The 108,028-nt window shown below is 58.3% G+C and overlaps 8 protein-coding genes across 19 annotated transcripts; 5 read left to right on the forward strand and 3 right to left on the reverse strand.

Moving 5' to 3' along the window:
• The first annotated feature begins 6,992 nt into the window (after positions 1 to 6,992).
• Positions 6,993 to 8,309, forward strand: ZNRD2 (zinc ribbon domain containing 2). Its single transcript, XM_039244914.1, has 4 exons — positions 6,993 to 7,060; positions 7,157 to 7,308; positions 7,441 to 7,525; positions 7,931 to 8,309. The coding sequence occupies exons 1-4, from the start codon at positions 7,042 to 7,044 to the stop codon at positions 8,272 to 8,274; spliced, it is 600 nt and encodes a 199-aa protein (XP_039100845.1). The 5' UTR covers positions 6,993 to 7,041; the 3' UTR covers positions 8,275 to 8,309.
• Positions 8,310 to 8,412: 103 nt separating this feature from the next.
• On the forward strand, positions 8,413 to 10,739 carry FAM89B (family with sequence similarity 89 member B). Its single transcript, XM_039244913.1, has 2 exons — positions 8,413 to 9,480; positions 9,902 to 10,739. Exons 1-2 carry the CDS (start codon positions 8,977 to 8,979, stop codon positions 10,178 to 10,180), a joined length of 783 nt encoding a protein of 260 aa, XP_039100844.1. The 5' UTR covers positions 8,413 to 8,976; the 3' UTR covers positions 10,181 to 10,739.
• Positions 10,740 to 12,876: 2,137 nt separating this feature from the next.
• Positions 12,877 to 28,637, forward strand: EHBP1L1 (EH domain binding protein 1 like 1). Of its 7 annotated transcripts, none has more exons than XM_039244777.1 (19): positions 12,877 to 13,244; positions 15,675 to 15,732; positions 16,140 to 16,235; positions 16,526 to 16,579; positions 16,672 to 16,850; positions 16,937 to 17,079; positions 17,702 to 17,770; positions 17,863 to 18,025; positions 18,182 to 20,168; positions 20,630 to 20,787; positions 20,876 to 20,924; positions 21,336 to 21,998; positions 25,967 to 26,036; positions 26,157 to 26,212; positions 26,305 to 26,428; positions 26,700 to 26,799; positions 27,705 to 27,778; positions 27,863 to 27,977; positions 28,123 to 28,637. In XM_039244777.1, the coding sequence occupies exons 1-19, from the start codon at positions 13,141 to 13,143 to the stop codon at positions 28,220 to 28,222; spliced, it is 4,362 nt and encodes a 1,453-aa protein (XP_039100708.1). In that variant the 5' UTR covers positions 12,877 to 13,140; the 3' UTR covers positions 28,223 to 28,637. The 7 variants fall into 7 exon arrangements, with proteins under 7 accessions (XP_039100708.1, XP_039100709.1, XP_039100710.1 ...); XM_039244778.1 differs by having other exon boundaries at positions 18,182 to 19,043; XM_039244779.1 differs by having other exon boundaries at positions 18,182 to 18,914.
• Positions 28,638 to 28,883: 246 nt separating this feature from the next.
• KCNK7 (potassium two pore domain channel subfamily K member 7) lies at positions 28,884 to 31,524 on the reverse strand. Its single transcript, XM_039244872.1, has 3 exons — positions 31,181 to 31,524; positions 29,461 to 29,859; positions 28,884 to 29,222 (listed from the first exon to the last, which is right to left on the reverse strand). Exons 1-3 carry the CDS (start codon positions 31,497 to 31,499, stop codon positions 29,017 to 29,019), a joined length of 924 nt encoding a protein of 307 aa, XP_039100803.1. The 5' UTR covers positions 31,500 to 31,524; the 3' UTR covers positions 28,884 to 29,016.
• Positions 31,525 to 32,966: 1,442 nt separating this feature from the next.
• On the reverse strand, positions 32,967 to 48,082 carry MAP3K11 (mitogen-activated protein kinase kinase kinase 11). The gene is made up of 10 exons (XM_039244876.1): positions 46,854 to 48,082; positions 42,508 to 42,688; positions 42,164 to 42,312; positions 41,883 to 42,058; positions 41,503 to 41,746; positions 40,903 to 41,016; positions 40,238 to 40,373; positions 40,059 to 40,150; positions 34,499 to 34,924; positions 32,967 to 33,847 (listed from the first exon to the last, which is right to left on the reverse strand). The coding sequence occupies exons 1-10, from the start codon at positions 47,593 to 47,595 to the stop codon at positions 33,510 to 33,512; spliced, it is 2,598 nt and encodes an 865-aa protein (XP_039100807.1). The 5' UTR covers positions 47,596 to 48,082; the 3' UTR covers positions 32,967 to 33,509.
• Positions 48,083 to 49,221: 1,139 nt separating this feature from the next.
• PCNX3 (pecanex 3) lies at positions 49,222 to 69,688 on the forward strand. Of its 4 annotated transcripts, none has more exons than XM_039244761.1 (35): positions 49,222 to 49,928; positions 50,299 to 50,486; positions 50,710 to 50,809; positions 50,932 to 50,971; positions 51,070 to 51,165; positions 51,395 to 52,522; positions 53,012 to 53,135; positions 53,216 to 53,394; positions 53,851 to 53,941; positions 54,306 to 54,441; positions 55,710 to 55,870; positions 56,710 to 56,863; positions 57,138 to 57,170; positions 57,439 to 57,610; positions 57,719 to 57,829; positions 58,193 to 58,284; positions 58,442 to 58,551; positions 58,730 to 58,835; positions 58,947 to 59,039; positions 59,216 to 59,366; positions 60,145 to 60,289; positions 60,609 to 60,786; positions 61,791 to 61,899; positions 62,058 to 62,187; positions 62,535 to 62,593; positions 62,693 to 62,908; positions 63,572 to 63,825; positions 66,387 to 66,617; positions 66,787 to 66,890; positions 67,203 to 67,350; positions 67,453 to 67,683; positions 67,777 to 68,051; positions 68,439 to 68,572; positions 68,656 to 68,954; positions 69,032 to 69,688. In XM_039244761.1, exons 1-35 carry the CDS (start codon positions 49,776 to 49,778, stop codon positions 69,227 to 69,229), a joined length of 6,129 nt encoding a protein of 2,042 aa, XP_039100692.1. In that variant the 5' UTR covers positions 49,222 to 49,775; the 3' UTR covers positions 69,230 to 69,688. The 4 variants fall into 4 exon arrangements, with proteins under 4 accessions (XP_039100692.1, XP_039100694.1, XP_039100695.1 ...); XM_039244763.1 differs by having other exon boundaries at positions 55,728 to 55,870; XM_039244764.1 differs by having other exon boundaries at positions 55,749 to 55,870.
• Positions 69,689 to 70,637: 949 nt separating this feature from the next.
• Positions 70,638 to 82,261, forward strand: SIPA1 (signal-induced proliferation-associated 1). 3 transcript variants are annotated; one of them, XM_039244797.1, is made up of 16 exons: positions 70,638 to 70,709; positions 73,048 to 73,808; positions 74,489 to 74,616; positions 74,702 to 74,878; positions 76,859 to 77,033; positions 77,700 to 77,803; positions 78,080 to 78,237; positions 78,321 to 78,930; positions 79,276 to 79,550; positions 80,420 to 80,641; positions 80,781 to 80,892; positions 80,986 to 81,094; positions 81,224 to 81,325; positions 81,400 to 81,475; positions 81,696 to 81,774; positions 81,867 to 82,261. In XM_039244797.1, the coding sequence occupies exons 2-16, from the start codon at positions 73,136 to 73,138 to the stop codon at positions 82,011 to 82,013; spliced, it is 3,147 nt and encodes a 1,048-aa protein (XP_039100728.1). In that variant the 5' UTR covers positions 70,638 to 70,709; positions 73,048 to 73,135; the 3' UTR covers positions 82,014 to 82,261. The 3 variants fall into 3 exon arrangements, with proteins under 3 accessions (XP_039100728.1, XP_039100729.1, XP_039100726.1); XM_039244798.1 differs by having other exon boundaries at positions 81,421 to 81,475; XM_039244795.1 differs by having other exon boundaries at positions 80,781 to 81,094.
• Positions 82,262 to 84,038: 1,777 nt separating this feature from the next.
• On the reverse strand, positions 84,039 to 92,655 carry RELA (RELA proto-oncogene, NF-kB subunit). The gene is made up of 11 exons (XM_039244877.1): positions 92,557 to 92,655; positions 91,900 to 91,926; positions 91,646 to 91,797; positions 91,350 to 91,498; positions 90,717 to 90,808; positions 90,203 to 90,334; positions 89,007 to 89,111; positions 88,576 to 88,788; positions 86,343 to 86,423; positions 86,179 to 86,253; positions 84,039 to 85,434 (listed from the first exon to the last, which is right to left on the reverse strand). Exons 1-11 carry the CDS (start codon positions 92,561 to 92,563, stop codon positions 84,830 to 84,832), a joined length of 1,638 nt encoding a protein of 545 aa, XP_039100808.1. The 5' UTR covers positions 92,564 to 92,655; the 3' UTR covers positions 84,039 to 84,829.
• Between the last annotated feature and the right edge of the window lie 15,373 nt (positions 92,656 to 108,028).

Genomic DNA, 108,028 nt, shown 5'->3' on the forward strand with positions numbered 1-108,028 from the left:
CCCGGGAGATGCACCAGCCAGGCTGGGGCTAGTGTTACGGGAAATGAAGAATCATATGTCCAGGAACGGTGAGTGTAGAACCCTGAATTTTTTATTTTTTATTTTCTAAAGATTTACACCCAACATGGGGTTCAAACTCACAACCCTGAGTCAAGAGTGGCATGCTCTACCAACTGAGCCAGCCACAGCCAGGTGCCCCAGTGACTTTTTAAATCTGGTCTATCTAAACTCCACCCATCTCCTCCTGATCATTACAAAGGACATAGCCAAGGGGAGATGGTCCCATCCCAGGGACAGCCACATTCAGTGATTGAACTGTTGTACTGAGTTATGTGGACCAGGAGGGAGGGCTGGAGCTATTTTTAGGTTTATTACTTTTTAAGTAAACTCTACTTCCACCACGGGGCTTGAACTCATGACCCCAAGAGCCAAGAGTTGCATGTTTTCTGAATTTATTTATTTTTTTAAAAATAGTTCATTGTCAAGTTGGTTTCCATATAACACCCAGTGCTCATCCCCACAAGTGCCCTCCTCCATGCCCATCAGCCCCCTTCCCCTTCCCCCCACCTCCATCTTTTTACATTTATTTTTGAGAAATTTATTTTCAACACTCAACAGTGCCACCTGCCTGTGGATGATAGCATGGAAGGGCCACCAAATCCCTAGACTATCAGCCCACTGTTGAGTGGCTTTGGGGATAAAAGTTGCACTGTTGCTAGACTACAAATCATCTGGAAAGGGGGGCGCCTGGGTGGCTCAGTCGGTTAAGCATCCGACTTCGGCTCAGGTCATGATCTCACAGTTCATGGGTTCAAGCCCTGCGTCCGGCTCTGTGCTGAAGCTAGCTCAGAGCCTGGAGCCTGTTTCAGATTCTGTGTCTCCCTTTCTCTCTGACCCTCCCCTGCTCATGCTGTGTTTGTCTCTGCCTTTCAATAATAAATAAATGTTTTTTTTTAAAAAAACAAAACACAATGGTGTGGCCCAAGTGTACTGGACTGGTGCAGCACCACCGTAACCTGAAAAAGGCACCGCCGATAGACCCGAGAAGGAGTAAAGGTTCTATGTATTCAATTCCTTGAGAGTAAACAGGGGTAATGCTATATACACAGCGGCCACCCTCGCCGTAGGACAGACAAATGAACGTTCAGCAGGAATATGAAGTTTGGCATGGGGTGGTGGCCTCTGCACGAGAAGCATAGAGCCTTTTACTTTCTGCCCACTCTATGATGGTGGACATGTTGCCACATCTGGTATAATGAAAGATCCAGGAAGAAACGGAGACAATCTGGGCAACGCAGGATGGATCAACAGCTTGATTCTTGTCAGTTTCCTTAGAGAATGGCCCATAGCCTGGGCATCTACAGAAGTGATCTAGATTGATCAGCCATGATTGGTTTCCACCGTTAGCTGAAAGCATTGCCCTGCGAAGCCCTCTATCGGACGGCAGGGTTACTATCACTGACATTTTCTGCCTCACATTTCTACCTACCTATCCTTGACATAGCAACCATAGCCACTTTGCTTTCTGGCTGCAGCTGCGAGGTTCATACCCTTTGGCTAACCTGTGCTTGAGTTGGTCAGTCCAGATAAAGGTTTGTCAATTCTGTTGATCTTTTCGATGAACTAATATGTAGATTGGTTGATTTTCTCTAATCTTTACTATATAGATTTCCTTTGCTTGCTTTGGGTTTAGTTTGTTCTTCTTTTTCTGTTTTCTTTTTCTTTCAATTTTTAAATACTTATTTAGTTTTGAGAGAGAGAGAGAGAGAGCGCAAGTGAGGGAGGGACAGAGAGAGAGGGAGATAGAATCCAAAGCAGGCTCCAGGCTCTGAGCTGTCAGCACAGAGCCTGACACGGGCCTCAAACCCACCCAGGTGCCCCTCTTTTTCTATTTTCTTAAGGTGGAAGTTTAGGCTATTGATTTTAGATCTTTTTTTTCTTCTTAAATTTAAGATTTTAGGGGTGTCTGGGTGGCTCAGTCAGTTAAGTGTCTGACTTCGGCTCAGGTCGTGATCTCATGGCTTGCTTGTGAGTTTGGGCCCCACGTTGGGCTCTGTGCTGACAGCTCACGACCTGGAGCCTGCTTCGATTCTCTAACTCCCTCTATCTCTGCCCTTCCCTTGCCTCCACTCTGTCTCTCTCTCTCTCAAAAATAAATAAACATTTAAAAATTTTTTTAAAATAAGATTTTACAACTATAGATTTCCCTCTAAGCACTGCTTTGGCTGCATCTTGGTACGCTGTGATTTTGTTTTCATAAATCTTAAAGTAGTTTCTAATTTCCCATGTGATTTTTTTTTCCCGTGTGCTTTCTTCTATGACTCATTGGTCATTTTAGAGTATGTTGTTTAATTTCCATGTATTTGTGAATTTCCTAAATTTCCTTCTGTTATTGGTAATTTCATTGCATTGTGGTCTGAGAACATACTCTCTGATTTCAACCCCTTTACATTTGCTGAAACTTGTTGATTTACCTCATGGCCTCTTCTAGAGAATGTTCCATATACACTCGAGAAGAATATGCATTCTGCTATTCTTGGTTGGGGTATTCTGTAGATGTCTGTTAGTACTTGGGCTTGATTTGCACAGCTGTCCTTTTAAAGGAAACTACCTTGATGGAAGCTATTTCAGTTTCATTGTGATAATAAGATCTTGTTTTCCCCCTGGTTTTAATGTAAGGGCTAGGATATTTTCTAGGGCATTGGAGCTGATCACAAGAATTTATCCAGGTTTCTTTTGGTCACCTGTAGCAGCACTGTGAACCCACACTAAGATAATAAGAACCCAAAAAAGCAATCAATGCCTCATCTGTGGTTTTCTTTTCTTTTTTTTTTTATTTTTTAATGTTTTATTTATTTCTAGGAGAGAGAGAGAGAGAGACAGCGTGAGCAGGGAAGGGTCAGAGAGAGAGGGAGACACAGACTCTGAAACAGGCTCCGGGCCCTGAGCTGGCAGTCAGCACAGAGCCCGACGCGGGGCTCGAACCCACGAACCGTGAGATCATGACCTAAGTGAAAGTCGGACACTTAACCGACTAAGCCACCCAGGCGCCCCCATCTGTGGTTTTCTAAGGGAGTTTGTCTGTCTCAAGAGAATCTTCTTGAGTGGGATAAAGCTCTGATATAGCAGCTAAGACTCACTGGAAAAAAGAAAAAAAGAAACAAAACTGAGGCCTTTCACCATCATCTTGGAATGGGCATAAGATTGGCATGAAAGAGGTAGGAAGGGCCAAGCTGTAAGAGGGTCCACTTCTTCTTAACAAGCATCACATGTCCTTCCCCTCATCTCCCAAGTGCGCCAGCAAAATTCTCATGATTCCTTTGACTTTTGTCCATAGTGGTAATAAATTTCCCTCCATTCACGTTTAGTGTGTATGTGCTCTCTGAAAGGGGATGGAAACTTCCGTATGTCGAAAGTGAGTTTTAGTACTGGTTACAATGGGACAGACCCGCGGCTGACTGCTGGACTGTGAGCGATTATCCCTCCATCCCCGGTCCCACCCGGGAGAGGAGACTTAGCAACAACCTGAGCAATGTCTGGTAGCTGACTTTGAACTTACTTCCAGGTACTCCACCTGCAACTGCCTCCCTGACTGGTTCTTGTGAACAGGAAATAAAGTCGAGTGCCGTTTATTGATTGACTGATTATACAAATTGGTCAACATGCGCTCTGCTGATTCCCTTGGCCTTCCGTCAACACGTGCTCATCAACCCGTGAGATCCTCTTACAGAAAACTGTGCTTCCGTCAGAACCTCATCCTCAGTGCCAGAACAGTCAAGAACTGTGAAAGGTCTCATTTCACCCCACTTTCAAATAAACAGGGTGACACAATTTCAGGGATACTGGCAGAAGACATGAGGTCTCTGGGTCAGAGATAAAGGACTTCATCACAGCACAGCAAGTGGTATGAACGTGAGCATATTTGTCACTTCCTCTTACCCCCAAGTCTCATCAGTGCAATTCAGGTGAATTCATGTGGACGCCTACACACAGGGTGAGTTGTGTTACGGTAGAGGAACTCTGAGCTTGGGCCATATTTTATAATGGGCAGTAAGTATGCCCGCCCTTTGCTCTAGAGGCTCTTTGTCCAAGGCTGGTCACTATATAAGCATCCTGGGAAAGATAGCTCAGCATAAAGGGAGTGTCTCTGCTCGGTAAACCTGCATTCGTGTGAGAGGCTGGGAGACAATGTCTCCTACCACCTCTCTCCTCCCATCTCACTAAATCCCCACAGCAACCCTGCCAAGTAGGGATAACTGACGCAGTTTCACAGGTGAGGGACTGGAAGTCCAGAGAAATGAAGTGAATTACTCCTGGTGACACAGGCAGTAAGCAGAGGACCCAGGATCAAACCCAGGCCTACCTGATTCCAGGCCAGTGCCTTGTCCACCCTCCTGCACAACTTGAGGGATGGAGGGGCTCTGAGGAGAGGAAGGTGATGGGAATTCCCCGGAGTAACGGGAGAGAGGGGATGCAGGGAGAGTGGGAAGAGGTGCGGGGGCAGGAGCCAGATTCGTAGGACTTTGGAGACCATAGTAAGGACTTTGGTTTTTTGTCTAGGTGTGACGGGGAGGTGCCAGAAGGTTTTGACCAAAAGAGCAATATGACATGTCTTTTTTAAAATATTTATTTTCAAGAGAGACAGACAGAGAGCAAACAGGGGAGGGGCAGAGAGAGAGAGGGAGACACAGAATCTGAAGCAGGCTCCAGGCTCTGAGCTGTCAGCACAGAGCCCGACGCGGGGCTTGAACTCACCAACTGTGAGATCATGACCTGAGCTGAAGTCGGACGCTTAACCAACTGAGCACCAGGCACCCTCTGATTTTATGTCTTAAAAGCATTATTGTTGGGGCGCCTGGCTGGCTCAGTCAGTTGAGCATCCAACTTCGGCTCAGGTCATGATCTTACAGTTCGTGGGTTTGAGCCCCGTGTCGGGCTCTGTGCTGACAGCTCAGAGCTTGGAGCCTGCTTGGGATTCTGGGTCTCCCTCAATCTCTGCCCCTCCCCGGCTTGTGCTCTGTCTCTCAAAACTGAATAAATGTTATAAAATATTTTTTAAGCATTATTGTTTCCTGTTCTGTAGAGTGGGGATAACGGTAGTACCTTCTGGATAAGGCTGTCATGAGGAGTAAATGAAAGGGATTAAACAAGAGAATGAGTGCCAGGGGCTTAGTTCGTGCCCGGAAGACTAAGCTGTTGAGGGGAGGCTGGCCATGCGCATGAGATGAGTTTAGGATGGGGCTGGGAGCTGAAGCGGATGGGTCTGGAGGGTCTGTGCAGACAGAGTCCAAGGGTTTGTCTAGTCAGCTTGGCAGAACTGACCTCGCGTCAGGCTCCGAGTCCGGAGCGCGATTGCCTAAGAGGCTGCTGGTAGATGGAGAGAGTGAAGAGGGGCACAGGGCTCTCCGAGTAAGCAGGCGGCAGCAAGGATCAGAAAATGGCAGTTCCAGGGAGTCTATGTAGAAGGAAGATGGGAACTAGAGGACAGCACTCAATCTTCAGGTAAGACTGCAGAAGCATGTGCTGTGTCGTCAAAGAAGGAAGTTGCTGGGCGCCTGGGTGGCTCAGTCAGTTAAGCATCCGACTTTGGCTCAGGTCATGATCTCACAGTTCGTGGGTTCAAGCCCCGCGTCGGGCTCTGTGCTGACTGCCAGCTCAGAACCTGGAGCCTGTTTCAGTCTGTGTCTCCCTCTCTCTCTGACCCTCCCCTGCTCACGCTATCTCTCTCTCCTAGAAATAAATAAAATATTTAAAAATAAATAAATAAATAAGTAATAAAAAAAAAAAGAAGGAAGTTGCCGATTAAATTATGGGGGTCTAAATCCTAGCTCCTTCTCCCCTGCCCTGGTGTAGAGCCCTAAGGCACTTCAGGCTGCACATCTGGGGACCACTGCCTGCCCTGTCTGGCTGGCTTTTCTAAATCTAATAAAGGAGAGAATATATAAAGAAAAAGAATGCAGGAGGGAGGGAAAAATCAAGATCAATGTTCAGGGAGCACGAGTCATTTTTACAGAGACCCAGTTAAAAAACAAAATAAAACATTACTGTCAAAACAATTAGGTCCCTGAGCCTCACCATCCGTTGGGAACCTCTCGCAGCCGCTGGACCAGCACTTGTGCGTGCCCAGTTCAGCGCTCTTCACTCAGCCAGAGTTTTGGGGGCTTAAGCTTTTTTTTTTTTTGTTTATTTATTTTTGAGAGAGAGATGGAGCGCGAGAGGGGGAGGAGCAGAGAGGGAGACACCGAATCCCAGAGGCTCCAGACTCAGCTGTCAGCACAGAGCCAGACGCGGGGCTCGAACCCACAGCTTTGAGATCGTCGAACCCACAGCTTTGAGATCGTGACCTGAGCAGAAGTCCAACGCTTAACCGACTGAGCCACCCAGGCGCCCCGTTGAGGGCTTAAACTTCAACAACAACAAAAGTTAGGGGCTGATTTTTGCATCAGTCCCAGGCCTTGGGGCTAAGGGAGTCGGCAGGCCCGAACTCCGACACGCAGAAGGGGGTGGCAGTGTCTTGAAATAGGCTGAAAGGAATACAAAGGGAGAACGACCCGCCTGGCCTGCCTTGCCGGCTGAAGTGAGAAGTACAGAGGCTCTACGCGCGCGTAGGGGCCACTAGTTCTCATCAAGCGTGTCGTGATGACGCCACTGCCCAGCCTGCCGGGTGCGACCTGTGCGGAAAGGGACACCCGAGAGCAGGTGGAGGCCAGCGGGGATTTCTCCAGCCAAGCGGTCCTCTTCATCTGCGACGGGTAGGAAGGGCGACCACGCGCACCCACTTTCCGGGTCTGCGACCCGAGCGGCGTTACCCCGAAGGCTCCCCTCCCGCGCCCCAACCAGCCCCAAGTTCGCGGACCTGCCTCCGGAGGCGGGGCTCGCCAACGGTTCGCCGCCGGCGGCCACGCCCCACTCTGGGCAGATTGACGTCTGAGAGGTGCCGTTTCCGCCCTCATCCTGGGACTGAGTGGAGGGGGCGGAGCCGAGTGGAAAGCGCTCTGCTTGTACGTCACTTCCGGCGAGCCTAGTGGCGACAACGGCAACATGGCCCTGAACGGCGCTGGTGAGGACTTGGGCTGCGGGGGCCTGTGGTTGCGGGATACAGGAGGCAGCCCGCTCGGGCAAGATCCCTCTGTCACTTGTGACTCTCTTCCGCCAGAAGTCGACGATTTCTCCTGGGAGCCCCCCACCGAAGCGGAGACGAAGGTTCTGCAAGCGCGACGGGAGCGACAGGATCGCATCTCCAGACTCATGGGCGACTACCTGCTGCGTGGTTACCGCATGCTGGGGGAGACGTGCGCGGACTGCGGGGTGAGGAGAGACTCGGCACGGTGGGATCGGGGATGGGGCCGCGGCCCAGGCCTCAACGGCCCTTCCCCAACTCTCCCCTCGGGATTCCATGGCCCTGCGTCTCACCCCTGCCCCCGTGCTTTCCGCTTCCAGACGATCCTCCTCCAAGACAAACAGCGGAAAATCTACTGCGTGGCTTGTCAGGAGCTCGACTCAGACGTGGATAAAGATAATCCGGGTGAGGGGTCGAGTGTGCTCGGTGGAGAGGCGGCGTGCTCATAGAAGCCCGGGGACAGTAGGTTTGAGAGGGGACAGTGGAGTCTGCGGGCGGGGCGGAGGCAAGGTGCTTTCTCCTTTCGGCTCTAGAGAGGACCATTCGTCCAGTAAGAGCACTAAACACCTACTGTGTGCACACACTGTGGAGAGTCTGCGCTCCGCGGGGCATGGTCCTGATGGGATGAGAGATGAATCAAGGGCACCAATAACTTTGACACAAGGAAGAAAATGGATGGGTTACCAAATAGAGGGGCAGGAAAAACATATTAATCGTAGGAAGAGCAGGAGCAGTGAAGAGTAAGGAGGTGGCTCAGGGCTGAGCGGGGACAGGCGCCCTGAGCATTCCACCCCACTTCTCCTTTTGTAGCTCTGAATGCCCAGGCTGCCCTCTCCCAAGCTCGGGAACACCAGCTTGCCTCTGCCTCGGAGCTCCCTTTGGGCTCTCGGCCGGCCCCTCAGCCCCCAGTACCTCGGCCAGAGCACTGTGAAGGAGCTGCAGCAGGGCTCAAGGCAGCCCAGGGGCCACCCCCTCCTGCTGTGCTTCCAAATGCAGATGTCCTGGCCTGCACGCAGGAGGCCCTCCTGCAGAAGCTGACGTGGGCCTCGGCTGAGCTGGGCTCTAGCACCTCCCTGGAGACTAGCATCCAGCTGTGTAGCCTAATCCGAGCTTGTGCCGAGGCTCTGCGCAGCCTGCGGCAGCTTCAACACTAAGAGGCCCCTCCTGAGAAGAACCCTCTAGAAAAACATCTGTCCTCTTGTGTGGTTTGTTCTTTTCCTGGTTCTGAGTTGCATGCCAGCCCCACCTCCATGAGCCTTTTTCCTGCCTTTAGCCTCTGACCCTGCTACTGTCTGCTCTTCTTGATTCCCTGAGAGATTATTTGGGCTTGTTTCTTCTGCCTAGTTTCCCCGCTCAGAATGAGGGAGGACGGAGAGGAATATGTGATGCTTTTTTTTTTTTTTTCCTTTTTCTTTTTTTTTCTGAAGAGGAGGCCAAAGCCTCTTCAAAAGCAGAGGGCAGAGGGGTGGACCTCTCCGCGCCCATGGAGCCTCCTCAGCCAGCCAGTGCTCATTTCCCATGCTTGAATGAGAGTTTGGGGTTCCAGTCCCCTTTGGTATCTTCTCCTTCCCCTGAGCATTCTGATACCGCCATCCTGCCCCGCCTCACACCCACCCCAGGTACTCGGACAGGGTGGTAGGGACCAAGTCTGACCCCCCCCCCCAACCCCCTCGTTTTAGATCCCTTCCCTTGGCAGTTCTAATTGGGCAGAATGATTAAACATATTGTTGTGGGAGGAGCAAAAAAAGAACCGCGTCGGTTCGCCGCTTTTGGTCACCCGCACCCCTTTTCTGGTTCCCTTCCAGTGGACGCCCCATTTCCTTTTCTCAGCTTTTCTGAGAAGTGGTCCCACCACCATGGCCCTTTTAAGGGAGGCCCCGCCCGTGCGAAGGGGGTGGGGCAGGGGCGGAGTCGGAGGAGTCGGGGAAGGAACAAAGCGCGGCCTGCGGGTGGCGGCTGGGCTCGGCCGGCTGGGCCGCGCGGTGCGGGGCCTGCGGGCGGCGGCCCGGGCGCAGCGTGGAAGGGAAGCAGGCCGCACCGGGGTCCGCGCCGGCCGGGCCATGAATGGGCTGCCCTCGGCTGAGGCGCCGGGTGGCGCTGGCTGCGCCCTGGCCGGGCTCCCCCCGCTGCCGCGCGGCCTCAGCGGTCTCCTCAACGCGAGCGGGGGCTCGTGGCGGGAGCTGGAGCGCGTCTACAGCCAGCGCAGCCGCATCCACGACGAGCTGAGCCGCGCCGCCCGCGTCCCAGATGGGCCCCGCTACGCTTCGGGCGCCACCAACGCGGGACCCGCCGCTGGTCCCCCAGGCCCGCGTCGTCCTGTCAATCTCGACTCGGCACTAGCAGCGCTGCGCAAAGAGATGGTGAGTAGCGGGCCCCGGACTAGCTGGGCGTGGGGGGTGGGGGTGGGGGTCTGCCTCTGAACGTGAGGGTCCAGGGTGGAGCGGAGGGCAGAGGCACAGAGCTGGGAGCCCGTAGCTTGAGTCTCAAGATCTGCAGGAGCTAGCTGGGTCAGGGGGCATTGGTAACAATAATTATAGTTACTGTTTATGGTAGTGGTTACCATGTAGTTGTAAGTGTTTAACTTGTGTTATTTCATTCCATCCTGCTGGATAAACGTTACCCTCGTTTTACAGATGAGGGTCAGCGACTTGCCTAAAGATTCACAGCTTGCAGGTGGCATCTGATGTCCACAAAACTTTGTGCTGAGAAAGGTGCGGGAAGATCGGCTAGCGCAGAGGGTGGCCTGGACCCCAACCCCAGCCCACCCTCAGTCTCTTGCAGGTGGGGCTGCGGCAGCTGGACATGTCCCTGCTGTGCCAGCTGTGGGGCTTGTACGAGTCAATCCAAGACTATAAGCACCTATGCCAAGACTTGAGCCTGTGCCAGGACCTGTCGTCCTCCCTGCACTCGGACAGCTCCTACCCACCGGACGCTGGCCTGTCTGACGACGACGAGCCTCCCGATGCCAGCCTGCCCCCGGACCCGCCACCCCTCACTGTGCCCCAGACGCACAATGCCCGTGACCAGTGGCTGCAGGACGCCTTCCACATCAGCCTCTGAAGAGCTGGGGGTGGGGGGAACATGCACCCATGCAAAAGGCTCAGAACCTAGCCCGTAGTAAGTACTCAGACTTCCAGTGCCTGCTTTCCCCAGTACCACCTCACTTCACAAGAAGGCAAGGCCTGGGCCCCTCAGAGGGCAAAATTGCCGGCCCCCTCTCTCCTGACTCTGGTTAGCTGGCACTGGGGCAGGCACCCGGGCTGCAGCCTTTGCCTGTGGCACTGACCTCCACTTCTCCCACGTGTGTGGGCCCCAGCTTGGCCAACCGTCAGTCGTGGTGATGGTGGTGGTGGTGCCCAGGGCATGTGGCCCTCCCCTTAGCATCTCTGGGATTGGGATGAGTGCCTGGTTCCCATCGCCTTTTCACCTTCTGCGGCTTCTGGCAGCTGCTGGCTCAGGGGCACCCCACCTCTGGTCCTTGGGTTCCACTGCTCTAGACCAGGGCATTCCCATTCCTGCACCCACCCACGGCCAGGAGGGCCAAGGCTCCATGCTGGGTATTTAAGTTGAGGGGCCAGAACTCCTGGGCACGCAGGTAAATAAATACTCTCTCAGCGTTCTTGTGTTCTGACTGCCTGGCTCTGGGGCTGGGAGAGAGCGCGGGGTTTCTGGCAAGTGCGGCCCCGCCCTTCGCCGGCAGATGGCGCCCAAGACCCCCCCGAGTGCAAGAACGGCTCGCCGGTGATGGAATGTGAAACCTCCTTCCCCCGACGGGGTTGGGGAGCTGGCCGAGCTGGTCCCGAGGTTCTGCGACGGCTGGCGAGTAACTTCCCCTCCCTGGCCGGATATCTAGGAGTCCAGCTCTTCTCCCCCCTCCGCTCCTCGCTTTGGTCCTTTCTGGCCCGGCGGGAAGGAAGGAGAAGGAGCCGCCTCTCTGGAGAGAAACTTTCCACCCCCAGTAGGGGCGGAGTTGGGGCCGCACAGGAAATGGGTGGGCCTGAGCCAGCGGGCCTTGGGGCCCCTCGGCAGGAGAGGGGAAGGCGCCTCCAGGAAGGGCCTGGGAGCTAGTGAGTGCTCTTTGGGTGGGAGGAAACAGCTGCAGAAGCAGAATGGGGTGAAGTTGCGTTGGCCCAGGCCTCCCTAGAAGCCACACAAGCCCTGGAGGGGAGATGGGGGGAGGGCCCCGGGCTTCCAGTGCATAAGACCCAGCTTCGATGAGGCCCCCATTCCGTACTTACAGGCCGCCTGGCTCCCATGTCCACTCGGAGCCTTTAGAGTTATACGTAAAGGGCTTTCTCTTACAGAGGAAACCGAGACCACGCTGCTGGGTCTGGGAGCCAAACCCAGGTGTCAGGCTCACTGGAGGAAGCCTGCACAATTGGGGATAGTGGGTGCTCAGACCTCCAGGCACACACAACAACCCCCATAACTTCCTGAGATGAAAAGCAAAGGACCTCGACATTGCACACCTTAGGCCCCACACCCTGCGGTACAGCCCTTTGCCTCCTGGACGAAATGGCAGGCACTCCTTGCAGACCAGCGTTCCTATTCATCATATTAAGTAGTAGCCTACAGTCCATTCCCAAGCCTTGCAGAGCGCAGGCAGGGAGGGAAAGAGACTAACGCGCTGTCCCAGGGCAGGTCTCTAACTCTGGGCCTGGTACGCAGGTGCTCATTACCATGCTGGGCCAGCAGGTAGGCGATAAGCATTCTAATCTAGGTGTGAACAGGGCGGCTAATGCCTGGGGCAGGCTTTTTAGGGCAGGGAGACTAAACTCCTATGTGCGTGCACAGGCACACTTTCCAGTCTGTGATAACGGATTCCATTTATTTGTTTCGAGAGAGACAGAGATAGCGTGACCAGGGTAGGGTAGGGAGAGAGAGATTTCCCACACTGCCAGCGCAGAGCCAGACACGGGGCTCGAACTCACGAACCATGAGATCATGACCTGAGCAGAAACCAAAAGTCGAACTCTCAACCTGCCGAGCTACCCAGGCGCCCCAGATAACGGATTCCATTTAATGAGACCTCAGAAAATCAGCCAGGCTCTGTTCTAAATGCTTCCCAAGATTCCATATTCTCAGTGACCGTGTAAGAGGCAGAACTATAATTATCCCTATTTAACAGAGGTAGAAACTGAGGCTCAGAGTGTTAGTACTTTGCCCAAGGTCACACACACTGGTCGGAAGTCACCTGCTTGTGTGATATTGGGGCTATCTTCCCACTTGACAGTTAAGGAGTCAGGACTGGTAAATGGGTGCTGCCCACAGGTAGGGCCACCCAGGTTGACCCCTGACTCTCTCTCCTCCGTCCTACTTAGGTTAAGACATACGTGGCAGCAGGAGTCTGCCACCCGTGTTGAGGACAGTTGGCTCTGGCCCAGATTCTCAGTGTGGCCCTGAGCAAGTCTGTTCTTCCTGGGTCTCTGTTTCCACCACCTGTGAAACGGGCCCAACAGTACATACCTCCCAGAGCTGCGGGCAGGAAGGGTGGCGGCCAAGGCAGTGGCCCAGAGGGCGGCACCAAGTTATTGGTTGCTCTCTCCCGTGGCCTGCGCGTCCACACCGCCTCGGCGCGCTACGAGCGGGCGCTGCGGTCCAGGCGTCCCCCTCGGTTCCCCTCCCCTCCCCGCCGACCGCGGCCGAGGCGCGAGGCCCCGGAAGCCGGGTCGCCCCGCCCCCCCCTCTGCTCCCGCCCCGGGTCCCGGCCCCCGCCCCCGCCGGAGCCCCGCCCGCCTTCCGACGGGGGTGCGGCTCCAGGAAACCGCGCGCTCGCCGCTCAGCGCTCCCGCGACCCGACGCGCCCCGGACAACCCGCCGACTTAGCCGGACCACCCGGCGGGCCCCAGCGGCCGCCCCGGGGAGATCGGCCCCGGGTCCGAGCCTCGAACATCTCCGACGGACGGGGCGGGCGGCTCGGATAGCAGCCCGGGAGGCCATGGGGACCCAGGGCCGGCCAGCGGTCGCGGGCCAGCGGGAGGCCCGCGTCTGAGGATCCGGCGGCGGGGGCGGCAGGGGCCATGACCTCGGTGTGGAAGCGCCTGCAGCGCGTGGGCAAGCGGGCCGCCAAGTTCCAGTTTGTGGCCTGTTACCACGAGCTGGTGGTGGAGTGCACCAAGAAATGGTGAGTGACAGGGAGGCCTGGGGGACTCCGCAGGCTGGCTGGGACCCCGTGGAGAGAACCCTGCCCCCAACCTAGGGGCCAAAGAGGCCCCTTGCCGGCCCCCGGCGTCCCAGACTGAGACTCAAAAGTGCCTTTGCAGTTTGTGGGACCCCTAGATTTGGCCGTGTGGGTACTTGTTGGGGAGTGGAGGTCAGACTTTGCAGGCCCCAGAATCCGTCTGTGCCCACACCTTCCTCAGCTGCGCTCAGGGCTGGGGGAAGGGAGGCCTCTTGGTTTTTTGACCAGAGGGATGGTTCCAGGTGGCATCGGAAAAGGGAGCGAATGTTGAGGTCTGCGGGTGGCTAGGCCAGGGCAGAAACCTCCGTGGGGCTAGTCCAGCTCGGAACAAGGATGTTGCCCGCTCCTCCTCTGCCCACTTGTTGAGCCAGAGGAATGAAAACACACACACACACACACACACACACACACACACACACACACACACGCCTCGCCTTGGCCAGAGTGGGTGCTGGGAGGCTGGATATGTCTCCACAATGTCCTTAAAAGGGGAAACTGAGTACTGAGAGGGATGAGGAGGGAGGCAGGGACTGGCTTAAAGCTTAAAGGGGCCTGAGGACCTGGGAGGAGCGGGCTTGGGGAGGGCGAGGTGGCCGGGTCAGGGGCAGAGGTATGTGAGAGAGCACAGAACCTGGCTTGGACTGCCAAAGGAGCCAGGGGCATCTTGTTCACATGGCTCCCACCCGCAGCTGCCCGGACCCCTGCGTCACACCCTAAATATACGTGCTCACTGGTGTCGGCTTCCCTTGGCTGGATTAGGGCACAGCTGTGGGGGCCTCACCCGGCAGGCGGGGCTAAATTTAGGCTCCCAAGAGGAGGAGCTGCTGGGGCAGGAAGGGACCACGGGGTCCCCAGGGAGGGGAGTGAGCTGGAGGCTAGGGTCCCTCGGGCAGCATCCATATCCCTGGTTTTGCCCCGGGCCAGCTGGAGGGCCGATCACTCCATTTGGCGAGCCCCAGAGAAGACAGGGGCTGACTGGGGTAACACAGCAAAGGTCTAGGACCTGAACTCTGGTCTCTGCTTCTACCTTCTGCCCCAGCATCCTGGGTGAGCTCAAGGGGCCACCACTCAAGGCCTAGGGTGCGGGCAGTGTCAGTGCATCAGAGTCACGGGGGCGGGCAGGGCCTCCTAGGCCCTGAGCTAGGAGCCCAGGCGAGGAAGCTGCCCCTGCCCAGATCTCAGGCTCCCCGGCGAGGGCGTGCCTGGCCTGAGTCAGGCTGCCTGGCCAGGCCCCGCCCTCTCTGGCCACCCCTGGCTGCTTCCCCTTTCTGGGAAGGCCCCGGTGGTGGTGGTGGTGGCTACCTCTGCCCCGCCATCGCCTGCAGTGTGGGGTTGGGGAGAGGAGCTTGGCTGCAGGCTGGCGGGCTCTGGGTTTTGGCTTTGTGACCCTTGCCTGGCTCCCAACCTCTCTGGGCCTTGGGATCCTCAGGGGTTGACAGGAGAGGGGCAGTGAGGTGGGTAAACCTAAGCATCCCAGCATGGGCTGGGGACAGGCAAGGAGGGCTCTCATACTGGCCCTCAGAGGTAGTAGCTGAACTCTCTAACCCAAAAGGACCTTCTCCCCACACCCGTGTGCGTTATCTCTGTGGGGCTGGGCCCGGAAGGCCCCGGGGGGGGGGGGACGTCTGATGACAAGCTGACCCTGTGTCTCTCTGATCACCTCCCACCCTCTGTCCATCACTCTGACCCCAAGTCTCCCCAACTTCCGCCTCCCACCAACCTCAGTCTCTTGCATTTCCCATCCCTTCTTGAGCCCTCCTTCTCCGGAGCTTCACAAGCCTATCCCTTCCCCCACTCGGGCCTCCCTCAGGCACCCCAAGCTCCAGGAGACCCCAGTGGCTCTGTCCCATCTCCCTGAAGTCAGCTTGTTAATTTATTTTCTTTCTTGATTGGCACCCCACCCCCACCTCTGTTGCCCTCAGCCCCTTAAGAGTTTCAGTTCTCCTGTGCTGTGCTCCGCCCCTAACCTGGGCTGGGTTTACAGTGCACACTCCCCAGATATTTGTGAGTGATTGGGTTTGTTTTACTCCAAGTCTGTCTCTCCCTGTGTCTCCTGCAGGCTCCTTGCGGTGTTTCATGTGTCTCTCTCTGTCTCTGTGTGTGCCTGTCTCTCTGTATGACTCTGCCGCTCTTGCTGCCTGTCTTCATAATCCCTGTCGACCCACATCTGGGCCTTTGCCCTTCTGCCCTGGGCCTCACCCCTGCCTCAGCAGCCCCACCCTGCCCCTGGTGGCTCCAGATAATGGGCTGTCCAGTCCTTCTGGGGTGGGGGGGGAGGGAGGTTGTGGGCAGAAGGAAGACCCTGGAGGAGTTGGAGAGGCTGGGTGGGGTGGGTGGGCCTGACTGAGTAGCCCCCTCTCTCCCCACCCCTAGGCAACCGGATAAGCTGGTGGTGGTATGGACCCGGCGGAACAGACGCATCTGCTCCAAGGTGGGGGAGGTTGTCCGCTGGGGGTCCAGGTTGGGGGTGCGAGGAAAGTGGGTGAGAACTGATGGGGGAGTGGAGTCGAGTTCGGGTTTGGACCAGAAGCCACAGAAAGGGGGATCCTGCGTGGCTCAGTTGGCTGAAACTCTGACTTGGGCTCAGGTCATGATCTGAGGGTTCATGACTTTGAGTCCCGCGTTGGGCTTGCTGCTGTCACCTCGAGGATGCTTCGGATCCTCTGTCCCCTTCTCTCTGTGCCCCTCCCCTGCTTGCATTCTCTCAAAAACTAAATAAACATTAAAAAAAAAAAAAAAGAATCCACAGAATGGAGAGAGATGAGGTCAAGTTTGGAGGTAAGGGCAGGGGACAAGGGGAGAGTTGAGTCAGGAGAGGCTTCAGACTGCTCGTTGCAGGCCCACAGCTGGCAGCCAGGCATCCAGAACCCATACCGGGGCACCGTGGTGTGGATGGTGCCGGAGAACGTGGACATCTCTGTGACCCTATACAGGGTGAGTCTCTAGGCCTCCTGCATAGGTGGGAATGGGAGGGGGCGGTTACAACCCAGGCAGCCACGGGGGTCCCAGTGGGTTATCTGTCCAGATGAGAAATGAGGGGTGAGCCCAGGAAGCAGGTGGGGGTGGGGGTAGCCTGCTCAGTGCGGGTGGCCCAGGAGGTCTCTCTGGAGGAGGCTAGCGTGCACACAGACCTGCCACAAGTAGTGTGGGAGACGGCCGGCCCTCCTCCCCACCCTGCTCTCACGCCGGCAGCCCCTATACTCACCAGCGCCCCCTTTTCCTAGGACCCTCATGTGGACCAGTATGAAGCCAAAGAGTGGACGTTTATTATTGAGAATGTGAGTGGCCGGGCAGGCCAGGGCCTGGGCTCTTGGGGTCTCGTGGGACAGCACTGATGCTCCTTCCCCGGGCCCTTCTCCCCGGCCCACAGGAGTCCAAGGGGCAGCGGAAGGTGCTGGCCACCGTGGACGTGGACCTGGCCCACCATGCGGGGCCCGTGCCTGTCCCGGTCCCCCTGCGGCTGCGGCTGAAGCCTAAGTCGGTGAAGGTGGTGCACGCGGAGCTGAGCCTCACTCTGTCGGGGGTACTGCTTCGCGAGGGCCGTGCCACGTGAGTGCCCATCCTCCTTCCTTGACCTTAGTCTGCAGTCTCTGACCCCAGCCCTCACCCCTGACCTCTGAACCCTCCCCCCCCAGGGACGATGACATGCAGAGTCTTGCGAGCCTCATGAGCGTGAAGCCTAGTGATGTGGGCAACCTGGACGACTTTGCTGAGAGTGACGAGGAGGAGGCTAATGGTCCAGGCGCCCCCGAGGCACGGGCCCGTGTCCCCCAGCCAGGTGGGCTCACAGCCTGCCATGGATTGAGATCACCGAGACCTAGGGAGGGTGGGGGATAAGCTCACCCGTAAGCCGCTTGCTGTGCTGGACCAGCGGCGGCTTGGGCAGGCCCCGTGAGGGGCTCACTACGGCCCGGGCAGCCCCAACCTGCCCGGCAGCCCGGACTGTCCAGCCTTGGCTCCTGGTCCCGCGGCGGCCTGGGTTCTTAGCTGAGTCCCGCGGGATGGGCTCCCTGAGCCGCCGGCCCTCTCCTCAGCCCTGAGTGGGTGCCTGCCTGGGCCGGTACCTGCCCTGAGATGACAGGGCCAAACGCACAGAGGGGAGATGCAATCTGAGCTCGCCAGCCCTCACCCCCTCACCCCCCCCCGTGCTCCATCATCAGCTTCCTCATCCCTCCCTTTTGCTTGTTAAGGCTTTGTTTCTGTCTGTCCTGGTGGTTCCCTCCCTCTCTCTCTCTCTCTCTCTCTCTCTGCATCGGAGGGCCTGTCTCTTCTCGCAGGCCGGGGCGGTGCCCTGAGGCTGGGGCGTTTCCCAGGTAGGCCCAGGACTCTGGCTGGGGGGCGGGGGTCAGACCTGCCGGGCCCTCCTCTGGGCTGACCTGCCCCCCCCATCCCCACCCCAGATCCCTCTCGGGAGCTGAAGACACTTTGTGAGGAGGAGGAGGAGGGCCGGGCACAGCCCAAGCAGGCAGGTGAGACCCAGGCTGGGGTTGGGGCCGGGGAGGGAGCGCACCTCCAGTCTCAGGGCCCAGGCCTCAGCGCCCCTCCCTCCCTTCCTCCCCAGCTGCCAACCCTTCTAGTGCGGAGGATCCTGGCCTGGCCCCTGTGAGTGCCCCTGCGCCCCCAGCCAGGGCCTCCCGGACCCAGGGGTCAGAAGCAGCTACTGTGGCAGGGGGCCAGGTGGGCCTCAAGGCCCCAAGGCCCCCGGGAACCCCACCAGAGCAGAGGTGAGCTTGGGAACGAGCCCTGTCCTCTGCCCACTGTTAGAAAGCTGCACCCCTGCCAACTGCCTTTCCAGTGCCCTAGCAATCGGAAGGGTGGGGGTGGGGCTAACAATGGGGAGCCAATGGGCTCCCCAATGCTTTCTCCTGCTCTCTCCTCAGGTCTTCAAGACAGCCAGGCCAGGAGGTGGCCCCCACCCCAGCCCCTCGGCTCCGGAAAGGCTCTGATGCCCCCTGGCCCCCAGTCCCCCAAGGGGAAGATGAGGTTCCCAAAGGCTCAGGGGATCCCCCAGCAGGAGTGGGTTCTTCTGGGCAGACCCAGGCCCAGGAAGGCCTGCAGGAAGGGACAGAGGCTCAGGGAGCCAGGCTGGGCCCAGGCATTGAGGATGGGGGCTCCAGAGACTCTGGGGGAGGGCCGAAACCTAAGGTTGAGGGGAGGAGCACCGGGATTGGGGGGGTGGACCCTGAGCAAGAGTCAGGAGGCAGAGAGGTGAACGCTAAGAGGTCAGACGTCAGAGCTGGGGAGGCCGAAGGGAGTTTAGAAGGGAGTCAAGTGGCTGCTGAGGAGATGTCAAAGCTGAGACTTGTGGACACTAAGGGACCAGAAGCTACAGGGGTGATGTCCGAGGCAAGATTCAAGGGGACTCCCGAGGCTCCTCCAAGGGGCTCTCAGGGGAGGACAGGGGCCAGGATCAGGGATGAGGCTCCCCCCATCCTGAGCCGACCCCCAGCAGAACCTGCAGGGCACGCTGGGCATCTCGGTGACGTCAGTGGGGCCAGGGGTGCTGCAGGCCAGGAGAGAGAGAGTGCAGAGGTGAGAGGCAGAGCCCCTGGTGTTGGGGGGACAGGCCTGGAGCGGGGTCCCTCTGTTGGAGCGGCAAGCGCCGGGCCCCAGGTGAGCGGGTATCAGGGAGCCCCACCAGCAGCTGGCCAGGGGGTGATGTCTAGGGATCTGGGGGTCTCGGAGGCAGAGACTCGGGATTCGAGGGTCCTGGGAACAGAGACCGCGGTGGCTGAGTCAGAGGTACTGGGGACCTGGGAGACCGAAGTGGGTGGATCAGGGTTCCCGGAGATAGAGACAGGGACAGCAGAAGCTGAGGCGCTGGGGGCCCAGGAGACAGAGATTGTGAGATCGGGGGTCCTGGAGTCAGAGGCAGCTGGCACGGCAGAGTCGGAGGACCTGGGAGCCCAGAAAACAGAGGCTGAGGGTTCAGGGTTTCTGGGGACAAACACTAGGACGGCAGAGGCTGAGATATTGGGGACCCAGGAGGTAGCTGCTGGTTCAGGCGTACTGAGGCCAGAAGCTGCGATAGCAGAATGTGAAATACTGGGGGCCCAGGAGCCAGAGGCGGGGGGGCCCAGGATGCTGGAGATAGAGGCTAGAACAGCAGAGGCTGAGATACTGGGAACCCAAGAGGCCAAGGTGGGGGGTTCAGGGTTAGAATCCGAGACAGCAGGGACCCAGGAAACAGAGGTAGGGGGCTCAGGGGTCCCAGGGTTCGAGACTGAGACCGCAGCAGCTGAGATACTGGGGACTCAGCAGATAGTAGCTGGGGGTTCAGGGGTTCCTAGGATAGAAAATGAGATACGAGCTCAGGAGACAGAGGTGGGGGATTCAAGGGTTTTAGGGCCAGGAGCTGGAATGGCAGAGGCTGAGGGACTGGGGATTCAACAGACAGAAACGATAGTTTTAGAGGCTGAGAAGGAAAAGGCTAAGACTTTGGGGGTCCGAGAGGCAGAGACTGGGCTCTGGGAGACTCTCCAATATGAAGCTTTACAGGAATCCGTCACTAAGTGTGGAGTTTTAGGGCCCCAGGGAGCAGAGGCAGAGACCATGGTTTTGAGGGCCCAGGAGGTAGAAGCTGAGGTTTTGGGAGTTTCAGAGGCCAAGTCTGCGGCTTGGGGGCCCCAGGAAGCAGAGGTGGAGATTTTAGGGCCTCTAGAAAACAAATCTGGTATTTTTGAGGCCCAGGAAGCACAGGCTGGGGTCTCAGGGGCTGAGAAGGGACAAGAAGCTGAGGGAAACCTCCCAGAGGCCAGCCTGATTGAGGTGCAGGTGGCCAGTGGGGCAGGGGCTGGGGTGCCCAAGCGCTCGGGGGCCTCTTCCCCAGAGGAGCCTGAAGAGAACGGGAGGCTGCCGGGCAGCCAGGTAGGGATGGGGGCCGCCGAGGGCCCAGTCCGCTGCTTCCCACTAACCTGGGGCTGAGCTAACGGCGGCTCTGCATGGACCCACCTGGTCGACTGGGGTGTGGTGGGACAGGGGCTCAGCTTCAAGGAGCCCCCCCTCACCCTCTCCTCTCTCAGGATGCCCTGGCTACCCCCATCTGTCTTCCCTGGGCTGCATGGACCCGGACACCCCTAAGCTGATTTTTCTGGGCTGACCTTGAGATGTGGCTGCTGGTGACCTCTGATCTTGCCTGGGGGCCACTGACCTTTTAGGTGACCTTGGTAGATAGCCTCAGAGCTGGAAACCCTTTGCCTGGTCCCAAGGCTCAGGCCAGCGGCCTCTGGTGACCCCTGCAAACCCAGAGCCAGGACTGTTTTGTGCCCAAGGGTCAGAAGGCACAGGTCCCGTGTTCACATTCCCTGAGCCCATCCCTGTGTCCCTAGGCACCACGTGCTCTGGTCAGCTCCAGTCAATCCCTGCTGGAGTGGTGCCAGGAAGTGACCGCTGGCTACCGTGGTGTCCGAGTCACCAACTTCACTACATCCTGGCGCAACGGCTTGGCCTTCTGTGCCATCCTGCACCGATTCTACCCAGACAAGATGTGAGCTGCCAGAGGGGATGGGAATGAATGAGGGGGCCTGCTGGGAGGGCGGTGTGATTCCAGCCTCTGACCCGCCCTCTCTCTGCAGCGACTATGCCTCCCTGGACCCACTCAACATCAAACAGAACAACAAGCAGGTGAGACGGAGAGGGGGCAATGCCTAGAGCCTGGCGGTGGGTCCAGCAGTTAGGGTCGGTCTGTCTGTAGGGGAGGAATCTATGAGCTGCGGGGCCCCAGCAGTGGGTTTTAGAAGTTCTGCCACTTTTACCCCTCTTGGTCTTTAAACTGTTCGTTTTTCTTAGTTTAGTTTTGTTTTAAAGCCGATTTCCACTAGATGGTTTTTCCAAAACCGCCCTTTGGTGTGCAGTTGCTGGGTGACGCGGGGGCGGGCCCTGTTGCTCCAATATTTCCCCCAATAGAAGGGTGAAGGCGTTGCTAGGCAAACCCTGGCGTGCCCGTCGCCCGGATTCCTCCGGAGGTCCCGGGCGGGGCCCGCAGCGTCGCCGGGTAACGCCAGCCGCCGCTGACCCCGCGCGCACCATTCCTAGGCCTTCGATGGCTTCGCGGCTCTGGGCGTGTCGCGGCTGCTGGAGCCGGCGGACATGGTGCTGCTGTCGGTGCCCGACAAGCTCATCGTCATGACGTACCTGTGCCAGATCCGCGCCTTCTGCACCGGCCAGGAGCTGCAGCTGGTGCAGCTGGAGGGCGGCGGCGGCGCTGGCACGTATCGCGTGGCCAGCGCCCAGCCGAGCCCGCCCGACGGCCTGGACGCGGGGGGCCTGGCGCAGCGGCTGCGCGAGCACCGGGCCGAGGCGCCGGAGGAGCCCAAGGGGCCCAAGGGGCTCAAGGAGCCCGAGAACCGCGCGGACGGGGCGGCGCGCGAGGCGGCCTCCAAGGACCGCGGAGCGGAGGCCGTCCAGGAGGCGCGCTCCGCGGAAGCCCCTGCAGACGGGGCCGGAGCCCGGGCGTCCGCGCCCCCGGCCGAAGGGCTGGTGAACGGGGCGGGGGCGCCGGGCGCTGGGGGCGGCGTGAGGCTGCGGCGGCCGTCGGTCAACGGGGAGGCGGGGCCGGTGCCCCCGCCCCGCGCGCACGGCTCCTTCTCCCACGTGCGCGACGCCGACCTGCTGAAGAAGAGGCGCTCGCGGCTGCGCAGCAGCAACTCCTTCTCGGTGGACGAGCCGGACGCGGGAGCCGCCGGAGCCGCGGCCGCGGTGAGTGCCCTCCTGGGGCGCGGGGGTCGAGGGGAGCGGGGCGCAGAGGGCTGGGTCCTGAGGGGCCCCAAGGGCCGCGGCGGCGCAGGGGCAGCTGGACGCGGCGAGGCGCTTTCTGAGTGGAGGGACCGTGGTGCTCCGGAAGAGACCCCCCCCCCCCGCGGCGAGGGAGTGAGTCTCTGCTCAGGGGACACATGGAGGCCGGGGGTGGGGGGTGGGGTGGGGGGCCAGAGCGGCTGCCTGGGCAGAGTCTCCACCTTGGCTGCCAGCCTTGGAATCTATGCTAATGGGTTTTAGTGCCTGACACCCAGGTAGTGGGATCCTGGGCCATAGTAGGAAGTTTCTAGGAAGCTCCCTTGTTGTCAGCACGCGGCAGGCTGCTCTTCCTGGGCTGTGAAGTGGGTGGTGGCGTTCCTTTCCCTGCGGTCGCCCCTGGGTCCAGCACCACCCACCATTGCCCTGTAAGCTGGGAAGGGTTTCTGCACTCAACGGGGCCAGCCAGGGCCTCCCCGCCCCCGAGGATCTCTGTTTTGGATCTTTAACTCCAGATCCTGGAGACACATTCTTTGATACTGGGAGGTTGGAGCTAGGAGACCCTGCCTGGTGCCAGTGTTCCTGCCCCCCACCCCCACCCCTGCATTTCTCAGGTTAGGGTCTCCTAGGGTGTCACATGGTCATTGCGCTGAAGGGGAGGTGGTCCCAGAGAGGGCAGAGATCTGCTCAAGGACAAGGGCCACCAAAGAGGCTTCCCGGCGGCTGGGGTTCCTTCCACTTGCTGCCCCCATTCTGCCTGCCAGGCCGCTCCAAGCCTTTAGCTGCCTAGGGGATGACCTCTGCGTTCCAAAGAAAGGGGAGAATAAACCACGAAAGGCTTTCTGGATGAAGCAGCCGTGTGAGCTAGGCTGATAAGATGGGCAAGCTTTCTCAGATCAAAAATGGGAAGAGATGGTTTTCAAGTGGGGGGACCTGCTTAAATAAAAGTGCGCTAGAAGCGGGAAAGCTCAGGTCTCCTTTCGGGATCTGCCGGTCATCTCCCGTAAGCTCCGCAGATGACCATGAGGCTCGTTTGGAGAGCGGAGCCTTGGGTGGGTTGGAGGCGCAGCACTGTGAATGAGAGACGGGGAGGGCACCAGAGGCACCCATGGGAGACGTGATAGGCAAGGGTCAGAGGGCCACAGCCTCATTAATGTATGTTACTGGCTCCTTAAATCTTTTTTTTTTTTAATATTTTATTTATTTCTAGGAGAGAGAGAGACAGTGTGAGCAGGGGAGGGTCAGAAAGAGAGGGAGTCACAGACTCTGAAACAGGCTCCAGGCTCTGAGCTGGCAGTCAGCACAGAGCCCGACGCGGGGCTCGAACCCACGAACCGCGAGATCATGACCTAAGTGAAAGTCGGACGCTTAACCGACTAAGCCACCCAGGCGCCCCATGGCTCCTTCAACCTTAAAGGGGAGGCTCCGTCCTCTGCCCTTCTCTGCCCAAGTCCCAGCATCTGGTCCTTCCAAGCCAGACCCTTCCTGAGCCCTTGTTCCACAGGAGATCCGTGACCCAAGGGGCTGGAGAGGACTCCTCCGTATTGGCCATTCCCATCCCCCATGCATGCAGGGGGAGGAGGTCAGGCCTGTCCCTGCCCTGGGGAGCTCCCAAAGTCCTGGATGGGATGAAGTCAGGCACCTTGAAGCTGGGGTGGGGCTGAAGCAATGCCGAGAAGAGGGCAGGGTGCTTCTGGTGCAGCCCAGCAAGGCTTCCTGGAGGAGGAGCCACACATGCGGGTATAGAAAGGGGAACTGGGTCAGACGTGAGGAAGCAATGGAATTCCCATCAGGGCTGATGTGAGTAAGCTCAGTGGCTGCTGAGGTTGGGCTTTCTCCTCCACTCTTCTGTCTCTGCCTGCTCTGTGGGTGGAGTGCACGCTGTGTGCCTGGCCCTGCCCCGATGACCCCATATCTGCTCCCAACTGACTTCTCACAGTGCCCCTTCCAGGGAGGAATGACGACCCCATTTTGCAGGTGGGAACAGTGAGGTTCAGGGAGATGAAGAAAGAGGCAAAAAAAGTTGAAAACACCTGTGAAGCCAGAACTCTTAAATCGTGCGCTCTACTAGGCTCAGCCCTGTTGGCTGGCTGTGTGACTCTGGGCAAGCCACTTAACCTTTCTGTGCTCTTTTCCTGAGGATGAGAAGCAAATGCATAAAGTCCTTCCCAGAGTGGCCTTGAGATCCTACTTCAGGGTGCTGTCAAAAAAGGGGAACTGTGTTCTTCCCCAGACACTTTCTGGAGCCCTGCCGCCCCCAGGCTCCACAGGGTTCAGGTTCCTCTCACATCCAGAGACAAACAGAGGCCCAGGGGGTATGACTGGCCCAGGGGCAAACAACCAGTTGGTGGCCCAGCTTGGGAACACAAGACAGCCCTGGGTCCTAGGCCAGGCCCTATATGAGTCTCAGCTCCGACCTTCAGTTTCCTGCTCTGTGAAGCGGTGATGGTATAACCCCTGAATCGCAGAGCTGTTGAGGGGACTGACGGAGTCAATATATGCACCATGTTGAGTGCATACACGTCTCATCAACATCCATTCATCGGTGGGCCCTGAGTGTCTTCTCTGGACCCCACCCTGTCTGCAGGGGCTGCCTCTGGGCAGGGAGACACAGATAACCAGCAGCTCTGATCAGGGTGCACGCAGGGATGGAGGAGGCCTGGGAGGCCATGGAAGGGAGCACTGTCCAGGCTTCAGGAGGGGTGAAGTTCAGGAAGGGAGACAGAAAGCTGTGTGGGAGCCCGAAGGGGCCTCATGGAGGTGGAGCCGAGCCGGGTCAGGAAGGTTGCTGATGTCAGGCATCTCCAGATAGAGGCCAGTCCAGGCTGAGGAAGCTATTTGGGGAAACGAAAGTCCATTGCTATGGCCAGAGCCTGGCGTCTGGGTGGGGTTTGGGGTATGAGGAGTTGAGGCTGGAGCTGCCGACAGGCCTTGGCAACAAGGCTGGGCACTGAGCGGGGTTGGGGGACATGGAGTGACACCATCAGGTGAAGGTTTTAGGAAGACCCCTCGGTTGCGGTTTGAGGATGGAGTCGGCAGGCAGCGAATGGGTAGTGGCCGCTGGCACAGTCGCGAGAGGATGGCATCTGACTGCGGTATGTCCAGGGACACTTCTCAGAGAAGTGCAGGATGGCGTGGACAGTGGGGCAGTTCAACCCCTCCTCCCCCCGCTGTGACCTAGAAGGGCGGCCCAAGCAGGAACCATCAAAGGCCGGGCTATCTACTGACCTGAGCCCCCAGAGATGACCCTCAACCCCTTCCCAGCAAGTCGCCAGGGGCAGGGCACATTAAGGGCCAGCCCTGCCCTTGCAGGCTAAAACTGGCAGGTCCAGCCCACCTGACCCATTCGGAATGTTCTGTGAAGATCTCAGCAGTCTGGGCGTGGGAATTGATAAGGTGGGAGGGTGCCCCCTTTTGGCCAGGATATGGAGGTGCTGGCCCAAGATGGCCTAGGTCTGGAGATGAGGTGCATCAGGTGAGTTTGATGTCACTGTGTGGGCCCCTGGCCATGATGGAGACTCAAGCACTATGTGATGGGAGCCGGAGGTGGCCTGAGGGAGCTCCCCAGGAGGAGGGGGAGAGAGGGAGAGGCCCCAGCCGGGCCCCTCACAGCTTTTCACCCCTGACTCTCACAAAAGCCTTGTAAAGCCCAGCCCAGGGAACAAGGACTGTGAGGCTCCCAGAGTGCGAGTGGACTGGCCCGGGATCACAGGGCCAGGCAGAGGGAAGGCCATGGCCTTCCCTTGGGGAGGCACTCTTCTTGGTGGGGACGCAGGGTGGAGTTCCCTGCAGGTGGGGCTGGAGAAGCCGCTGGGGTGGGCGGGGCCTGGACAGAGGGCCTCTCAAGCCCTGTGCGTGTGCTTGAGGCTCTGGCTGGCCCTAGGGCAGGGCTAGTGGGGAGCCCCGCAAGCCCTCACTGGCCCCTTTCTCCACAGGAAGGCCTGGGCCCTGACCCCAGCCCTGCCCCTGGCCCACCTACAGCCACAACCCCGCAGCAGCCCCCTGGTGAGTAGTTGTGAAGGAGTAGTGACCCAGCTCAGCTCAGGCTGCTCACAGATCCTGAGCTGGGGACGCCCTGGGGGCAGGTGTCGGACGGAGGTGCCTTAGCCTGCTCTCTGTCTGCAGGTGGGAGTCCCCCACCGGAGGAGCCACCCCCAAGTCCAGGGGAAGAGGCTGGGCTGGTAAGGAGGGCTGAGGAGGGAGGAGCTGGTGGGGGCACTTCCTAGGCAGAGCCTGGGCTGAGCCCACCCTGCCCACCCCTCCCCTTCCGCAGCAACGGTTCCAGGACACAAGTCAGTACGTGTGCGCAGAGCTGCAGGCCCTGGAACAGGAGCAGAGACAGATAGACGGGCGGGCAGCTGAGGTGGAGACACAGCTGAGGAGCCTCATGGAGTCAGGTGGGGCGGGCATCTGCAGTCCACTTGCGCAACACCTGCCCCCAGATCTGCCAGCCCTGCAGCCCTTCCCCATCTGGGGAGGAGTTGGGAGGAGGCAAGGCTGGGGTCACTGGCCCCACTTACAGCCGGGCAAGGGAAGCAGCTGGCTGGGGGCACCAGGCTCTGGCTTCTGGGATGGGCGCCGTAAGGAAGCGAGCCCCAGTCCCCAGCCACCTTACCCTTGCCACCTGGGTTGACTGGCAGGCCTGGTGACCGGCCTGGCCTGCTTCAGGTGCCAACAGGTTGCAGGAGGAGGTGCTGATCCAGGAGTGGTTCACGTTGGTCAACAAGAAGAACGCGCTCATCCGTAGGCAGGACCAGCTGCAGCTGCTGTGAGTGCAGCCCCTCCCACTCCAGGCCCCGCCCCCGGCCCGCCCGGGGCGCCCAGGACAGAGGGGATCTTGGCCGCTTTGGTTAGACCTGTTCACTGCTTTTTTTCTTTCTGCAAAGGTCTTTTTGAAAAGTTGTGCAGTCACCTTATTTTTTCCTCTCAAAAAGTCCTGTATAAATTGTACGCCTCTTAAATTGGCACCATTCTTATGAATCAGAAAACCCAGGCGCGGAGAAAAGTGTGGTACAGGCAAGTCACGGCCCAGTGCCTGTTCTTTTGACCTTGTGCCTTTACAATTAGAAAAGCTGAGGCCCATGGAGATCGAGCTGGTTTCAAGTGGGGTCAAAAGCGACTCTTGACCGTGATTGCTTTCATGGTCCTGCATGATGAAGGCGGTTTTGCCTCCCTTTTGCATGAGTCATTTTTCAGAATAACTTTAGTGTCTGATACTTGCTGATTATGAATAATGTTCATTCAAATAATCCTGCAAGGTTATTTCTTACTTAAAAAAAAAAAAAAAGAGTGCCTGGGTGGCTGAGTCGGTTAAGTGTCTGACTTCCGCACAGGTCATGATCTCATGGCTTATGAGTTCGAGCCACACGTCGGGCTCTGTGCTGACAGCTCAGAGCCTGGAGCCTGCTTCGGGTTCTGTGTCTCCCTCTCTCTCTGCCCCTTTCCCACTCAGTGCTCTGTCTCTCAAAAATAAACATTTTAAAAAAAAGCAGTGGGGATGGGAGGAGATAATATAAGCATCTAGCATCTGGAGAACAGTTGGAAAGATGAGTTGGGGCAGGGACAGGGGTATAGCGGGTAATGAGGTGGGATGGGAGGCCAGGGAGTAGTCAGAGCCCTGGGACTCCTACCTCTCCTGTTCCCGGTTCCTCTGACCCCCACCCCCCACCCCAGCATCGAGGAGCAGGACCTGGAGCGGAGGTTCGAGCTGCTGAGCCGGGAGCTGCGGGCCATGCTAGCCATCGAAGGTGGGAGATGGGGCCCGGAGGGGCTGAGAGCCCGCACAGAGCAGGGGCGGCAGCCTCCTGACCCTCAGCCTCCTCTGCCCTCAGACTGGCTGAAAACGGCCGCGCAGCAGCACCGAGAGCAGCTTCTGCTGGAGGAGCTGGTGTCGCTTGTGAACCAGCGGGATGAGCTGGTCCGGGACCTGGACCACAAGGAGCGGATGTGAGGGGGGGGGGGGATCACGCTGGGGGGTGGCGAGCGGTTAGGGGCGCACTCCTGGGGAGGGCGCGCTCTGGCCTGGCCGGGGTGGGGGTGGGGGAACAGACGAGGGCCGGAGCGACTCTGACTTTAAGCCGCTTCCTCCCAGCGCCCTGGAGGAGGACGAGCGGCTGGAGCGGGGCCTGGAGCAGCGGCGCCGCAAGCTGAGCCGCCAGCTGAGCCGGCGCGAGCGCTGTTCGCTGAGCTGAGGCCTGGCCCACTCGGACCGCAGGCTTTCTCGCCACTGCGCCCGGGTCGCCGCCCCAGACTGGCGCTCTGAAGGACCGGGCCACACCGACGCGATGCAACGCAATGCAACGTGCCAGCCGCAGGGGCTGCAGTTGCCCCCGTGTGTTTGGGGGAAGCGGGGCGGCCCCTGGGGGCCAGACAGGAGCGGCTGGACGGCCGTGCCGTCAAGGCCGTATTTATTTGTCTGTGTGAGTGTGTGTGTGTGTGTTCGCGGGGCCTGGGGGTCCCAGGAGCGCCCCGCAGAGCCCTCCCGGATGGCAGGGCCCCAGCCGGCCAGCGGCGGGGGGGGGGGGGGGGGGGCACAGAGATGGCGGGTGAACCGCTGTGCCCCGCCCCACCCTCCCTTTCCTGATCTTCATGAGCAATAAAGTTGGACGAGGCAACACCATGCCTGTCTTTCTCAGCACTGGGGCTTTCAATAGACGGAAGGGGGTGGGGTTAGGCCGATAAGGCTGTCTGCGATCCCAAGTGGGGCCGCGCAGGCTTTGAGGTTCCCAGAGGCCTTGGAGGGCTCTCCTTGGCCTTTGCCTTCCAAGGATGATGGGGTCTAAGGGTGATGGGGTTTGGGTCGCTGATCGCTTTAGGGGTCCCATTTTGAAAGAAGGGACAGGAGAGTCGGGGTTATTGCCTTTCCCCTTTAAAAAAAATACACGATTGTGGGAGATCCTTACAATCATGCCCTCCCCTCCCATCTCTGGAGGGTTCCTCCTCAAGCTTGTCCTGACGGGAGCTCAACTCCATCACCAGGCACCTGTCAGCAAGTTGGGGCCTGTTCTGGGGCTGCAGCTGAGGGTGGCAGGGTGTCCAGGGCCAGTTCCTCTTGGCCTATGATGCCACTTTGGTCTTCAGCGGTCAGTGGGCCGTTGGACCCAAAGAACTTCACCACGGCTCGGACCTGGGGTAACTCTGAGAAGGTCTCCACAGCCAGCAGCATGGCCAGGAGTCCGAGGAGCAAGTAACCTGGTGAGGAGAGGTTGCTAGTGCAGCAGGGCCAGTCACGCTCCCTGCCACCTCCCAGCCAGGCGGCCTGGCACCCGGTGCCACTCACAGGCAGGTCTTCCAACTACAACTCCCACACCACAGCCCGGGGCGGCGTCCTCTGCCTGTGCGGCTCAGCCTCCCCAGCGGTGTGCGGGAGTCGTAGTCCAGGCTCCTCTTCCCTCCTCTCTCCCTCACGCTCCTGGGCAGCTGGACTCACCGAGAAGCGCAAGCTGGCCGAGGCGGTAAAGCGCTGGATGCAGGCCACGGCCGTGGCCCGGCAGCAGGTCCCCCAGGCCGATGGTGCTGAGTGAGCTGAAGCAGAAGTAGATGGCCCCCGGCAGGCTGCAGTCCCCCTGGAGGCCCCACAGCACCAGCGCTGGCAGCAGCACGAAGGCACCAGCCACTAGGAGGCCCAGTCCGGCCGCCTGCAGCAACGCAGCGCTGGCCGGGGCCAGCTGCCACTGGACGGCCACCCATGCCCCTGGGCGGCTGAGCAGAGGCAGCAGGCAGTGGCGCAGTGCGGCCAGGAGTGCTAGCGAGGCCGGCAGCCCCAGGGCCGCGTAGACCACACAGAAGGCCTTTCCACCTGCCGACAGCGGGGCCGTGTAGCCATAACCTGGAAAGGAGAGAGGAAGTGGGCAACTGAGCGGGATGTCGGCTGTGGTCCCCTGTCCCGCAACGAGGCCTCTGGCAGAAGGCTGCCCTCTAGTGGCTGAGATGGATGGACCTGCTCCCGCCTGTGGCTGCCTTTGCTCCTCATGCGCAGGGGGTCTGGGGCAAGTCCCTCCACCTTTCTGGCCACCCTTTTCTGGAAAATGTAAAGATGAAAAGAGGCAGGAAGCCACCTCAGGCCTCTTGGGGCTGGGACAGTTCTGAGAGCTGCTACCCTGCCCCAGAGGAAGCTTGGTTGTCTCAGATTCCTCAGCTCTGCCCTTGACCAATACAGTGCTTTCCACACCCACTGGCAAGAACGTTCCACACTCCTCCACTTCCCTGAGGTGTACTGAGGCTCCCTGTGTGCCAGGCCTAGCACTGGAATCTGAGTCTGCCCAGGCCCTGCCTTCTGGTGGAGGAGACAGGCAGGAGTCAGTGAAGTCAGGCAGCGTGTGTGAGAGAGGGCAGTCAAGACTGGAAAGGCATGAGCAAGGCGGGAGAGCAGGGTGTGCTGGGAGAACAGGACCAGCTAGTCCAGAATGCCTAGCTGGTTGTAAACTCGAATGCCTAGCGGGGCCAGATGTGAGACGAGAGTGGCACGTTGGCCTGGAGACGACGTGCTGTGTCCAAATGTGCGGGCCATGTTCCTCTCCAGATCGTATGCTGCCTTCCAGGGGTTCTGGCTCAGGGTGAACAGGTTTCCTGATTGTCCAAATGAAGTTGGAAATACAGATCTACGCGACACTTAGACACTCTACATGTTTGCACAGATGATGTCCACTTCGCAGGACAAAAAACCTCCAGGGCCGTGGGTCCCATTCCTTTCTTTCCTTGGGCCTTCACACATGCTGTTCCCTCTGCCAGAAATTTCGTCATCCCTCATCTCGGTGCCCTCCCGCCATGGCTAACATGTCATCAGGACTTCCTCCCCCAGCCCAGCCACTCCTCCTGAGTCGGTGGTCCTGATCTGTACTCCTGGGTTCACTCCATTCCCCTCCATCGAAGAATCCACCCCACAATACCCGTTCCCTACCTTGCCTCAGGCCACAGGGCCTGGGCATCTCTCCCAATGTCAGGGGGCGTCGGGGTGTGGCTGAGGAGGACACACCCTGCCTGGCAGCTGAACTTGAGGTACCAGTTGGGGTATCGGTGTGGGAAGCCCCAGCGGTGATGTCAGGCCGAGTCGGGCCTGGGCTCTGCCTGCCATTTGGGGGCTGAGTAAAGGGCTCCCCCCTAGGGCCCCCTCAGGAGCCCCCTCCTGCCCGGCCGCCTGGCAGCCTTACCCGTGGTGGTGAGGATGCTGGCGGTGAAGAGCAGGGCGGAGGGCAGATCCCAGTTGCCAGCCTCTGAGCCATTGCCCCAGCCGGAGACCCCGCGCAACTGGGCAGCCAGGGCGGCGGCCAGCAGCTCCTCCAGGGCCCCAGGTGGCAGGCAGGCCCCATAGTCCGCCTGGAAAGCGGCCAGCTCAGCCCTGAGCTTGGCCTGGAGCTGGAGGGCTGGAGGCCCCTCCAGGGCTTGGAGCATAGCAGCCCCCATCCCCAGGGCCAGCAGGTGGGCCGCGGCCAGTAGTGGGAGTCGGGCCCAGGGCCTTAGAGGCCCCATGTTGTGCCGCCTGGGCTCGGAGGCAGGCGCTGTGGGAGCTGCCGGTCCACAGGCACCTGGGAGGGGCGGGGCCGGGTGGGGCTTGGGGGAGGGGCCGAGGGCAGCCATAGACGCCAGCGACTCGCCAGCGACTCTCGGAGGAAGAGTGTGAATGGGCTTGGAGGGGGTCTGGGTCCCTCCTCCTAATTTCTGGGGACCAGACATTATTTGCCCAATTCCCTGGAGCTGGGGAGATGGGGGCGGGACAGAGCAGGATGAGGCCCAGAGAGAGAGAGAGAGAGACTGGCTCAAAGTCACCTGGAGGGTGGCTTATGCAGGATGCAGGGGGGAGCCCGTTCAGTCACACACACTCCATGCACCCCCTCAGCAAGCCCTTCTTTTTCCTGAGGACACTAGACAAGAGGACCAGACACAGGTCCCTTCCCTCCTGCCACAAGAAACCTGCTAGCAAGAGAATGTGACAAGTTTGAATTGTCACACATGCCCTGAAGTTCTGGGGGAAGGCTCTGGAAGAGTGGAGAGTGACGTTTCAGCTGGGGAACAGATGAGGCCAGTTAAGGTGGGAGAGAGCTTGGGGGGTAAGAGGAACAGAGGCTGGCCTTGGGGGGAGGGAGGGGTCAGGACGCAGGGCCCTGAGGCAAGAGTGGCCCAGGTGGATCTACAGGGAGGGGGGTGCAAGGGGGGGTACAGCAGGCAGCCTGCAAGGAAGAGGGGACAGGAGTGGGGATTTGGGGACAGTTGGGTGGGGGCAGGGCAGTGAGCTGAGAGGAACCAAGGACGCCGCCCAGAGGGCCCCAGACACATGATGTGCTCACACCTCCATCCTGAGTCCTGCCCCACTGACCTCTGGGGACGGGGTGGGCCGGGCTGCTAGGGTGTGTGCAGAGTCGAGGAGCCTAGACTACTCCTCCCCTGAACCACGGAGGGCTGAGCAGGGCTGAGCGCAAGGGCCCTGCCCTGGGGCCTGGTGTGGGGGTGGCCCCTCCTCAGAATCCTGCGGCAGTGAGGAGTGTGGGCGGAGCCATGAGCCAGAGTGGGTCACACCTCCTGGGTCCAGACCCTGGAATAGAGACAAACCCTGGATAAGCCCCCAAGATTCTGCCCAGGGGGCTCTGGACTCCTGAGCTCACTCAGCAAGCTTCCCCGGGTGGGAACCGCACAGCCGGGGAAGACGCCCCAGGAGAGGTCATGTTGCGGCTGGGCCCTGAGGATAAGCGGCAGGAAGAATCAGGGCGATCCCCAAAACGGCAGGGAAGGCCCGCCAAGGCTGGTGAGAAGGCGGGTGAGACCAGCGCATGTGGGTGCCAAGGAGGCTGAGGAAGGGCCTGGAACGCCTGACTGAGGCCAGTGCCCTTGGTCCCAGCCTAGGTTCAGGCCAAATGCCCCTTGTGCTGAGGGCACAAAGTCACCAGGCTTGTGTGATGGGTTGGATCCCCCAGTTACCTCCAAAAAGGTGAGAGGCTGTGCTTGGGGAGACAGCTTGGGGAGTTTATTTGGCTTCATTGGATCCCGAGGCCGAGGCCCCAACCCTGGCCGGGGCGGCAGGAAGGCACCCAGAGTCCTGGCCCCGGATGGCCCCCAGGGTGGGGGGTGGGGAGGGTGTCCAGGCACTAAGCCCCGGGGCAGGGGCCACAGTAGCAGGGCTCGGTCAAAAGTGCCGGTGACCGCTGAGGCCAGCCCCTCTCCCCTGTACTTCCCCTCCTTCCTGCACCACCCCTGGGCGCGATTCCCTGAGACAGGCTCTGGTCCTCCCAACCAGCTGGGTACAGTGTCAGGCCCCAATGGGGCAGGTTTAAGTCGGGGGACCCACAGGTTGCAGGTGTGTGGGGGGTGCAGGCTCCCCCCATCCAGTGTGAAGGCTTCCTGTGCAGTGTAGTGTTCCTGACCCCCAGAGGGGGTGGGGTCCCTGGGGGAAACCAAGGCAGCTACAGAGGCTTGCCCGGCTCCTGTTCCAGTGTATGCTGTGGCTCCTGCAGGGCAGCGGGGGCGAGGGGGAGCAGCCCAGCCCACTCAGGGCCCTGCCTCCGGCGCCCACGGGGCCTGGGCACCTATGTCTTTGGTCTGTGCCCTGCAGTCCTGAGGGCCCCCCCGGAAGGGGTTGGCAGGTGGAGAGTCCCAGAAGGGGTCCGAGTCTGGGAACAAGGTCCAGGGTGCCCGGCGGGGCGCAGGCTGTGGTGAGGACAAAGGCGAAGGCCGTGGCCCGGCTGACACGAAGCTCCACGGGTCGATGCGGCTGCGAAGGGGTGACGGTCGAGGTCGGCTGATGAGGCCCAGGGGCGGTGAGCGTGGGGTGCCTGGGGTGCCGGGAGCAGAGCGTGATATCCCTGGTGGGGGTGAGACAGCACTTCCTAGGAAGGGTGGAGGAGGGGGCACAGGGTCAGGCGGCCACCAAATCCTGGGTGTCCCCAGGAGGCACTGCCCACCTCTGGGCCTCAGTTTTCCCATCTGCGCAGTGAGCTGCTCGACTCATAACCTCCATGGCCCTTTAAGCTCTGCGGCGCATCTGTTTAATCACACGGTGGTTAACAGCAAGGCCTCTGGAGTAGATGGGGCGGGGGCTTGGATCCCAGCTCTGTCACTTACTGGTGGGAGCCTTGGGTCCCTTATCTCTCTGTGCCTTAAACGTCCTCATCTAAAAAATGGGTGTAGCAAGAGAATCCCGTTCACAGGCCCAGCATGTAATTGAGACCATCTCTCTGCAGCACTGGGACGGGCGCCTGGCACAGGTAAGCCACCGTAGGCGTTTGCTGTCATCTCACCAGGATTATTTCTGTTCTTTCACAACCTGCCTGGGCATGCCCCCCCCACCCCCCCACCCCCGGGGCCCACACCGGGTGGCCGAAGTTAGAACTCCGTTCCCTCCAGGCATCCCCAGTGCCCTGAGGACCCGGTCTGGGATCCAGCAGAGGGCTGTGGCCCCAGCCTTACTGCCCTGCATGTCCCCAGCAGCCCCTCCTCTCCGCTGTCACCCACAAGTAGGCCTGCTTCGGGCCACTCACCGCGCCTCTCCTCCTCGCGCCGGGGACTCTTGGCTGACAGCTGGCCCACGGGGACCCCCAGCTCCAGCAGCAGGGGCGCAGGGGTGGGCAGGCCAGGGGCATCAGGGCTCAGCGGGGAGGCAGGGGCGTCGGGCCTCTTGGGGGAGAAGCGGATGAGCTGGGATGAGGGCGGCTCGGCAGGGGACGGAGTAGGCAGCTGTGCGCGGGGCGTTGGCGGGGGCTCCCCGCGCTCCCGGCCCGAGGCCCCTGGCGACGATGGCGATGATGGCGGCTGCAGGTCGCGGCCCAGGCCCAGGGAGGCGAGCAGGGCGGTGCCGCGCAGCAGCGCGCGCTGGATCAGCTTGGGCGTCCCAGAGCCGCTGCCGCGCTCCGCCGGGCCTGGGCGCCGAGGCTCCTCCGGCTCCGGGCTCGGCCGCGGGGGGTTACCTGGCAGCGGGAGCAGGCACACGTTAGGCCGCCTGGGGGCCCTCAGAGCCTCTGGAACAAGGACTCAGTTCTGCTCCCCACCAACGTCCTCCCTGACTCCACTCCGCCCCTACCCGGTTCCTCCCTACCCACCGGCCTCCCAGGCCCTCTCGCTCCCTCCCTCCCTCCTTCTCTCTCTCTCTCTCACACTCTCTGGTCTTTCAGAAGTGGCAGGTGTGGGGATGGCAGGCAGGCTGAGGCACCTGCAGGAGTAAAGCCTGGGAGGCAGCCGGTGCCTTGGAGCCCAGAGATGGGGGGTGCGAAGGGGAGGCTGGGTCCCCCGGGAAGCAAGCTGAGGTCAGCTCACAGGGGCCATGGCCAGCCAGGGGCATCTGCAGGGCCTCTGGGACAAGGCTGGGACCAATACCCTGTGCCCTGTGCCCACCTTCCCCGCTGGTCAGCCCTGGCCTGCCTGCCTGTCACTACTCCATCAGTACCCTGTACAGGCACACGGGTCAATTCCAATGTAGTGACAGCCTGGGGAGGTACATGTCACTGTCCCTATTCTAGATACGAGGAAACTGAGGCTCAGAGAGGTTACTTGTTTGTGCCAGGCTCGAGCTCAATGATGCAGGGGCATTATGTTGTCTGATCCGCTGGCCCTAGGGTCTCCAGTCTCAGAGAAGTTACGGGCTTGTCTGAGACTGCACAGCCAGTGAGGGTCGGAGATGGCTTCACTCCAGGTGGAGGCAATAGAGCCTTGCTCTCCGCCATTTCCTAGCCAGGCTCTGCTCTGGATTTCGGAACATCAGTGTCCTACTTGTGGGCCCAAGGCTGGCCTGACTCCATTCTAGTCCACGAGGGGTAGGTCTGGAGAACCTGACGTTGGGAAGGTGGTGGTGGCAGGGTCCTATGATGGCCTTCCACAAAGCCCAATTTCGTCAGGTCCTCTTTGGCTCTAGAATCTGCCATGGCTCTCCATTACCACTAAAATAAAGTCCCAAGTCCCTTGGCTGGGCCTTCAAAGCCTTCCTCTACTCCACCCTCCTTGGGCCAGGCCTGGAGTCGGGCATGGGGCTGGGGGTCTAGAGCAGGAAACTGCAAGGCTGGGGAAATGGAGCTTTTACTATCAGGGCTTGGCTCAGGGTCCCTTTTCTCAGCCACAGGCCTGACCTAGTCTCTCTGACGTATCCGCCCCGGCCCCTGCCTTCTTAAATGCAAATGGCTAAACTCCCCATCATTTCCAGGCCCTTCCTAAACTGTCTCCTGTCTTCTTTTCCACCTTTACCTACTTGTTCATTCAACAAACACCTGCTGGGGCAGGGCTGGGCCCACCAACCCAGGGAAGGAAGGCCTGGCCCCCACCTGCTGCCTCAGGACTGCGGCTCCGCACCTCTCAACTTTTCCTCTGAGCTCCAGCTAGGCTTCCTCTTCCTCGGGTGTGGTAAGCCCCGTGCCTGCGCACACTCTTCCCTCTGCCTGGTACAACTTTCCCCCCTCGGCTTTCCGTGATCCCTTAGTCACCATTCAAGCCCTGGGTGTAAGGGCACCTCCCCTGTGACACTGTAATACTGTTAGTCATGATAAGAATACATACTTGGTTTTCATCTCATTCCTGGCACAGAACTCCTAAAACTCTCAGATTTTCCTAAGTGATCACATTGATAAGAAGTGAAAGGAGGGTCTTCTGCTTTTCCTAACGAGCCCCTTTGAATCACATTTAAGTTCACATTCATGATGGGGCGCCTGGGTGGCTCAGGCGGTTAAGCATCTGACTTTGGCTTAGGTCATGATCTCACGGTTCACGGGTTCAAGCCCTATGCTGGGCTCTGTGCTGACAGCTCAGTGCCTGGAGCCCGATTTAGATTCTGTGTCTTCCTCTCAAAAATAAATAAGCATTAAAAAAAAATTAAGTTCACATTAATGAGGTCACTTTTGGAAAGCCTGGTTGCCAGGGGAACGAACCATGTGACCAGAGAGCTGGAGACTAAGAGGTCTATCACCAACGGCCAATGATTCCGTCAACTGATCGTGTCCACATAACGAAGGCTCCATAGAAACCCCAGCCACAGGGTTCAGCGAGCTTCCATTGGTCAACACATGGCGGTGCTGGGAGAGGGGCTCACCCAGAGAAGGTGCTGGAACCCCGTGCTCCCCTCCCACAGACCTTGCCCTACACACCTCTTCCATCTGTTTGCTCTTGATCTGTACCCTTTATAACTTGGCGATCTATCTAGTAAGGAACGGTTTTCCTGAGTTCGGTGAGTTGCTCTAGCAAATCATCAAACCCAAGGAGGAGGGCACGGGGACCTCTGATGTACAGCTGGCTGGTAAGAAGCACAGGCGACCCCCTGGACTTGTGACTGGCATGTGAGGTGGGGTGTGGGGCAGCCTTGTGGGACTGAGCCCTTCACCGGGGGGGTCTGATGCGAACTCCGGGTAGACTGTGTTAGAACTGAATGGGAACCCCACATTTGGTGTCAGAAGTGAAGTGAGCAGTGCCTAGAGGAAGACAAGATTTTTCCCTCTTTTGGAAGCCTTCCCAGAATCTCTCCTAACCTGTGGAGTTACTGCTCACGTTATGCCTCATACAGCCTTTGCCCCACCACTTCCTACTGTCTGCTGTACTCGACTGTTCCCTAGTCTGTCCCCCACCCCCACTAGGCCCTCTCCGAGGTCAGGGTAGGGTTGGTTTCTTTCTTTCTCTTTCTTTCTTTCTTTCATTTGAAAGAGCGAGCTTTTTTTTTTTATTTGAGAGAGAGAGAGAGAGAGAGAGAGAAAATCTTAAGCAGGCTTCATGCTCAGCACAGAGCCCGATGTGGAGCTTGATCCCACAACCCTGAGGGATCATGACCTGAGCCTAAATCAAGAGGCGGATACTCAACTGACTGAGCCCCCCAGGAGCCCCGGGGTTGATCTAACGTGTATGATGCCTTGGTCACAAAATGCATGAATACCTGTTTGACGGGAGTGTCCATTCTTACGATCCTTAAAACAGCCACATAAAGTGATCACCGTTATACTACTTTACAGATGAAGAAACACATATTTATAATGGTATGAAACCAAACGGGGGAAAAACGTGTTTAAAACAAGCAGGAAGGGGCGCCTGGGTGACTCAGTCGGTTAAGTGGCTGACTTCGGCTCAGGTCATGATTTCACGGCTTGTGAGTTCGAGCCCCACATCAGCTCTGTGCTGACAGCTCAGAGCCTGGGACCTGCTTTGGATTCTGTGTCTCCCTCTCTCTCTGCCCCTTCCCTCCAACCCCCTCTCCCTCAAAAAAAAAAAAAAAAAAAAAAAAAAAGACCTACAATGAGCAGGAAAAATGAGACAAAAGTAAGGGCAGATAGAAGTCAGTCCACAATATAAGAGTGTGAGGCATTCCCTGTGGTCAATGGCTTGAGAAACTAAGGTTCTGACAGGTAAGCACCTCGCTCAAGGTAACTCAGCAGGGATCTGCCTCTACCACTCCTCGCACTAAGAGTAACCCTGTTGCTTAGGATAAAGCAGCACAACCATCTTGAGCCAGAGGTGAAGGTGCAGTCGCTTCCGCGGGGCCTCACAGAGAGCACGCGCCAGGTGGTGGGTAGCGGCTCCGTAGCTGCACAGGGCAGTTCTGTCGGCAGAGGCGGACTATGTACCCCGCAAGTACCTTACTGCAGCCCGGTCCCCAGCAGTGTGGCGTATCCCTGGGACATTCTCACAGGGTCTTCTCTGATTCTCAGCCAGGTTTCTGACTGTGTGGGTGGCTGGGAGGTCACGGTCATGTACTCCCTGGGCCCAAGATGGCCACTGGAGTGTGGGCTTGCGTTAGGGGAACCAAGCGCTCAGCCGGCAGCTGGCCTGGGGTAGGTGATAACCTTCCAGGTCAGGGGCAAGCTTGAGAAGGGTGGGGTTCAGGCCCTTGTGCCCCTGCTTGCCCAGGGCTCTGCAGAACATGGTAGGGGCCACTTCCACCTACACACCTGGGGGGTGACAGGACTTTAAGTTCCCTATTGGCCCTTCTGGCTGGGTATATTCTAGAGCAGGTGAATCCAAGCTGCCCCCTGGGCCTTCCAATTCTCAGTTCAGTCTCTGCAGCACGGCCAGCTCGGGGCACTGTAATTTCTGGAGTAGAAAATGGAGCGGCAGATGAGGGTCCAGGGCCCAGCCTCTGGAGTCAGACCTGGGTTCAGATCCCTGTTCTGCTGTGTGCCCTGCATCAAACCACATAACCTCTCTGTGCCTCTAAGAAGATGGTCCTAACCATAACACCCAGCATTGCTGGCACGTACGAAGGACCTAGTGAATGCTACCTGTTGTTACTACTATCAAATGGTACTCAAATAATGGTGGAGGTAATGTGTCGGGTGGAGTGACAGGGGCTCTGACGGGACCCACGGACAAGAAAGGATGCGGCTTTTCACCCCTTGCCAATCCCGAGCTGAGCCCTTATCCCTCTGACATGAGAGCCCTGCTCTCTGCCCAGCCCCCCAGCTTCCCAAGCAGTGTGTGTGGGAAAAGCCCTTTTTTCAAGTGAAAGCATCTGAGGAAGCCAAAGTCTCTCTGCGTTCAAACCCTTAGCTGAGGGCCCCAGGCAGGTTACTTTACCTCTCAGGGCCACAGTTTTCTCATCTCTAAAATGCCGATAATAAGAGCACCTCCCTCACAGGGTTGTTGCTTAAAATCAATGCCTGATGCACAGTAGGTGCTTGTACCCTCATGGAGGGCAGGAAAGCTCAGAACTGCCCCAGATGTGGTGAGAATGGGCTCTGGGTCCCCACCTGCTCAGCTTTCTTATCTTCTTCTCTACCTACCGGCTCCCTCTGAGAAGCAGCCACCTGCCTGACCCACTACACAGGCGCAGTTTCCCTCCCCTTCTCTGGACCCAGCTTCTGTTGGGTCACAAATGGGGAGTACTGCTCCCTGTCTCCCTCCCCTCCCTACAGCCCGCCGAGGCACGGTAGCTGCCACCAGGGCAGAAAAGAGGCCTCTTACAGGCCAGGCCTGAACATGAGGACTGCACTATGGGCCCCCTGAAACCTGGGCTGTACCTGGCTCAGTTGGGGGGACCTGTATTGGTCAGATGTGGGTTCTAGGAACAGTCTCCCCATAGTACCCACAGGAACGCTGTTCGGTGGTGGGGGTGGGGAGGAGGGAGAAAAGGCCACTCACCATTCAGCATTGGGGGCGTAGAAGGAGATCCCAAGGAGGATGAGTCATCCGAATCTAGGTACCACGTGGCTTCGTCCAAGCGGGACCTTCTCCTGGGGAGGGGAGGGAAGTCAGGCTTCGTGAATCTCAGGACTGCTGGGAGGTGGATGATGCTGGGGTGGGGGCTCTCAGGCACTCACCTCCCATTCTGGGCTTCCCCAGGCTTGGGGGAGCTGGGGCCCCAGGCCCAGCATGCTCGCCGCTCTCCATTGCTGGAGTCCTCCAGACGTCTAGGGGACTGGCGGCCCCATGCCTGGCCTGGGTCAGCAGGCTCCACTGGGGGAGGAAAGCCAAGAGGGTCTGAGCTGAGGTCAAGACCCCGGATCCTTGTCCTCCGCTCATGAGAGTCTGGCTCCAGGGACAACTTCTTAGAGGGTGGGGGATCAGGTGGGAGCCCACACTCTTCCGAGGGTGGGCTTTGGGCCACAGAGAATCTGAGCAGAACTGGGACGGGGGAGGTGGGTTTGAGTCCCGGGGTTAGCAGTGGGCTGGGGCATCTCATCTAGTTCTTCAGTTGGCATTTGCCGCTCAGTAGTTCGCACGCTATGGCAAACTTGCCTCAGTTTGAATTCTGGCTCTGCCCCTCATTAGCTGTGTGACATTAGGCAAGTTACTTTTTCCATTTTTCTCTTCTATAAAACTCAGAGCAAAGAAATGCTGCCCAGGGAACGCAAAGGTACGGGTCTAGACAGATGGGGGAGGGAGCCTGGATGTGGGAAGTTATGAGAAGCCGGTGGGATCCACCACCCCCAGGGTAAGGATACGGTGCTGAGGGGAAAAGCATGGGGAGAGAGAGGTTTCTTACACTGGATGGCCCGGAACCGGGGGAAGGTGGGCGAGTCCCCAGCCCCAACCTCGAAGACGTTTCTCCTCCGGTCCAGGCCGGGTGAGGCCTGCACGGTGATGCGGTGTTTGAAATCTGGGGTTGGGGGAGGGGAGGAAGCAGGGTACAGGTTTGTAGTGAACGAGAGGCAGGGTTCCAACGCTCCGGGTTCCTCAGTCGGCTCCCAGGCCACGAAGGCAGTTCAGACACGGTGGCTGTGTGACTGAAGCCGGCGTCACTTCTCTCCTGGGCCTCAGCCTCTCCAGAAGGAAAGCGGACTGCCAGGACCCCACCAACTGAACGTTCCCCGGAGGCGACCCGCCGGGTCCCTAAAGCCTTCCTAGAACTTTCGTGAGCCCCGCCCCTCTCCGGGCGCAGCCACTCCCCGGCCGCCATGCAAATATTTCCGCCAGAGCCCGCCCACACGGAAAACAAACTCCCGACCCCACCCCTTCCAGCCTTCAGCTCACAGTCCCACCCACCAGCACCCCAGACCAATCCCAGTGAGGCCAGCACAAGTCTGACTCCACCTCTCCGCTCATTAACCAATGGCTGGGCGGGGCGCTAGACCCCGCCCCTTACCGAGAGGCATGCTGATGCGCTCGCCGCCGTCTCGCGCGCGGAGCTTGCTGCGCTTGAAGGTGCCGCGGCGGCGGCGCACGTGTGGCCGCTCCCGGTCCACCTGTTGCAGCAGCAGCGTCAGCTCGCGCTCGAACACCTCCAGCTCCCACTGAGCCAGCAGGTGCTCGCGCCGCCGCAGCTGCTCTGCCTGTGACCGCTGCTCACGCGCCGCGCGGGTCAGCTCCTCCTCGCGGCTCAGAAGTTCCTGCGCGCGGGGCAGTGAAGGTGGTGGGATCAGCCCAGTACCGACCCTAGCGTCCGCCCCCACTCTCTGCCCCACCGAGAGCCTGGCGGCACTTCCCGGCATCTCTTTCCAATCCCGTGACGCCGACCCCTCCCACCTTTTCCTTGGCCCGCAGCTCGTCGAAAAGGCCTTGGATCTCACGCTTCCAGCCTTCCTGCATGGAATGGAAGGAGTCCCGCGGCATTTCCCGCAGGACCTGCGCCTCTAGCGCCTCCAGCTGCTGCAGGATGGAGGCAAAGTCGGGCCTGCGGTGGGGGTCCTGCGCCCAGCAGTCTGGGGACACGAGTGGAGGGGGGGACAGAATGAGAAGGGGTCTGTGGGTGGATGTGTCCTTTGCCAAGGAGCTCTGCCCCTCGCCCTCCAGCCCCATATCCTTACCTGCCATGAGCTGTGCGAAGGGCTCAGGGCAGGTGGATGGGATGGGCAGTGTGAGCTTGTTGACAGCTACTCCATAGGCTACAGCAAGGCAGTCGATACCACGGTAGGGCACCTCCCCAGTCAGCAACTCCCACAGCAGCACCCCAAAACTGTAGGCAAGACAAAGGGTCTGTGTCCCGTCTTCTGCTTACTCATTGCGATTGCACCCCAAAGCATCTAGGAACCAAATGATTTGGGTCCCTCCCCCTGGGCGCTGCCTGTCCCCCCAGCCCTAGATTTTGGTAGCCACCTCTGCCCTCTTCAGCCCCACGGATGGCCTTGGCCAGTCTCTGCCCAGGCCTCACCTCCAGACATCGCTGCCTTTAGAGAAAGTGGAGGCCTTGATAACCTCAGGAGCCATCCAGGCATAGGTGCCCGCAGCACTCATTTGTGTGGTTTTGTGCCACTCTCGGGCCAGGCCGAAGTCAGTGATCTTCAGGGTCTTGTGGTCCATGTCATCACCTTCAATGGGCTGCAGCAGCAGAACTGGGGAAAGGGGGGGGGGCAGGAACGTGGGTGCTCCATGCTCAGTTAGTGGAGACAAGGGAGGAGCTAGGAGCAGCCCATCATCTGACAGACATGCGGGCTAGCTACTAGAAGCACAGAGATCTTGCTCTGGAGAACTCACAGCTGGAGGCTGGAGTAGAATCAGACAAAAATAATAATGCTGGGAGACGTTAGTGGAGGGGCTGCTGGAGACCAGGCATTTACACCCAGCTCTAGCTCATTCACAAAACAATCTCTGAGGTACCCATCATTATCCCCATTTTGCAGAAAAGGAAACTGAGCAGAGAAATCGCTTGGTCAAGATCACGTGCAAATAAAGAACAGAATTCAACCTAGTCTGTTTCTAAACTCAGGGTTCTAACTTTTCCCTAATGCTGCACGGTGCTGAGACAGGAGTGTGAATTAGAACCTCCTTTGGGGTGGGGAGCAGGAGGGAACCCCGTGGTGAGAAAGGAAACCCGGCAGGCATTGCAGGCCCCCGGTGCCCAGGTCGCATCTTGGCTAGTGCAGCCACCCTCGGGGGGGTGAGGGTGTGGGGGTGGGGTGGAGAAAGACTCCCAGCAACAGATATCTACTGATGCAGTTGGATGTGAAGAAAATGGGGAGTCTGAGAAGTGAAGGTCCTTGACCAGCAGGGAGGAGCCTGGGACAAATACAGGAGTGGAGGTCAGATGTGGCAGGGGCTCATGGCGTTGACCCAAATGGGGCCACCGTACAACTTGAGAATCTCTCATCGGAACAAACGTGGAACAAACGTGGGTCAAATGAGAGAAGGTTTTGAGAAACAGAAAGAGGATAAAGTAGAATCATCAAGGGTTTGAAGGGGCCTCTCACTCTGCTGGTTACTGTAGAGAAGTGACATCCAAGCCAACTATGTTTCTGAACATATGTCATTTCAGGGAACACCCACCTCTCAGCCCTCCTGTCCAGGGTGACAGCACCATTATGGGAGCAGCTCAGGGTATTGGGGGTGGGGCAGAAGGGGTGGGCACCTAACCCAGCCTGGAGAAAGGGAGGAGGACTTCCTGGAGGAGGTGGCAGAACCAGAGTATTCACTTTTCCAGGCTTGAAGCCGTAACCCCTGCTCCTGCCGCTGGCCAAGCTCTCAGGGCTTTGTGGTGGCATCTGATACTGCCATCCACCCCCTCTCCGCTGTCATTGATTCTGGGGCCTCTGGCTGCTTGCGCTACTTGCGCTACTTCCTTGAGGTCTCCCTTACCCTCAGCCTTTTTGGTGCCAGTGCTCCTCTGAGCCTGGCCTCTCCTCCACTTCTGCCCACTGCCCCCAGGCTGTCTTGGCCTCTCCCAAGTGCCAGCTGCCCCCTCCATGCTGGACTCTCCCACATTTGAAGCTCTGGGACAGAAGCCAATTCAGCGGCCCATCACCGCCCCATCTGATGTCCAAATGCCCTCGACAACCACGTTCAGCATCCCACCGCACCCAGCAAATCCTCCTGCGATGTCTCCTCATTCAGAGAAGGGTTCTGCAATCCACCCTCTCCTCTGAGCTGACTCCCGAACAGTTAATAAAGCCGAGGATGGCAGCGAAACCCGCCTTAAAGGGTTGTCATGAGTATTTAATAAGATGACACTTTTCAAAACCTTAGAACAGGGTGTGACATCTAGTGCTGGGTGTCAGCCGTCCTACAGATTGGGCCTCAACCGTCTCGTGTCGACTCTCCTCGCTGTCCTCTGTCACAACATATTCCCTGCTTTGCAATGGCTTCTGGCCTAGGGCTGCTGGAGGCTCAGAAGTGGACTACTTAGTAAACCTTACACAAGTTCATTCCAAAGCAGCAGAGCCGCAATGGGGGGTGCGGCAGGTGGCTGGAGTGGCAGAAGGCAAAGGGGTCTGGAGAAGAACTCCTGGTCTCCCCTGGTGACAGGACCCACCCATCCTCTTGAAGACCAACTGGCCAGGTCTGCAGCTACTTGAACTTCACAGACTGATGAAGCCCTTTCTCACTAGCCTCTCTTTGCGGTCGGCTAATCTGAGGCCCAGGGACAGGCAGCCCCTCATCGAAGTCTCAGGACTTCTGGTGGCCTTCCTGTCACCTCCCACCCCCAACTGGACACCTTCGAAGCCTCATCCTCACCTCCGCATCCCCTGCTTTTTACCAAGCACCTTGAATTTGTCCCAACCCAAGTTGCTCCTCTGGTCTCTGATATAGACCTTGGGGGTGGGGTGACCAGGGACCATCTGGAGGAGAGGGGGCTAGAGATCTCAAGCTCTCAGCCCCCTCTTAGGGCTCCCTGGCCTCTGAAAGGGCCCTGGCCCCCAGCCCCCTCCACAGGCTGGCCTCTACAGGCCTAGGGAGGGGCCTAGGCAGCTCACACCTCTTCCGCTTCCCTCCCCTGGTCCCTACTTCTCCTTTCTGGGAGGACTGGTCCAGGTTTCCAACTGGTGGGGGGGAGCCCTTTGGGGGAGAATTGGGGGAGGTCAGACCCAGGCCGGGCTGGCTGGTCAGTCCTGTGACTCGTGGGCCTGGAGAATTCCCCCTCCACTCCCCGCCAGGCTTCCTCACAAGGCCCCCATTGTCCAGGAAAATCACGCCATTGTTTCCTGCCTGTGCCCCCCCAGCCCAGGGACTCCCCCCACCATCCCGCAGACAGCACCCCAGGCCTAGGACTAGGGTCTTCGAGGTGGGAGGCTAGGCTCAAAGAAGCTGAGGGAACCTCGCCTGCCCTTCATCACCACCCAGACTCTGGGAGAGAAACAGGGGAACTGGGGGTGGGGGGTGCAATCCCTGGCTCCTTCCTCTCCCATAACTCCCCCCCTCCCCACCCCTTGGCTCTTTCCTCCCCTGCAGGCAGCTGGGCTGGGGAGGGAGGAGAGGCTGGAGCAGGGGCAGGAAGCCCGCTCAGGGGCAGCAGGAAACGCAGGAAGCAGTGGGGAGGGTGGGGAGCAGGGGCCTGGGCTATTGTTCCATTTTCTCTGGAAAGAAAACTGGAGGAAAAACAGAAGAGAGGCCCCTCCCCCAAGGCCTTCGGGGAATCTCCCTCAGGCTGGGGCAGTGAGTGGGGGTCCCTGGAAGGCAAGGGCCAAGGAGTGAGGGTGAGAGTGGGAAGCGCCCCACTGGATGAGAGGAGTAGGTGGGGTGGCTGGCTGGCCTCCCCGAGCCCTCCAGGCCTGGCAAGGACTGGGATATTACTGGGTCAGGGCACTCTGCTCCCCATAAGCGACTTGTATATGGTCAGCTCAGGCCAGGCCGCCCAAAATATCCATGCTTAGCCCTCCCAAGAGCTTCCCATGCCTCTCCAATAACCCGTCAGCCCCCACTGCACCCCATGTTGCTCTACAGCCTGTACCCTGCGCCCCAGCAGCCCCAGCCCTGTGTCCCCACTACCGGGAGAGGGTGGTACACAGTGTTGGGTCCTGCCTCTTGGCCTGAACTGGCTGGAGATGGAGTATCTTACTGCTTGAGACTCCCTTAGCCCCACCACGCCCACCCCAACTGCTCGCTCCAGGGAAGGCCCTCTCAGTGATCCAGCCCTCAAATGCTCACACCCACAGCTGCAGACCCACTGTGTGCCAGGCACCAGCTGCCTGGCTTGCCCAGTCCCTTAAGCCATTTCACCTTCCTGGTCACTCCCTTTTTGCGGAGTTTGAAATTGAGGATCCAAGTTGAAATAAGACGCTAAAGGTCATGCAGTCAGGGGGTGTGCACGGGGCCAGAATTCCAGCCCTGTCCCCAGCCTTGACTGCCAGATGTGGGAAGGTTGGGGGGGGGTGCTTTCCTTTCCAAGATCTCTGTTCTGGAGAAGCTTCCCGCCATAAGAGCAGAGCAGCAATGGCACAAATGTGAACTTTAGGGGAGAAGAAGATGAGTGCTGGCATCTAGCTGCCTCGAAGTGGTGCCCATGGTTAGACGGGATCCTCATGGCTCACCTGAGATGCCAAGTTTTTAACTTGGCCACTGTGAGCTTGGCTTAAGGACTCCTTCTGAGGCTGGGGCATGAAGGACAGTTTGGCGCCCGGGGCTCCTGCTTTGGGGCCAGTGTGGACCCATGGCGCCCCTGGTCGACTGGGACTCTCCGGGGGCAGGAGGCTCCGACCTCCACTAGAGCCCCAGGTGGCTCGGCTGAGAGTTGGCAGGTGTGTTCTCGGCCCCTGCCGCCCTCCAACCACGTTCCCCAAAACTCACTGTTGTTGGACTTGAGATCTCGGTGGATGACGGGCACCAGGGCCTCACAGTGCAGGTAGTGCATCCCGCGGGCAATTTGCACAGCCCAGTTGACCAGCACGTGGGGGGGCACACGCCGCCCAGCCAGGGCACGGCTGAGGGGCCCGCCGGCCGCATACTCCATCACCAAGCACAGGTTGGGCTCCTCCAGGCACACGGCCTTGAGAGCAATGATGTTGGGGTGTGCCAGCATGGCGAAAAGCCGGGCCTCCTGGCGCACGCTCTCAGCTGTCACACTGATGTCCTCATCGGGGTCCTGGCGGGCCGCCTTCACAGCCACCAGTTCCCCTCGCCAGCTGCCGCGGTAGACCTTGCCGAAGCCGCCGATGCCGATCACCTCCTCCAGCCGCAGCTCTTGGAAGCTGGCCACCTCGCAGGGGGGCGGGCCACCGCCCCGAGACACATAGTTGGATGGAAAGATGCCCACCTGGCCGCCCACCTGGCCCGCCCACCAGCCCTCATCTCCTGAGATAGCTGCATCCCGGGACAGCACTTCCACACGGTCACCCTTCCTCAGGGCCAGTTCGTCCTGCCCATTGGGTTCGTAGTCAAACAGGGCTGTCCAAACTGGGTTGGCATAAGCCGCTGCCTTCGGGGACCCCTCTGGCCAGCCTCCGCCGCTGCCGCCCCCGCCGCCCCCACTGCCACTGCCGTTCCATGACCCCAGCGGGCTCTTGAGAAAGAGGTTCTTCAAGGGCTCCATGGCTGGGAGCCGAAACTGTGGCAAGTGGGGTACCTTCCCTGGGTGCCCCTGGTCCCCACCCCTGCTGGCTGCCAAGGCCCTAGTCCCGGAACCCGGCCATCCGGGCCCTGGCCCTCAGCCCCAGACCCAAACCTCTCTGGGGAGCCAGGAGTATTGCCTCCCGGCCCCCCGCATCTCGAGCTTCTAGAGGGCCACCCAGGGTAGTGTGGTCAGGCTCTGGGGGTGGGACCCCAGAGCCTCCGGCGTCTCACCATGGCCAGCTTGGAGGGGCCCGAAAGTCCCTCAGTCCCGGAGCAGTCCCGGGAGGCTGGCTCGGGCACTCGCCAAGCGTAAGGTGGGGCCAGCAAGGGGCAGCGCCTGGACTCTGGTTGGATCTCTGCGTAGGGGGTCGCCGGAGTGTCCCTAGTTGGGCCGAGCTGCCGCTTCCCAGCCCGGCTCCCTCAGCCCGACGGCTCCAGCCCCGTTCCCTTCTTCCTCCTCCCTTTGTACTTTGGCCCCGGGGGCGGGAGGCAGAGGTGGAGGGTGGAGTTTCACTTTTTTCCGCTCTTCTCCCTCCTGCAGGAAACAGCATCAGATGACGCGGGCGGGTGGCCCTGCTCCCCTCCCAGAGGCTGCCGGCGCAGGTCCCGGGAGTTCCCGGGTAGGCGGGCAATAAGGGGATGGGTAGTCCCGACCGCCCATCGCAGAAGGCTCAGGGTCAAGGTTGGTCTTTGGTAAAGACAGGCCATCCCCTCTGCATCCGCATCAGCAAAACGGGGTAAAGAACATGGCTTGGGAGTGGGGCAAACCCGAGTCTAGCCTTGGCTCCGAAGTTGAAGGACTGTGACTCATCTCTTCGCCTCGTTCCCTTCATGGCTGAAACAGAGACCAGAAGCTGTACTTTGTAGAGCTTGGGATGGGAGTGGGCAAGATTGGAGGGCGGTACTGGCTGCACCTTAAGCCCTTGGAAAGGGTTGTCTAAGGCTGTTCTCTTCTCACCTGGGAAACAGTCCACTTCTTCATGCCCCTTCCCCAGTGGGCTGAAACCCGAGACTGTCTTCCAGAATTTCGCCCGGTGATTGGATTCAGTCAGAATAGCTAAACCGCCCTCACAGCCGCTGGATGGACTCCAATTGCCTTGAGCCTGTCTCTTTAAGAAAGACGACGTTATCCTATTTCTATTACTCATGCCTGTTCTGGAGGGTTGCTCTCTACCCGTTAAATCTGAGCTCTGACCCGGAAGTAGAGGCCGTTTAGGGTGAGAGTTCGGGTGTGAGGTCCAGCACGAAAAGGGGCGGACCTAGAGGGGTGTGCCTCGGTGGTGCAGAATTGTCGCTGTAGCCCTGGGGAGGCCACGCCTCCACCCTCTTCCCGCCTCCTGTAACTCACTGGAAGAGTTTCATGCCCATTAATTCCGCCATCACCCAGTGGCCACTCAAGTATCCCTTCGGTTCTGCCCAGTGGTGTCTACGGGGGGGGGGGGGGCGTTGACAACGCCTAAGTGTGCGCATGCGCTGGAGCGCTACCACTTTGGGGCTCTTTAGACCTGGACTCTGCGCACGCCCAAAGGGCTCCACCGTTTCTTAGCGCTCCATCACCTTCCTGCGCGTGCGTCGGCTTTCATGCCGTCAGGTTTTCCTTTTCCGGGTCCCAACTCGGCCCGTCGCGCGCATGCGCCACTGTTGGCTGGCGGCTCGCGGTTCCTTCCGGCCTCCCCCTTGGGCCGGCTCCTGCAGTAGCCGGGCGAGCGCGGAGCCCAAAGCGAGTGACCTGTAACCCCGGAAGTGGACCTCAGGGTCCCGGGGCTCTCCCCGGGCTAGAGCCGAGGGAGCCGTCGCCTGCACCCCCGGAGCACCCACTCCACGCCCATCTCTGGATGCCGCCGACGGGTGCCCGGCCCGTGCCCTGCGCCTGCCTACCGGCTCGGCCCCTCGGAGCAGTTCTGGGCCGGGGGTGGGGGCCTGGACCCCGCCCCTGATGAGGCTCCACCCCCACGCCCAGGCCTCGCTCCGCTGACTGCCCCGGTCGGCCCCGCCCCCTGCCCGCCCCCTTGCCCGGGCGACCCCTCTCCCCCGCTGGGGGAGGCCATGGCGTGAGCGCGAGGCCGGGCCCCGGGGCCCTCGGGCGCCAGGCGGGGCATGGGCCGGCGGCCGCCCCCATGAGGGTCCCGGGAGGGGGGCGCGCGCATCAGCGGCGGGGCCATGGGGTCGCAGGTATTGCAGATCCTGCGCCAGGGGGTGTGGGCCTCGCTCACCGGCGGTTGGTTCTTCGACCCGCACCAGAGCACCTTCTCCAACTGCTTCCACCTTTATGTCTGGATCTTCCTGCTCACCTTTCCCTTCTTGCTGTACATGGTGAGATGCTGCCGCCACCTGTGACTGTCGCGGAGAGAGGGAGGGCGGATGTCAGGGAGCGGTGCCAACCTGGCAGGGATTCCCGGCTATGCCTCGGACCCTTGGGGTGTGGAGAGGACTCACTGCAGAGTTTGGGCTATGTGGGGGAGTGGCCAAATTATTCTTTTGTTGGGCTGGGTGACCTTGAGCCCCTCACTTAATCTGTCTCCAGTTAGAGGACGGAGCCCCCTGACGGTCTTTGTACCAGTTGTCACAAGGAATGGGCGATGAAGTCTTGTGGCTTTGCGAATCCTGGCTCTGACTGTGGTGGTAGGACTACCCCGTGGGGCCAGGGCTGTGTAGGAGGAACCTGACTTGCTGCCACCTCCAGGTCCTGCCCCCCAGCTTGATGGTGGCCGGTGTGTACTGCCTCGTGGTGGCTGTCATCTTCACTACCATCAAGACTGTGAACTATCGGCTGCATGCTATGTTCGACCAGGGCGAGATCGTGGAGAAGCGCAACTCTACCATGGGGGAGCCGGAAGAAGAGCCTGCACAGGGGGACAGCAGTTTGCCCAGGTGGGTGGGGTAGAGCCTGTGCTGGGATTTGAGGGGTCTTGGTGCCTGGGCTTAAGCACCGGGGGCTTAGGGAACATTGGCCCTGTGAGCGGTTGAGTGCTAGCTCTGTGGCCACTCCCAGACTTGTGAGAGGACCCTAAGAGGGGAGCGCCAGGGATGGTAGAGGAAGTACAGTAGGAAGGGGGGAGGTCACCTGAAAGCTGATGCTTTTCTGCACTGCCAGGGACCCTGGAGTGGAGATGACAGTATTTCGGAAAGTGAGTTCCACACCGCCAGTACGCTGTAGCTCCCAGCATTCCGTGTTTGGCTTCAATCAGGTCTCGGTGAGTGGTCCCTACCGTCAGTCTGTTCTTCTCCTCTCTCTGGAGCCTGTCCCCACTGTGGGTATGTCCCAAGCCTACGTTTTACCTCGTTTGTTCATTCGTTTGTTTGTCTGTCTGTCTAGGAGCTGCTGCCCCGGATGGAGGACTCCGGGCCCCTCAGAGGTAGGTGGCTGCGCTCAGGGCTGAATTTGGTGGTGTGGAACGGGATGGCACACCGGTGCCTTGAAGTCCTGCTGACACCTGTGGGGCCATGGTCGCAGACATCAAGGAGCTGGTTCGAGAGCAGGGCAGCAACAACGTGATCGTGACCTCGGCCGATCGAGAGATGCTGAAGTTAAGCTCACAGGAGAAACTGAGTGAGTGGACGTGATAGGGCAGGGGCTCGGGGGGAGGCCTGGCTATCTTGCCTTTGAGTCACCCCAAGGTTTGCTTCTCCGGGACTCTCTTTGTCCCTCAGGGTGGGGCCTCCTCATTGTCCTGCCCCTGCGGGGCTCTGGGGAAGCCGCGGCCTTAGGACTCTCTTAGCGACCGGTTCCTTTGGCAGCGTGGCCTTCTCTCATTTTCCGTCTTCCTTTTCTCTGATAGTTGGAGACTTTCCCCAGACACCCCCGGGGGCTGCCCCAGACCCCTCTCTCCCCAGCACAGACTCTTCAGAACGGTCCCCCCTGGCTGGGGATGGAGCCCCCTGGAGGGGGAGCAGTGTGGCTGACACTCCCATGAGCCCCCTTCTGAAGGGGAGCCTCAGCCAGGAGCTGAGCAAGAGCTTCCTGACCCTGACCCGGCCTGACCGGGCCCTGGTGCGGACCAGCAGTCGGCGGGAACAACGCCGGGCAGCAGGCGGCTACCAGCCCCTGGACCGTCGGGGCTCTGGGGAGCCCACGCCCCAGAAAGCTGGCTCCTCGGATTCCTGCTTCAGTGGCACGGACAGGGAGACGTTGAGCAGCTTCAAGAGTGAGAAAACCAACTCAACCCACCTGGACAGCCCTCCGGGTGGGCAAGCCCCCGAGGGCAGCGACACAGACCCGCCCTCCGAGGCTGAGCTGCCTGCATCACCAGATGCTGGAGTCCCCTCAGACGACACGCTGCGTTCCTTTGACACAGTCATAGGAGCAGGGACGCCACCGGGCCCAGCCGAGCCGCTCCTGGTCGTGCGGCCCAAGGACTTGGCCTTGCTGCGGCCTGGCAAGCGGCGGCCTCCCATGCAAAGACACTCCCCACCTGGCCGTGCCCCTCGGCGGCCCCTGCTTGAAGGCGGGGGTTTCTTTGAGGACGAAGACACCAGCGAGGGCAGCGAGCTGAGCCCGGCCTCCAGTCTCCGATCTCAGCGCCGCTACAGTACTGACAGCTCTTCTTCTACTTCCTGCTATTCCCCCGAGAGCTCCCGTGGAGCAGCTGGGGGACCCCGGAAGCGAAGGGCCCCCCATGGGGCCGAGGAGGGGACTGCTGTGCCCCCGAAACGGCCCTATGGGACCCAGCGGACGCCTAGCACTGCCAGTGCTAAAACGCATGCCCGCGTGCTGAGCATGGACGGGGCAGGGGGTGACGTCCTGAGGGCGCCCCTGGCCGGCTCCAAGGCTGAGCTGGAGGCCCAGGCGGGGCTGGAACTGGCTTCTGGTGAGCCTGCCCTGCTGCCTGCTGAGGCTCACAGGGGACCCGCTGCCAACCAGCCTGGCTGGCGCGGGGAGCTGCAAGAGGAAGGTGCCGTGGGGGGAGGTGAGTGCCGGCCCTGCCTGCGGGGTGGGGAGGGGGCGCAGGGAGGCGAGCTAGCTATGGGCTTGGGCTTGGGTAAGGGCCCGGCTGCAGCGGAGCTGGTCAGATCGGCTCAGCCTCTGTCTCAGGCAGCAGGTGCCTGTGGACTGAGTGAGTGGGTGACGCGTGCCGAACCCCCTGGACGAGCAGGACTGAGGGACCTCAGACCTCTGGCTCCAGGTCGTGCAGTTAGTGCAGAGCCTCCGCCCGTCGAGGATTCCCAGCACCTGCGTTTGTTGTCCTGGGCTGCCAGGGGGGGCAGGGCGAGGTCACATCTTTATGTCCGAGCGTGGAAACTGAGGCACAAGTGGTTAGCTGCCCCAGCTGGGCCTCCAGAGGCATACAGAGTTTGATTACGCCTGACTTGTTCTGCGTGGGAGCAGCCGCCCGCCCCTCCCCCCCCAGGCGTGTCCGAGCCTATGTCGCTTACACCTGGGGCCTCTCTCTGGGCAGCGGCGGAGGAGACTGGCAGGCGGGACCGCGCCAGCAGCGTGAGGCGGACTCAGGCGATCCGCAGACGCCACAACGCGGGCAGCAACCCCACTCCTCCGGCCTCCGTCATGGGCTCGCCGCCCAGGTGAGCCCCTGCTGGCTGGCTGGAGGGGCAGTGGGGCCCGCGGCTCTAAGGGGGGCTGACCGTGGCCTACCCCTCCTCAGCAGCCTGCAGGAAGCGCAGCGTGGCCGGGCCGCCTCTCACTCCCGGGCGCTGACGCTGCCCTCCGCCCTGCACTTTGCTTCCTCACTGCTGCTCACCCGGGCCGGCGCCACTGTGCACGAGGCCTGCACCTTCGACGACACCTCCGAGGGTGCCGTGCACTACTTCTACGACGAGAGCGGTGAGCCCGTCCCCAAGTCCGGCAGCTGAGCCCCTGAGCCCGGCTGACCCCACGCCCTCTGTCCCTCACGTAGCGGTTTCCCTAGTCCCCGCGGCAGCACTTGCTCTGTTGGGCGCTTGCCATGCTCTCGGCCCCGTGGTGACTGCTTTTACCGGTGCTGCCTGACATCACGCTTGCACCCACCCCGACGCGCGGGGAGCCTCGTGATCCCTGCCCTGCTGAGGAGGCGGCTGAGACGCAGGCTGAAGTCACAGCTGAGCAAGCGGCAGAACAAGACCCCAGACCCGGGGCGGGTGGACCTGCAGGCTCTCTCTCCAGCTCATGGTCCCTAGGGGCAAGGCGGCCACCCTGGGGGATGCAGCACATGCTGCTTCCTCGCATGCTGGTCCACGTGGGTCAGGCCTGGGCGTACCTTGTCCCTGACCTGCCGCCCCGTGTCCCATACCCCTGCCCCAGGCGTGCGGCGTTCTTACACCTTCGGCCTGGCTGGAGGCGGTTACGAGAACCCTGTGGGGCAACAGGGGGAGCAGGCAGCCAATGGAGTGTGGTGAGTCTCCGAGCTCGGGCTCTCCCGGCCAGCAGCCTGGTTCTGGGGAGTTTCTCTCTTCCCTGGGCTGGGGCAGGGGCAGCTCAGAATCTCTAGGAGGAGAGGGCGGAGAGCAGCAGAGGGCGGGCCTGCAGGGGTCCTTTGACACTGTAGGAGCATGACATTTCTGGGCAGGAGGCTCCTGGGAACCAGGGCCTGGGAGGGAGGCCTTTCTGCCACCCGCTTCCCACGTGCTCTGTATCTGAGCGCCCCCCTCCCCCCGAGGCCCCCAGTCATGGCCTGACTTTGGCCGTAACCCCCTCCCGCCCCCCGGCTGTCCCAGGGCTCTCCAGTGGTCCAGCCTTCATGGCTGCTGTTTCCACAGGGACCGCCACTCACACTCCTCCAGTTTCCACTCGGCTGACGTCCCTGAGGCGGCAGGCGGTCTGAACCTGCTGCAGCCGAGGCCGGTGGTGCTGCAGGGCATGCAGGTGCGCCGCGTGCCCCTGGAGATCCCAGAGGTGAGGAGCCGGCGGTCGGGAAGGACCCGCGGGGGGGGGGGGGCCGGCGGGCAGGTCACTGAGCACTTGCCTGGGTACCAAGAGCGACAGGCCACTCCTAGTAAGGGCTCCAGGGGACTCTGAGGTGTTCGTCCTGACCTTTGATGGCTGCCGCTGGGCGTGCAGGCTTCGGATCTCTGGGGCCCAAGGAGTTGTTTTTTCTGCTTACTCAACCAGCATCTGGTTGTACCTGTCTGGAGTATCTCCTTTATCCTAGAAAGGTCCCTACTTAGTGGGGACGACGACTGTCTGCAATGATGCCCGCGGAGGAGGCACTGCCACACACTGGGCTGTGCTGCTCCCTAACGCTGGGCCCAGGCGCGTGGCGCAGGGCACTCTCTTCGTGCTCGTTGCCTTAGCGGGGTTATCCAGGGGCTCCCATTTGCCTCCTCAGGGTATCCTAGTTTGGACAGTAACTTACAGGGTCTGTTTAATAATGGCAGAAGCTTTAAAAATGCTTCGAAACCAGACTCAGAGTTTAGAGAACACTTGTGAAAGGAGCGCCCACTCCTCTAACGCTCAGGGTCACAGGCGGCATATGCAGTGCCCAAAAGCCCCACATGTCCCCATCTGGTGCATTTATTCTCCTCAGTTGTCACACGGGACAGGCACCATGGTCCCGAGAAGGCTGACAGCCACATCCAGAGGCAGGAGCCGTGCATCTTTGGCTTTGCAGTGTATCCCCAAGGCCCAGCACAGGATGAGGCCCGTAGTTGTGCCCCATGAGTATTTGTTGAACAAAGGACGCAAGAAATCCGAAGAGATTAAGTCCTTTGCCTGGGGCCTCACAGTCCCGGCACTGCCACGCGGGCTTGTGATCAGCGCCGGTGCCCTGTGTGCTCTGGGATAGGATGGTCGGAGTGAGCCTCATGGCTCTGTCCGCGAGGAGGGTGGCATTGCCCTGGGTCCCAAGTGCTGGATTTCACCGAGCCCAGGAAGAGGCGGAAAAAGGCTGCCTCAGCAGGGAACGCAGATATGACACTGGTGACCATAGCCCGCAGCAGCCCCGGCAGCTCCGCAGCAGCCATTGAGCCGTTGAGTCCTGGGAACCTGGAGAGAGGAGCAGGCCTTTGTGATGGAGCGTCAGGCCACAGGGCCGCTCGATGGCAGGGACTCTCTGTGCCGGAGGAAACGGCTGGCCAGCCAGTGTGCACCGGGCAGGGGGATGGTGGCAGTGGACCCTGTGTGGGGGGGCGAGGGGCTGATGTCTGCGGCTGTGGGGACCGCAGTTTGACCTGCTGGACCAGGACTCCCTGCACGAATCCCAGGAGCAGACGCTGATGGAGGAGGCACCGCCTCGTGCCCAGCACAGCTACAAGTACTGGCTTCTTCCTGGCCGCTGGACATCTGTGCGCTACGAGCGGCTGGCCCTCCTGGCCCTCCTGGACCGGTGAGTGCCCACCCGCCTCGGCCCCCAGACCCTGGCACACCGGTCTTCCGAACCGTGTAAACGTATGGAGGCCATCATGGCATCAGAGAGCCTAACTGTTGCTGGGGGGGGGGGTCACTGGAGGTGCATCAAGGGCTGGAATCTGCCGTGGGGTTTTGCTAGGTCCTTCTGCAGTGTGATGGGGTGAAGGGGTGGCTGAGCGGATGGCGCTCTAGTTACTTCTCTGTCCCGAAGCTCTGCTCAAGACCAACCATTCCTGTCTGGTTTCTGGAAATATACTTTTGTTTTAAACTTCATCACGTAGAGTTCTGCGATCTAAAAAAGTTCGCCAACTCTTTGTCTCAGCTTTCCCATTTCTTAGGGGTAACTGATGCCCAGGAAGTCAGATAGAGAAGTCAGGGGATTTCTGTTGTGTGCGTGGATGACTTGGGCCCAGGAGCCTGTGTCCTGGCTTCCGCCGTCTGGATTTCCTCCCAGCACTGTCACCGGCGTTTGTGGGGCACTGCCTGTGTGCATGGCATGGCGTGCTTGATGGGGCACATGTAGGGTAAAGACAGGCAGGCCCCGGAGCAGCGGCACTTAGAGCCTATGGGGTCTGGGAGGGACAAAGATCGGGATGCAGGGTAGCAATGGGGTGGCTTCCTAGAACAGGTGTGACCTGGTCCCGTCCCTGAGAGGCATAGGTTCTGACATTCAGAGGATGAGGGGGTGGCCTGGGCACAGGCATAACCATGGGCCTTTGTGACTGGGTCTTGGCCTCTCTGCTCCACCCACTTTTGCCCCCCCCCCCCCACTAGCCGGTAAGGAGCGGGTGCACCCTGACCTTGCTGTCTCTCCAGGACTCGGGGGCTGGTGGAGAACATACTCGGTGTCGGCCTGAGCAGCCTTGTCGCCTTCCTGGGCTACCTGTTGCTGCTTAAGGGCTTCTTCACGGATATCTGGGTCTTCCAGTTCTGCCTGGTCATCGCCTCCTGCCAGTACTCCCTGCTGAAGGTCAGGCCTTACTCCCTGGGCTTCCCCCCTGCCGCCCCCCCCCCACTTCTTTTCACATGCCTCCTTTCCCATAACCCGTTTTGAGGGGTGTGAGCTGGAAAGCAGATAAGATGCTTAAGGTTCCCGGTAACCAGCCCCTCTTCTCACATGTGAGAGAGCCGAGGCTCGAGACAGCTCAGCATCCTGCCCTGATCACTCCTGCCAGTCCAGCTGTGGAACCAGGCAGGGCCTGGGCACTGGCTTCTGTTGTGAATATAGCTCTCATCTTTTCCAGAGCGTCCAGCCTGATGCAGCATCTCCCATGCACGTGAGTAGAGCGCCCTCCCGAGGAGGCTGGATATGGGCCCTGGCAGGGGCTGAGACCAGGTGTGGAAGGGTTGGGGGGCAGGGTCCCTCACGACCCCTGTGGCCTCAGATTCTCAGTCGTGCTGCCCTCACCCTGCCTGCCTTTCTGCCTTAGCTCCAGGGCCATGGGTAGGGCACGTGAGCACGAGTGAGCGTGTGCATGTGTGTGCACACGTGTGTGGGGTGGTCAGCGGGGGAGGCCTGGTCCCTCACGGTCCCACCCTCCCCAGGGCCACAACTGGGTGATCGCATATAGCCGGCCTGTCTACTTCTGTATCTGCTGTCTGCTCATCTGGCTGTTGGACGCCCTGGGCTCAGCTCAGCCCTTCCCACCCGTCTCCCTGTACGGCCTCACGCTCTTCTCCGCCTCCTTCTTCTTCTGTGCCCGTGACGTGGCCACTGGTGAGATTGGGCAGCATTGAGGTGGCCCAGGGGAGTGAGGCCCCTGCGGTGGGCCAAGGGCTGGCGTGCAGGCTGACCGGCCGGGCCTCTGCTTTCCCTCCCCGGCAGTGTTCACCTTGTGCTTCCCGTTCGTCTTCCTCCTGGGCCTCCTGCCCCAGGTCAACACCTGCCTCATGTACCTGCTGGAGCAGATAGATATGCACGGCTTTGGGGGCACAGGTATGGGGCCCGCAGGGGGGTTGGGGGTTGGGAGGCAGTGTGGGGCCCAGGAGGGGCCATGGGTTAGGTAGGTGGCTCCAGCCTGTTGCTGAGTCTTCTCATGTGATTACACCATGGGTGTCTGTAGGTGTGGATCGAGAGCCCGTCACCTCCCCCTGCTTCCTCCCCTCCCCCTGAGCAAGGGGTTTAAACCCAAGAATGTGAGAAGCTCTGAGGGCTTCTCAGGGGTCGGGGAGAATGATGGTGGGTTGGTAGCAGGTCCCAGGGAGGTCAGCCTGTGAGGACGGAGGGGCAGTGGGGTGCAGTGGGGCGGGGTGCCAGCAGTGAGGAGTTGGGCCTCACCTGCTGTTTCTTACCTGACAGCTGCCACCAGCCCACTCACTGCAGTCTTCAGCCTCTCCCGCAGCCTGCTGGCCGCCGCCCTGCTCTACGGCTTCTGCCTCGGGGCCATCAAGGTAGGGATGACCTATGGGGCAGGCATGCTGAGGCTCAGGGGTGTTGTTGGGACAGGACTGTGACTGGGCTCAGCAGTGGCTTCTCCCATGGGGGAGGGATCCCCCCTCCCCCCACGCTTACCCCACCTCCCCTGACCAGCATGGGTTCTCTCCCCAGACTCCTTGGCCGGAGCAGCACGTCCCCGTCCTCTTCTCGGTCTTCTGTGGCCTCCTGGTGGCACTGTCCTACCACCTGAGCCGTCAGAGCAGCGACCCCACCGTGCTCTGGTGGGTGCCTGCACGTGCCTGTCCGTGCGCATGTGTGCGTTTGTGTGTGTGTGTGTCTGTGCATGGCAAGGGTGGGGGGGGGTTCCGTGCATGTACCTGTCCCCAGCCGACCCTAGAGCCCACAGCAGGAGTGTGGCCTCTGCAGACCCAGGCCCCTGCCTCTTCTCACCTGCCTCAGGTCTCTGATTCGAAGCAAGCTCTTCCCCGAGCTGGAGGAGCGAAGCTTGGAGACCGCTCGGGCCGAGCCCCCGGACCCACTGCCAGACAAGATGCGCCAGTCGGTGGTGAGGGGCTGGGGCATGGGGTTCTGGTGTTGGGGTGGGGAACTGACAGGGTGTGGTGACCCCCCAGCCCCGGGCGGCGGGCACCCACGCTGGTGTTTCCCGGCCCTGCAGCGTGAGGTCCTGCACTCTGACCTGGTGATGTGTGTGGTGATCGCCGTGCTCACCTTTGCCATCAGCGCCAGCACTGTCTTCATCGCCCTGAAGGTTCGTGTGGCTCGGGCCACCCCCGTCCCCTGCGTCTTTGCTGGGGCTTCCTCCACTTGAGGGCCCCCGGGCAGCCGTGGCCTCGTGGCCTCCGCCCCTGCCCGGCCTGTGCCCCGGCCACCTCGGCTCCTGGGCCTGCTCCCCCTGCCTGAGCCCCTGGCCTCTCCCTCTTGCAGTCGGTGCTGGGCTTCGTGTTGTACGCGCTGGCCGGGGCCGTGGGCTTCTTCACGCATTACCTGCTGCCGCAGCTCCGCAAACAGCTGCCCTGGTTCTGCCTGTCGCAGCCTGTGCTGAAGCCGTTGGAGTACAGCCAGTATGAAGTTCGAGGTGAGGGCCTGCCCCCCAGCCCCGCCCCCACCCCACGCGGATTTCCTGGCTGACCCGCGGCCTGCCGGCAGGGGGCAGCCTCCACCCAGGCTGTCCTGACACTGAGCCTGCAGCCCCTTCTCTGGCCCTACTTGCCTTCTGCCTGGTGTGTCCCCTGCTTGGCCCGTGCCTGGCTCTCCCCCTGCCTGCCCTGCCCTGCCCTTTTCCCGCCTCTCTTGCTCTCTCTGAGAAGATGGAGGAAGTAGAAGTCCAAGGCTCTGAAGGGATCTGTCGTCCAGGATTTGGTTCCCAGTAGACCAGGTCTGCCTGGCTCGTTTTCATTTGAGCTGTGCGATAAAAACACCTTTAAGGCTCTGTTGAATCATCTGGTCTCGTGTCCTGTTTTCCTTAAGCGATAAAAGATTTCGCCCATTGGGCTGGCGTCCCCATGTGGCGACGATCAGCTCAAGCCAGGTGGCAGTGACCCCTTCTGAAGGGCCCTGCAGCTCGAGGTCACAGTGCCCAGGGGCCTCACCCAGCCTGCCTTGGCTCCAGTGGGCACTGGGGTGTCCTCATTCCATTTGTTTTCAGACAGCAGAACAGGCCAAGAGCGTGCCCTGAGCCCCTGATGTGCCCTGCCCGGGCCTCGTTGCCCTCATTTGAGCTGCTGCAAAGCTTTCTAGGCACCTGGAGAGCCAGGGCCCCTGGTTTGCTCTCCCTCCGGCCCCCCTCTGCCCCTGACCCGGCCCTGTGGCGAGAGGGGGATGCGGAGGGTCGGCAGTCCCGCCTTCTCCCGCAGGCGCTGCTCAGGTGATGTGGTTTGAGAAGCTGTATGCCGGCCTGCAGTGCGTCGAGAAGTACCTCATCTACCCCGCCGTGGTGCTCAACGCCCTCACGGTGGACGCCCACGCTGTCGTCAGCCACCCGGACAAGTTCTGCCTCTAGTGAGGACTGCCCCATCCCCACCATCCCACCGCCTGCGCTGCCACGTGACACGTGGGACGCTGAAGCCCACAGAGGGAATGAGACCTGCCTCAGTTGCCCTAAGGCAGCACTTGGGCTCCTGACCCTTTCTGTTGAGATAGTTGCCTCTTTGAAAACAGATGTGTCTGAAAAGGGGGACCCCTTTAGAGAATAGAGGCTGAGCGTCACCAGCCCCAAAGAGCAGGGCCCAGCCCAGCGCAGAGCCGGGGAGGGAAGGGCAGCCTCCCCCTCGGCCCCCTGAGCCCTACCTGCCCCATAATGCCTGCCCCTCACGCACAGCTGCCGGGCGCTGCTGATGACCGTGGCTGGGCTGAAGCTGTTGCGCTCAGCCTTCTGCTGCCCGCCCCAGCAGTACCTGACCTTGGCCTTCACTGTCCTGCTCTTCCACTTCGACTACCCACGCCTCTCCCAGGGCTTTTTGCTCGACTACTTCCTCATGTCCCTGCTCTGCAGCAAGGTGAGGTGGTCGTATTGCGGGCTCCAGGCTGTGCCGTGGGAATGGGGTGGTGGGGAGAACTCCCCCAGGGGCCCACAGCCGTCGTAGCTGCTGCCCCAGCCAGGGCCTTCGCAGCAGCTTACCGGGGGGCACAGAGGAAACTGCGGTTTAAAGAGCTAAAGTGACTTCACCTCAGGTCCCCCAGAGAATTGGTAACCAGCCAGGACTCGAATCCAGGTCTGTCTGACTTGGCTGCCTGTTCTCTGAATCATGGTCTTTGGTCACTTTCCTTATAAGCAGCTAAGGCAGTTCAGACTTGGCCTTGTCCTCTAGATACCAGCCTCTGAGCTCTGCTCCTTTGCCAGCCACAGCTCTGGGGAGCAGTTAAGAGCTGAGTTTCAGAAGCCCCTGGGGCATATATCCTGACTGCTCTGCCAGGCTCTGGGATCCCCTGATGGGGGGGGAGGTGTCACTTTGAACAAAGAACCCTTCCTCGGCACTGTACTTGAAGCCTGTAGCGTACCTTCGTAGCCCTGGGATCCCAGCATAACCCTGAGCCTTTTTCTCTTTTACGTGGGTATTCTAGTCTGGTTTTCTGGTCTGGCCCAGAAATCCCAGCGTGGTAGAGGTCCAAACTGTGTCTCCCTCTGAGGGTGGGCACTGTGACTGTCTCTTGACTCTCAGTATCGTGGTTGAGGCCCAGCCTCATCACTGCCTGATGGCCCAGCAAGCCCTTTGCCTGCCCTACTTTTTCCGAACCTCAGCTTTCCCGTCTGTGAAATGGGACGGCAATAGGAAGCCCCCAGGGTGGTCCTGCCAATAGATGGTATGCTCCCTTAGAGGGTTTGCCCACTGTAACATGCTTTGGGCCGAGTCCAGAGAGAAAGGGCTGGGAGTGATCTTGAGCTTGAGTCCCATGTGGGCAGCCACTGGGGTAGCCTCGAGGCTCTGAAGGGGTACTTGGTAGATGCCACCTCTGTGAGTGACCTGCGTATCTTTCCCTTCTCCCCTCCCCGACCTGCCAGCTATGGGACCTGCTGTACAAGCTGCGTTTTGTGCTGACCTACATCGCGCCCTGGCAGATCACCTGGGGCTCGGCTTTCCATGCTTTTGCCCAGCCCTTTGCTGTGCCACGTACCCAGCCTGCGGCCCGCCACCTGGGTGGGGGCGTGTGAGGAGGGCTGTGGCCTGGAGGGGGGGCGGGGCACGGGGCAGGTCGAAGGGGGTCAAGGAGTGGTGAGGGAGGTCAGGGAGGGTTCCATGTGCCTGCCGCCTCCTTGACTGGTGCCCAGACTCGGCCATGCTGTTCGTTCAGGCCCTGCTCTCAGCACTTTTCTCCACTCCCCTCAACCCCCTGCTGGGCAGCGCCGTCTTCATCATGTCCTACGCGCGGCCCCTCAAGTTCTGGGAGCGTGACTACAAGTGAGTAGTGCGGGAGCAGGCGGGTCACCCGGAGGGGTCCTAGAAGGGAGGGGAGCTTGGGGCCCAGGCGGGATGGGGTGCAGAGGGGGACCCCAGTGGCGGTGCAAGTGCTCGGGCACAGTGGGCGATCTGATGAGGGCAAAACCTGAGTCAGGCCGGGCCTCGGGCTCACACCCCGGGCTTCCTGGCCACGTGGTCCTAGGTGAGTCCCCTCGTGTCTTGAAGGCTCAATCTGTGCAGCAGGGCTGTCATGGCATCTGCCCAGAGAACAGGGGTGTGGGCTGGCGGGAAACCTCGTCTGAAGCCTCGCTCTCTGGGCCAACTGTGTTGTCCTTCTCTCTGAACAGCACTAAACGTGTGGATCATTCCAACACCCGCCTGGTCACCCAGCTGGATCGGAACCCCGGTGTGTACTTGGCCATCTGGGGGACTTCAGGCCCGGGCCTCCCTGGGGCGGAAGCCTTGCTTCCGTCATGCCCATTTGTCTGTCTGTCCTGGGTCTCAGGCGCCGACGACAACAACCTCAACTCCATCTTCTATGAGCACTTGACGCGCTCGCTGCAGCACACGCTGTGTGGGGACCTGGTGCTGGGCCGCTGGGGCAACTATGGCCCCGGCGACTGCTTCGTCCTGGCCTCTGACTACCTCAACGCCCTGGTGCACCTCATCGAGGTCGGCAATGGCCTCGTCACCTTCCAGCTGCGTGGCCTTGAGTTCCGGGGTGAGCCGTTCGGTCTGAGCCTGATGCAGACTGCTGCATCGCGTAGCGCGGGAGGGCTGGATTCTAGTCCGTCCCTGCCCCGGTTTGCAGGGTGACCTCCAGCAAGGCACTCTTCCTCCCTAGGCCTGGGTTTCCCGGTATACATGGTGAGGTGTCAGGGTCTCCTTGGGCCAAGCTGTGTCCCTGCCCTGACTGGCTCCACGGGGACTGAACAGGCTGGGCTGGTCCAGCCTTGGGCCTGGAGCTCTGGGACGTCCCAGCCGCTCCCACCTGCCTGCCCTGTGGTCTTGGGCTTGGCCCAGGTTGGGTGCCACATTATCACCCCTGGTGGGTGAGCTAACTTTTTGTCCTCAGCGAGACATACGTGCCGGATGTTAGCTTCCGAAGAGGCCCCTGGGGGTGCAGGGGGGAGGCTCTAAGCACAGCCCGTGAGCACCATGAACCTGAGCAGTCACTTCTCTCTGAGCTTTGGGCTTTGCTGGGGCCCCTGGGAGGCAGGAGGAGGAAGACTTTGTTTGTTATTCCGTTCATTTAATAGCATTCACTAACGTGGCATCCCCGGGCAGGGAATGACGAAGGCCTGGGCACTTGGCAGGGAGAAGGCGGGCGGGGATGTCCCGGTGGCCCCCTGACGGGGCACCTCCTCTGCCCCCCCACCTCCAGGTACCTACTGCCAGCAGCGTGAGGTAGAGGCCATCACGGAGGGTGTCGAGGAGGATGAGGGCTGCTGCTGCTGTGAGCCTGGCCACCTGCCGCGGGTCCTGTCCTTCAATGCCGCCTTCGGGCAGCGCTGGCTGGCCTGGGAGGTGACGGCCAGCAAGTACGTGCTGGAGGGCTACAGCATCAGCGACAATAATGCTGCCTCCATGCTGCAGGTGTTTGACCTCCGCAAGATCCTCATCACTTACTATGTCAAGGTACTGCGGGGGGCAGGGTCCCTGCTGGTGAAGGCTCACTGAACAGGAACATCGTGAGGGTCCCCTCCTGGATTGTTGGGGACCTGTTTTTGTTTTTGTTTTTTTTTAATGTTTTATTTATTTCTGAGAGAGAGAGAGAGCGTGAGCAGGGGAGGGTCAGAGAGAGAGAGACATACACAAAATCAGAAGCAGGCACCAGGCTCCGAGCTGTTAGCATGGAGCCTGACGCGGGGCTTGAACCCATGAACTGCGAGATCATGACCTGAGCTGAACTCGGACACTCAACCGACTGAGCCCCCCAGGCGCCCCCTGTTTTTCCCAAGGGAAGCAGAGGCCTTGGAGAGGTTAAGCCTCCTCCAGGGCGCCACCCACCAGTGGACAGCAGCACTCGGGGGCCCCCAGTGGCTTGTGCGGCTCCAGCAGTGGGGTACTGGGGGATGGGGGGCTCCCTGGGTGGTGAGTGCTGGGGGCGGGTGGGCAGCATGGGCACAGATCTCCTCACCGGGCTGCTGGCCCTGGGAAGGGTGGTTACGGAGGCCAGAGTTCCAGACCACCGGGACCCCGGCCCGTGTCCCACCAGCCCAGGGTGACAATAGTGCTAATGACAGTGGCGTTAAGTGGTGATCCTGGGAGCGTCCGCCCAGCAGTGGTACTCATGAAGGAGCAGGCTCCTGGGCTGGCTGAAGCCCCCGACACCCTGATGCAGAGGTCCCGTGTCTCGGCTGTGGCAGCTGGCTTGCAGAAGGAGGCGATTGGCCAGAGGCCCCAGCGCCAGGAGGAGAGTGGCAGAGGCAGGCTTAGACCCAAGCCTGGGCCTCCCTGGGCCTCCCTGTCGCAGTCTGGGTGCTGTAAGCACCTGCTGGGGGTGGTGGGGGTTGTGAGGCACAGCGTGGGGTCCAGCAGGAGCCCTGGGCTGGGTTCTGGGGAGCCTGAGGCGTCACCTCCTCTGCTGTGTCTCAAGTTGATCCGCCTGAGGAGTGGGGATGACTGGGGTTCCGTGAGATAGCAGGAATGACCCAGCTTTGTGACCCCCAGAATAAGGGAGCTGTGGGGCGAGGCTGGTCGCTGCACGTTCCCTTGTTCCCTCTTAGCATCTGCCCCGGGGGCTCCATGTGTAGAGCCTGGAGGGGAGGCCTCCCAGGGCCCAGATGGGCCTGCTCACCTGAAGTCGTCTCTAGGGCGGACGCCTACATCTCCCAGCTGTCCTCGCCTCTGGGGATGCCCCGTCTGCAGCACACGTCAAACTGCGATTCCTCTGTCGTTTGTCCTACCCACCCGTCCACTCCTAGGGGAGGGCTTGTGAGCCTCCCACCCCTCGCTGTCACCTGGGAGGAGGCTGTGGTCCGGACCAGGACCTTCCCAGCCACTGGTCATCCAGGGGTCACAGTTCTGTCCACCTTCCCCTGCCCCTTGCCACCAATTGTTAGAGAAGTGCTCTTACCGAGGTCACCCTGCTGCGTCCTGCAAACCCCGCTCAAGGCCAACAGCAGCCTCTCACGGCTGTGCACCAGGCACCCAGCCAGGCTTGGGCTGGCAGGCTGAGATGAGCTCCATGCCGGCCAAGTTTAATGTGCCACAGTGAAGCTAACTAGCCACGGCCGCAGCGGCCTCCAGGCTGGGCACGGTCAGAGCCGGGTAGAGGGGCCTGGGGAGTGCTTTCCCCGAGACAGACTGTGGGCTGAAGTTCAGACGGATGAGTCGGTGTGGTGGCAGCGGTGCGGGGCAGGGTGCCCCACCGGAGCCACCCTGCTGGACATCCCTACTCCTGCCTGGGTGCTCTCTGTTCATGGCCAGCTGCAGCCCCCTCCCCAGCCCCAGACTGCCCACATTGTCCCCACATACAGGACCAGCCCCATTGGCTCTATCCCAGGATGGCCCATGGAATCCCAGTAACCTTGCTGGTTACCAGCTGCCGGCCACACACTGCCCATCCACCTTGGCTTCTATCTTCCACCAGCTCTTCGCCATTTGCCCAAACACCTGCTCAGCAACCAGCATTCACTCGGGGTACAGGAGCCCCTGATTCAGGGCACTCAATACTGTGCCTTTGCCTTTTTTTCTGAGTGGATGCCCTGTGGCTGTCACACCTCTCCTGCTAAAGGGACCCATGACTTTCGGGTGTGGCCTGCAGGCAGCCCCACTACCTCAGCCTGACCTTCCAAGGCCTGTGAGATTTGGATCCCACAACATCATGGTGTGGAAAGTTCTGGGGGTTCAGTTTAGAACGCCCCTAGCTCAGTCTGCTCTGCTGTGTAACCTCAGGCAAGTCTGCTGTCTGTCTGAGCTCCAGTCTGTCTTACAAATGAGGCATCTTCTCAGGCAAGCAGGCAGCACTTGCCACAGGGCAGAACGTTCCAGGAGACTGTGTAAGGAGGGGGGCTTCCTGGCAGCTTTCTCACTGCTCCCTGGCCCAGGAGAGGGGAGCACACTTGCCTGTGTGGTTCCAGGGAACTCAGAGGGGCCGAGGGGTGGGTGTCCCAGGAAGCATCCTGCTGCTTTCTCTTCCGTGGCTATGACCGCAGTCCTCGGCTCCAGCTCCGACGCCTGCCCTCTCCTCCTAGAGCATCATTTACTACGTGAGCCGCTCCCCGAAGCTGGAGGCGTGGCTCAGCCACGAGGGCATCGCAGCAGCCCTGCGGCCCGTGAGGGCGCCGGGCTACGCCGACTCGGACCCCACCTTCTCACTGAGCGTGGATGAGGACTACGACCTCCGCCTCTCCGGCCTCTCACTGCCCTCCTTCTGCGCGGTGCACCTCGAGTGGATCCAATACTGCGCCTCCCGGCGCAGCCAGGTCCGGCTACCACCACCCAGGGCTGTCTCTCCCCTGCCCCCGTCAGTTCTCCCTTCCCAGTGTGGGTTCCTCTTGCTCTCGGCCTCCCTTGGCCTGGGCCTGTCCCCCCACCCCGAATTCCCTGTCCTGGTCTGAGCTGGGCTCTGGGGACGGGGTTCTTTTGCCGCAGCCCGTGGACCAGGATTGGAACTCACCGCTGGTCACGCTGTGTTTCGGCCTGTGTGTGCTGGGCCGACGGGCCTTGGGGACAGCGTCGCACAGCATGTCTGCCAGGTGGGTGCCACAGGTCCGGCCGGGCCTCCTGTGCATCCCCCTCCCCCAGCCCCTCTATGAAGCGCTCTGGGCCGGGAGCACCCAGGAGCTACATCAGCCCTTTCTCCAGGGTGGCTCTACTCTGTGGTCAGGGCACCTCCCAATTATGATCTTGCCTGTTCCTGGCCACCCTGTGAAGGACCCAGACAGAGACCGACCTTGTCAGGATGGGGAAACTGAGGCCCCACATGAAGAGTGGTCTCAGCTCAGACCACTGACCGGAGAGCCAGAGCTCAGAATCCCTCATGCCCGCCTCTGCCTTCTCTTCCACAGCTTGGAGCCCTTCCTATACGGCCTGCACGCACTGTTCAAGGGGGACTTCCGCATTACCTCCCCCCGCGATGAGTGGGTCTTTGCTGACATGGACCTGCTTCATCGCGTGGTGGCTCCTGGGGTGCGCATGGCCCTCAAGCTCCACCAGGTGGGGAGACTGTCGCCCCGGCAGGGCAGGGCATGGGGTGTGAAGCCCTCCCCCCCGCCCAGGCAGGGGTCACTGACGCGGCCCTCCTGTCGGCCCCCGCAGGACCACTTCACATCCCCAGATGAGTACGAGGAGCCCGCCGCCCTGTACGATGCCATCGCAGCCAACGAGGAGCGGCTGGTCATCTCGCACGAGGGCGACCCGGCCTGGCGCAGCGCCATCCTCAGCAACACGCCCTCGCTGCTGGCTCTGCGTCACGTCCTGGATGACGCCTCCGACGAGTACAAGATCATCATGCTCAACCGGCGCCACCTCAGCTTCCGAGTCATCAAGGCAGGGATGCCTCTTCCCGCCCCTCTCCCTCCACCCACTCACCCCCCACTTCCTGGCACTGACCCCCTGACGCTTCCGTGTGGCCGCCCACAGGTGAACCGCGAGTGCGTCCGCGGCCTGTGGGCCGGGCAGCAGCAGGAGCTGGTGTTTCTGCGCAACCGCAACCCTGAGCGCGGCAGCATCCAGAATGCCAAGCAGGCGCTCCGCAACATGATCAATTCTTCCTGTGACCAGCCACTGGGCTACCCCATCTATGTGTCCCCCCTCACCACCTCGCTGGCCGGCAGCCACCCCCAGCTGCGGGCACTGTGGGGTGGCCCGGTCAGCCTGAGCGCCATTGCCCGCTGGCTTCTGCGCAGCTGGGAGAGGTGAGCCCTGAACGCCGCCCTGAGCCTGCGGGGCTGAGGTCCCCGAGGGAGAAGCAGAGGCTCAGCGAGGTGAAGCAACTTCCTCCTCGGGCTCAGAATGAGGAAGTGTTGGAGCCAGGATTGGGCCCTGAGAGCTGACACCATCCCAGAGCTGACCTGACTTCATCCTGCTCTCCCAGAGTTGAAGGTGGCCTTTAGCCTTGAGAGCCATTGATAACACGTCTCTTAGAAGACCCTGCAAAGTAGATGGCAAAGTCTGTTAGAGACAGGATCCTGGGGCTCAGAGACGTTAGGTGACTTGTCCCGGAGCTGGGGGCTGTGCCTACGAGGTCTCTGGCCCTCCTCCTGCCAACCTGTCCCTCCCCGCTGCCCCCCCCCCCATCCCAGGCTTCATAAGGGCTGTGGTGCCGGCTGCAATAGTGGCGGGAACGTGGACGACTCGGACTGTGGTGGAGGCGGTGGCTTGGCCTCCCTCAGCAATAACCCCCCCTTGGCACACCCCACACCTGAGAACACCGCAGGTGAGCTGGCGAGGCCGGGTGGAACCGGTGGGTGAGGAGGACAGCCTAGCTGAGATCTCTACACTCTTATCTATCTCCCACAGGCAGTGGAGACCAGCCCCTCCCTCTGGGCCCAGGCTGGGGCCCTCGGCCTTCCCTGAGTGGCTCTGGTGACGGGCGCCCCCCTCCTCTGCTGCAGTGGCCGCCCCCTCGGCTCCCTGGACCAACCCCTGCTTCCCCCGCCCCCACTGAGGGTCCCCGGCCCTCAAGGACCCCTGGCCCCGGTCTCCTCAGTTCTGAGGGTCCCAGTGGGAAGTGGAGCCTGGGGGGTCGGAAGGGGCTGGGGGGATCTGAGGCAGAGCCAGCCTCAGGGAGCCCCAAAGGAGGCATCCCCAAATCTCAGGTAAGGGTCCTGTGGAAGGGTTGGGTCCTGAGCCACTCGGGTCTGCTTGCCCACCAACCCTCTCTCCCCTCCCTTAGGCGCCCCTAGACCTCAGCCTCAGCCCGGATATCAGCACCAATGCCTCCTCGCCCCTCAGAGCAGCCCAGGACATTCCTTGCTTGGACAGCAGTGCTCCTGAAAGTGGCACCCCCACCGGGATCCTGGGTGACTGGTCTGCCTCTGCTGAGGAGCGTGAGAGCCCGGCCGCCCAGCCCCTGCTGGAACATCAGTACTGAGTGGCCTGGTACCCTCTGGATCCCAGCCCCAGGATCCAGTAACTCGGATCCCTAGTCTCTAGCCCTCTCTGCTGGACCACAGAACTGAGTGGCTTTGGCTTCCACATCTGAACCCTGACCTCTGGCTGCCTTAGCCAGCGTACCAGAACTAAGTGGCCCAGACCTCCAGCCTTGATCCCTGATCTCTCATCCCTAGTCCAGGGCCTGGGTTCCCTAAACTGAGGCAGGCAGCCTCCCAGCCAGGCCCTAAAAGCCAAACCCATGGGCTGGTCCCGTTCCGAGCCCGTGGCCAGGACTCTCTTGGCCCCTGGGCCTGCACTGCCTGCCAGGGGCAGCCCCTTGGCCTGGACCTGGGGCTGAAACGTGGGAAGGGTGGTTTCTTTTTTTCTTTCTTTCTTTCTTTTTTTTTTTTTTCGTGCTTCGGAGACACCAGAATTAATAACACTATTTTTGATTTTGGTTGGCGTCGTCTCTTTCTGTTTGGGATTGTTTGGGTGGAGGGTAGAGGAGGTGGCCAGGTCAAGGTAAATAAGCACCCAGAGGAGGATAAAGGATGTGGGGCTGGGTTATGATGGAGACAGAGATAAGACCCAGGTAGGGTTCCCATAGCCCTAGGTCCCTTTCCTCCCTAGCCTGTTCTTTTATGTTTGTTTGTTGTTTTTTTTTAATTTTTCAATGCTTATTTTTGAGAGACAGAGTAGGACTGTGTGAGCAGGAGAGGGGCAGAGAGAGAGGGAGACAGAATCCGAAGCAGGCTCCAGGCTCTGAGCTGTCAGCACAGAGCCCAACTCAGGGCTCGAACCCACGAACCATGAGCTCATGACCTGACCTGAAGTCGGGATGCTTCAGGTCACCGACTGAGCCACCCAGGCGCCCCTAGCCTGTTCTTTTTGAAGCCTTGGTCCGAGGTTCGTTTTGTTCAAATTCTCACCCCTGTATTTTCAGACTTCAAGTTCATGAGGCTAGTGCCTATAGTTATCAGCCTTGACCTCGGCTAAGGTTCAGACCTTCTCTGAACCTCAGTTTATCCAGCTATAGATACCTGTCTAAAATGTTTTAAGAATAAACGAGAGCTTGTGGAGAGTAGGGTCCAGGCTTAATAAGTGCTCATAAATATTTAGTTTCTGGGGGCACCTGCTGTGTGCGCGGTGGGGTGGGGGGGGTTTCCTAAACGCTGTAGAAATCCTGCCGTGGCCCTCCTAGTTGGTCTGGGCGTCAGGTACACTTTTCGCGTTTCTCAGCTGAGGCTGGAGGTCCAACGTTGCTCTGCCTGCGCGCCAGCCTTACCAACGCCTGGCGTCCAGTCCCCGCCCTCGGTGCTTCCCGCCAGCCCAGACTGCTCCCAGGCCGGCCCCGCCCACTCCGCGGTGGCCCCGCCCCCGGCAGGCCCCGCCCCCAGGCGGAGCCGGCGCCCCAGCGCTAACGGGAGAGGCAGCGGAACCCCTGCGCGGGAGGCGGCCACCCGGCGGGAGCCCTAGAGGTACCGGCGGGAGCGGGGGAGTGGAAGCACCGAGGTCGGGCCGGACAGGGGAAAAGGTGGCTTGGCGTGAGCCTGGGTGGTGTGTGTGTGTAAGGGGGGTCCTCGCCGCGTTCGCCGCGTGCACCCTCCCAACCTCCGTCCGGGCTCCGGTTCCAGTCCCGAGTCAGCACGTCCAGTCCCCTGCCTCCGGCCGGCGGCCTCCACTCTCTGCGTGACGGCGCGGCCGGTCCAGTGTGCGGGCGGCTGAATGCGGCGACCCCCGACTCCTCCGGGCGGCGCTGGCGACCGCCCCTGCTGCCGGCTGTGTGAGGGGCTCCCCCTGTTCTGGGGCTCCCCTTGTCTTGGGGCGGCCTCCTCCCCAGCCTTTGCACACCGCCCCCCGGTCTCGGCCCCCGCCTGGCCTGGGAGGAAACATCTGTCGCCCCCTTGGCAGCAGAAATGGGGTCATGACCTCCAGATGTGCTGGGAAGCGTCCAGGGCCTCCTCCTGGGGCAGCCAGGCCTTCCGGATCTGTGGGGGCGGGGCCGGCCCCCTCCCCCCAAGTGACACAGGCTGCGAGGAATGTCCCGGCCTCAATGGACCCTGTGTGAGGCTGCTGGGTGTGGGGCAGAGCCCAAGAACACCCCCCAAGGCAAGGCCAGAGCCCAGCACTGGGCCAGAGCAAGAGAGGCACCCCATGGGCTGTGTGCACACACATACACAGAGCTCAGCCCCCGCGAGCAGGGACCTACACAGCTCCCCTCTCTCATGTCCCCTCCTACCCCACCACACACAGCACAGCCCAGGCCCAAGACCAGGGCCTGCATCATCACCACACACATGGCCAGCTTCACACTCCTCAGCCTCCTCTCAGGCTCCCAGTGGGGTTGGGAAAGGACAGAAGTGTTAACCCCATTTTAGGGATGAGAGAACAGAGGCTCAGGAGTGAAGTCAGAGGTTGTTCTAGGAGAAACTAAGGGAGAAGGCACCCCGAGCTTGGTGGCCTACCCTTGCTTTGCCTTGGAGCTTAAGCTGAGGGGTGCACAGAGCCCCGGCCCCCACCTGGGCCACACACATTGTCACTGGAGGGCGCACAAAGCCCTACCAGCAGTTGCCTGTGCTCCTCGTGGAGGGTCCCACACCCCTGTCCTGCTGGCCCACACCAACCTGCGTTCACCTGCCAGGAGTGAAGCGGTGGCTTCCCTCACGTTCTCACCCTTTGCACCTGCCCCTGGCCTCGCCACATTTCCGCATTTAGCAGGTCCCCGGGACCTTGGGTGTCTCAGTCTTACATCCTGTGAGACCTCAGACCTCGAGCCTCAGCCCGCCACCCCCCACTCATCCCACACCTACACACACAGGGGCGAGAGTGGGCAGGTACTGCACTGTTTAGGCTCCGGAGACTGACAGAGCCGGGTTCAAATGCTTGCTGTAACGTGGAATTGCTTCAGGCAAGAGCATCCCCTTCTCTGGATCTGTTTGACCATCTGTCGCCTGGGGTTCAGAGCTCCCTGTCAGTATCAGTGAGGCCAGGGAGGCGGCCGTCCCGTGGGTCCCAGGTCCAGCAAAGGGGCTCGGTCAGTGTGACTCCTTCGCCTGCCCCCGGGCATGGCCACAGTGGCCTGCAGAGAGTGAGCCTGGGCCTATCCTTCGGGCCCGGGGGGATGGGTCCCATGACTGAGCTGGTGTGACCCCAGCACCTTCCTCAGGATATGGGGCTGGGCAGGGGGCTGGGCTCAGAGTTGGGGCCACTTCCTGCACTGAAGGAAGTACTCTGGTCGTTTTTCTCGCCCTACCGGTGCCCTCCTGTGTCCTTGAGGTATTGAGGCCAGGAGGGCCAGGGCACTGAGACCCAGCCCAGCTTCTGGGTGATCAGCTCCTCAGGGACCCTGAAGGAAGTGGTGGGAGGGGCAGGGAGGAAGGTCTCTGGGGACAGGACGTCCTCCCTTTGTCAAGTGGGTAAGACCCAGACATCAGAGGCCCCATGGGCTTCCCGTCCCAGTGAAGACAAATCGTCCGTCCAGTTGGGCCAGGACTTGGTGGGGACCCTCATTCTGGGCCCAGGCCAGAACCAAGGTGTGTGAGTGGGAACTGACCGCCCGCCCCAGGGCTGCCCAGACTCCAAGACTCTCAGGGCCAAGGCCCAGACAGCCAGGCCCCTGCCCCTCACGTCGCTGGAGGAGGGGGCTGGAAACCTCAGCCTAGGGCAGACGAGGAAGTGGCCAGGAAAGCGGAAGTGGCTTTGATGGTCGCGGAGGGGGGGGGCCGGAAGCCAACCCGGCGTGGTGGAGGACCAAGCTGGGGGCCTGGGTTCCTGTTTTCTCCCCAGGCCCCTCTGAATAGCCCCCTCCTCCCTCAGGGCAGGAACTGGCCTGCCGCCCGGCCACCAACCTCCCGTGCCCGCCAATGCGACCCGGCCCCCGGAGAGCCAGGCCCACATCACGCCCATGTGGGCCGGCGGCGTGGGGAGCCCTCGGCGGGGCCCGGCCCCTGCGCCCACCGATGACCTCTTCGCTCGGAAGCTGCGCCAGCCGGCCCGGCCCCCGCTGACCCCGCACACCTTCGAGCCAAGACCAGCGCGGGGCCCGCTCCTGCGCAGCGGCAGCGACGCGGGCGAGGCCCGGCCCCCGACACCCGCCAGCCCTCGCGCCCGTGCCCACAGCCACGAGGAGGCCAGCCGCCCCGCCGCGACCCCCACCCGGCTCTTCACCGACCCGCTGGCACTGCTGGGGCTCCCGGCCGAGGAGCCGGAACCCGCCTTCCCGCCGGTGCCCGAGCCCCACTGGTTCGCCCACTATGACGTGCAGAGTCTGCTCTTTGACTGGGTTCCCAGGCCGCGGGGGACAGGCGGCCACGCAGAGGCCGGCCCTGGGACGCCCGCCTCCGCTGAGGACCTATCTGCGGGCTCGGACCTGCTGCTCGAAGCACCTGGCTTCGTGAGTGAGCTCGGGGGTGAGGGCGAGCTGGGCCTGGGTGGACCGGTGTCCCCACCCGTGCCCCCGGCACTGCCCAACGCGGCCGTGTCCATCCTGGAGGAGCCACAGAACCGAACCTCGGCCTACAGCCTGGAGCACGCAGACCTGGGCGCTGGCTACTACCGCAAGTACTTCTACGGCAAAGGTAAGGGGAGGGCTGGGCAGCAGGCCCTGTTGCCCGAGGAGCACAGAGTAGGGCTCCTGAGTTGTCCTTTCCTTGTCAAGTTCCTGGCCACTCGAAGAAGGGTCAGGGTCTGCCTCCTGGGCCAAGGCTGCCCTGCAGCCCAGCTTTAACCGCCTCCCTGAGGCCTTCTGCCTCCATCTGATTCATCGTACCCCACCTACCCCTCCGGGCTGGGGAGAAAATTTCTATCAACACTTCTGTGAGGTGAAAAGTGAGGTGTGAAAAACCTCTCTGCACCTGGGAACCTCCTTCTCGTCAGTTCTCAGAAGGGAGGGCCGCAGACGTCCTGCAGCTGAATACTGGGGGGTGGGGGGGGACGGGCGTGGCTGGCGGGGCCCTGCAGCACCTAGGCCTGGAAGCGAGCAGGGCGTCTGGGGCCCAGGTGTCAAGTGTGCGGAGCCGCCGAGGGGGCGGGGCAGAGGGCCCAGCGCGGATCGGGATTTGGCCTGGCAGAGCGGGGGCGGGGCTGCGGGGGGAGTGGGCCTTAGTCGAGGGTCTGAGCTAGGGGAGGGGATGGGCCGTGGGGGCTGAGGGTGGATTTAGTGATGGGCGTGGTCGAGCGGCGATGGGACTGGGGTGGGGGGAGCCGGTCATCCACCGCCTGGCCCTCCCCCCCTGCTGCCCCCCCTTCCCGGCTCTAGAACATCAGAACTTTTTTGGACTGGACGAGGTGCTAGGCCCGGTGGCAGTGAGCCTGCGGCGGGAGGAGAAGGAAGGCAGCGGAGGCGGCACCGTGCACAGCTACCGCATCATCGTGCGGACCACACAGGTGGGCACAGGCGCGGGATCGCAGCGCGCTTTGCGTCCTGGAAAACCTGTATGGATTCTGAGCGCCCCCTACGTCCCCTCCTCAGCTCCGGACCCTCCGCGGCAGCATCTCGGAGGAAGCGCTGCCGCCGGGGCCCCCGCGGGGCCTGTCCCCGAGGAAGCTTCTGGAACACGTGGCGCCGCGGCTGAGCCCAACATGCCTGCGCCTGGGCTCGGCCTCACCGAAGGTGCCACGCACGCTGCTCACACTGGACGAGCAAGTGGTGAGTGGCCGGTGCCCCCCTCACAGCCCTACAGCCAGGCGTGGCCTGAACCCAGTCTGCTCAGCTCCCAGCTGCCCAGCCCTGACCCTGACCCTGGGCTGGCCGGTGACCCCGGGAGAGCTGCCTTTTCAGAGAGGGCTGCAGAGGTCAAACAGAGCCTTGCCTCTCAAAGTAAAATCTGTAGACCAGCAGCCTCCACATTCCCCGGAGCTTGTTAGAAATGCTGACTTCGGCCCGGCTGGGACCCACTGAATCAGAGCCTGTGCTTTAAGAAGATCTCAGGTTAATTCCCATGTACATGTCAGTTGAGAAACGCCGATCCGACTACCTGTTCCCCTTCCTGCAAGTCCCTCTCATTCCCTGTCAACTTGCCCTGCAAGGTGCTGCTTAGTTTCTTCTCCTTGCGGGGTGCTCACTCCTTCCCAGGGCTGCCCATTCCACTGTGGGGCAGATCAAGCCAGTGGAAGCCCTTCCCTACCCTGTGCTGAAAGCTGCCCACTGGCTCTGATTCTCCTCCTCCATGTCATTCAGTCTGTCAGCCATTCAACAAACATTTTCTCACACCTTGCTGCTGGGCCCCAGACTAGACACTGGGGACATACCCAGACCAGGTGCTGTCCTTGAGTAGTTCACAGCCAGTGGGGAGAGAGACCCACAGTTAATTCTGGAGCAGTGAAAGGGGAATATCGAAGGCTCCAGGGGGCACCAAGGATAGTCTTGACAGCCCTTCCTTGGCTAGGGGTTTAGTACCATGGTGGAAATGTAAGGGCTTGAGTCAGGAAGAGCAGGCGTCTTCTGGACAGAAGAAACAACTTGTGTGAAGGCTTAGTGACCGAGAGCAGATCACATTGGGGTCCTACGGGCAGTTCTGTGTGCCTGGAGTAGCGCTTGGGGGGAAGGGGATAGGGAAGGCTTGCATTTGGTTCTGGGGGCACTGGGGAGCCATGGAAGGTATGAAAGGTAGAGCAGCCCTCAGGTTGCAGTGAGGAAGCCAGACTGGAGGGGCAGGGAGGCCAGGCCAGAGGCTGTTGTAAGTCATCTAAGCCAGACCTGATGGTGACGACGGCAGAGGTGAAGAGGAGGTGACAGTCCAGGGGTGGGAGGAACACAGTGAGGGGCTGAGGTGCCAAGAGGCGGGAAGGACACCTGGGCAGCTGGAGAAACGGGTCTGGGGCTCAGGAGAGCGGTCTGGGCTGGAGGCAGAGACTGGAGTGTCTTCCTGCCGAGACGGAGGTGGCAGCCACTGAGGGCGGAGACCCCGGGTGGAAAAGAGGCCCGGGCCTGAGACGCTGGGGTCGCGAGGGTCTCAGGCAAAGTGAGGTTCCAGTTCCAAGCGTCCGCTGTGGTGACAGCGTGCCAGGGGAAGGCATGCCCGTGGGCTGAAGGAGCGGCAGGGGTCTTGCAGCTGGGGTGGGGGCGGGGCTACAGGAGTCAGGAGAGACAGAACTGAAGTGGGGACGGAGTGTAGACAAGCTTCTTATGAAGACAAGCTTCTTATGAGCCGGAGGAGCCAGAGCACCCTGAGCTGTGCACGATTAGCCCCGGATGGAAAGGAGCCGGGAGCAGCGTGAGCAGAGGGGGTGCAGGGCTCAAGGCCTCCAGAGGCTGGGCTGGGGGTGCCTGGGATTCGAGGGAAGACAGGCTCGCCCTGAGAGAAGGAAGGTGACCGTGTGATCATTAACTGAGCTCAAGCGAGCGCGCCGTGTGCCGGGTCCCTTCCACGAATCACCTCCTCTGTGGTCACATGGGAACCACCCCCCTCCTGGTCCCTTCCCACCTGTGACTTCCTTTACTCTCCTGAGCACTGGGGCCGGGGGGGGGGGGAGGCGGGGAAGGGCAGACCGAACCCACTTACAGGCAGAAACACCGAGGTGGCTTAGAGAGGGTGGTGCTCAGGGCCACTCGCAGAGACAGCCCAGCCCCCGGCTCATTCCCCGAGAGCCTGAGGCCTGCGCCCTCTGCCTGTGCCCTGCCCCGCAGCTGAGCTTCCAGCGCAAGGTGGGCATCCTGTACTGCCGCGCGGGCCAGGGCTCGGAGGAGGAGATGTACAACAACCAGGAGGCGGGACCGGCCTTCACGCAGTTCCTCACCCTGCTGGGCGACGTGGTGCGGCTCAAAGGCTTTGAGAGCTACAGGGCCCAGCTGGACACCAAAAGTGAGGCCGGGGGGTGGGGGTGGGGGTGGGGGTTGGGGAATGTGGGGGGGGGGTGGACCGGCGCTGAGGGGCAGGTGGCCTTGGTGAGAGCCACCTGCATTGTCACCGCTCCACCCTGTACTGGCCTGGGGCTGGGGCCTGGGTTGAAGAGTTCAGGGACCGCGCGGCCAGGCAAGCCATGGGCTGGAAGGGAGGACTGGGATGGTCCCCCAAGGCCCTGACGCGGGCTTGCAGGCCCCACTCCCTCCATCACACATACACCCCCTGCCTCCCGGGTTGGAAGGGCCCCAGGGCCCCTTACGGAGCAGCACCTCTGGCCTCCTTCCACTCTCAGCTGCTCCACTCATGGTGGTGCCTGGGCCAAATCTGTCCTCTCCTGGGACATCCACCCCCGCCCCCCTCGCAGCAGGCCATTCCTCACTGAGGTCCTCATTCTGTCTCCGCACTCCCACGCCGCCGAGCGAGGCTGGAGGCTGGAGCCTGCGGGGGAAGGGGAAGGGGAAGGGGAGCAGCCGCAGGTGAGGCCCTGACTTCATGGCCTGGTGGCTTGAAGGCGTGGTCCACCTGCTGGGTGGGGTCACAGGAGCTCGAGACCACACGTAGGAACGGCAAGTTCAAGCCGATCCCCCTTGCTCTCCCTCTGTGTCCCTGAATCCCTGGCCACAGCGGATTCCACAGGCACGCACTCCCTGTACACCACGTACCAGGACCACGAGATCATGTTCCACGTGTCCACGATGCTGCCTTACACCCCCAATAACCAGCAGCAGGTGTGAGGGCCTGCGACGGGGCTGGGGGCTGGCCAGGGGCTTCTGGGGAACCGTGGAAGGGTGTCATGTGGGCGGGTGGCATTTGAGCCTCGGCCCGAGATCTCTTGAGCCCTAACAACCTTCCCCAAAGGTGTCCCTCTCCAAAGACAAACACCCCGGACCTTCCCCAGGGCCAGGTGGGGGAGCCCCGGTGCCCAGGCTCTGCCCTGCGGGAATTAGGAGGGGCTTGGGGGAACAGACAGGTCCAGTTTACATCTCCCGCCATCTAACTCCCAGCTCCTGCGGAAACGCCACATTGGCAACGACATCGTGACCATCGTGTTCCAGGAGCCTGGCAGCAAGCCCTTCTGCCCCACCACCATCCGCTCGCACTTCCAGCATGTGTTCCTAGTGGTGAGGGCTCATGCACCCTGCACTCTGCACACCTCCTACAGGTGGGTGCCTGGGTGGTCCCAGTTCTGCCACTGCCACAGACCCTCCCAGTGGCCCCTAACTACCGCCTCCCTCCTCCGCTCAGGGTTGCCGTGAGCCGCACCCAGGACACCCCGGCCTTCGGGCCGGCTCTGCCCCAGGGCGGAGGCCCCTTCCCGGCCAACGCCGACTTCCGCGCCTTTCTGCTGGCCAAGGCGCTCAACGGCGAGCAGGCAGCGGGCCACGCACGCCAGTTCCACGCCATGGCCACGCGCACGCGGCAGCAGTACCTGCAGGACCTGGCCACCAACGAGGTGACCACTACGTCGCTGGACTCGGCTTCGCGCTTCGGCCTGCCCTCCCTGGGCGGGAGGCGAAGGGCGCCCCCTCGGGGCCCGGGCGCCGAGCTGCAGGCGGCGGGGGCGCTGGTGTGGGCCGTGCGCGCCGCGCCCGGGGCGCGGGGCGCGGCGGGGGCCGAGGCCCGCGGTCCCGACGACGCCGAGGTGCCCTGCCTGCTGGGCATCTCCGCTGAGACGCTGGTGCTGGTGGCGCCGCGCGACGGCCGCGTAGTCTTCAACTGCGCCTGTCGCGACGTGCTGGCCTGGACCTTCTCCGAGCAGCGGCTCGACCTGTACCACGGCCGCGGGGAGGCGATCACGCTGCGGTTCGACGGGCCTCCTGGCCATGCCGTAGGCGAGGTGGTGGCGCGCCTGCAGGTGAGGCCCGGGAGCAAGGCAGTTCGCCGCCGGGTCCCTCCCCGCCTCGCGGACGAAGCCGGCTGTGGCACCCGTCGCTCCCGCCTCCTCTCCCGCGAAAGGGGAAATCGGGGGTGGGGGCAAACCCTACCCTGGCGCTTGGCAGAGCTGGAACAGGGGCGCGGATGGGGGGGAGGGAGGTCCTCGGGCAGGTGACTTCCGGTCTCTGAGCCTCAGGGCCTCATCTGCCCGGGCGTAGGGGTGCGGGGGGTGTGGAGTAGGAGGGCCGCGGCGGCCTGGGACCCGGGCTGGGGCGGGCAGAGCTCCCGCCCCGCCCCGCTCACGCCCCGCCCCGCCCCGTCCCAGCTGGTGAGCCGAGGCTGCGAGACCCTCGAGCTGGCGCTGCCCCGCGAAGGCCAAGGCCGCCTGGGCTTCGAGGTGGACGCCGAGGGATTCGTCACGCACGTGGAGCGCTTCACGTTCGCGGAGACGACGGGGCTGAGGCCCGGGGCGCGCCTGCTGCGCGTGTGCGGCCAGCCGCTGCCCAGGCTGGGCCCCGAGGCCGCTGCCCAGCTGCTGCGCTCGGCGCCCAAGGTCTGCGTCACCGTCCTGCCCCCCGACGAGAGCGGCCGGCCCCGCAGGTCAGGGCCTGGATGCGGGGTGGTGGGAGGACCTGGCAGCTGGCCGCTGCGGAGCCATTAGCATTCTCCGGAGAATACCGTGGGGGAGGGCTCTCCTCCAGAGAATCCCACATTTCTTGATCTTTCTGAGTCGCAGGTGCAGAGTGAAGCCAAGCTCCAGTAGCAACCCCATCTTTTTCAACATATCATCCAGAGACGCATACATGCAATCGATCACTTGCCGCCTTAAGACAGGATATGCAGACCTTCCCCCAAAGGGCCAGATAGTAAATATTTAGGTTTTCTGGGCCACCTGGTCTCTGCTACAGCTATTCAACTCTGCTGTAGCCCAGAAGCATCCATAGAGGACACACAAGTGAATGCATTTTCTCTGGTCCACTAGACCTGCATTTGTGGACACTGAAGTTTGAATTTTATTTTCGCATGTCATGAAATGTTCTTTTGATTTCTTTCAACCATTTAAAAATGTACAAACCACTCTTGGCTCACAGGAGAACGACAGGCACACCTGCTTAAAACAGAAGCGAAAAGGGCGCAGGCTGGATTTGGTTCCTAGGCTTTCAATCTCTTCCCTGGGTGATTTACTTGTGTTCTTACTCAGTGCTCACAGCAAGCCGTGGATCGGTACAGGGGCCGCCGTTTCACAGATGGAGAAATGGGTGTTCCGAGGGATGTGCCCAGGATACTCAGGGGCAGCACTGGGTCTGGGAAAACTGGCCCGTAGTCGGGCAAACATTTTGTCGTTGTTGTTCGGGTGTGTGGAGAGCTGTCCTGGAAGTGAGCCTCGGGCACAGCTGGGAGGGGGGCTGGAGACGCGGGACACTGGGGACAGGGCGTTCCCGCCTGACGCTGCCCATTCCTCCCGCCAGGAGCTTTTCGGAGCTGTACACGCTGTCTCTGCAGGAGCCCAGCCGGCGGGGGGCCCCGGAGCCGGTGCAGGAGGAGGCCCCCGGGGTGGTGACCCTGCAGCCCACCACGAAGCAGCTGTTCCAAGTGTGCCTGCTAGAGGCGGGCGCTTCCACAGGGCCTGGGGACCTGGCTGAGGAGAGGACGGAGTTCCTGCACAGTCAGAACTCCCCGTCACCCCGCAGGTGCTCCCTCTCGGCCTCCCCTCTCGTCCAGCCCTGGTGAGGCTGGACAGCCCCGGTCTGCGAGAGCAGGGGCCATGGGGGACGGGGGACGGGGGGCGGGGGGCGGCTGCTCTCGCTGGACCGTCCCTGCTCTCCCCAGCTCCCTGTCAGACGAGGCCCCGGTCCTGCCCAACGCCACCCCGGACCTCCTGCTGGCGGCCACGGCCAAGCCGCCGGCACCCAGTGCTGGCCCGGAGACACCGCCCACGCAGGTGAGCAGACGCAAGACTCGAGCCCAAAGAGCAGGGGTGGGCACAGAGGCGGCGGTGGCCGTCACTGCATCCATACCCGTTCATACCCCACAGGATGGGCCAGGCAGCCCCAGTGGTTGTGAGGACAGGGGCGACCCGGCCCCAGAGCTCAGGGCCTCCTTCCTGCCGCGAACCTTGTCTCTGAGGAACTCCATCAGCAAAAGTGAGTCTGGAGCAAGGTGTGGGTTATGGGGGGTTATGGGGGGTCATAAGGGTTACGGGGGGCGGGCGGCACGGAAGAGGGGCGCTGGCTTGGGCTCCCCTGGCTGAGCCCGGCTCCTCGCGCCCACAGTCATGTCAGAGGCGGGCGGTGAGACCCTGGAAGACGAGTGGCAGTCCATCTCCGAGATCGCCTCCACCTGCAACACCATCCTGGAGTCACTGTCCCGGGAGGGTGAGGCCACCAGGGTGCGGGGGGTAGGAGCCGGGAGGGGGTGGGGATCTTCCTCCCTTTACCCACCCACCCAGATGGTCCCTCTGTCCCCACAGGACAGCCCATCCCAGAGAGCGGAGATGCCAAGGGAGCTCCAAAGTCTGACGCTGAGTAAGCCTCCCCTGCCGCTCTAGCCCCTGTCACTGCACCTGTGTGACCTCCGCACGCGCTAGAGTTCAGCGCTGTCCCAGGCAGGGCTCTGCCTGCGCGCGCGTACGAGTCTGAGAACACAGGGGCTGGGCCCGTCTCGTTTAAGCGGGCTGGGGGCCGGGGGCCGGCCGGAGGCGCTAACACCCACCTTGGTCCCACGACCTGTCCCCCACGTCCTCAGGCCGGAACCGGGCAACCTGTCGGAGAAGGTCTCCCACCTGGAGTCCATGCTCAGGAAGCTGCAGGAGGACCTGCAGAAGGTGATGACGGGGCGGACCGGGGGTGGGCAGGGACTTGCAGGGCTGCCCCGGGGAAGGGGCCGGGCTCTGACACGGGCCTCCCGCCACCCCAGGAGAAGGCCGACAAGGCGGCCCTCGAGGAGGAGGTGCGGAGCCTGCGTCACAACAACCGGAGGCTGCAGGCCGAGTCGGAGAGCGCAGCCACGCGCCTGCTGCTGGCCTCCAAGCAGCTGGGCTCCCCTCCTGCCGACCTGGACTGAGCCGTCTGTGTGTGTGGTCCAGCCTCAGCCCGGCCAGGGACCTGCTTGGAATTGCTCGGGTCCTTCAGGGGACCTGGGTCACAACGGGCCCTGGGCCCTCCTCAGGAACTCTCCCTGCGCACGGAGGCGCGTTTTAGCACTGCCCCCCCGCCCCCCCCATGTGGTGGTCCAGTTGCCCCTCCCTTATCCCTGTTTGTACATATTCTGTGGAGAAAAGGGGACTTCAGGGAGTAAAGAAGCCACTACTATTTGTGTCTGTGTGAGGGTTCGTGCCATATGGAGCGGTGGGGGGAGGAAGCGGTTTTGACCCCAGAGGCTCCAGCCAAGTTCCCGGGACTGGTTAGAAGGGCAGGCCTTGGGGACACTGGCTCAGGCTTAGGTCGGCATTCAGGGAGGCGTTCTCTGAAGCTAGGCCACCCCTTGGGTTCTCTCCCACAAACATTTATTTGATCTGTTGGGAAGCAGATGGTCACGCCCCACACTTACTCTGCTTTATCTGGGAGCCAGGCCCGGCCAGGCGCTTGCCCTAGAACCAAACCTGAGGGACTGAGACCAGGGATAGAGGGACAGAGGTGGACCTGCAGGCAGGTGGGGGAAGGAGTTTAGGGGTCAAGGAGCGCCTGATTATGCTCCGATGGAAAGGCCGCCTACTTTTCAAAGCCCTGCCCTCCAGTCAAGGCCCCACCTCTCCTCTCTGTAGTCACTGAGCCCCCAAGACTGGCGCTCCCTCGACCCAGGGGTGGTGACTGCAAGACACTGCGAAGGCCAAGGGAGAGGCGTGGCCCGGGTAGGAGGACCAGGGCCTCAGGCTGGGAACGTCGTAGGCACCTACTCCATCCGCTTCCTCGGGTTAGGCGCCTTCTCACCTCCCTCGCCAGGCTCGCCCGGGCCCCGCCCCCGGGGCTGGGGTTCCATCAAGCCCGGCCTCTAGTGCTGGGGTCGCAGGTTCGCGGGAGTCCTGACCGGGCGACCACGCTCGGGTTCCGCCCCTTCCGCGGAAGCGCAGCTTGGCCTGGCCCCTGATTGGCCCACCCTGCTCCGAGTCCCACCCCTGTCCCCGCCCCCTGGCCAAAAGGCCGGAACGCAAGCCCGGCTCTCCAGACGCTTTCCGTTACCCCGACATTTTGCCGCTCGCTGCGTCTTCCTCGCAGGCAGCCCGCTGGAGGCTGCAGCCAGGGCCTGCTGTTGTCCGCAGGGCAGACGCTAGCTCCTGCAGCAAGCGCCGCTGATAACCCGCATATCTCACCCTTCACCCTCCCGCAGCAGTGCAGAGCACAGAACTTAGACGCCATCCGGCTCAGGGATGGGGTTTCCCCCGAAGCGCAGTACCTGGCCTCCCCTCGCGGAATGCTGTCTGTGCGCGTGCGCACATGGGAAGGCAGGCTCTTGCGGGCCCGAGCCTTTCGCGAATACAGCTTTACTGCGCTTGCGTCAGGTCAAACCGGAAGTACTTCCAGCTCCAGCCCTTTGGGCTGTGGCCTGGCTTTTGTTTAGGCTCTCGGGGCTCAGATGTAAGATTTCTTTGGTTCTCGCAGAGCAGGATGTCAATGCATAGACCTTTACCTGGCACCTCCCTTCCCCAACAGAGGCAGACTCTCCCTCAACCACCCAAGCGATGAAATCCAAACCTCTTGGTCTAGCGTCCTTGATCTTTGCCCCATCAAACTCTTCTAACATTGTCTCTTTTACCCTGCTCACCTTCGAACGCTGGCTAGACCCTCTGCAAGACTGACTCTCCTCTGTTGATCAAAGACCTGAAGCTGATAGGTCGTCTGGCCTCTGTGAAGCTCTTCCTGAAACTACTCCATCCCCACAGCCACCAGGCCCTACTGAGCTCTCATTGTGCTGGGACACCACTCCTGTAGCTGCTTGCTTTCATCCACGGGCATTTCACTCCAAGGACATCCTTGGACTGCAAGCTTCTAGGGGACAGTGTAAACATTCATCCAACTCTGTACCACTGATATCCAGCCTGACATGACCAGCAAAGCAGGTGCTGTTTGCTGAAAGAAGAGGACTCTCTGGCCAGCTTGAAAACAAATTTATTAGTTCAGAATAGAAAGAGCAAGAGTTCAGCTGCTTGGATTTCTTCAGTAAAAACTGAGCCTCTTGATCGGAGAGCTGCCAGCCTGCCCTCCCCCCTACTCTCCAAACAACTAGCCCTACTATTAAGGCACTTGAGGAAAGGGGGAACAGAGAGGTCTACAGACCGAACCTCCCAGGATCCTGGACAGGGCCAGTGTCGTCCCACCAGTTCCCTTCAGCCATAGCTGAACAAGGAGAGCTGGCAGATACCTCTGCAGAGCCATATGCCCAGGCCCTCAAACGCTGGTGTTAGGTCATGGACAATGCCAGCACCACAGAGGGGCTGGTAACAGACATTATTTTGGCACAAGGTGTGAATCAATCCACCACGTGAAGAAGACACTTGGTGGTAAGGCTTTGTGGCCTCAAAGGCCATAGCTCCAGCCTGTCCCTCTCTCTAGGAGAGTATTAGAAGCTGGAGGGTAGGGATGGGGGCCCCCAGAATTCCCTATACAGAGAAGGGAGCTGAACATCAGGACAGGGGAAGAGTTTGAGTCCTCCCTGCTCCCCGCTTTCCAGAGAAGTTAATGCTTCTGCTTAAGCACCTCCAAAAAGAGAGAGAGATAGCCACTGCCAGTAAAAGAATAAAATGCACCCCCCCAGAAGACATCACCCGAAGAAGGTGGGGGCAGTTGGAGTGCACCCCCCGCCCCGAATCTGTAAGTGCTTGCTTTGGGAGGGCTTCAATCCCCTGCAACCCAGTACACCCAGGCAGGGTCAGTGTCACCCCCTTAGGAGCTGATCTGACTCAGAAGGGCTGAGAAGTCCATGTCTGCAATGGAAGAGAAGTCTTCATCCCCTGACAGGAGGCCGTTGGGAAGCCCAGAGGCCCCCAGGGGAGCGGGAGCTGGGTCAGGGGGCCTCTGGGATCCTGTCACCAGGCGAGTTATTGCCTCAGGGTACTCCATCAGCATGGGCTCAGCTGCGTGGGGGGCCACAGACACACCCTGGTTCAGCAGTTGCTGAAACTCAGAGTTGTCGACGGATGCCAGGTCTGTGAACACGGCTGGGTCGGCGCTATTGCCGAGCAGGGCCCCCAGGTCTTCATCAGCGTCAAACTGCAGGTGCAGCAGGGCCTCCGTCAGTGTCCCTTCCCCAGCCTGGGTGGTCTTGGGAGCAGGCGGGACCACAGCCTGGGCAAGGCCTGGGGCTAAGATTGGGGCAGGGGCCGGGGCAGGGGCCGGGACAGGGGCCGGGGCAGGGGCCAGGATTGGGGCAGGGGCTGGTGCCAAGGCAGAGGGCTGGCTTGGGATCTGCCCAGAAGGAAAGACCATGGGGGAGAACTCTTCGAAGTTGATGGTGCTGAGGGATGACGTAAAGGGATAGGACTGGGGAGCTGGGAGAGAGAGAGAGAGAGAGAGTCAGGGGTCAGACAAGGCTGCAGAGACCCACTCTGAACTATGTGCCCCAGCCCCTGTCAGGAGTTGCTTAGTTCGCATCAATCTCTCCCTAGGAGGTCACAGCTAGCACCCTCCCTCCTTCTTCTTTCTCAGTCTGATCTGTTCAGTTCCATCCTCTCCTCCTCCTGTGGAACCCTCTAGCCCACAGAGCCTTTCAGAGGAAGGGAAGCTGTCAGAGATCAGCTGGTAAACCCCAGCTTCCAGAGACCATGAGCCCAATGAGCGCCCGGAGAGTCAAGGCCAGAAGCAGGGCACTTGGTCACTCTTTTCCAAGCTACATACCAGCATGCGCTCTCTGTTACTTTAGGGGAGACTTTGCTTCCCTAATTCCACTGAGAGCTGAGGGCGAAGACTGAGAGCGAAACGGCCTCCCGTAGCATCCAGTATGGGGTTAGCTGACATAGTGGTTCTCAGACCACATCATGCATTAGTGCCTGAGCCGGTTCCTGGGCCACGCTTCCAAAGCCTCTGACTGCACAGGTCAGCGATGGGGCAGGGGACTGTGCGTCTTCACCACACCCCAGATGGCTCTGAGGCAGGTAACTAGGCCTTAAGCCCTGTGAGCCCGACAGAGAGCAGGCTTCAGACACCTGCTGGTAAAGCTGACCCCCTCCAGCCCAGAGCCAGAGGCTGAGTGGAATTGAGCCCATAGTTCCAGAGGGGCAACAGGAAACCCTTACCTGGCTTGGGGACAGCAGTTGAGCTTCGGGAAGGCACAGCAATGCGCCGGGGTGGAGGCCGGGGGTCGGTGGGTCCTGTGGAGCAAGGCTGGGTCAGTTCCTGGCCCCCAGGATCTCCCCTCTCCTATCCACCGCCTTCTAATTCTCTCCACGGCCCCGCTCACCATTGAAAGGACTCTTTTTCATGATGCTCTTGAAGGTCTCGTATGTCCTTTTGCGTTTCTCCTCAATCCGGTGACGATCATCTAGGGAAGAAATGGGGAGAAGTGGGTCTCGCTCTTCTCGGCTGGATGCCCAGAGCTTTCAAGGACCCGCAGGAGGAACGTGAGGAGGCCGTCCGTCCGTAAGACCCTGTCTCCCGACATTCCCTGCCAACAAGGGCCCCATGACGCTGTGCCACACAATTCTGAGAGTCCCACAGCTTCCTAAGAAGGCCTCGGTCGCTGAATCTGACCCCCCAAAGGCCACGTGGGTGCCTCCAAGTAGGGGTCGTGCTCTGAGGGGACAGGAGCCCTTGTGAGGCCCTGTCTCCAGCTTCTTTTCTTACCTGCGTTGCCCACGTCCTAGCTCACCTCCAGCCTTGACCCGGGCCTGACCATGATCTTTGCAGCGTGGGGCAGCGGAAGCATAACGGGCTTGCCGAAGACCGACAGGGACTCTATTCTGATCTCTGACGGTTTGCTAGTTCAGTCTGGAGCCTCCAGGACCACCCTTCTAAGCACTAGGGCACGTGGAGAACTCCAAAGTACGCAACACCATCCGTCCAAAGCCAACCTCATCATCTCACCTCAAATACCTGGCTCTTCCTCCCCCAGTGGCCCCTGACCACCCGTCTGCCCTGTCACCACAACTAGACACCTCGGAGTCATCCTCAACATCTTCCTTCCTCTCACCCTCCACCGTCCACTAACATGATGCACGTGTACCAAGCACCCACCATTCTAGCCACGGGGGATATGGCTGTAAGCGGACAAGGCTCCTGCTCCCCCAAAAGTGGACATCCTCGTGACAGGGGGGCAGGGACACCACCATACACAAGCGCTAGGCACTCTATGGAAGAGACACAGACTGACAGAAGAGAACCGGAAGTGAGGTTAGGGAGGTGGCCGCAGGAGCACCGGTGTGGGCCCATCGTGCGAAGAGCCAAGCCTTCCCAGCAGAGACAAGAGCTGGAGCACGGATCCCGAGGAGGGACTGAGCTGAGTGTGTGTTGGACGGCAGAGCCTGGGGGCGAAGGGCACCCAAGGGAGACAGCAGTGATGGAGACTGTCTCCCTCTGCCATTCACCCTGCAAGGTTCACACCACGTCTTCCCCTGGACTGGACCGCGGCACCTTCCACAAGAGCCTCCCTGCCTGGAGTCTCTCCCTCTCGGATCCTCTACACACTCCTGGCAGAGCGAGCTTCCAGATCCACTCGTGTCCCCTCCTTCTTAAACCTTCGGTGGCTCCCCATTGCCTTTAGGATGAAATCTTGGATGAATGCCTTGAGTCGGACACTCAAGGCCCTTCTGCCAGCGCCTGCTCCGTGCCCACCGACAGCTCCCACAAGGCCACCCCCAATGCATTGGGCACCATCCACGTGTCTGTCCACCTACCCGGAGCGTGTGCTTCTGGGGTTTTCTCCACCTGACAACACTCCTGCTCCACGCGGCCAGCTCCAGCTCTTTGCACGCACCTCCCTCCATTTCACATGTCATTCTGTCACTTAAGAATCTGTCCTGCGTGTCTGTCTTTCTCATGAGACTGAGCTTCCGGAGAACAGGGGACACATCTTACTCATCTTTGTATTCACAATCCCTGGCACTGGCCCTGACACCAAGTGGGCACTTGATAATCACCTGCGGAATGAACTGATAGCTATTTTAGGAGTTGCTTTTCAAACTCTATTAGACTCAGCTCCTGGGGCCAAAAACACTCTCAGGCTCAACGGCGGGCTTTGGAGCAAAGGTCATTCCGGCTGTTACTAATGTGGTCAGATGCCTGAAAGCCTTGACCGAATCGTGGCTGTGTGGGCGTGACGAGACACACAGCCTAGCAACAGGACCCTAGAGCCGGATGCCCTGAGTTTAAGCGCTAACTCTGCCACTCACGATCTATGGGAGCTCAGGCAACTTAGCTGCTATCTTCTACCTCAAAAAGCTCATGAGGGAATAAAATCAGGTAATTTGCGGATACTCTTGGAATAGGACCAAACACGTAATAAGGACTCAGTAAGTCTCGGGTATCCTTACTACTATCTGAGGCAAGAAAGAGACTCTCATTACCATGTAAGTCCCCGCCCTGACTCCAGCCCCACTTGACCCACTTGATCCAAACACTCTTGACCCCCTACCACAACCCTAGACAGCTAGCCCTAGCCTCACGTTTGCAGGGTGCTTCCTTCCCCAGCTGAGTACCTGTGTCTGGCAAGTACTGGAACTCCATGGGTTCGCTGAGCTCCCGATCTGAAGGCCGCCGCAGCTGCATGGAGACTCGCACGGGCGCCTGCAGGCTGGGGTCCGCATAGGGAGGTGTCCGGAACACAATGGCCACTTGTCGGTGTACATCGGCTTGAGAGAAGGAGCCTCGGGCCTCCCAGCCTGGTCCCGTGAAATACACTTCGATGTCCTCTGCAGGAGATGGGGGAGCAATGGGGGTCACCGGGCTCGACACACACGGCTCGCTGTCCCCCACGACTGCTGAGACTCACTTTCCCGAGCTATGTCACTATGCTGCCACCAAGGTGTCAGGGGGAGTGTTTAAAGTCCATTTGCTGACACTCCCCATACCTGCTCAGCATCGCCCCTCACCTCCTGTCCCAGAGCCCAGCCCTCTTCCTGGTGTGTACCTTTCTGCACCTTGTCACACAGCAGGAAGATCTCATCCCCACCGAGGCAGCTCCCAGAGTTTCGGTTCACTCGGCAGATCTTGAGCTCGGCGGTGTTGGGGGCACCTGAGGGTGTGGGAATAAGAAGGGAAGCCCTGAACCATCCCAGGTCTCTGGGGCCGGCCTGCAGGACATGCAACCTCCCTGTCCGTCCCAGAGTCAAGGTTGTGCAGAGCTGGCGGACCACACCTCTGCAGCCAAGGTGTGACCGATCGTTCCCAGGGCTCCTTCACCCCACCTTATCCAGCAGCTGTTTATCTACCAGCATCTACTGCATGCCCAGCACTGTTTCAGGCACGGGGAACACAACCAAACCCAATCATCGCGGCCCTCATGGAGCTTAGAGTCCGGGGGAACCAATCTGGTCACATTCTCTCTTTTTCTTTTTCTTTTTTTTTTTTTTTTCCAAATGTTTATTTATTGCTAGGAGACAGAGAGAGAGACAGCGTGAGCAGGGGAGGGTCAGAGAGAGAGGAAGTCACAGACTGAAATAGGCTCCAGGCTCTGAGCTGGCAGTCAGCACAGAGCCAGACGCGGGGCTCGAACCCACGAACCGAGAGATCATGACCTAAGAGAAAGTCGGACGCTTAACCAACTAAGCCACCCAGGCACCCCACATTCTCTCTTTTTCCATCAGACCCAAGCAACCTTCAAGGCCATGTGCTTGGCAACAGACCCTTCCCTCCTGACCTCCACTTCATCCTGGTTTCCTGTCCGTGGGGCTCCAGAGCCCTTTTATTTTCGTTCATCCTGCTGATTACTTGGTTAAAGACTGCAACTGATCAATGTTGGCCCGACCCATCTGTGAACTTCCTATGAGCTTTCACCACTGAATTACTACTCAACTAACGTCTTCTTGCTCCTGGGAGTTCATTTCCTGGAGTCGTTAGTACAGTTCTGGGCACGCCACCCTTCCATCCCATACTGGCAATGCCTGTCTTCCACCTGACTCCCTGCCAGCCTGGAAGGCACACCTCATGGGCAGCTCTGGGTCTTCTGTGCCCTGTCCCCCCAGCCAGAACAGAGCAGACATAGAAGAGACGAGAAATACACAAGATCCCCGAACCAAGCGAGAGCTCCTCTCGCAGCCCATACCCAGCCAACCCCTTTCCTCCTTACAGGCCTGACCCCCTCCCCACGGCTCCCCGGATACTTACGGTTGTCAAAGATGGGATGAGAGAGGACAGGTGGCAAGCGGAGGGGCCTGCCTGCCGGGTCCCGCACTGTCACCTGGAAACAGAGCCGCACCGCATTCAGGTCGTAGTCCCCACGCTGTTCTTCTATGGGAACTGCCACAAAAGCAGATGGTCAGGAGATCGGGAGGCATGGCAGGGAACTGGGGGGGGAGGGGGCAGGCAGGGAGCTCTGGGCCAAGAGGGTTGTTGGAGGGGGTGTCAAGCAGTAGGAGTCCTAAAGGAAGGGAGAGACAAGGTTCTAGGACCATCACTGACCTGTGTGACCCATATGGGACCCTGGATGTCATGTCCCCTCACTGGCTCCCAGTTTCCCCAGTGGTGAAATGGGAGCGTGTACTGAATGGGCAGCAAGATCCCAACTGCACTATGAGTGCTGGCCAACCGAGGGAGAGGTGCAAGGAAGGTGGCCTCAGAAGGGTGACAGAGGGTGGGGGTGCTTCAAGCGGGCCCAGGCCTTCGCCCCCTCCCCCCTCACCTTGGAAGGGATTGTTGTTGGTCTGGATGCGTTGACTAATGGCCTGCTCCAGGTCCCGCTTCTTCACACACTGGATCCCCAGGTTCTGGAAGCTGAGTCCCCCCAGGCATCAGTCCCACTGTCTCTGCCCAGGCTGCCCTCCTCCCCCCATTCATGAGATCACCTCTGTGCTTCACCCCCTCCAATGGCTTCCTCCTGTGCTGCAAAGAACACCCCCCTCCTTACTTTGGCTTAAAAGCACCTGTGCCCTATGACCCGGCCCAAGCCACAGTCCCTGCTGGCTCCCTACCCTCAGCCAGAGTGGCTTCTCGTCTGTTCCATGCTTCTCTGCCCTTGCTCACTACTCCAGCCTTAAGCGAGGGGCCTTTCCTCACCTCCTGGCTCCCCTACCTCCCCATCCACCCCTACCTCCTCTCCACCAGTGGGTTATTCTTCCAACCTAACACTGTTTTATTTTCGTCAGTGAAGTCACCTCAGGTGTTGAGGTGGTTAGGGATCCAGCCCTACCCCATGGAGCCCATACCTACTTGACAGTGGAGACGTACAAACAGGTACCCCAGACGGAGTAAGACAGTGACAGCTACATAACTCCCCTGCCTCCTGCCCACCCCCCCACCCCTGTCAGGAGCTCACCTGTGGATGCAGCGGTCTGGGCAGAGCTCAGCCTCATAGAAGCCATCCCGGCAGTCTTTTCCCACCAGCTCGTGGGGGTGAGGCCGATGAGGGGGGTCCTTGGTGACCAATGAGATGCGAACTGTCCCTGGCCCGGTGTAGCCATTGATCTGTTCAAAGTCAAGAGAACATTTAGAAACTCAGGAATTCCAGACTCAACTTCCAGACACTGTGCCCCGGCCTGGAAGCAAGCCTGCCCCAGGTTCTTCCCTTACACCCACTGTGTCCCCCACCCCACCGCTAACAGCCCTGCTGACCTTGATGGTGGGGTGGGTCTTGGTGGTATCTGTGCTCCTCTCGCCGGGGATACTGCCCGCGGAGCGACCCTCGCACTTGTAGCGGAAGCGCATGCCCCGCTGCTTGGGCTGCTCGATGATTTCCACATAGGGGCCAGAGGCCTGGGCTGGCTCTGCGGCAGGGACATGGACCAGCCCCGGTCAGACGGCTGCCCTCCTTGCCCCTAACCCTGGGGAGCTCCTCCCCAGTCACTGGGAAAGGCTGGTCCACTTACCAGTCGGGAAGATGAGGGGAAACAGGTCTGAAAGGGGAGGGAGACGAAGGTCAGCACAAGCCCACTCCCCATCCTTACCAGGGAGGGCCTGCTTCCCCATGGAGAGGAGATGGAGCCTGGCTCCCTCCCTCCGAAGGAGACTGAGTCAGGGCCCGCTCCCAGGGACCTGCAGGTAAAACTACGGAGAAGGGGTAAAGAAGGCAGAAGCACCTGCTTCCCGAGGGAACCCTGGGTCTAGCGTCCTCTCTTTACGGAGGGAAACGGAGTCGGGGCCTTTCCTACTTCCATAAGGAAAGCTAAGGGGGGGCACTCCCCACACCTCATCCTGAGAGGAAACTGAGTCAGACAGTCTCTTCCCCCGACAAGGAAACCAAGTTGGAACTGCCCCCACGGCGCCTGGGTTAAACTGAGTCAAAGCTCACTGCCCCCACCCCCCAGACCCCCTCCCACGAGAATACTGAGTCAAGTCTCCGCCACCTACAGGGGAAACTGAGTCAGACCCCTCCATGCCCGCCCCGCCCCGCGCCACCATCCGGCCGGCCGCTCCCTGCGCAGCGCCCATCGGCGCAGGAAGGGGCGGAAGGAGGCGCGGGGGTTCCAGTCACCGTGTCGGAGACCCCGATTCGGCCACCCCGCCGGGTCAGAGGGTGCCCTCACCGTCCATGGCCAGGGTCCCGGGGGCGGGGCCGGGGTCGCAGCTGGGCCCGCAGCGCGCGCTACAGCCAAGCCATTCGCCAGAGGCGGAAATGCGCCGCGCGCGCCCGCCGCCGCGTCACTGCCGGGAATCTGGCCGCGCCTGCGCGCTGCGCCGCCCAGCCGCCGCCGCCGCCGCGGCCGCCGCCCCCCGCGCGGGTCCAAGTGCGCGCCGCGCCGAAGACTGAGAGGACGCGCGCGCCGCCGCCGCCTCCCGAGTCTGGGAACCAGAGCGCGCCGCTTCAGGGATCGAAAAGCTCCTCGTCCCGACGCCGCTGCCGGGGCTGGCGGGGCTGCTGGGCTCCCTCCCGGGTCCAGGCCCCGCCTCGAGGGCGGGCCCAGCGATTACTCACAATGTTTTTAGGGGATTTCGGGGCCCCCTCCCGCTGATCGGAGGAGTTGGGTGATGTCACCCGGGCCGGGTCTGGAGCCCAGCCAGGTCCGCTGGGCTGCGGCCGCCCGCCCTGCTCAGGGAAAGGCCCGGGCCTGCTTCGCCCGCAAAGGCCAGGTGGCTGATCTCCACACGGTTTCCTAATCGCCAAAGGTGCGTCTTGGTGGTTGTCGCGACAGAAGCACTTTCTAATTAGCCATTCACCCCAGCGGGGTGCAAAGGGGAACAACCTGACCTCTCCACCTGGCAGTGCTTGGACCGTGGGCTTCACGGAGCCTGCAGAACGCAAGGGGCGACCAAGACATTGAGCTGCATCTGCTTCCGCTGGCTAGGGAAGCCCGAGGGCTCGTAGGTTTAAGAGGCATATGCATTTATGGTTCATCCACACAGTCAGCCCTAGGCCCCCAGCCCCCAGGGACGATGGATGGGCTGGAGGCGCCCAGCGGCAAATCTCCCCAGGAGTTTTGTCTCCGTGCCTGTGTCTGGGAAGGTCCCAGACCCCTGCCTGGGGCCACCTAAACCTAAAGGCTCCTGCCCCCGCCCATCTCCCCAGGGCCTACTGCTGGGGCTCAACCATCTGCCTAAGGATTTCCACTAATTACCCCTCCTGTGACCTCTCTGCGGGAGTATAGTCCCCAAGGTCAAGCTCAAGGCCTCGTTGTGGGATGAGAGAGGAGGCCGGAGTACCTCCCCACTTCAGGCTTTTTCCCCAAAGGAAGATGCTCCAAGGCAGGCAGTGGATTCTTCCCCAGATGGAGAAAGACTGAACTCGTTCTAAATTAGGGAATCATGTGGGAATTGGAAAAGATTGGAAATTCTGACTTGCTTTCCCAGGGTCTGAAAAAACAGGAAGAGAAAAGTGAAAACAGTTAACCACCCTCCCACTCATTTCAGTTTCTCCTGTTTTGGGCCCCGATTTGAAGAGTCAGCTCACTTTTGAGGAGGCATTCAGGTCGACAGACTGATTAATTACAATCTTTGCTTAATGACACACAATCATTGATCCTTGTATGATCCTCTTTACTATTATTTATGTATTTATTTTTAAAATATTTTTTTGAATTTATTCTTGAGAGAGAGAGAGAGAGAGAGAGACAGGGCATGAGCTGGAGGAGGGGCAGAGCAAGAGAAAGACACAATCTGAAGCAGGCTCCAGGCTCTGAGCTGTCAGTACAGAGCCGGACATGGGGCCTAAACTTACAAGCCGCGAGATCATGACCTGAGTCAAAGTCGGAGGCTTTACTGACTGAGTCCTCCAGGTGCCCCCATGATCCTCTTTTTAAAATTCACATATATTGGGGGTGCCTGGGGGCTCAGTCAGTTAAGTCTCCCACTCTTGATTTCAGCTCAGGTCGTGATCTCACAGGTTCGTGGAACTGAGCCCCGCATCCAGCTCTGTGATGACAGCGAGGAGCCTGTTTGGGATTCTCTTTTCCCCTCTCTCTACTCCTCCTTTGCTCAATCTCGTGCTCTCTCTCGAAATAAATAAACTTAAAAAATTTTTTAAAAGATTGCCACTCTTAAAAAAATCTTAATGAGTGCATGGCTTTAAACGTATTTGATGTGCTTTGACCTATTAATAACAAATATTTGATATTTGTTTTCATTATTGAAGGAAATAAGGAAATTTCCAGTTTTACATATTGAAGTTCAAATTGTTCCATCATTGACCAGTGGAAAACTTTTCAATTTTGTTCTTCAGTCCTTTTGACTTAGTTCCACAATTCTAGTGTCTAAGATTGGGAATCAGTATGCTAAGAATACTTACTGATACTGGGTTAGTCATTGTAGATCTTTTCAATGAACAGTTATGCTATATATCTATATAGCATATATAGATATAATATATATCTATATATGCTATATATAAAATATATTAGGAGTTCATATTGATATCTACTTTTTATTAAAAAAATTTTTAGTGTTTTATTTATTTCTGAGAGAGAGAGATAGCATGAGCAGGGGAGGGTCAGAGAGAGGGAGACACAGAATCTGAAACAGACTCCAGGCTCTGAGCTAGCTGTCAGCCAAGAGCCCAACTCAGGGCTCAAACCCACAAACTATGAGATCATGACCTGAGCTGAAGTCGGATGCTTGACCGACTGAGCCACCCAGGCACCCCTGATATCTCCTTTTTAGATTTAGGACTACAGGGTTTTAACTTAACCTCAATCATCTTACATATTTCTCCAGTGTTAAAAAAAAATCTCATTTCTCTTTTTACAGAAATAGAACAATCCATCCTTAAGTTCAAATGGAGTCTCAAGGGACCCTGAATAGCCAAAACAATCTTGAAAAAGAAGAACAAAGTTGGAACAGTAATACTTCTTGATTTCAAAACTTACTACAAAAGAATGCTAATCAAATCAATCAAACTAAATCTATGTCTGTGGTACAGACATAGATCGATCAAATGGAATAGGTAGCCCAGAAAAACAAACTCTCACATATATGGATGAATGATTAAAAAAATTTTTTTTAAATATTTATTTTATTTTTGAGACAGAGAGAGACAAACTTGAGCAGGGGAGGGTCAGAGAGAGAGGGAATCACAGAATCCAAAGCAGGCTCCAGGCTCTGAGCTAATAGCACAGAGCCCAACGTGGGGCTTGAATCCACAGACCACAAGATCATTACCTGAGCCGAAGTTGGCCGCCCAACCGACTGAGTCCCCCAGGGGCCCTGATGGTTGAATGATTTTTGATAAGAGTGCTAAGACCATTCATCAAGGAAAGGACAGTCTTTTTAATGAATGGTGCTGGGGAAACTGGATATCCACCTTCAATAGAATGAAGTTGGACCCTTACCTTATACCATATACAAAAATTAACTTAAAATAAATAGAAGACTTGAAGAGCCAAAACCATAAAGCTCTTAGAAGAAAGCATAGTGGGGGATGGGGGGCTCACCTGGGCGGCTCAGTTGGTTAAGCATCCAATTCTTGATTTCAACTCAGGTCATGATGTCACTGTAAGTTTGAGACCCGTGTTGACCTCTGTGCTAATAGCATAGAACTTGTTTGGGATTCTCTCTCTCCCTCTTTCTCTGCTTCTCCGCTCCCCCAATTGTATGATTGTACTTATACATAGAATTGTCAAATTCATAGAGACAGAAAGTAGTATAATGGTTACCAGTGGCTGGGGAAAGGGAAGAATGGGGAGTTAGTGTTTAATGGGTACAGATTTATATTGGGGATGATGGAAAGATTCTGGAGATGGATGGTGGTGATGGCTGCAAAACAATGTAAGTGTACTTAATGCCATGGAACTGTACACTTAAAATGGTTAAATGGCAAATTTTATACGATGCCTATTTTATCACAATAAATAAATAAACAACCAAATAAATAAATGATCTCTGTTCTCAAGGACATCGACCAATTTCTCATTTGAAGTGTTTCACATTGTATACAGAACATTCTCAGAATTGGGGTGCCTGGTGGCTCAGTCGGTTAAGCATCTGACCAAGGTCACTATAGTTTTCTCCATTTTTTAAAAAGAGTTTTCACTCTTAAATTTAGGTCTATGATCCATTTTGGGTTAACATTCATGTGAAGTAAGGGTGCGCTTCCCCCTCCTCATTTCTTCATACAGTTATCCAATTGTTTCCACACTATTTATTGAAAAAATTACACTTTCTCCATGGAATCATTTTGGCACCTTTTTGAAAACCAATTGACCAATACATGTCTGGGTGTACTTTTGGACTCTCTATTTTGTGTCTGTTTATCTTTATGCCAGTACCAGAATCTTGATTACGGTGGCATTAGAATAGATCTGACAGTGCAGAGCCTGCTTGGGATTCTCTCTCTCTCTCTAACCTTCCTCCACGCTCTCGCTCTCTCTCAAAATAAATAAACAGTAAAAAAACAAAATCAAAGGAATAGGCCTTGAAATCAGGTGGTGTAAGTCTTCCAACTTTCCTCCTTTTTTAAGAAATTAATTTATTGGGTGCCTGGGTGGCTCGGTCGGTTAAGCGTCTGACTTCAGCTCAGGTCATGATCTCACGGTTTGTGGGTTTGAGCCCTGCATTGAGCTCTGTGATGACAGCTAGCTCAGAGCCTGGAGCCTGCTTCACATTCTGTGTCTCCCTCTCTCTCTGCCCCTACCCGACTCATGCTCTGTCCCTCTCTGTCTCTCAAAAATAAAGAAACATAAAAAACTTTAAAAAAATAATTTATTTATTTTGAGAGAGAAAGACTGTAAGCAGGGGAGGGGCAAGAGAAAGGGAGAGAGAGAATCCCAAGCAGCCTCTGCACTGTCAGCAGAGAGCCTGACTTGGAGCTTGATCCCAAGAATCATGAGATCACGACAGGAATCAAAATCAAGAGTCAGTCACTCAACCAACTGAGCCACTCAGGAGTCCCCACCCGCCTTTTTTCCCTTGGGTACTTTCCATTTCCTTATAGATGTTAGAATCAGCTTGTTAATTTCTATGAAACAGCACTAAATCTATAGATCAGTCTGGGGAACATTGACATCTTAATATCAGGTCTCTTAGTCCATGATCATGGTATGTCTTTACACTTGTTCAGGTTTTCTTTCTTTCTTTCTTTTTTTAATATTTTACTTATTTCTGAGAGAGAGACAGCATGCACAGGGGAGGGTCAGAGAGAGAGAGACACACACACAGAATCTGAAACAGGCTCCAGACTCTGAGCTGGCTGTCAGCACAGAGCCTGACACGGGGCTCGAACCCACAAGCTGTGAGATCATTACCTCAGCCAAAGTCGGACGCTTAACCGACTGAGCCACCCAGGCGCCCCTTGTTCAAGTTTTCTTTAAAATTTTATGTAATATCTTGTAGTTCTGAGTGTACAAATCTTACCCATCTTTTGTCAAATTTATCCCTAAGCATTCAGTATGTTATTGTATTTGTAATGTTAAAAAAATTTTAATTTCTGAGTGTTTGTTGCCAATATATAGAAATATATACTTATTCTTTTTTTTTTTTTTTTTTTTTTTTTTTTTTTTTTTTTTTTTTTTTTTACTTTTTACAGAGAGTATGAGCAGAGAGAGAGGATCTTAAGCAGGCTCCATGCTCATCATGGAGCCAGACACGGGGCTTGATCCCATGATCCCAGAGGCATGACCTGAGCTGAAATCAAAAGTCAGCGCTCAGCCAATTGAGTCACCCAGATGCCCCTAGAAACATAGTTTATTTTTGAATATTGCATCCTATATCCTTGATATACTTGTATTTTATTCTTATAGCTTTTTTGCTGTTGTTGTAAATTCTACATAGATGAGCATGTCGGCAAATCAAGGCAGTTTTACGTTTTCCTTTCCAATCCAGAAGCCTCTGAAATTCTTCCTCCCCCCCCTTCTTTTCTCTTTCTTTCTTCCTTCCCTTCTCGTTCTTCTCCCTCCATTCATTCGTTCATTCATTCATTCCTTCACTCCATCCTTCCTTTCTCTCTTTCTCTCTAGTTCTAGCTAGAACCTCCAGTACAAGTCTAAATAAAAGTGGTGACAGTGGACATCCTTGCTTTTTCCATATTTTAGGAGAAGAACATTCTCTTTCATTTTTAAGGAAAATATTTGCTGCAGGTGCCTTTAATTGAGTTGAGGAAATTCCCTTCTGTTACTATTTTGCTGAGCCTGGCTGGCTCAGTTGGTTAAGCCTCTGACTTCAGCTTAGGTCAGGATCTCACGGTTCATAAGTTCGAGCCCTGTGTTGGGCTCTGTGCTGACAGTTCAGAGCCTGGAGCCTGCTTCGGATTCTGTGTCTCCCTCTCTCTCTGCCCCTGCCCCTCTCATGCTCTCTCTCTATCTCTCAAAAATGAATAAATGTTTAAAAAAATTAAAAAAAACAATTTCGCTGAGAGATTTTATTATGATTATTGGAGTTTGTCAAATGCTTCTTCTACACCTATTGAGATGATCATATTGAACATACATATTTGAGATAGTATCACAAGTCACTTCATAAGGTGTTAATGTAAAGCAGTATCTTAACTGCCTCATTCGCTTACCTACAATAAAAAGACCTTAACAAATTCTGGCTTTTATCATATCCCTCGTGATCAATATAAAATGTTAGCTCAATATCTCAGTTTCATGTTTTGTTTTAATCAGACACCACTATGACTGCTTTAAGCAACTGTGTTTGTCTGGATTTAAGTATATGTTTGGACTTGTTTAGTTCATCATTCCTTCTCACAATTTGAACCATCCTTCTAGGATAATTTCCTCTCCTCTTGAAACACATCCTTTAAAAGGTCTTTGAGGGGCACCTGAGTGGCCCAGTTGGGTAAGTGCCTAACTTCAGCTCAGGTCATAATCTTTTGGTTTGTGAGCTCAAGCCCTGCATCGGGCTCTGTGCTGACAGCTCAGAGCTTGGAGCCTGCTTCAGACTCTGTCTCCCTCTCTGTATGCCCCTTCCTTGCCCATGTTTTCTCTTTGTCTCTCAAAAATAAATTAAAATGTTTAAAAAAAATAAAAGGTTTTTGAACAAATTTACTGCTATTAAACTCTTAATTTTTGATTATCTGCAAATGGGTTCATTGTACCCCCATTCTTTTTTTAAGGTGTTTATTTACTTTTGAGAGAAAGAGAGAACGAGGGGGACGGGAGAGAGGGAGCAGAGAGAGGGAGACTCCAAATCTGAAACAGGCTCCAGGCTCTGAGCTGTCAGCACAGAGCCTGAGTTGGGGCTCAAACTCACAAACCATGAGATTATGACCTAAGCCAAAGTCTAATGCTTAACTGAGTGAGCCACTTAGGTGCCCCTTTACCCTCATTCTTGAAAGATAATTTTGGCAAGCACAAAATACTAACTTGGTTATATTCTCTCAGTACTTTACAGCTATCACTCCCTTGTCTTGTGGCTTCCTTTGTTGAGAAGGTTGCTGTTACTCAAACTTTTATTTCTTTATTAGAAACCTGTCCTTCCTTTCAGGCTGATTTTAAGATTTCTTTGTCTTTGATATTCTGTAGTTTCAGTAGAATCTGTCTAGACATAGATTTCTTTCTACTTAACTTCCTTGGGATAAACTATGTGTATCTGCAGATTGATGTTTCTCATCAGTTGTGAAAATTTTGTATCCAATGCCTCTAAATATATTGACCTTTCTTCTATGCTTTTCATATGCTCTTTCTGGGACTAATTTTCCTAATTAGATAGGCCTCAGAAAAAATATTTGTAACATATATCGAAGAAAGTCCTTATGTCTAGAATATATAAAGAACTCCTACAAATCAGTGATAAAAAGAGAAACAATAAATATTGCCAAAAGAATTTAACAGAAACTTCACAAATGAAGACATACAAATAAATGGTGATAAACACACAAAAAAGTATGCATCAAGAGTCATCAAAAACGCAAATTAAAACTACAATAAGATACCACTTCACATATACTAGAATAAAAAGACTAAAACCTAAAACGATGAAGAGGATGTGAAGCAACTTGAACTCTTGCTGGTGAGAATACAAAATGATCCAACCACATTGAGAATCTATTTGGGACGTGTGAAGTTATATCTACATTCACTCTATGACTAGCAATTTCACTATTATGTATTTTCCAAAAATGAAGTTTTAGAAATGCTTTCACAAAATGTACAAAGGTGTTTCTAGCTTTTTCATTATATGAGAAGGCTAAATGTCTATCAGTAATAATCCTTTGTGAATGGATAAACAAATCGTGTAATAGTCACACAATGGACCACAGTTATCGTACCTCGCACCCTCTACCATGGAAAAGAAGCACAGTGTCTGCTAGACAGTTTTTATATTTAGACAACAGCACATACTACATTTAGGAATTCTATTCTGATCCATTCATTGAATGGCTTGAAGGCTTCCACGTTTAAGTAGAGCCCAGAAAAAGAGAGAGCTCTATGTATGTGCAGGTTAAGGTCCAAGGGTCTTTGCCAATCATGATCTATGAATTGTCAACCCCATCAAGTTCAAAGTTATATATTCATGAATGGACCTGTACAGATCCAAAGGGCAAATGTAAGTTTCATGACCATATGGCCTGATCCCCACTGTGTCTGTTGCAGCAATATCTCTCCATCAGCTCATGCCTATGGCCTCTTAGGGATTCTCTATGACCCGCTAACAGTGAGGAAAGGCTCAGGCTTGGCTCATTGATGGGTCAGTGTGATAAGTTGGAATGAACTAGAAATGGTCTGCTGTTGTTCTACAGACCTAACCAGGGTGAAAAATAGTGGTGAGGCGTGATCCTCCCAGTGGGCAGAGCTTCAAGTAGTAGACCTTCAAGTAAACCCTGGTGTAGTTTGAGAAATTAATGGCCTGAAATAGCAATATGTATGGATTCCTGGGCAGTGATGAACTGGTTCATCAGAGGCCTGGAAGTAGCAAAGTTGAGAGCCCAGAGCCAAGGAGACGTGGGGAAGAAGCATGTGAGTGGCCCTGTGAGAATGGAAAGAAAGTGCATGGGGCGCCTGGGTGGCTTAGTCGGTTAAGCGTCCGACTTTTGCTTAGGTCATAATCTCGCGGTTCGTGGGTTCGAGCCCCGCGTCGGGCTCTGTGCTGACTGCCAGCTCAGAGCCTGGAGCCTGTTTCAGTCTGTGACTCCCTCTCTCTCTGACCCTCCCCTGCTCATGCTGTCTCTCTCTCTCCTAAAAATAAATAAAACATTTTTAAAAAATTAAAAAAAAAAAAGAAAAAGAAAGTGCATGGATCTTTGTATCTGGTGTTACTGCCCACCAGACAGCATCCATCATAGAGAGAGGCTAAACAATATGGTGGACAAGATGACTTTTATCATAGATGTAAGTCAGCTTTTGTTTCAGGTGACTCTAGTGTTTGCATGATTGGTTCATGAGTAGAGTACCAAAGTGGCAGGGATGCAGATTACTGTGGCCCAATAATGTGGGCTCCCTTTCACCACAGCTGGTGGCAAATGAATTACATTGGGTGCTTCTGCAATGGAGTGGCTGTGATTTTGTCCATACTAAGATTGGCATGCATTCTGGATATGGATTTGCCTTCCTTACTTAGGTTTGGGTTAACCCACTGGGCTAGCAACCATGTTCATGGATTGGAAGATTCAGTATGGTTAAGATATCAACTCTCCCCAGATTTATCTATAGACTCCGTGCAATCTCAATAAAAATGCTGGCAGAATCTATTATAGAAAATGACAAATTGATTATAAAATTTTATATGGAAATGTAAACAACCTGTAATAGCAAAACATCTTTGAAAAAGGACAAAGGGGGTGCCCGGGTGGCTCAGTCGGTTAAGCAGCCGACTTTGGCTCAAGTCATGATCTCACAGCTTGTGAGTTCGAGCCCTGCATCAGGCTCTGTGCTGACAGCTCAGAGCCTGGAGCCTGCTTCCAATTCTGGGTCTCCCTCTCTCTCTCTCTCTGTCCCTCCCCTGTTCATGCTCTGTCTCTCAAAAATAAATAAATGTTAAAAATTAAAAAGAAAAAGAAAAAGAAAAAGGATGAAGTTTGAAGAATTACATTACTTGATTTCAAATTTATTTTAAAACTATATATTGGGAAAAAAACTGTATATTGGGCTTTGATTAAAGAAGCATTTATTGAAGTAAAAAAAAAACAGCTATAAACAAGAAAGTGGAATATTAGTGTAAAAATAGACCTATTGATAAATCGAACAAATTAGAGAGACCAGAAAGAGACTTACACATACGCAACACAGAATCAATTGATTTTCAGCAGGGATGTCAAGTGGGGAAACATTAATCTTTTCAAGAAGTGGTGCTGGAATAATGAGGCAAGGGAGGCATGGGGAGGAAAGAATCTTGAACCTTATATCACACCATACGTAATAAATGGTTTCTTGTCTCTGCTGATATTTACTGCTGAGTAAAACACATGATACTTACACGTGTTTGGTGGTGGTTGTTTGAGAAATCATACAACAGTCCTGTAGGCTCAACTTGAGAACTATTTTAGAACTAATTTAGCCTCTCTTGTGTGTTTCGCTCTAACTGGGAGTCTCAAGATCAGCGTTTTATTTTTGTTCTTGTTCTGAGAATTTAAAAGTATTGGCCTAATGTTAATTGCATTTGCTAAATATTTACATATTTTAAAACCAGGGGCGACTGGGTGGCTCAGTCGGTTAAGCATCCCACTTTGGTTCAGGTCATGATTTCACAGTTCGTGGGTTTGAGCCCCACGTTGGGCTGTGTGCTGACAGCTCAGAGCCTGAAGCCTGCTTCGGGATTCTGTGTCTCCCTCTCTCTCTCTCTCTGCCCCTCCCCCGCTCATGCTGTCTCTCTCCGTCTCTCAAAAACAAATAAACATTGAAAAGAAATTAAAATATTTTAAAACTGCAATTTTATTGTCTTATTGATAAAATTACTGTTTCTACAAATGATTAACGTAAAGATTAACACAAAAACTAACAAAGAGTTTAATAAAACAATGTAATATTGTCTATAAAAAATATTGTCTAAATAGTTTTCTTGCAGGGTGCCTGGGTGGCTTAGTTGGTTAAGCGTCCGACTTTCACTTAGGTCATGATCTCGCGGTTCGTGGGTTCGAGCCCCGCGTCGGGCTCTGTGCTGACTGCCAGCTCAGAGCCTGGAGCCTGTTTCAGTCTGTGACTCCCTCTCTCTCTGACCCTCCCCTGCTCACGCTGTCTCTCTCTCTCTGTCTCCTAGAAATAAATAAACATTTAAAAATAAATAAATAAATAGTTTTCTTGCTGGAGCTGGTTGTTGTTGTTTTCGTTTAAGTAGGTTCCATGCCTGACCTGGGGCTTGAACTCGTGACCCTGAGATCAGTAGTTGCATGAGATACGGACTGAACCAGTTGGGCGCTTCTGGAGCTGGTTGTTCTAACTAATAAGGAAGAGCAGGACTAGTCTTTGAACCTCCCAGTTTAAATAGGGGACTTAGTACCAAGTTATCTGTCACTTTTCCTGACACATATGACAAATATCTGCACCAGTTTTGGATTTAATATCCATTTCTTTTTTTTATAGTTTATTTATTTTTGAGACAGAGGATGAGTGGAGGAAGGGAAGAGAGAGAGAGACACGCAGAATCCAAAACAGGCTCCAGGCTCTGAGCCGTCAGCACAGAACTGGACACGGGGCTTGAATCTATGAACCGTGAGATCATGACCTGAGCCGAAGTTGGACGCTCAACTGACTGAGCCACCCAGAAGCCTCAATATCCATTTCTATAACTCTCCTAAAATGACATCCTCCCTGTCCTCCCAGTCGTAATTTGGGAATGTACGAATCAAAACTGTATTAAACTAGAAAAATTTGGATATGGGGCGCCTGGGTGGCTCAGTCGGTTAAGCATCCAACTACGGCTCAGGTCATGATCTCATGGTACGTGGGTTCGAGCCCCGATCAGGCTCTGTGCTGACAGCTAGCTCAGAGCCTGGAGCCTGCTTCAGATTCTGTGTCTCCCTCTTTCTCTGACCCTCCCCTGCTCATGCTGTCTCTCTCTCTCTCTCAGAAATAAATAAAAGTTAAACATTTTTTAAAAAATAAGAAAAGTTTGGATATGTAAAAAAATCACTGCCTTGCACCTTTCTGACTGCCAGCCAGTTGGTTTACTTTGCATGTGACTTGTCTTAGTTCACTGGACCTTGGGCAAGCAGCTCCCCTGGCCCGCTTCCCACGCTGTAACAATAGCTAACACTGAGCACCGGCTATGTGCCAGATGTTGAGCTAAATGTGGTCCATGGGTGATCATTTGATCCTAATACTCACAGCCAGTCTTTGAGGTAGGTATTGTACCATTCTATCTCCACATTACATGTGAAGTAACAGATTCAGAGACATTGGGTAACCTTCCTAAGGTCACACAGCTTCATGGAGAAGCCAAGATTTAGACCCATTTCTATCTGACTTGAGAACTGACATTGTGTTGCAATTACCTACATCAGTGTGATCCTGGAGCCAGGTCCTAGATGCGGTGACTGGAGGGTCCGGTGGGGGCCCCTCAGATCTGCCTTGAAGCCAGCCATCTTCCATAGTTTCTCTCCTCGTCTATCTTCGGCCCCAACATGGTCAGCTCAGGCAAGATGCATTAAGCGGCTCTGGGTTTTCAAGGTCCTTCACGATGTAGGACAGAATTTGCCTCCCTTTGGCTTCCATTAGATGATCAGCCCTTTGCCCTTTGGCCTTATAGAAGACATACAGGTAGTCCCCACCACAGGGAATCCCTTCAGATCTTGACTCATTCATTCACCAGAGATTTACTGTGTATCCACAATGTGCCTTGGTCAGAGCAGTAAATAAGACAAAATCGTAAGCCTGGCAGAACTGACATTTTATTTTATTTTATTTTTTAATATTTTTATTTATTTCTAGGAGAGAGAGAGAGAGAGAGAGAGAGACAGTGTGAGCAGGGAAGGGTCAGAGAGAGAGGGAGACAGACTCCGAAATAGGCTCCAGGCTCTGAGCTGGCAGTCAGCACAGAGCCCGACGCGGGGCTCGAACCCACGAAAAGCGAGATCATGACCTAAGCGAAAGTCGGACGCTTAACCGACTAAGCCACCCAGGTGCCCCAGAACTGACATTTTAAAGGGGAAGATAAACAAGAAGTTTCATGTTGATAGTCACACACACACACACACACCCTTGTAATTTCTCTGGATCATTCCAGCTTTCCAGCTTTTTTTTTTTTTTTAGGTAGCACAAGTTGCTTTTTATTTCGCCATTTAAAAAAAATTTTTTTTAAATGTTTTTATTTATTTCTAGGAGAGAGAGAGACAGTGTGAGCAGGGGAGGGTCAGAGAGAGAGGGAGTCACAGACTGAAACAGGTTCCAGGCTCTGAGCTGGCAGTCAGCACAGAGCCCAACGCGGGGCTCGAACCCACGAAGCGCGAGATCATGACCTAAGCGAAAGTCGGACGCTTAACCGACTAAGCCACCCAGGCGCCCCTTTTTTGCCATTTTTAAAAAATGTTTTATTTATTCCTGAGAAAGAGAGACAGTGTGAGCAGGAGAGGGTCGGAGAGAGAGGGAGACACGGAATCTGAAACAGGCTCCAGGCTCTGAGCTAGCTGTCAACACAGAGCCCGACATGGGGCTCAAACCCATGAACTGAGAGATCATGACTTGAGCCGAAGTCGGATGCTTAACCGACTGAGCCACCCGGGTGCCCCGCCATGTTTTTTTTTAAGTAAAAGTATAAATATCAGGGGCACCTGGGTGGCATCCAACTCTTGATTTTGGCTTAGGTCATGTGCAGTGGAGCCCCGCATGAGGCTCCGTGCTGAGCCTGGAACCTGCCCAAGATTCTCTCCCTCTTTCTCTGCTCCTCCCCGTCATGTTCTCTCTCTCCCTGTCTCTCGGTGTAAGGCCACTGTCTCTCCTTTCTCTTCACATTCCGTTGCTCCTTCTTTTCCTCCAAAAAGATGACCAGGTCTGGCTTGCACACAAGCAGACCCAAGAAGAAGTTTCCATGATTCTCTAGAATCATCCCTGTATAGTTCCTGCTCCTCCCAAGAGAATTCTATGGCCACATCCCTGAATGTCAGCAATCCCTGGCCTCGTTTCTATCTGTGATAATGTGGAAATGTTGGGGTGGGAGCCAACGGCTAAGAAAGAATTCTTGAGACATCTTTGGTGCAAAGAAGTGGTTTTATTAAAGCCTGGGAACAGGACCCATGGGCAGGAAGAGCTGCCAGCTTTCCAGATTTAAGATCCTTTGAAAATGTGGTCTCAGGTAAGGAACTCATACAGAGGGTAGGGCCATGGGCCTGGCTGTGATGCCCCCATGCAAGACGCTCTGGCTTGTTTCAGGGCTTTGGAGGGCCTGTAGGTTCAGGGCAATCCCCAAGCTTTACTCTGTCCAAGTTCCAGGAAAGAGAAAAAGAGAAAGAAAGAAAGAGAAAGAAAGAAAGAAAGAAAGGAAGGAAGGAAGGAAGGAAGGAAGGAAGGAAGGAAGGAAGGAAGGAAGGAAGGAAGGAAGGAGGAAAATCCTGCCTTCCCATTTCCATACACCAAACAAGTAGACAGCAAGACAGGTACAATTCACTGGCCTCCCTACTTCTCCCGAAGTCAAGTCCCCGCTCCCACCCCTGCTGACTATTTCCTTCTCCCGTCCCAAATCCTTCCCTAGCCAGAGCCCGTGGGTACTTCCGACTCTACTCACATCTGCCTTTCTGCAGCCCAAAGCTTCCTTGCCTAGTCCACTGACTCCCACCTGTGTCTCAGCACCGCCCCCCCCCCCCATCTTCTGGTCTCTTCCACCTCCCAAATCTCTCTCCAGTTCAGCCTTGGCCCAAGATCAAGTGTCAGCACTGTTTCCTCAGACTTACACCCTTCCTGTTCGCCTCCCCAGCTCACTCCAACAGATATTTGGAATAAGAGAACATTTGAGATAGTATCACAAGTCAAACACACACATTTCCTTTTATCCCAGAACTCTCTGTAGTCACTGACTCAGGACACAGTGGAACAAAAGAAGTCATGATTCTGGTTTCAGTGTCATAACAATAGATTTGGAAGAACGAATGCCAGATTCGGAGTCTATCAACTTACCATCCCCACCAAGGGGGATCATGAGAGGATGAGGAGCAGAGAAGACAGGGGCAGCAGAGGTTTCAGAAAAGACCCAGGAAGTCGGGGTGTCCCCCTCACACTGTATCCAAGCCCCCACTATCAGCCCCCACCCTGGCTGAGGTGCAGAAATGAAAAGAGAGCCCGAGAGAGTGGGTTGTTGAGAGCCCCATGCCTGTGTCATGTTTCTGGGCTGGAGTCAGGGCCAGGGATGTCCTCAAGGATGATGGCCAGTGGGAGCCTGGAAGGTGATCTGAGGGGCTTCACAGAGTCCCTGGGCATCGAGAGGGATGGGACACAGACGGGTCCCCCCCCGCCCCCAACCAAGAGTTGTATGGTTTTGGCACCAAGCACTGTGGTTTACCTTCTCATCTTGCTAATGATGTCTTCCTAAGAGTGAATTTTTATTTATTTCATCAATTTTTTCTTTTATGGTTTTTCATTGTTTAAATATTTATTTTTGAGAGAGAGAGAGAGGGAGAGACAACGAGCGAGCATGAGCAGGGAGGGGGCAGAGAGAGAGAGAGACAGAATTCAAAGCAGGCTCCAGGCTTTGAGCTGTCAGCACAGA

Source organism: Hyaena hyaena, unplaced genomic scaffold (assembly GCF_003009895.1).
Source record: "Hyaena hyaena isolate Hyena2069 unplaced genomic scaffold, ASM300989v1 scaffold_248, whole genome shotgun sequence".
NCBI lineage: Eukaryota > Metazoa > Chordata > Mammalia > Carnivora > Hyaenidae > Hyaena > Hyaena hyaena.

Coding starts and splice junctions, on each gene's coding strand:
- KCNK7 (XM_039244872.1), bottom strand. CDS start 31,499: ATGGGGCCTCTAAGGCCCTGGGCCCGACTCCCACTACTGGCCGCGGCC. Junction 29,860..31,180: donor CAGCATCCTCACCACCACGG/GTAAGGCTGCCA, acceptor TCTCCTTTCCAG/GTTATGGCTACACGGCCCCG. Junction 29,223..29,460: donor CGGCCAGCTTGCGCTTCTCG/GTGAGTCCAGCT, acceptor TCTCCTCACCAG/GTTACTTGCTCCTCGGACTC.
- EHBP1L1 (XM_039244777.1), top strand. CDS start 13,141: ATGACCTCGGTGTGGAAGCGCCTGCAGCGCGTGGGCAAGCGGGCCGCC. Junction 17,771..17,862: donor GGCACAGCCCAAGCAGGCAG/GTGAGACCCAGG, acceptor CTTCCTCCCCAG/CTGCCAACCCTTCTAGTGCG. Junction 21,999..25,966: donor CCGCCGGAGCCGCGGCCGCG/GTGAGTGCCCTC, acceptor CTTTCTCCACAG/GAAGGCCTGGGCCCTGACCC.
- MAP3K11 (XM_039244876.1), bottom strand. CDS start 47,595: ATGGAGCCCTTGAAGAACCTCTTTCTCAAGAGCCCGCTGGGGTCATGG. Junction 42,059..42,163: donor CTTCGCACAGCTCATGGCAG/GTAAGGATATGG, acceptor TCGTGTCCCCAG/ACTGCTGGGCGCAGGACCCC. Junction 40,374..40,902: donor CCGGTTCCGGGCCATCCAGT/GTAAGAAACCTC, acceptor TTCCTCCCCCAG/TGGAGCCTGCTGACCCAGGC.
- PCNX3 (XM_039244761.1), top strand. CDS start 49,776: ATGGGGTCGCAGGTATTGCAGATCCTGCGCCAGGGGGTGTGGGCCTCG. Junction 55,871..56,709: donor CTCCTGGCCCTCCTGGACCG/GTGAGTGCCCAC, acceptor CTGTCTCTCCAG/GACTCGGGGGCTGGTGGAGA. Junction 62,909..63,571: donor GCGTGGCCTTGAGTTCCGGG/GTGAGCCGTTCG, acceptor CCCCACCTCCAG/GTACCTACTGCCAGCAGCGT.
- FAM89B (XM_039244913.1), top strand. CDS start 8,977: ATGGCCCTTTTAAGGGAGGCCCCGCCCGTGCGAAGGGGGTGGGGCAGG. Junction 9,481..9,901: donor CAGCGCTGCGCAAAGAGATG/GTGAGTAGCGGG, acceptor AGTCTCTTGCAG/GTGGGGCTGCGGCAGCTGGA.
- RELA (XM_039244877.1), bottom strand. Junction 91,499..91,645: donor AGACCCACCCCACCATCAAG/GTCAGCAGGGCT, acceptor GACTTTGAACAG/ATCAATGGCTACACCGGGCC. Junction 90,335..90,716: donor CAACAACAATCCCTTCCAAG/GTGAGGGGGGAG, acceptor CTTTTGTGGCAG/TTCCCATAGAAGAACAGCGT.
- ZNRD2 (XM_039244914.1), top strand. Junction 7,309..7,440: donor AGACGTGCGCGGACTGCGGG/GTGAGGAGAGAC, acceptor TTCCGCTTCCAG/ACGATCCTCCTCCAAGACAA. Junction 7,526..7,930: donor CGTGGATAAAGATAATCCGG/GTGAGGGGTCGA, acceptor CTCCTTTTGTAG/CTCTGAATGCCCAGGCTGCC.
- SIPA1 (XM_039244795.1), top strand. CDS start 73,136: ATGTGGGCCGGCGGCGTGGGGAGCCCTCGGCGGGGCCCGGCCCCTGCG. Junction 73,809..74,488: donor CAAGTACTTCTACGGCAAAG/GTAAGGGGAGGG, acceptor TCCCGGCTCTAG/AACATCAGAACTTTTTTGGA. Junction 74,617..74,701: donor TCATCGTGCGGACCACACAG/GTGGGCACAGGC, acceptor TCCCCTCCTCAG/CTCCGGACCCTCCGCGGCAG.